Raw genomic sequence first — 144,179 nt, forward strand, 5'->3', positions numbered from 1 at the left:
TGGGGTTTAAGTACGGTCTGATACCTTTGTGTAGTCTGGATGTAAGGCCACAATCACAACTGCTGAACTGTGGAAGAGAGCCATGGTAATTCTTCGTTCTCTGTCCTGGTAAATTAATAAGCCATAGTCCAGTCCAATGGGATTAAAGCTATTCCTTGCCTATCACTGCCGCCAGTCTTTCATTAGGCCGTCTGTGCAAGGGGGAACACTGAGGGTGACTCACTCCCTTCTCCCATATTTCTGCATACAGGAATTCTCTTTCAGCCTTCAAAGATAAATTTGACCTTGAAGAAAACACAGAATTGAGGCTTTTCTTCATCTAAGTTGCATTCCTCCACATACACAGGAGAAATTAATGATTTTTTTTTGACCTTATGCTTTCCTGAACATTATGTATAATAACCCAACCTAGATAAGTTATTTAAGGGTAATTGAAAACTGAATGTTTCTAGAATCTCAACTGCGAAAGCAAAGCAACTCTTCTGTGAATCTGTTGATAATGTGGAGAAAAAGGACAAAGACTTATGTAGGAGAAGGAAACGGATGGTCTTGTCAGGAAGTTTAGAGGCTTAGCTCTTCAAGTCACTTTTAATTACCTCCCCCTAAATAGAAAAATTGCCAGTACCTTGTAACATGCCCATAAGATACTCTTTCCTCTCATAACAATAAAAGAAGCATGTTCTAAAAAGTAATAGAAAACAATGCAGAAGACTTTTTACTATTAATGAAGTGTTCAGTGCCATGCCCTCGTTTACAACTGGCCATCCGTCTTTCTGAAAGTTTAACTTATAACTGAAAAAGCCTCAGGATGGGTCATGCAGAGGTTTGGGAAATTTCCTTATGATGGGCACTTGCAAAACCTCCAGGACTTCCCCTTATATATGGAGTTGCTTGTAATTAAGATGGCTTTACTGGAAGTATTACTAAAGTATTACTTCTAAAAGATAGCAACTGTGATTGCACTGTTTTCGGTAGTAATTGCATTCCTACAGTGCAGCTTCTGAAGGTTTTCTGAGACCTTATTTTTATATTTGATCCAGGAGAAGCAGTTTGCTTAAATAACTCAACTCAGTGGGGTTTTTTGTGGTTTTTCCTTTTAAAGACTCCTTTTACAATTGCTAATATTAAATTGGAGGAGACTGAGAAGACCAAACAGCAAGTAAAGATTTAAAAAGCATAACAGAGTCTGGAGCTGGGAAAAAAACCAACCAAACAAATAAAAGGCCAAAGAAAACCCCAACAGTTTCATGCGCTCTCAGTATATTAACCTGACTTTAAAGGGGAAGGGTCTCCTTGGGCTCGACGGTAACTAACTACAATAGCTATCTTTCAAGCGAGACCTGGGAAAAGGGGATGGCCATGCGGAGGCGCAGCCCCAACGCACTTGCAGAGCCATTCTTCCCAGAGAGTGCCTCAACCAGTGCTGAAGAGCATAATGCACAGCCATTACACATGGCAATGGGGACCCCTCTGTAGCCACCTTCTCTTCCAAAGGGAAGTTCATCTGTGCTGTGGAAAGCACAAAGGCACTCACTTGCATTTCACTTTTTGTAGCCCAGCCACGTGACAAACCTAGTCAGTCGGGTTTTAAAGCCTTTGTTCTTAGCCCCTGACTGATATATAGCGCTGTGACAGGCATAAGTTTTCTCCTTATTCAGCATGAAATTAACTTGACATGTTCAAAGAAGCAAAGCTATCAAGCTAGGATCATAATCAGCGTTAGCTTCTTCAGGGGAATCTTCACAGTCAAACACTAAAATGTAATCTGTACATGCAACGACTCCCACGAGCACCTCTGGCACTGCAGCGGTCGTTCCACACATGCTCAAGAGCAGACATGCTCTGGCTGCCCTTGCAAAGGGGCGAAATAAGGAACGAATATTCCTCGTGCCCTCCCCCCGCCTTCCCACAGTAGCCCCAAAGTTGTCACAAGTCAGCCCAAATGCATTGTTTTAAATATGCTTGTAATGAGTAAATGCATCCATAGCCATTTGGATCTGGTATTTTAAATGTTTAAGTGCCTTTTGGGAAGCTTTTACGCTGAAACGTTGCTTTTAAGACACTGAAATATTAGTAAATCTCGCAAACGACACAAGTTCTAATGTTCCTCATTTCTGTGGTGCTGCATGCTGTGCTAATGACCCGGTGACTGGATTTTCTGCTTTTGAAAGCAGAGCTGTATGCTGTAAAACTTTCATCTAAGTTGAGCTGCCTCTCTCTAATGAATATTTTATTTGTTTACTCGTTGTTTCACTAGAATTTAAAAGTAGCAATTAAAAAAAAAAACAACCAACCAAATCCTCACTCCCCAACAAGGAACTTGCCTTAATTTAAGGTCTAATATAACGATGGGGAAAACGTCATGCTATGTCCAGTAAAGTGAAAAGCAGTAAAGAAAGATGCATAAATATGCTTAGTATTTTACATGCAAAGAAATGCATAATTCATGTGACGATGGTGTACATTTGCACCGGCCACCACAGCTACACTTGCCAGGCAGCTGTGCCTGTGCATGCCTCTGCATAAGCACAATGCACTGTCAGCTTGTCGGAAATTCCTGATGTCTTTTGAACACGGGCCCAGCTTACTCTCCGTTTCCAATGTGGTTTGCTTAATACAGGGTGCAAGACCTCTTGAGTTTGGCCCGTGCCAGGCGAGGGAGGCCGAGCTGGCACATTCAGCACCTCCACAGTGGTTTGAAGCAGACCCTGAGCAACCTGTCCTACCCGCCGTGCCCGGCCTCCCCTCAGCGTGAGTCCTCTGCCCCTCGAAAAAGAGGCCAGGAATGATGAAGAAGCAGGAGTAGACAGTGAGAGGAGGAGAGCCCTTGAGTGAAATGTAGAGCGAGCCAAGGCACCTGTGCAGGCAGTGCCTGGAGACACGGGTGTTGTGCCTGGAGACACGGGTGTCGTGCCCGGAGACATGGGTGTCTTCCCTGGGGTAGGGAGGGGGAGCGTGGAGCCGCGCTGCATCCCACAGGGCAGCTGACAGCGCAGAACAGCCCTCCTCCGCCTTCAGTCGGGAAGAGCTGCGTGGTCCTGCAGGACCAAAGGCACGGGTAAAACCCACTAAGGTTGCTATTACCAAGGTCGGTGCCGTGATCTCTGTTCGTTCTGGTGGAGCTCACAAGTGGAAGGGGGGGAGACACACGATGGTGCTCCCGGTGCTGCCTCCCGCCGTGGCCCTTGCCGCACGCTTCCTTGGCACAACCACCCGTTTGTCCCAGGCTTTGCTTTGCCCAGGAGTAGAAAAAATACTCTGTGTACAAAAATAAATAAAACAAAACAGCACTTCCGTTTCAAAAACAGAGTGAAGACTAATATTTACATAGTGTTTACTTACAGTAGAGTTGGTCAAAATGATGTAATTAGAAAACTGTGGTTGAAATATAGTTATTTTTGCCTTATTTCTGAGCCAACTGTAAAGATAAAAATTGCTCAGCTTAAGGCAGAGGCAGTAGATAAAAGTTTGTGCCTAGTGGAAATACACGATTGCCCCCCCTTCCCTCTCAAATCAGCTGTCATTCCAGGCCTCCAGAGCGAGGCAGGGTCTGCCTGGGCAATGTCCTCACACGGCCGACATCAAACCCCGTCTGTGCCGTGCAGAGCGCCCCGGAGCGCGGCACCGCTGGGTGGGGTGCCAGCGGGGTCCCATTTCTGATCTCCAGCTGAAGCGCTTTGGGATGTCCTGCCCCACTCAGCCCTTGGCTGGCACGAGCACAGCGAGGAGCCTCGGCTGGAGGGGGCACGCTGGAGAAATGACCCTTCTCCACTGGTTAGTGAGACAGGACACAGCAAACCTATCCCTCTGTGCGAAGCGGGAAGAGAGACGAGATGTTAACGATTTGGCTATGGGGAAAGAGCAAAGGAATGCCGGCACACTCACTCACCCCAACGGAGGGGTGAGCTTTTCTCGTCTCCATCCTTCCAGTGCCAGAGGTTTACAGCTCAGCCCCAACACGACGGTACTGGTGTTCGTGGGCAGGGGGATGCTGCGGTGCACGGACTGACATGAGCCGTGGGAGGAGAGGCTGGGAGGGGCAGGAGGTTTTGCGGAGGTGTGGGCAGAGGCAGCGTGGACCCACACCCCGAGGCATCTTCCTGCGACGCTCAGTCTGCCTCAAAGTGGAACAAAAACCTTCTCCTCCTCCCCATCTGTTTTTTTTTTTTTTTAGCTACACTTAGTTCCAAAAGTTCTTATTAGAGCTCCAAAACCAGAGAGAATAGTGTGTTTTGAGAGCTGTAGGTCTTTATTATGGTAAAATCATAACATCTAAAATCCAATTCAGTCTTTGCTATAAATAAGTATTATGAAGAATTTAATGATATTTCCACTAAAATTAGTTAAAAGGCAAACTTTAAAAAATGGCACAGATCATTAACTGGGAATATTTCTCAGAAGAGATTTGTTATATTAAAAAGGCACTGAAATTACTAGCGTTAATCAACTGTATTGTATTAAAAACTCTGTATAGATTAATTAAGTACTTTAAATATGAACAAATTAAAAAAATGGGGGTATAGGGGAATCACAGGCTTGAATCTGGGGTTCCTGCCATGCTGCTTTCCCTGCACTTCTCAAGCACCTAATTTAGTAAGAATTCAGATTAAATAATTCTTCTTGGCTGGTCTAAGCTGTTTTTAATACCTCAACTCCTAAGTAACAGAACTCCTGGCTATGAGAGTGGCATCACTTTCCATTCACTTTCCTAAAATGCAGATGCTGGGCTCTCCCCCAGCCCCGGCTGAATCTAGTCAGTAAGGGCCAAAGAGAGTCAGCGAAATGTATTTTATACAGTTTCTGTGATATTTAGCTGTGATTCTTTCCCTACAGGACCTGGCATTTCTAGGTGGTCTCCTGCCTGAACAAATCTGGGTTTGTTTAGCCATTGACTTCAGATAAGAAGCCCATTCAGCTCAGTACACCTAGAATTTTTATTTGCAAGTGAGGACAATTGAGCCTCTACACTGCTGGCTCCCTTAGATACAGGCCTTTTAAAACAACCTCAGTTAAAAGTACCAACATTTTTTTAAAAAAATACTGTCAAACAGGTAGGGTACAGTTTATCTTTCTTCTCGTGGGAGACACAGAGCAGCTCCTCTCTCATCTGGGCTGAGACAGCCTTGCACAGTGTTAGAAAGCAAGGTTGCTCTGTTGATGGAAAACCAGCAGGATTAGGCCCGCAGTAACCTCGTCAACACCATCTGCGGCTCCAGGAGTACATGTTCCTCTCCTATAGCAACCTACCTCATTGGCTATGCATTATATAAAATATTAGAACACTCACTGTTAACTCTTGCAGAAAAATGTACTTTGCTATTATGGCACAGGAAAAGCAAACTAGTATTTGCCTGCTTGAATGTTGCTACTTTTTTCCAAGCTTTTGCCAAATCCATTTGCACCAGCAATATTTCAAGAACTAGAAAAAATAACGGGGGTGCTCCCTCTATCTTTAGCACCTATTCTTTAAAGAAGACCGGTCAGAGACCGGTAAGAGCAGTCAAAAAAGCTGTCCTCTCCCTGCCTCCAAGATAAAAGGTAAAAATTTTGTAGAAAGGCCTAAAATGAAATTTATAAATGAAGAAACTTTAAACCAGTCTTTCCCCATCCTGCATATGCACAAATCATGGCCAAGCCTCCTAAAATAGAGTGAGGTTGCTAACAGAAATTGCAGCTCTTGGGCATTTGCAAAAGAACCACCTGTCTGTTGTTTCCAAGCCTGTGTGCACTGCAAAAGAAATTTCCTCCAGAGATCCTCTGGTTCAGTAACTGCTATTGAAAAGGCAGCCCAGAAGTAGAACATTTCACGGGTTTAAACTAAATATTCAAACTTGAAAGCTGGGAGACTTAGATTTTTTTTTTTAAATGGGCTTAGCATTAACAAAATAAAAAATCATTCTTGTTCGGCTCCGTAGTAAGTATTATCATATATTCTTGTCCCCCACTTTCTTATTTCAATTGTGTGGTGCTTTAAATGATGCTGGGTAATACAGCAGACTGTGTATCAGAAACAGGTCACCAGCTGATTTTCTGCAGCTGCTTTATAGAAAAGAATATTCCTTAAAACTCAAAAGCTCTTCAGCCAAGTCCCCAGTACTCAAGGAGCTGTTGTATATACAAGTTTTGTTCTAGTGCATCTCACATTCTGGGCACGTTCTTTAGTTATGTGATAAAAATACTGACATATATTCATGTAAAATGCAATAACCTAAAATGTTTGTAGCCACAGACTATCACTCAGACAGAATGAGCTGCCTTCATTTATTTATTTAATTTTATTTAATTTTATGGAGACAGTAAATCAGAGAATTCTTTCACCTGTGGAATTCAGCTCAAAGGATACACTTGTAGTTATACTAATCGAAACATCTGGACACTGTCTTATACTGGAATTAGGCTTATGCTGTATGCAAAACTTATTTTTTGCAATTATTTTAAAGCAGCAAAAAGGCATTTTTCAAGCAGTCTTGAATTTTCCCTTTTTCCTGGTGTTTGTTTTGACTTTTTCCTCCCTTAGTAGTGGCCTTTTTGCTATTGGTCAGGTAGTAAGATAAAAACCTGAAAGTAGCTACACCTGTTTTTTCAATGCCCAGGCATTTTTCAGGGTGGATCTCCTAATGCAGCAAAGCTGCTGGTGAGGAACCAGGCATTAAGGAGAGGCTTTACCAGTGCAGCAGCGTTGTTGCTCCTGTAGGTAGTACTGGTGGCTGTAAGGACATTTCTCAGATGAGAGGAAACCACAGGAGTCAGACTGCATTTTTCTGTTTTGGAGGAAAAAAGTTTTTGGCTGTGAAGAGATTTGTGGCTCAAGAAAAAATGGCATGGGTGAGTGTTGCTTAGTGCAAACATGCCCATGTTTGTTCTACTTTTCAACTTTTGTAAAGGCAGTTGAAAAAAATCTCAGAGTCTTAGAGCTGGCCCTGAATAGGGAGAAGGTGGAGGGGTTGGGGATGAAAGAGTGAGGTTCAGCCTGGGAAGAAGGGAAGTGTGGGGGACAAGGTATTTTAGTTTTTGTCTTTGTTTCTCATCATCCAACTCTATTTTAATTGGAAAAAGTTAAATTAATTTCCCCGAGTTGAGTCTGTTTTGCCCATGATGGTAGCTGGTAAATGAGCTCCCTTTATCTCAACTCATGAGCTTCTTCATGTCATTTCCACCCCATCTTGTTGAGAAGTGGGAGTGAGAGAGCGGCTGGGTGGGTGTCTGGCAGGTGGCCAAGGTCAACCCACCACAAAGGGGGCACCATGGTGGCGGTGCGGGAGCACTTTGGGAAGGGTGGTATCATGAAATATGAAAGTAACATAAATTTACTGTGAAAGAGGGAAACGGGTTGTGAGATAGGGAACAGGAAGACTAGGGGCTGAGGACGCTTAATACAGGCAAGAGGAAAACGAGGTGTTCGGCTGAGGAAGATGCAGTAATTGAGGATTCTTGGTTGTCAAGCAATTTAATCAACTAACACTAATGGCATGTAAGGTTTATATAAATTAAAAGATAAATGCAAACGCTGTATGTGAATTGCCAGGAATACTTGTAAAAAAGGTGTATGAGGCTATAAATATACTTCTGGCTCTTAAACATAGGTGGTCTGTTTATACATGGTTAGCTGACAGTAAAGCATACTGCTGCAGCATAGCCTTCAAAAGCGGAGGTGAGGAGCACAGGGCACAAAGCAAACTTATCCAGGATTTAAGTTGGACTGAGAGGTATGTGGTATCTGTGCCTCATGCGGCTCCGCTGTGCAGCCTGCCCAGTCACGAGCCCCTGGCAAAGGACGACCGTTTGGATCAGCTTTGGTAAAGAGCTTTGGTTGTTTGTTCAGGTCCTTCCCTACCAGTACAGCAGAGCTGCCATGCCAGGCAGGCAACCAGCGCTTAATCTTGCTCTTAATATCTGCCTTTTGCAATATGTGCGTTTTTAGAATAGTGCTATACCCAAGCAGTTTTAATGAGTTAACAACTCGCACCCTGCCCATTTGTGATGCAGGCTCATTCAGCAGAAGAGAACAAGTATTATTGCAAAAAACCTCCTCTGATTGTGGGGGTGTCAGCTGAAGATACATTGCTTCCATGTTACTTGATTAGAAACTTAAAGTGATAGTTTGGCTCAAGAACCCACATGAACTGGAGTACAAACACTTAATTGGCTTTTTCTGCTGTCGCTGGGAGATGCCAATTAAGCAGGCTCTACTTCACTAAAGTTATTTAAGAGGGCAGCATGGTCAAATCCAAAAAGTGAATTCAGAGGGAGAAGGAGGCATTAAGGAAGATCAGCTGTGTCCCTGCATTAGGAGAAAAGTTTCCTAATTTGTGAAGCAAACTCATAGCCAGCAACAGAAGTGCAAGCTTGCAAAGAAAATATCACTAGAGGAGTTACTGCAGTCTCAGAAGAAGAAAGAAAAAAGGAACATGCATGTGCACCTGCATCCCCCCCGATGGATGGAAAGGTTTGAAAATTCCCTTGCTCTCTTTGTATTTGAGTGGCTCTTAATCTCTCTTCTAATTCAGTAGTGGCAGCTGGGGTTTGTCCTGTAATGTTTGTGTCTTTTAGGTGATACCTAGTCACCAATATTACTGAAAGTAATGCTAACAGCAGAAATAGAAGAAATGTCTGTATTATAATAAAGAAGTAATTTCCTACAGAAACATTTGACCACGGGCTGAATGATCTGGCCGTAAGTGTGCTCCAGGACAGGCTCATTATGTCCCTTGCTGGTGCTCACTAATCCTGGCCTCTCTTTCTCTGTTGATGGAAGGTGAACATGGCTTATAGGCAACAGACACAAGAAGTGCGGATGGGAAACGTGATGCAATCACACAAATATATGCTTTCAATGCAAGCCATCACAGTATAAGTGCCTCATATTCAGATAGGCCTATCAACGCAGCGTGAAAATAGGACTCTAAGTTACTGTGCCTCAGTGATGATTCGGGAACAGACTACAGGATCATCAGGCAGTGTGGCTTCACAGTTCTTCATACTGTGTTTAGGAAAGAAAAAATAATAGGCAATCTCTGAGTTGCTGTGATTTTCAATTGTCTGAAGTGATGCAAGGAACTGGTACTTCTTAATAAGGTTTTGTGGTTTCATTGCACGTGTTTCATTTGAAGGTAAAAAGTATTTGCACAGACACTAAAATATAGTGGAGAAGAACTGTACAGAATTTATGCTGCCCCTGGGGTTACAAGTGTCTGTATCTGAGGGTTTATGTCCATCTTTTTTTCCAGAAATGTTTGTGGGGTGATTTTTAAGTACTTTATCATGTGCAGGATTTGTAAATGTACAGGAGCCGGGTTAGGGCCATTGTGCTTTTAAGATAGTTGTTGTAAGCCTGGCGCTTTCAGAAAGCACATATACCTACGCAGCAGAATTCCAAGATGTATTGGTTGAACATGCTGCACTTGTGTGCTGCCTGATTCTGATACATCCCCAAGGTTAGACTTACTGTGCAGAAACTGGGACTTCGCACATTTGAACTGGAGCTTTTGAAAACAGGAAATTAGTTCCTGTGATCACAGAACCAGTTAGCTTTTATTTTCTTTCTCTTGCTTAAGATGTCAGTGATAGCTTTAAACATAAATAATTTTGAAAAATATGATGAATTCTAGCCTAAAACTTGGGCATTATCGAATGGAAAAAAAGGTTTCAGTTTTGTGTAAAGAAGCTTTATCGGTGACTGTGACCAGTAACTTTAATCGAATGTTTAGGACGCTTATCCAGCCAGGGTGAGTGTTCAGAAATATGGTACTCCAACAGCAGTTTGCATTAGTGGTAAACAACCATCATGATGTTCTTGCTTGTTATATTACAGCTTAAATGTTCTGCGATGCAGAACTGTTAGTTCTACTTGTATATAGCTATTACTTCAAAGTGAACGAGCTATTGAGAAGAATGACTTTCTAAAGAATAACTTCAGAGCCCCACAGTCCCCACAGAAGGACAGGTTCCCCACGCTGGAATGGAAGTTCAGCGCTTGGAGTTTGGCAGAAGGACTTTGCTTTCCCTAAAAGCGTGCATGCATCTCCTCTGCTCCCCGCCTCCCCTTCCCCCCCTTTTTTTTTTTAATATTTAGGTCAAAATTAGAGTTGCACAAAAATAGGAAGTTTAAATGAAAAAGCATTCATTCCCAGCATTGTGTTAATATTGGAGCATGAATTATAAAACAGAGCAGGTCAAAACCAGTTGAATCATTTTGACTTCTTGCCAGTAAGGAATTAACAGAACGTACATTCAGTTCTGTTAATGTTCTTCAAATCTTCTCTGTTGCGCAAGAAAGTTGTATTTATATCTCTGTGTATTTTGCCACTTTCTAATAGCACTATAAACTGGGGGCTGGAGACTGTATTCCCATATAGGGTAGACACTTGAACAAATGTACAGCTTTAAGATCATCACTGTTTTGACCTTTCTTCTCTTTTTCTGCTCAATTCATACTGTGATCAATCTGTGGGAACCCTGGGTCTATATAATTTAAAGTGGTTAGTATGTCAGAATGATGCCACTTCAAATACTGTAACACTGAAACCTTCAAATGATGCCACTTCAAATACTGTAAAACTGAAATAAAAAAGTGTAGTAGATACGAGTTGGAGAAAAGACAGATATTTTTCTTTGAAAGATCTGTTTAATGGGTTAATTATTTTAACAATGTGATATCACTTTTACAACATTTCTGAGCTGACAAGTCTGGATTTATGCTGATATAAATTTTTCTTATAAAAACAGAAATGGACAAAACCTCCTGCGAGAACTCTTTTCCGCATCTTCAAGCAGATCATAGCAGAAACCAAGAAAGATGGTACAAATGTGTGAGAAATTAGCTTTGTCTCTCCCTTACCAGGTTAGTCTGGTTCATTAGACCTAAGCAGAATCCAGTTGCACCCCAGACTTCTGGCTTGGAAAGAAGCATGTGTTTGTTACAGAACTCCTTACTTGACCAAGGTTTTGTTTTCCACCTAAGAAAAACACATGTGATCTTAGCGATGGAGCTCTCGTTCACCTGTAGGTATTGAGAGGCGTTCAGGCTGCCGCTTAGCGATTTGGGTAAGCCTCCAGTTCATGGTACTTTTCCAAAGCGTTTACTTTTTTTTTTGTAAACAAAGAAAATCTTAGCTTGCAGACTTAATGGAAAACATGAACCATCTGTGAATGTTACTTGCAGCTCATTTGCTTCATTGGCAAATATTAAACGGTGTTGTAAAGATCCACTGAAATTATGGAAATGAGTTTTAACATTAAAATCAAAGTGCAATTAGAACATTTCACTGCATAATTGTTTGGCAGACTAAGATAGTAAGCAGAAGATACCCAGCTTTCTGATTTATTGGTCACAGGTTGTTTCTTTAGAACTACAGAAGCTGGGACACATTTTTGTATTTATATTTTTTAAATGATCTACACAATTATGAAAAGACGGTGCACACACATCTTGGGTTTTATTTTGTATGATTGGCTTTTACATTTCCAACCTGTTATCTCCATTTTTCTCTAACCCAGCATAAGTTGAAACTTGCACGATTTAGGGGCAGGGGGTACAGAGAGCAGTACCTTCGTGTTTTACCTTTGTGTATGTCCTTGTCTGGAACTTACAGCAGGTTTGGTTTTAATTATTATTCAGACATAACATTAAACCCGGTTAATCACCAGTGTGGCCCAGAGTGTTTTGTAAGTAAACACCATGTTGCAACAGACATATAATTAATCACAAAACATACCAGTTCATACCATCTTCAGAATTGAAGAGGTTTAAAAAAAAAAAAAATTAGTGTTGAAATTCCTAAAAATAAATATTTTATCTATATGTAAAATATAGATACAGTGTTATGATTGCAGTTTATTTGCCAAAAGCATGCTACAAATAGTCTCTGCTTTGCTGTTTTATATGTAACAATGAGGAATTATGATAGGTAAGAGCCTGGCCAGTGATGCATAGACTCCTTGTGCTTTTAATTTATGTACAGGGTGCTCAGAGTAAGAATATATTTACTGTCTCATGCAGCTGAACACTAGGAGCTCAGCCCTGGAAATGAAATAACAAGTAGTTGAAATTACTGCACAGTTGTTTTTAGTGTAAAAGGTTTTCAGAGACCATCTTTTTCATTCAGTGCTTGTACGATAGGGTCCTATTTGTGACTAGGTTCCCAGGTGCTATTGTAACGCAAATTATTTTTTTTTAAATGCACACTGTGAGCTCCAGTCTAGCTTCAGGAGTAAATATTTAAGTACCTCTAATATTGAACATTTGCTGAATGCCTTAGTATTCCTGTTATAATTGTTTATTTATTTGTAGAATAATGTTAGTCTTGGGGGAAAAAAGTGTGTGTTACTGCGATCAACAGGAGTTTGGAGTCCTCAGTACTTTTCTGGATAAGGTGAACAAGAAGTGCAGCAGGTCATTTCAGCTCTAAGGTGAAATTATATTAGAATATTGTTCCTTATGAGGTCAGAGGTATATTTCCAATCAGTATTAAGGTGAATTACTTTTCGGGGAGCACTGTTGCTCTGTGAAAGACGTCCATTGCCGCTCTATTTGAGTTGTACAGTATCTGGGCATTGGAAATTACTGAAGATGTAGCAGAGCAACTCTTGTAGCTTCTAGCGTTAGAGGTAGGGCAGACATGAAGCACGCACCCATAAGCACACAAGGATAATGCTAAAAACTAGCCATTTCCATGACGGTTGGTTCAAGAGCCAGGGGCTTCCTCTTGCTGTGCAGCAGTCAGGGTGCCCCAGCTGCACAGCGATACCAGTGGTGGGGATCTCCGGCTCTTGTTCTAGCTTAGCCACTGCTAACCAGGGCAAGAATATTTAAGTTTTAGTAAATGCTTTAAAAACAAACAGACATTCAGCTCAAACAGGGTCTTTGATTGCTTCTGCTTGTTCCTTGTAACCTGAGCGTGATGGAATTCAGTCTAGTTTGGTTGTGAAAAGCAGTTCTCATCTCACGGAAGGTTTGGATACGTTGGGGCTGTTACCAGCATGTTTTTCATCGGTTGCTGAAAAATTACACAAACGAAATGAAACTGGACGCTGGGTGGATGCAATGGCTGCCTTAACCAGATTCTTCTCTATTCCATATAATGTAGATCTTGTCTTATTAGTTTATTTGGATAAGAAAACCGGGCTCATTTAGCCATTTATCCTTAGACTGCTTCTGGGTTGTCTAGCTCCCTTTGACATGCTGGCAGCCAATGTGAAAGTATTGCAGTTGTTGGCACTATATATTAAGTAGTGATCAGATCTTGAGGCTTTTAAACGTACCAGGGAAACAACCATCTTTGCACTAACGAGCCTCCATGTCTTCTAAGTTGTGGAAATGCTGGGTTTTGTGTGGTTTGTTAACCATAATACCTTTGACAACAATGCCTTAGGACAGGGAGGACATGTTGTCAGGACTAAGTGGTTTTGACTAGATGTTCAGCTACTATCTGCTAGCAGTTGTAAATGTAAGCCCTTCACCTGACCCTTAATAACCACTGTGGCTATTGTGTGTATTTGGCTCCGGGAACAATAGTTCTACTGAAGGCAGCACCTGCAGATGGTTTTGTTGGGTGCAGTCTTCACAAGAGATGAGCCAGGTGGTGGTGATAAGGCAGAGGTTTGAAAGCATATTATGTGCTCAGAATCTGGAGGTAAGAATGGGAACCAGGTGGTACCTGAGGGCCAGGAAGTAAATTAGGAGGACAAGTTTTGGCTGACAGTTGAAGCTGGAAGCTGTTGTTTTAATCCTCGATTTATACCCTGATGCCGGATGGGCAGCTTACATAGTGTCTTCAATGACTTCTGTGACCTGAGCTCATTCTGGCTTTGGACAACATTGTGTGTGGATCTACCAACGAAGGTGGGCTGACAAGGAGTTCTGCAGCAGACCTCCCTCTCTGGCTTTGAATCAGGGCCTCTACCAAGCCAAAGTGAGTTGAGACATTTGGGAGCTAAGGCAAAAAGGATTCTTTTGTGTATTCGGGGCCACTTCTCTGAATTAATGTGCTATAGCATTTAGTGTGCAGAGGCTGACAGTCGTCTTTTCTCACCACCACTAAATACATGGATCAAACAAAACATTTCTCTAAAGGTAAAGAGAGCTAAAAAGAAATCTCAGCAAGCATCATGCAAATGAATCTGCCTTCTCAATACAATTTCCCTGCAAACACCAACATAGCGTAGGTCTTTGTAATGTGATAAATCAGCTGAAGCAGCAGGAATCTAACTGAAGGAATAGCAACTTTTTTGAGCACCTCTGGAGGTTAATTGATGAAAGGATTTTGAGTTGATAAACACAACAGGAGGATTTGGATGTTTTCTCTCAGATGACAACCTGTATAGTCTGTGCTGCAAGATATTTATTTAACAAGAACTGTAAGTATGAGCATACAAGATCATCATTTCTCCTCCTCAAAAAAAAAAAAAAAACAAACTACTTTCTCCATTTCAGTCTGTAGTATCCCACTGTCGCTGCGATATCCCAGATAATTTCAGATCTCTTCAGGGGTTTAGTACTTAGATACATGTACATGCTAATGCACAAAGTAGATGGAGCAGGAAGATGACCTCTGAGCTGTGAATCCCCACGGACGGGAAACAAACAAAAAGGAATGGACTAAGGCAACATTGCAATAGGAAGCTAGCACATGGTGATGATAAACAGTCAACACTGGCACAACGCTGTTGTTTAGCTTTCAACCGAGTTAGTCTTGCTGCTACCACTGGGAAAACTAATAACATAACAAATGAAACTATTGTTCAGTTTCATTAAAAAGAAATCTGATAAGATGAGGGAAATTGAATTAGCCAATCTCAATAGAGTTACCGCTTGTTGGAGCAAAAGCAATATCATCTCTAATAGAATATGTCCCAGATAGTTTTGGCTGGTCCATGCAGCCATGGAGTATGAATTTTGTGTGCAGATGCTGGCACAGCCATGCAGCACGCTAATGTTAGCATTAGTGGGTCAGCGCTCCCCATCTCCAGCAGCGGCTCCATAGCCAAGGCTGGCAGTGATACTTGTTAGATCAATGTGATGAATTGATTTCTCTTGGCAAAACAGCGTAGGGCTTCCTTCCAGTGAGGCTGACATGCCACTACTGAGCGTCTGTCAGGTAAAGCGTCCCCTGAAATCTCACAGTCTGAATCCCATACATTAGCCATCACTGTGGCTGTTTGCCAGTGTGGGTGACTACTTGGATTTCTTTTTTAAAAATTCAATTCTAGAATCATAAAGCTGAAAAAGACTTTCATGCCCAGGCCTCTTGATGCTATCGGCCAATGTTGGTTTTATTGTGACTTTGAGTCTCTTGCCAAAGCCTCAGCAGAACATTGCTGTCCATAACTATGCGTTTTCTGTAATGGTCCTAGCTTCAGCTTGCAAAATGCTTGTATCTCTTAACGGCGACTCAAAATTATTATACCTAAATAATCAGTACTTGCTCATTTTGTGCTGGAAAACTAAGTAGTTATGACCTACAATTAACATGGTAGCGATGTTAATGGGACCTATTAGGGTTCCTGAGCTACCTATGATGCAACCCAGTTCTCTGATCTGTAACTTATCATTGCAAGATGTCTGCAAGTACAAACAGACCAGATTGGGATGCTGTATTTTGTATTTGTGTAAGTTGTAAGATACAAGAGAGTGCAGGAATTTAATTTGCACCTTTAGTTAATGTGTGAATACATCTATCTAACCTATAGGGTATGGAGCCGGATTTCATTTGCTAAAGTTTATGAAGTCGGTGTTTGTTAGTAAAAGCTGAGGTGAAAAGGGACAAAGTGTGACCGTCGTCTGTCGTCTTTTTTTTTTTCATGATTTAGTAGGACAGTGCAGTGCTGGATTACAAAAAGGCAGTAATCACACGTGGAAAACTTTTTTTTTTTTAAAGAAATCTAAAAAGTACAGGAATGTTAGGCTTTGAAGCAGTATGGGGCTAGGGGTGAGGCTGGAGGGACCCAGTTATAATACTTCAGGTAGGATCAATATATTTTATATGTAATATAAACACCTCCATACGACGTTTGGCAACAAAAAGGATATTTAAGGAGGTTAATCTGAATTAAGATTTGCAGGGGATTACCTAGCTAGCATTAAACCCCTTTGAAGTCTCAGTATTAGAATGTCCTTAATTCAGTTTAGATTCCTTATTTCTTATATAAATTAAGGTTATTTAACTCTGAATTAGAGACTTACCAATGCTTATTTTTACACCTTTATTCTGTTAGAATTAATTTTCCAGAGCTGCTTTTTCTTTTCTTCTTTTTTTTTTTTTTTTTTAAAGTTGGCTTCTGGCTGGCTTCTACTAATCACAACAGTGTTGCTACAGAGAGGACTTCTTTTTCTTTAGCATGGTTGTCTGGGCACTTTAAAGCACTGCAGTGGCTGTTTGGTAATGCTCTATTACTTGTTGCATCTTCTACAATATCTCTTATGTCTCATTCTTGCTAAAGTGGTGCATTCTAACTGTTCAGGTTTAAATAATATGTTATCAGATTTAAAACCCTACTGTCCTTAGATGATCAGAGCGAACTACTCCATTTTCAGTATGTGAGGAGATGAAACATTCTGTAATAGAAACTTAAATCTCCTGCCTGTGGAATGAAATGACCTTGCATGGTACAAGATTTACATTTAAGCCAATGGGCACTAAAACCTGCTATATACAGTTTTGTATTTCCAACAAGCTGTAACTCCATTTTGTAAAATCAAAATGGAAATTGTATTCTGAACATTTTTATTTTAGCAGATTTAAATATAGTCATATAAATAAAACTATTAGGTGACAAAGAGAAAAAGAGAAGATTTGAAGAGTAATATGTTGTAGAGAGTGAGGATGTGTGGCAATTGTCAGAAAAGGCTCTCGAGCTGCCGCTGGGATGTTCTTGAAATGTGAAGCAATAACAGGGAGATGGAGATGAGTGGAAGTTTGATGTGAGTCTGAAAACCCAAATTAGAAAACAGCTGGAAACAGGTTCCAAGTGGGCTGCTCTCGGGGCAATCTATGGAGCTTGCAGCAGTTATAGGAGTCTGTTACAGCATCACGTGTGCAAAGACTTTTAAAAAAAAAAAAGTAAGTCTTACTCTATAATAATCTTTGGCAATGTTATTAACTGTTCTCTCATATGCTAAAGGGCAGACTGAGTCTGTTCTTTTGCATATTTTCTGACTTGTTTGGATTGCCAAGGTGTGAATGACATTTAAATGTAATTTGAAACTTGGTACATAACTACCATGGGGTTACTGGTGGTGAAGAGGAGGAAGAGCTGTTGTCATATAGACTTAAATTGTGTACTCGGGAAAATGACTGTTTGGAATACAAAGAAAGTTCAATAAAATGCTGCTGTGTCAAAACAGAACACCAAGAGGTTTTGCTAGCGGAGGGAAAAAACCTGGTTTCCCTTGGGACTGCATCCTGCAACCCACATCTCGGCCACTGTGTCGTTCCAGCTCCCCTTGTTATCTCTCCACTGCGGGCCCATCTCCCTCGTTTGGCTGGGAAAACAGCAGCGTGTTGTGGATGCCTGGTTTTGGTGGGCTGTCCTCGTGGTTGTGTTTCAGGGTAGGGCTTGAATTATCATTGCCATCCTAGGAGGGGAGGAGAAGGATGGGTAACGGGAAATAGAAAGTTAATTTGGGTCTTCTCTGCCAGCCATGAGCATTGTAGAAATGTCACATACTCAGGAGATAAATTGATCTTTCCACCAAACTTTGAATCATCAACATTTTTTAAAAGTTATTGGAGGAGCGGACAGACAGTGCGTGTGGATGTCATGACTTCTGAGGCATCATCCTATTTCTGGTTTTGGTGTGGATTCTAATGTTCAGTTTTACTATAGTAATATAGCTTTTGTAATTTTGAAGAAACTGTTTTGTTTTGATAGGACAGAAAATAAAGCAAGCTGATGTTCAAAGTAATGCTAGACTCTACAGACATCAGTTAGGTGACTGTGTTTAAACTTAGAGTGAAATGACATGAGGTAGTGGAAGTAGAAGGAAGCTTAGTGGGCCCCCGTTGATTGACCTAAGCAACTCACTTAATCTTGGCCTTTTGGCATGCAAGGCAAAATTAAAATTTGATTCACAAAAATCCTCTTTCAAAACGAATTAATTTGAATAGGAACCAGGACATCCACATGAAGCTATTCAGAAATGGATACCAGAGTGTAAATTTTTGCTATCCTGTGATCCAGGTTAACATTCAAGAATAGGCAAGTCCTATTAAGTAGGATTTAACAGCCTATCAAAGTTTAGAACTTAAAAATCTGTGACATACACGTTCCTAGTGACTAGTACTACATACCTGTAACAAAGTATTTGTTGTTGGAGTCTCCATTGTAAAAGTGGGTGTAGAAACATATCTCAAAGAATCTCTGAATAATCTCATTCTGTTTTCATTAGTGTACCTTTATCTCTCTGCATTTCTCCATGTGACTACTAAAATGCTGTCGAAGTGTTCTTCCAAGATAACTTCTGTGAGTTAAGTATTTTGATATATTCAGATAACTTTTTAATCAAACTTGAAAGTGTTCATATTTCATGTCAGCAGATTAACTTCTCAATAGTTCCATGGAACTACAAGATATATATTTTTTTTACTATTCTTCAATAAAAATTAAAATGTAAGGATGAAATTTAATGAGGATCCAGTAAAACTCTAAATGCAGTTTAGGGCTCACTGGCTAAATTCATACATCTTTATTTCTGCAGAATTTACTTCTCTTATTAAACTAATGCAGCACTTTTATCGTTTAAACAGAGCTGCGAGATGGGTGGTCAAAAACAGGGATGAGCGGTGTGACCATCCGATATTAACCATTTATGAAAAATAGTGAAACATATCTACAGTGGAAAAGGGGAGAAAAAGGCTCTTAAAAAGTGATCTTGGTTCAAAGGCAAAATACAGGCAATTTAACAGCGATCAGTGCAAGTGGGGACCTGTTTTAAAACACCATCCAGAAAACCACTTCTTAGGCATATATAAGGTGAAAACTAAAGCAAGTAAGGTAGTGATTTTCCTGTAAGGCTTCATGAATGCCACATTTTTTTCACATGCTTATGATACTGAAATGTTTTAGCTGAAAACAATATAATCTTTATAGGTATACTTTTCTTTTATAAAAATTCTTATTGTGACTGCTTTATTAATAAACCAGGCCTATTGCATCTTTGGGGAACACTCCCTAATGTTATAGTCTATTTAACCGCAGATGGAGGAGGCCTTTACAAAAGGAAGAGTGAGTTGTTGTTCATATGTGATGATGTTGAAGCTAAACTTTGTTTCAGCTGAGAGCAGGAAGAAGTTCAGTTTTTCCGCTGCATTTGTTGCATCCTTTCTTTCCTATATCCAGTTTGCTTTTTCAACAATATGATTTTAGAAGCTTTTAGAAATAATGGCCACATTCACATCAAATTATGAATTCAGAGGTTGATAGAAACTGCCCTCTCAGCTTGCTTCTGAATCTCAGGAAAACCCAGCTGCTGTTAGATAATGCCTTGCATGCTGTAAGACATATCATCCTTTTGATGGGGAGCAAACAATAGATCCCAGTAGTGCATGACTGCTAAAACATTACTGAGCTAGCAAAATTCATACTCTAATATCCTGGGCTTGACTTCAGCATTTTCATTTGTTGAAACCTGTAGCTCAGGAAATCATTTCTGCTGCATGATTCATGCTGTGGTTGTATGATTACATTGGATTTCCTGTCTAAAACTATACATTTTTAAGAAACAAAAAGACTTTCCCATAGTTGGTAGTTACTAAAACAAAAAATGTGCGTATGTACTTATTTTATGAACTAAGTGTTTTCTTATTGTGTGCTATACCTGTACAAGTTCCCATTAAGAAGATAATGATTTTTGGCACTTCTTTTGGCTGGGAAGCCTAACTCGTTAGCCTAAACTTAAGCTGTGTTTAAGCAGAGTTTATTTTCCTCGAAAGAGGACAGTGTTCTTTCTGCTGTGGTGCTTTTGCCAACCTCTCTGGCCAGGTGCTGTGCTTTCTGTCTCGGAGGCAGCAGTCCCTAAGAAGGCATTTTGGGCCAGTATAGACCTGGCTCAGTTACTAGGCCACCCTGTGTAGCCATCCCCAGCCCCTTGTTCCAAGCAGCAAAAAGCATGATTTACCTGGACTCTGACTACCCCATCAGGACCCAGTCCTATTTCTGCTTGTCACTGTGGAAGCTCTGGCAAAACAAAGCACCTGGGAAGCCTCTCCTGAAGCTCCTGGGGACTGGCAACTCAAAAGTAGCTCTTTTTTTACACTCAGAGATATGTACCTTTAGGTAAAAGAGTAAGCTTCTGGAGTAAAGATTAAAGCACAGAGTCCTGCCCAGACAGTTACTTATATTTTATTTTTTTTCTTAATGCTTGGGAGTTGTCAGCCCAGCCAACCTCCTTTTCTGGTTAAGGAAGGATTGCTTCTCTCCATTCCTGAATACTTCAGGGCATTAGGTGACACAGGTTCCCTTCTCTTGTTACTTGGACTTAAAGGAATTAGTTTCCTTTGACTTTACTGTTTATGAAAATTTCCTTCCTTCTCCCCCTACCCCCCTTTTCCCCTGTCCTCTTTAATTTCTGGGGAAATGTATGCCACCTGGCTCTTGGGATCTATCTACATGTTTCTCAAACTAATGGTTCTGCTAAGATTTCTTTGCAGACTTTCACTATTTCAGTGTACACACATGCCTCTTTTGCTTTAACTCTGTACTACTTATCACACAGGCAGTCTGAGGACCATGAGTATTTTAAAAAAATACTAAATAGATGTTCTACAACACTGTGTACCAAAAGTGTCTGCATGGCTAAAACTTTTTCATGTATAATGCATACATGTCAACAAGATAAGAGGGCACAGTTGCTTTAAAATTAAATACTGGCTTGTAGCAGAGTAAAAAAATTCCCATGGTCATTACTTAGAAAATGCAGCAACTGGGAATGAATGTGTTGTGTGAAATAAATAACACAGAGGCATCTTGGTAACACGTGTCTGATGTTACATTAGCGTACTGCGCTAGAAGGTTTTTGAAGCAAAAAGAAACAAGGCACACAAATTTTCACAGCTACACTTTGTACTTCAGGTAAGTCTAATGCAAATGAGAGAGAAAGTGGTGACACTAGACTAATAGCACTGTTTAGTCCTTAATATGCTGTACTTAATAATGACTCTGTACTTAACATTTTCAGAAGGGTAAAAACAATTCACTCCACAGGAGGCCTCGTGGCTTTTTGTTTCCTGTTTTTCAAAAATGAATATTCAGACTAAGACAAATCAGGGAGTATAATGAAACAAGATAAGCATCTAATGTAAATTACTTCCAGTGAAAGATCATTCCATGTCATAAAGTAGCAGCTGCAGGCAGTGGTTTCTTGAAAAAGTAATGGTGGTATAATATGAAGACACTGACATTACAGCAGGTTGATCCATCTGTATAATCCAAACATAGGCAAATTTAGAGCAAACGCCTTCTGTAAAGTGAGACTTGTATCTAGAGCTAATTCTTGTCCCATAGATCTTCTTCCAATCATCTTGGGTGGAAATTAAGGCCACGACTTGGACTGATCTTCATTTTGTCAAGTGGGACTGCCAACATGTCCAGCTCTATTACTTCAGTGTTAGGGGGAAAGCCAAGAGATGACTGAGTATTTACTTATAATTACAATCCCAAGTTAGGCATTGTAGTAATAATAATAATAATAAAAAGTGGAGAATAGAAACATAGTCCAGTTTGCCTCTACTTGATAATCTAGATTCAAGTAAAATAAACTTGTAAAGTATATCAACTCCTGTTGAATAAATGACTAGTGCTCAAACATATATTCTGCATCTGCAGTGATAAAATGGCAGCACTCTTGGTTGCCTTTCCATTTGTGATTCGTCCATACTGATGACAAACTTTTTTTAGCTGAGTGCACTGCTTATGGTGCAGGTTCCTGTCAGTGTGAATTTGATTCATTTTACCTTATTGCACCAAAGATTAAATCATGTCATTTCTATCTGTGGCTACACGTGGTTGATTTGTGGTATATGTCTAACTGGTGAATACATAACATAAGATTGATTACGATAGCATTTCTGAGAGTGTAATGATAACTTCTTATGGCTTTCAACTCTATCATTGTGCTGGTGTCATGCTGTTCGGAAATGAAAGGCAGTTTGGGAACTCATGTTATACGTGTCACACTATCTTGCAGGAAAAGGTGGGGAGAGTAGCAATATTCAAATGAACTGGGGGGGAATCACATTTATTCATTATATTTGTCTGTAACATAAAAACAGTCAAAGTATTCAGATGTTTCACAACACCCTATAGAAAAGAACATATTCAAGATAACACAGTGAATGGAGCTCTATAACAGCTGAAAATGAGTAAACTGAAATCTGCATTTGAGTGTTAATGCAACATTAAATCTAAGAGGGTTTTTTTTAGTATCTGAATTTTGAAAGGTCAGTTTTCATGTTGAGTTTGAGACTATGTGAAGCGTATTGGATTGCCTGTGACCATCTTCTCAGATACACAGTGGCTTCACTTTTTAAAAGCGGTTAGTGATTTGGGTGCCCATTTAAAGGCATCAGAATAATAGGATTCTCCAAAACCTGTTAGCTATATGGCCTGTGTGGCTTTTTTATTTTGACAAAATAGCCCACTGATACTCTTAAAGCTGCTTAAAGCCTGTGTCAGCCAGCATTCAGAATCTAAGCAGACAAAAGAAATACAGAGTAGTTGAAATGAAAATTCAAAGATACCATAGTAATTCAGTAGCAGATCTGGGAATGTCTTTCTAATACTTTGAGTCCCTTGATTCATCTTCTTCAGAAGCAATGAAACATCTGGCATACTTGACTTCTTGGCTATGCTATTTATTTTCTGTATGTATTTCCTCTGAATAATCTGACCAAAAAAGAAAAAAGTGTTATGTCAAATGTGGAATTTGCCTGTGGTCTGAGTCATGGAAAAAAAGGTAGTGCTCGCTCCTGAGAAAGTGTGTTGTTTGATGTCCTTCATCTCAGAACCCAACGGGCTGAAGATGGATGCTCTATATCAGAAGAAATCCTAAAAGCTTCTCTTTTCTTCTAGAACTGATCAATCGCAGAAAGGTCTATAAAATATGTCCCAGAGGAAACAGGCATTAACTATCCAAGAATCTTCCTAAAGTAAGTGAAAGTCTAATGACCACTAGATACTTTGCATATTCACAAGTTTTTTTTCTTTGTTTTCCACCCATACACTGTTGGGTTTTTTTTTTTGGAGGACATGCAGATTTTAGCTTGTGGCCACAACATGTTTTATTGAAGCCACGGGGCATACCTTCCATTTTCCTTTCATTCCAAAGTGGAGGAGGAGTGAACTATCCTCCCTGCTTACATCGTGATAACTAAAACCATGGAAGTTCCTTTCCAAAGATTGCACTAAATGTAGGTGCTGTGATTGATTAACTATGGTTGTAACTATGTACTTTTCAATCAGTTGGAATAGGCAGAGAGCACAACAGAGCCATAAACACAGCAAGAAATAAACTTCTTGCCTTTCTCCCAGGGTCATGCTATAGGAAGGACATTTTAAAGAGCATTGACTGTGCTGACAGTGCTGGAATAGTGACTAAGGAATCCGACTCTTGCCTTGAAGTTTTGTGCTCAGAGGTCTCTTCATATGTGCCCTGTAAGCAGCCAGTGCTGCACCGACAGAATACTCAACTACTGAATCTCTGTTTCTGACCAGCTCATGGCTCCAAATATCAGCAAACCACGCAGGCCAACAAGATACTGACTGTCAAAGATCATTCAAATGCAATGATCATGTTTTTGCTCTGTGTTAACTGGGCCTTCCTATTTGTATAACAGTGTGTGCAAGTACTGCTTAAAAGCTGGATAAGTTAATTAAGCTGTTCAAATAATGTGTACAATACTTCAAATTAAAAGCAGGTTTGATTTGCCTCTAACCACTGTACGAATGCATTCGGGACTGGATTGTCATATCCCTTGAAGATACAGTAGTCAGAAAACCACACTGACCATTAATTGAGTGCTAATGGCAGATAATACTATCTGGAATTAATTGCTGGTTGGTATATAAAGATATATATTTTATCTTGCACCTCAGGCATTTAAATAAAGAGACTGTAGCTTCATGTGTTCTGATATGGTTTCTGAGGCACCTTCCCTAGTTTTTTCCTTAAGCTCAACAAAAAGTGTTTACTGAAAGTCGCTTCCTGCTATTGGTGGTGGTTTCCAATGAGACATGTTTAAGAAAACTGTTCCTCATGCAATTTTCAGGTCTTGTACATTTTAGCTGCTGCTCCAGTCAGTATGTAAATGTTCCCTTAATTTAATTGAAACTTGATTTTTGAAAGAGAAGGGGATCAGAAAAAATCTAATGTTTTCACTGGGTATAGTTGATGCTGATAAGCAAATTGAAACAGTCGCTGTCCTGAACATATAAGTAGATATGAATTTTGTGGCAGTGAAGTATATTCGAAGTATGCATCAACTTGCAAAGAAAAGCACTATTTGAAAGTACTGACCTAACTCTTGTCGAATTTGTGCCTCCCACCTTTCTACCAAGGACTTTCTGAGCCTGATCAAGGTGTGCTGTAGTGCCCACCTTGCAAACTCTCATTTTTGCGTGATAAAGCATGCATTATTTCTGAGGAGTAATTCCATAGACCTTGTATTCCTGGAAACCGCAAGTCAAGGAGTCTTCCAAAACTACAGAAAATCACCTTTTGACAGTTCATGTTGTTTGGAAGTTAAGTACAGGATCAAATAAGAAGGTTAGGCAGAGAGGGCTGGATTATGGACAATTATATTGTTCCAGGGAGATCTGGGGGATGATGCTTGGTTTTGGTTAAATCTGTTCAATCATCCCAAGGAAAATTAAGTTCTACTTGCCCAAATTATTTATGGTATGGATCATGTGCCTTGCATCACATGCTTTCTCCCATCATTATGGGTGACAAATCCGTGTGACAGAGGTCTCTCAAATGCATGATTGTTGCAGGAGGAAGGGAAAAAAGAAAAGAGGGAATAGAGAGGGTTTTTTTTGTTTGCTTGTTTTGTGAAAATAAGCTGAGGAGTATAACATGCAGCAAAAATCAAAGACCAGTTTTGCAAATACCTGTGTGATCTTTCATGCATCTTTAAAGTCTTGTGTAATGTTTGCATACCTGCCTTGCCTACAGGTCCCTTCACTAGAATACTGTAATTGCACCCTTGGGGACCGGTATTTTGTAGCTCTCTCCAGAATCACTTCATTGTACACTTCTGTAACTTCAGTTGCTCTTTTCTAATTACTGAGACTACTAGAAGCAGAGCAGGGGGGGACCCTCTCAGTTTCAACTGAAGAGCTTGTCCACTTCAAACAGAGCATCGCTTAATTGTAAATTCCTACTTTTTTTTTTTTAAAAAAAGAGAGAGATGGGAGGGAAATAGTGGTATAACTTTCCTTCAGGAAATGCAACACTTTTTGTCCTATTTTTACTATCAAAGTTGCCAGGAAATTGAGTTCAGAGTACTGAGGACACAGTTCAGAAGTTTTGAACCCTAACATACCTGCTTTACTGAAGAAGAATAATGAAGCAGAATAGCCACAACTGCTGGAATAGTTTCACTCTATTGAATTGCATCAGCTTTAGACAACCAGATTTGAACTGTGACATGTGAAACAATGTTGCAAATAGCATGGCTGTGTGCACAGCCAAAGTGAAGTCCCTCTCTTCATCCTGCCTTTCTCTGTAAGTCTTTCTAGCTTAGAATACAACACAAGCTTCTTTCTCACCAATAAGAATGAATTTTGATAATTTTGAAATGTCTAGACATCTGAACTTCAACTCCAAGCTGAGTCTGATGCATATCTTTTTTGAATTTGTTATCTACATCTAATGCGAACTATGCAGTTCACATAGCAGTTTGTTTCCAATTAAAATTTTAAGTTGTAAAAAGGTACTGGAGAATTTGAAGTGTTTTTAGGAGGGATGGTTCAGGCAAAATACAATTCAATTCAAGTGTGGGTAGAGTTTATGGGATTGTAGGGTTTTAGTTTTTTCGTGTGTGGTGGTTTTTTTTTATTCTTGCACTCCTCTGTAATTCCTAATTTTGGACAGAACAGATGGACTGAAATTCTCTCTCTTCCCTAGTTTCCCTTCCGGGAGAAGACACATTCACAGGGACAGATTCACTGGTATAATTGAAGTAGGGAACTGGTCTGCTGCATTTCTGACCAACTGAAATCTGGAATAGAACAAGAAAGTGAGCTTTTTACATGACTCTTTAGCCAATGGAAAAAATATATCCCATTAAAAAAAAATAAAGAAAAATAGCCAAGATAGGTATAAGGATCAAGTCATTAATCAAAAGGAAATTATACAGATGTGTTGATTAATGTTGGATAAAACAAAGAGGAGTACCCCTCCGGGGTGGCTTAGAAATACTGTGCTGGTGATGTGCCTGTGTCCCAGATCTGCTGGAAACGATGTAGGAGGTCTGGGTTTGCCTGAGCTCTGACTATGTGAGTGCAGGGCTGTCCTTGCTGATCCAGGAACCTTGTTGTACAGCTTCGGCACTTATGCAGTGAATCAAATTCAGGTTTAGGCAAGCACAGTAACTACTCCATACAGGGACAGATTAACTTCATTGTCCAAGTGAAGTAATGACTGTACTATGCATGCTCAGCTCTGGTTAAAAAAGAAATGAAGCAAGATCAGTTCATCCATGAAGATGAACAGAATCCTGGCAGGTTAAGCTGTAGAGCTGATGTCTCAGGAGAAGATGCCAAAGAAGTTGCAATATAACACAAGCTAGGGCTGCAGACCTTAAGTAGCCCTGATGGGGACATTCAGCCCCAGCAGAGATCCCTGACTCAGTGGCTTGGCCATGCCACTTTTTGTGCAGCCACATCCAATGACAGTTGGGATTAATTTGTGGCTGATGACAGCAAAGACTAACACAACCTCAAAATGTTTTTACCAAAGATGCCCAGTTTCTGTGAAATCCTCTTCGTGACAACAGGCTTAGGCAAAAGAAAGAGTGTTCAGCTTTTATAATGCTTTTTTCTTGTGCAAGCACTTGGAAGCGAGATCCATGGGAGGGCTTCTAGACAAACCAAGCCGGGCTCAGGAACTCCCTCCTGAGCTGAATATAGTTGGAGACTGGGAAAGGAGTCAAAGAAAGTATTAGACGAGTTGACACTGCTCCTGTTCTTGCCTGGCTGTCTGCTTGTGGCCAGTGTTGGAGATAACAACCTTGATGAACCCTTCCTGAACCAGTATGATAGCTCTTTGCTCATCGTGTGGCACATATTACTTTACAAAGCTGAAAGAGACCCACAACCCTGAAAGGCAGACTTCTTCCAACTACTGGATCTAAATTCTAGTAAGTACCTATCTATGGCAGAGAAGAGAATAAATATTATACACTAACTCTACTATGTAAGAAAATTATTTAATAAGCCCTTTAATGTCTATACTTAAACACTAGCCAGCTGGCATGGTAACTACAGGGAAGAGAGGCTACACTTTTCCTTTAACAACTTGTTTTCAATCAAGCTAAATTTTTGCAAGATCAATATGAGATGAACAGCAAATATTTGATTACTTCAGGAGCTGTCAGTGTCTGATTTTTTTTTTCCTAAGCTGACATAAATAACATCTGGGGCAGCAAATATACATACTTCTACTTTTTATTTTTTAATGTTATTCAAGGACTGAAACTTAGCTTGAAAGTGAAACAATAAGAGGAGTTAGAATTCTGCAAAAGCACCACTTTAATTTGCAGTATAGAAACTGCCAAGTGGAATGAAGTTTACCAGCATACAGAAGGCAGAGAGCATGTGTAGCGTGATGCAAAGTACAGTGAAACTTGCTTGTAAATCACACTGCCTTTTAAAATTCAGGTCCTTATTTCTGGCAAAGTAGTATGCTTCTGAAGTATTACCCCATGCCTGAAATTACTGTACCTAACAAATACACAGACAACAGTCTGTGGAAGAAAATGTGAGAAAGGTGAACCAGGCAAATTGTCTAAGAACAAACAGCTTGTGCTGTAGATCTGGAGTGGATGTTGCAGTCACTTTTGCACCTTTCTTGTGTCCCATCTAGGCAAGAATTCCAAAACTTCCAAGTTCTTTAAATATCAGATGTTATTACTAAATCATAAATGGCTTTATGAAAGGTCACACTTGCTTTACAGGTGGTTATACTCATACTTGGTAAGGCCTCAGAGCAGGAACAACAAGAATACAGCCTACATCTTCTATGCTGTGCTCTGAAAGTGCCTTTAAAATGTAGTAGTGTTACCTACCTAGCAATTGCCCCAGCAATCTCTGGAGATCTGAGCTATTAACTACCAGTGAATGAGTATATGTGCTGCGGCCTTTAACCTCATCTTTGGGTTCTCATTTCTGATGTTTCTTTCAATAACTTCACTGGTTTCTTTTTCTTTCTTTGTTTTTTTTTTTTTTTTTTAAACTGTCACTAAGATTTTTTTTTTTTCTCCTTTCCGGAGCTGTGTCTTACATTTTTGGGCTGTATCCCCGGGATAGAAATACTTACCTTTTCTCATATCTCATGTGCAATTTGTTGGTCCTGACAATTCCTTTCATTCTGAAAAATATTGCTTTAGAGAAATCAGCTTTATAAACCTAGTAGCAACTCAGACTATTTTTGTCTGTAGCTATTCCAAAGAAATACCAGTTGCCAACTTGTCTTGAATGCTGCAACAGTAATCAGCACCTCCAGGTAATGGCTTCTGACATACTTTTGTACAAAATGTTGCTGAAAACTCATGATCTGGCTCTTCTTTTTAGGCAAACAAAGGAAAATGCTGGGGGAAGAGAAAAGATGAAAGAATTTACTTCCTCCCCCTTGGAATAAGGGCTGTGAAAAGGGATGAGAAGATGTCAACATGGGATCCTGAACTTGCTGAGGATGAGCAAAGGGACACTGTTGTTGTGTCTCCAGAGGAGCTGTCACCTTAAATTATGATGCTGTGCTATGACAGACTGCCGCCCCCCACATGGGTATACATTGAACTGAACAGACTAGAAGTGGTTCAACTTCCCAAGCAAACCAGCCTGGATAATGTCAAGGAGGAGGAAAAAAGGAAAGAAGCTTGCTTGTCAATGTTAAGAGAATAAATAAAAAAAATTAACTAAATCTTTCCCATCTGCTGTGCCAGTAACTTGAAAACTGACCTAGTGGCTTTTAACCCTCCCCCCCCTTTTATTTTGTCAGGCTTTTGAGAGTGAAAATATTTTAAAACATGTCCTTTAAAATTCAACTTGTGTAGGTGGGGATGCAGTCAACTTTTCTCTCTTCTTGCCAGAAGGCATCCGAGGGAGATGGAGCACATGTATCAATACGATACCTACGGTAACCTGGGGAGCGCGTGGGTGTCCCTGGGGAGAAGGTGTGGTTACTGACCCTACACAGCATGGAGGCCAGCTTCCTTGGTGCTATGGATCATGTGGAGCTTTGGAAGTAACGCTCCCACTCCGTCTTTATTTTCAGGGGACAAAGTTTTTGCCCCAAGAGCCTTACAGCTTGGAGTTGAAGGTACTGTGCCTGTACAGCACAAGGAGGTCCTTCAGCTTCATTTTTTGTCTAGCATCGTTCCAGACATAATTTCTAATCAAATAAAGCTATGGCTATATATCATAATGATGATGACTAGCTTGTCTGATCTGAACAAGACAACCTCTTCCTTTGAATGTGGCTAGAAGGAAAAAGGTCTTTTCTCTTTCAAAAAAAAAAAAAAGGTGTAGTGCTCAGACAACTTCAGAGAAAGCCTTTGAATTGGCCTTAAACCAGCTATGTACCAGACAGAGAAGGGAGCCCATGGAAAGGTACAGAAAACCAAACTCCTCTCTCCACCTAGCTGATGAGGAAAAGCTGGCCACAGCAGATGGCCGCTTTGGGTGAGAGAGCCTGAGGCCCAGTGGAAGAGCTTGCACGAGGAGGAGAGTGGACGGAAACTGCGCTTTGCCTTGCTGTCCTGGTTTCGGCTGGGATAGGGTTAAATTTCTTCCTAGTGCTGTGTTTTGGAGTTAGTATGAGGAGAATGTTGATAACACAGTGCTGTTTTCAGTTGTGCTAAGTGCCCTCCTAGTCCAAGGACAGCTCCCGTGCCTACTGACTGAGCTAGGTACACAAGATGGGAGGGAACATAATCAGGACAGCCAGCCCAGCTGGCTAATGGGGTATTCCATACCATGTGACGTCATGCTCAGTATATGAAGGGTAGGCGTGATCCAGGAAGTACCGATCGCTACTTGGTTATCGGTCAGCGCGGGTGGTGAGCAATTGCATTGTGCATCACTCATTTTGTATATTTTATCATTATCATTATTATTTTCCCTTTTTTTTCCCCCCTGTTCTATTAAACTGTCTTTATCTCAACCCACGAGTTTCTCTCACTCTTACCCTTCCGATTCTCTCCCTGTCCCGCTGGGGGTGGGGGGAGTGAGTGAGCGGCTGCGTGGTATTTGGCTGCCTGCCAGGTTAAACCATGACACTTGCTGATGGGCAGGTCCTCCTGAGCAACTGAAAAGCTGTAGGTGGGCAGTGAGACTATCAGCAGGACAAGGGCCTTCTGCTTGCTTGCTCGTTCTACTTGTAAGGTGTGAGACAGCATTGTGCCATGATGACTCCCACCTTATAAACCCACAAGTCTTCAACTTTTCGTGATGACTGCTTGAGCACAAGTGTTGCAAACACAAATGGTTCACTCTGGGAGTGAAGACTGTCCACTAGTGAAGAGATCAGTTGGGAGCATCAAGTAATTTTTGACAGTGCTGGGTGACGTTTGACTGTATACACTGGATTTTCACCTTTTTTTTAATAGCTCATGATTTTCAAATGAACTTGTAATTCAAAGTTTTTCTACATTAAAAACTTTTGTGAGGGATTAGGTAAACCTGGTTTCAAGGGGAGTGTACACAAGAAAATCTTTATAGCCACAAAAATAAGCTATTAAAATAAGTGAACTTATTTAGGAGCTTGCTTAGGAGCAATAGATCAAATTAATAATGTTCATTATGTCCCATATGCTGCAATTGATTTTGCAAAGACAAGCCAATGCGTTCCTTGTGCTTGGGCATATCTCAGGCTTGACCATAATATAAAATTCAGCTGCTAAAGAGGTGTACTTGGATTTAGCACTGCCAGAAGGGGAGCGCTTTTTCAGTAGTATTTGGGACCTCGTTTGCAGTACTCTGCTATACATGGGATGGAAAAGGCCGTCTCTGAGGTGACAGCATTTGTTTTATAGTGGAAATATGAGATTAGTTTATCTTTCCTTTCCTAGATTCTTTATCTTTTCTTTTTGTACTTAGAGCACAGCTGTGAGTCTTTTTTGCATCTTTGCAGCCTTCCATTTGATTCCTCAGTATGTTTATTTTTTCCTTTTAGCTGTAACCTGGTCTTTACTGCTACTTCTACAGTCTGAAATGTTTTTAAAAATGCAGTTTGTTACTGTTAATGAAAACTTAAGCACTCCTCTTTTACATCTAACGTTAATGTTCAGGTATCAGATGTCCGTTTAAAATAATGTATTTAAAAAATGTATTTAAAATTGAGTATAGTTAATAAGTCTTAGGGAATGGGTGGGAAATACCGTATGCAGCAAGAATATGCTTTGTCTTATCTGGTTACATAGAAATGCATTAATATCAGGGGAAAATCACAGCACTTTATGAGTTTAAACTAAATCTCATTTGTGTCTCATTATAAGATACTAAGGTCTATTTAATTTTCTTTTATTCTCAACTTTTTTTGTTTTTTTTAGGTTAAAGAACCGACCATGCTTTCCCTGCCCTGGCCAAATCTCTGCCAAGCCAAGCAAAACCCTTCTTTTCATCCTTCTTTGATTATATAATGCTTTATACAGGACCAATGTAAAATCCTTTCTGCTACCCTTGCCACCTGACTTCTTAGAAATAGGATTTATCTATGAATGTTTATTCTTTTCTATCCTCTATTCTAATAGTGTAAATATTTGACTTCACAGTTGTGAAGTTACTATAAACTTCACAGTAAAAACTTGGCTTAATTAAAAACATCAAAATACGTGTCAACTTTGTGTATATATAAGAAGATGGGTTGGAATTAGCTACCTACAAATGCTGCTGCACATGTTTCAGTGTCTCTTTATTGCTTTTTGCAGAATGTCTTTCAAAGGTGGATTTTGCAGCAGGTACAATAGCACTTATGTGAAATTAGATAACGGGAATGAAAGTTTCTATTCTGTCAGGCACCTCTAAATACAGAAAGTTAGGACTTATCCCAAAACTTCCTTTAAATATGCTTTCTAAAAATATGCTGTCACATGTGGTGTAAGATACACCAGTACTAGCATAAATGCAGCTGAATTTTAAATACCCTCTTGTTTTTATGCCTGCAATCATCTCAAAGCACAAAAAAACATCTAGAGGTCAAACTAAATGAAATAGTGATACAATCAGTTAGCTTGGCATATAAATTTTTCATTTGCAGTAGAAATTGCTTAAAGATGTAAAAGAAGAGATCATCTTGAAAACTTGCCGGAAGTAGAAAATAAAAGTATGGAGAAAAGTATGTGGATTACTTTGATCCATGAGAGTTCTGTGTTTGATATTATGGCTAAATTGTATAGTTGTCCTGGAATATTTTTTTTTTTTTTTTTTTAATGTAAGACTATCTAGGATAATTAGTTGAGGGGGGTGAAGGTTACACCACAGGATGAGACATTCATTGGTAGTAGAGTCTGGGTAAATAGAAAGCTAGATTGCAAACTGCAGCACTTTAGGTTTTATACAATGTAATGCCAGGTGCAGCTTGATTTCATAAAACAATAACCCCTGGCTGATGGAGTGTAATATGGCACATCTTCAAGAATAAATGAAACAAAATATTCCAATTACAGACTAATCTTACTTCTTTCTATCCTGAGCCAAGTATTTGCCTCAATTGTTCAGCAACAAATTACCCCAGCAGCAGAGAACTACCACAGAGGATAACAAAGCGGTGTCTGCTCAGAGAGATTAACTGTCGATCGGATTCTCATATTGAGAGTTCTTGAAGGAAAAAAAAGCAAACTAATTCACAGCAGATGAGACACTGATGTCTTGTTCTTTGTCTTCAGAGGAGCCTTCTGTGCTGTGTTCACCAGGATTTTTTTGGAAGCTGCTTTTTGAAGATTTGTGCACGCCTTCTGCACAACACATGGTGCAATAAAAAAAAATCAAACCTACAGGAACAGTTTTATGGGGGGTGGGAAAATCTTAGAAGTGTTGAGCAGTGACAATTAATGCATGTATTCAGCACCTCTGAGAGACTTAATTAATGATTTGGCATTAACTCTTTCATGTATACATGTAATCAGAATGTATTCTTTTTTCTATTCTTTCGGATTGTAGTAGCTGACTTTCCCCTGCATGCTGCAGAGGTGAATTTATAAAGAGGCAAAACTGAGGCGTAGAGAGACAACCAATGGAGATACTAGTTTCAACCATACCGTGAATATAAATCTATTATTGTGTTGAAGAAGTTTTAATGAATGATATTAATGTATGTACTGCAGTTGGACTTACTCCTTTTTACTCTGAACTTCGGTATACCCCCTCCCCACCCACTATAAATATTTTCATGTAGCTACCCTAATGATAGCCTTTCTGTGTTTTCTTCAGTCAGAGTTGTGGGTCCCTCGCAGTCATCCATGGCATCTGCTGGGGATTAGATAGACATGCGATTCCTCATTTGCTTACAGCTGATTAAATGAATGTTTTTGATCCACACAGACACCCATTATAGAGTTTGAAATGCTTTGCAGTTGGGTACCTTTGCAGCAAAGATCAATTAGTTTGTAAATATTTTCTACAACTGAAAAATGTATCATTACCATGTTGGAAACAGCCATTTGACATGATGCGTGTATTTTAGACTATGAAAATCAGCTGCATTTTAAAATGTGTAAAACCACTGCATTGGAATATCTATATGCAGATGGCAGAACAAATTCGGCCAAAATTTTCGGTGAGTGGTTAACAGGCATTATTTGGAGAAATTCAGGGTTTAACCTAGGATGACATCTTAGTATAACACTTCACCTGTGTCTTCTCTATTATTAAACACCCAGATCTAGGTTAACTGAGCTGCTTAGCAAGCACAGGCTGTTAAAGAGAGTTCCTGACATCAGCTATTTCCTTGCTCTTTTGGAAATATTCTCTTGAGGGGAGACGAAGCTGTATTTAAAACAAAACCCAGCAACCTTACATGGTCCTCAGTTATTCCTGAGACAGCCCAGACAGTGACTGCTGATGATTCCCTGTCTGCTTGCCCCTTGGTTTAAAAATACAGGCTTTGTTGACCTTGTTTCAGACTGTATTGAGCAGCATGCTCTAAATCACTTTGGGTGACAGTCACTGAAAGTCTGAGGTAGCTGCAAAGCCACAGCAACATTATGGAAAAATGTGAAAAACACTTGAAGAAAGTGATTTTCAGAATATTAAAAGAAGCTCAGAGTTATGGGACTTTGATGAAATGTAGCAGTTCACTGTGTTTAGGTGGTGCTTGTTAAATAATGTGAATGTAACAAGCAAGAGGGCTTAATGAGGGTAACTTCTGTTTAAGAAGGTGGGATTATTGCGTTTCATGGATAGCTCTTGCGAGTGAAGACAAGAAAGCACAAGTAAGATGCAAATCCAAAGGTGCTGATGAAAATCAAACCTTTGAAGAACCAGTGTAACCAGCATTTGATCAAGTGTTGGACCTCCTCAGGAGGGTAGCACGGGTGAATGAGTTGCCTTCAGCTGGAAATACTGAGTTACTTCAAAACAGCAAATCAAAGAATGACTTTGCTCTTATTTTCCCCGTGCATTGTGAGTAATCATGTTGCCGTTTTGGCTCCAGCAGAGATGTGCACCAATGCATAGCAGGTCCATTGCCTCATGTGCAGATTGTCTGTAACGCTATAAACTCGATTATCAAGGTGTTTGCCAATGCTTTGGATTGTCAAAACGCCCATCTATCCTTGAGACATCTGCAATCAGCCAACTGCTATAGACTTGGCCAGCCAATGCTGTTTGGCAAATAGGAAGGCGGTCTCATTATAGATGGCTTGATTTAACATACCTGCTCAGAAAAGTGGATGACTCTTCATTTAGCTAGTGAGATATTAAGGATAATATTTCAACAGGTTGTGATTTGTGTTTGGAATTATGGCATGGTAATTATTTTTTTTTTCCTGGAGCAATTTAAAGTGAAATTGAGTGTTTTTGGAAGTTTAGTTGTTTCAAAACTCCATGTATCACTTTACAAACTGTTCTAACAATCCACATTCACGTGAATGCATCTCTTACATCAAAAATGTCTAAAAGACTCCTGCTTGCTTTCTCCTTTTGTTTAAACGAAAATTTTAGGAGAAAAAATCCAGCTTTTTTTTCCATGCTTCCTGACAGGAAATTGTTTCAAATTTGAGCTTTTCCCCCAATCTCCCAGAGTACAGGTGCTCCTTTGCAGAGCACCTGTAGTTGGTAATTCTCATTGGGAAGGTATTGTTATTACGGCTTCAAATAAGTCTTTGTGCATTGTATTGGAAAACAGTCCTGAATCCCATAATACTGACAAGATAGAGCCAGAGCTGTATGTGGGCAGATCCAGCACTCAGAAACCTGGTTAATATAGTGCTCTGTGTCACCACGTGGCCATGAAGGACTGATTCTTGCTTCATGGCCTTTTCTGTAGCCAGGTTGTGTTCGCATAGTGGAAATTTAGCATGGATCTTCAAGTCTTTGGCCAAGTGCCAGGCTCTAAATCCAAGAGATTGCCCTGACCAGAGCTAGAAATGCTCTGCGGTGCTTCTCTTTGTTTCCTAATGGCAAGGCTTCAAAACCCATTTCTCCAGCCTGCTGTAATTCCATAGAAAAATGGGACAGACCAGCCATGCAACTCATTACTTTTGTACCTTACTGGGCTACACAGATTTTATGTATAATGTGGCTTTTTTAAAGGCACATATTTCCTCAATCATAAAGTTGTGTTAACGCAACACAGGATTATAGCATGTAAAAGAATGTGGCAGTCCTGAAATTCCTATCGGAGGCCTTAAAAATGCATTACTCGTATATTTACAGCAAAGAAGAAGCGTTTCTGCTAATGCCCTGAAATGTGTGCCAGGTCTTCAGGGCATGCTACATAATCTGGCCTTAAGAAGAAATGTCCTACTTTCAAAGATGAAGAAGTTAAGACAATGAATTACAGAATTAGATGATGAGGAAATAATGAAGGAAACATAAGAACTAATTGCAGAGAGAGATGTCATGAAAGTATTTCTAAACTTGCACACTAGGGCAATAGAAGTGGTGCCAAACTAATTTGCACATGCACATTAAATGTATTAACCATCTTCTTCCCTTATGTAACATATCTAAATAATTAAAATGTGCTCTTTATGTAACTAAAAGAAGATACTGCCATAAGCAAAGTTTAAGGGGTAAGGAAAGGTTTAGGAAAAAAAAGATTTTCTACCCCTTTAGCTGTAGAAATGACAGCCCAAGTATTGTTTTGCTTATTCCATAATTGCTTGGGCCAAATTTGAGTGAGATGTGTATCGGAAAAGTCATAATGAAATTCATGAGAGTTCCTTTGCTTCTTCCAAGCTTAATGTGGGCTATGGTCATTATTAGTTTCAGGGCAAAATGTGTCTTCAGTATGTTGGATTTGCTGCACCTGCCATGTACAGTAGAACTTCTCCTTTCAGAGGCAGAAATCAGATCTTTCTTCTGACGTTTTTGAATGTTTTTAAATCTATCTTATCTTTTGTAATTAATTGGGGGGCAGGCTGGAAGTCAATTCTGCCCAGGTTACATCTAAAAATGAGTGAGGTAGCCTCACTGCAGCAAACTAGCTTAATTGAGATGCAGGTGTGTGCAATCACATCATTCAGGCAATCGAGTGCAGATGACAAGCTACCAGGCAGCAGTTCTCTGTGGGCCATTGTAAAGAAAATATGCAGTAGCCGTGGTATGTTTGGGGTTTTTTAACTTTGTTTCATGTTTGTGATGATGTTTCTGCACTGTGGTCTTTGTGTTGGAAATCATCAGGAGATAGTAAGGTCTTTTTTTTAGATTAAATCCTGGTTTTCTGTGCTAGAAACAATGGAACAGTTGGAAGTAGCAAACTTATTTGTACCTCCCCAACCATAGGCACTGTAGAGCTCACAGGCAAGACAGTTTTCAGATGATGAGCAAAGCATCACTGTGGGAAAGAGATTGTGACTTTTTACTATTTGCTGCAATGAAGAATAATTTGGACAACTGATCAAAAGCTTTTTTTTTTTGTTAACACTTTTTTTTTTCTCTGAGTTTTAATTCTGGTTTTTGAAGTTCTTCATTAGTAATGTTAAAAGTGAAATGATGTTCTTAAGACATTTTCCAATTGCAGAAGTCCTCTTCTGTTTGCAGCTATGTGATGTTATGTTTCAAAGTGCTTTTCTCCCTTCAGTGCCAAATACCTCTTAATTTTATTTGGCACACAGTAAATATTTATTTTTGTTCTCCTAGAGATAAAGGATTTGCATGCAAGGTTTTTGAGTTGTTTTGAAACAATATTTGTCTTGATAATTGGATGCATTTATCCTGTTTTGTTGCTGCTTTTTTTTAAAATGGGCTGCTGTTGTTCTTCAGTGGGCTCTGTCCTTTAACGACTTGTTTACTGAACCTAGATTCTTAGTCTAAAATATTACTACATATTACTAAACTACATAAAACTACATATTACATGTTTGCAACATAAGCTGTGTGGAAGGAAAACTACAAAATGATTCCATCTACTCCACTAAATTCTTGCCAAAATGGAGTATGTGTTGGGTGTTATTTTTTTCTTTTTTAAAGCTATTTCAACACCTGGTATTTACTCAGGAAGCCATCAAGGACTCATGTTGTTCTCAAATTGCTGCTCTTCTCTAATCTTCTTTCTGTTGCTCTTTGGATGAATGTGATAGACTGCTTTGCATGCCTAGGAAGCTTTATTTCTCGCTAGGTAGAATCACGTGTTGACATCTCTCAGGGAGTCCCATATGCCAAGACACCTGATCCAGTCTTTAATGCCTACCAGATATGTGTCAGGCCTGGAAGAACCTCTTTCAAACTTTCTCTCCTGTCACTTTGCTATTTTTAAGAGCTATCTTAGTAGCACGCAGAGAGGAATAGACTATAGGAGTATAGGTTCTTAGGTATTCCTTTCAAGTCATAAATAAATAATGCATTCTAGGCTGTGTTACCAGCAGATGTTCGTTGTTCCAGCATTATGTTTCTAGAGATAGTAGTTAGCCAAAGTAGTTTTATAGTACTTCAGCTACTGGGGAACAAAGAAAAAGACACTGAAAACTGTTGCAGGTTTCAATTCCCAGAAGGCAACTTCAAATAGTTAAATTTTGCATGTTAGGAAGAGGCAGGTGAAAAGGGAGTTAAAATTTTGAAATCGTAGAGTGATTTTCACATAATGAGTAGACTTCAGCCTCAACTGTTGCTCTAGAAGATGAGTTCTAGTCATCAATAAGCAGGAGGTCTCTCTATTATGGCATACATCAACTTGTTTAGCTCCTCTTTGAGGAGCTGAAGATCATTGTTGACTTTTCTTCAGTGTCAGTATCTTCTGACTGAAACAGTGTAATTTGTATTTCCCACTAATAAAGGAGGAAAGGCACTGACTGATATGATGATCAGGATTGCAGTCTTTCGATTGTGGTTTATGAAGATGTTACATTAATTGGAAAGAGACCTAGGTGGACTTGGAGTTAAACCCTTCTCTGAACAAGGTGGTGAACAATTATTGCACTGATTTGGTAGAGGGTGGCCATGTTGTTTCTTATTCTAGTAGTGCCTACAGGCCTAGGGTGGGACCAAGGTCCCTTTGGCACAGTGCTACACAAAGAGTAAGTGTCTACTATGGCCCTGAAAAGCTTCTACCCCAACGAATTTCCATCTGATGTTTTGAAGTGTAGTAAATGTCTTAAAAAAACTTTCTTAGGTAACTTTTGACAGTTTAATGCTGATTTCGTTTCATCTTCGTTTCACTGGCTTTGAAAGAAAGGAAATGATTTTTTTTTTTCCCTGTCTAAATTCTAAGGGTTTACTGAGCTTTAGCACCAAGTGCCCTTAATTCTAGTAGAATTGTTTTCTAGGGTTGTGAAATAATGGCACGACCACATGTGATGTACTGGATGTATATCTATGTATATCTCTGGAAACATTTCCAGAGTTATTATGGAATACTTTGTCAGTGGATATCAGTCACTAGTTATACATATAAAATAAAGGGATAACAAATACTTAAAGGCATTCTAATACACCCTTCTATCTGCTGCATCAGGGAGTGATCATTGCAAATAGGATTATGCAGCAATATAACAAATGTCTTTTGGTTTCTATCCTCCAGCTGTAATCAAATAGGAAGAAAGTAGGAAAAACATTCTCTTGTGCATATGGGTTTTTTCCCCATATTCTTTTTCTGTGATTGCTGTTTCACTTTTTTAATGCATTTTTTTCTTAAGCAAAGGATGAAAAATGTGTATGCTTTCTTGAAATGATGTTTAATATGATAGAATTCAGCATTCTCATTCAGTCAGTGTTTCCTGCAGTTCTGCATTAGGGAGGTAAACTTAGATCTATGAGATAACTCTTGTTTTGACAGCATCTAAACTTATCCATGCATTTTACATTGAACCATTTGTTGTGATATCTGAGCTAAGTATAAAAAAGTAAATTCCAGTGACCAGATTTATGCTGAGTCTGAACTATCTTTGGGAATCTTCTACACTTGGTGCAGTTAGCTTTGTCCTTATTGTTAGTGCAGAAGTTTAGATGCGTTAATTTGGGTAGAAAGCCACAAAATAACTTCGGCGGCCATAAGTTCCCTTGTTTGGGAAAGGTTTCCCAGGCCATTTGTGTTGGGGAGCGAAGTTCTGCCAGCAGAAGAGGTTCTGCGTGAGAGACTGGTTCTGTGCTGTAGCCAGTACCCGAGGGCTGGCTGTAACCAGTGAAAAACAATGTAGCTGCCCACTCCTTCGGTGTCAGACTGGATTCCACTTCACACTGATTGTAAGCTCAGCAAAACACTGGAGCAGGTCACTGACGTCCAGAGAAGATAAGCTTACACCTCCAAAATGGCTGTTCTGGAGACACAGGGGCAAAGCACTGTGAAGACGCGTTGTTCAGTACGCAGCCTTTGAACGGAGAGCTTTATTTCCCAGGCTGTCAATTCAAGCGTTTTACACCAACACTAAATTTTAAATGAAAGTCTCCTTCCAGCAATGTATGGCAGATATGCACAGCTGTACAGCCTGGTGTTAGAAGAAATCCATCTGCAGTGCGTGCTGCAGACCAGTTGTTTGTTTAGAGGAGGGTGGGCAGGGCAGCCTTGGAGAGAGTTCACAGCTTGGGATTTGGGGAAGGGAAGCGGAGGAACCTCCCTGCTGCCTTTTCTGAACTGTTTGTCAGCAAAGGCTACACGTGGTCTTAGGTGAAGGCCTCTGATGGGGGGGGGGGGGGGGGGAGGAGGAAGGGCTGAAAGGAAACTTCAATTTTTGTCAGATATTTTAAGATTCACTATCAGTTTCTGGTTTTGTGCCTTTTTAAGTCAAGAAGATGGTACAAGAATTGAATACCTGCACTCTTCCAGTGCTTCTGCTTTATCAATTGCTGTGCCAAAGCATGAAAATTCCTGTGACGACGTTACCATTTTGCTAATGGTTCATGCCCTAGTGGATACCCTCCATTGCCCTAAAATATGCAATCATTTAATTGTCATTGCAATCCTATTATATTGCCATTATGGAACGTCTGGTGGGGAAAGCTATGAACATGTTATTAGTGCTGAAAGGGACAATTTACTGAATCTCGCTAAATGCCATCACTTCTCAAAAATGAATCAAAATTACTTTATTATGCATGTCTTACTTTAATATTCTGCTCAGATAATGATTGGGAGCCATTGATCATTTTCTGAGTTGAGATTCTTTGCACAATTTTTAGTTTGTTGCAACAGTAGGAATGCTAAAAACTTTTTGACTAGGCTTCTTCCTGCATCCCCCTCATTTTTAAAAAAAAAAAAGAAAGAAAAAAGGCAGCACTTGTTGAAATGGAATTGTGAGTATGGATTTTGAAGCCTTTTGTGTTTAGTGACCTGAGTAGCAAGTGTCATGTTCCTGTTCATAAGTTCTATACGAGTGAATCCAATTTCAGCTTCCTTCTGGCACTCTCTGTCACCAATTTTTTTTTTTTTTGGGTCCTCTTTCCTTGCTTCATTTTCTGTTAGCTGTTTTGTAAACTCTTCAGAGCACAGAATACATCTCGGTGAGTATTTGAAATAACATTGTATTATGCTCTGTACAACCTCACTTGAGGTCTCCAATTACAACCAAAGTACAAATAATTAGCTTTCCACGTGTGACTCTTGCACTTGATGAGGGTTGGTTGCATTTGAAGCACATGCAGCACATTCTCACTGTGGGAGAAGGTGCTTATCAAGTGAGCTTAAAATTATAGGCTATTCCCAGACATGGTCTGGGAGATTGGTGAAGTTGAACTTCTTACCGATTCTAGAAATTGTATTTCCTTCCATGGATGGCAAGTAAGGCTGAATGGATTATTCCCTCATCTTTGAAATTACCATGCAAACAGCTATGGGGAATCCAAAGGAAAATGTCTTTGTGGAACACTATGGAGAGCAACAGGGTCTTCTCCGATGTATTATAAATGCTGGAGAAAAAGCTATTTTAACCATAATGAAAGAAAGTATAATAGAAGTCCTTTAATATCTTTATCGTTTGATGTCTTTGTAAGTGCACATAAAACAAACTAAAGAGTATTACATGCAAATTATGATTAATAATTTGAGCTTGGGGGGCATTAAAAATCTTAAGGTGTGATAATTGAGAAAAGTATCAGGATTAAGAATGCAGATGTATGCTTATGCTGCAAGTGTGTCTCCAAGCAAAGCAAGACTAGTTTGTTGTGACTTTTTCCTCTCTTTAATGCATGTGGTATGTTTAGCTATTCCATATGGATTCTGCAAATATCTTTTTTTATCCTAAGTTTCTTCATGGTAATTTCAAATTTGTAGTTCTGGGCCAGCTGACACAACACAAATAAAATTATTATTATACAACTTAGTTTGGAAAAGGGGTTTTGAAAAGCAGTTTTGAATTGGCTTGTGGCAATTCTCTTGTACATAAACTCATTTTAACTGCATAAAAACTACTATATTGCACCTAGAAACTGCAGTGAATGTGCATTTAGATGTTATGAATAACTGCAGTTAAGTAGAAATGAAACTGAAATAAATCTGAATTTTATTTGCACTTTCCCTTCATTTTAATGCCACTCAAGCTGCTGCTATCTTTTTTTCTCGGAGTAACATAGCTGTTAAGGATAAAGAGTGTGTATGTGTTTATCTGTGAAATGCTGAAGTACTGTTGGCCTACATGTAACATGGTTTATAACCACAGAGGCTATGCAATGAAATTTTGACTGCTGGACATCATTTTAAAGCTCTTTGTTCCTGTCATGGAAATGCATTACAACTAATACAAGGTATGGCAGAGAAGCCTGAATAACCACTTCAAAATGTAAGATTTCTGTGAATGATAAGTGATACTTATGCCTTGGCAATCAAGATGCTGTTAAAAGATAATGGTGATGGGGATGCGCACAAGGACTTGTTTCTACAGATACTAATTGGTTTCTTGCATTGTGCTTGTGGCATGCCAGAACACTCTGCTTCATGCTGTGACAATAAATGGTCCACCCAGTGAAACCATGTGAATGACCATAATCCCTCTGGTCTGCATCAACACCTGATTTGGAGGACCACAAGTAACTGTGGGGAAAAATTTCAAAAGCACTTGAAAGACCTAGTCAGCTTTGTCTCATTTTTGAACATGACTCACCTGCTTAGGAGTCTCAGTCCACAGAAAGTTAATGTGTTTTGTCTGCCAATGCAGTCAACAGCTTCTGAAAATTTTACCATCAGAATTGTGGGTTACTGAAGGTTTTCTCCATTTATCAGGCTGTAATGGCTTTTATTGTTTTCCCTGCTGTTCTTGTTTTGCGTTGCCAACTCATTCATACCTAAACTTTTTGGACCATTTCTCTTCTGTCAACTCTCAACTTTTGTCATATACCACCACGCACAATTACCATAAAAGTGTAATTGGAAATGCTAAAAAAGGTAGTATGAGCCTGTGCATTGCCTGCCTGCCTTCTGCCAGCGACTAATGAACAACCCCTCTGTCCTGAACACACTGACGTGCTGAAAAAAAGCCCAAATTCTGAACACAAAAACTCTTAGCAAAGCCATCATGCAACTGAGCAGTTTGATTGATCATGCTGCTCTTCCACAGTGCTAACACCCACCCGAGGAAGCGTGACACAGCCCAGCTTGTCCTTCTGTGGTGCAGTGCTGGTCACGATGACCATGGCTCGCTAATCCCCGTCTGGTGCCTGGGATCACTGCAGAGGCTGCACGCTACTCCCCCAGACTGGATGTCATCTCTCAGCCCTGGCGTTGTGCTAGGCTATGCAAGGATTGCCTCTGCTTTGATAAAATCAGGAAGGCAGGACACCCTGCCTGTGCTGGAGGGTTCCTGAGAAAGCATGAGATGTGTGGAAGGTGGGAATAGCTTGGGTCTCTGTGTCGAGCAGTAAAAGTCGGTGCTTTTGGGAAACAGAAGTCTTGAGACCCAAAAGAGGTGCTAGCTATTCCTGCTGTGGTGGCTGGGTTGGTTTCACAGCACTGCTGAGTGTGCTGGGAGGCCACGTTGTTGCAGCCGTGAAGTGCATTTAGTCTTGCTGCCTTTGCTTCAGGGTTCAGAGATTTGCTTCAGGGTTCCATCAACAGACACAGCACTTTGTGCACCAGTTTCTGGGCTCTGCTTCTCTGAGATCTTGCTGAGCTTCTGGGAACCCTCTGAGGAACTTGCGGGTGCCTGCTGCTGCCGGGTGAGGCTAAGCAGATAAGGGTAGCTCTAGCAGCTTCTAACGAACTCTGCCAGCTGTCCTTGATCAAAGGGCGCTTGCAGCCTCTGCTCTAGCTGCCCTCTCTGATTAGGGAGGGTCAAGCACCCCAGGCAGCCATTGCTGGGAGACTGGGCATCAGTCTGCTTGTGGGAGGTGGTGAGTGATCGCCTTTGCATCCTGGCTTTTTTTTGAGACTGGGAAAGAAGGAGGGGAGCGGATAAGGACCTAATCTGCCCGAATGCACTGCTGGAGTATCAAAGCTGCGGGCATCCTCCTCTCGAGACCTCCTACGACTGCTGCTGGGATAAGTGCTCCTCGTGGTGGGTGCTAGAAGTATGGGCTTCAGGTACTGAAAAGAAAATTTTGCCTCATCAACACTTGATTTGACATAGCAGAAAAAAAGTAAAATATCAGTGTTTTGTGCACCCCTACCCCTGCTATGAAAAGGAAGGCATAATTATATTCGCACCATATTTTCTTCTCTGTTTTAGAAAAACAAATCTCAACATAATGATATGTCTGAGAAATGGTTTGAGTAGCCAAACACTTGTTTACTGTTTAATAGCTGAGAGATTAAAAGCAGAGTCAATAGCGAAGCGAAGCTCATTTAGATGCCGTCATATTTTACCACCAAGATTTTTTTGTTTTATTTCTCTCACAGTATTTCTCATTCATTTGTTCATGTTAGTGAGCCACGTTAGTCTCTGTAGAAACTAGGCTAACATGAGTTTTAGCTTTCTCCCAGTAATGCAGTATGGTTCTTGCTAGTAGCCGGCCGCAAGGCCTCGGGGCCTGCTTGTCAGGCTGGCTTCGAGCAAACCTGCCGCCGCCTGCCCGGGGCTCTGCTCTTCCTTGGCTCTAACAGCGACTTTTCTAATGGCCACATGGCTGTGCCTAATTTGTCTCATGTTTGATTATCTTTCATGGTGTAACTGGGGGTTTTATACAGACAGTAGTAACAGGGAGTTGTTATTTTTGAGTAGGGTAACGGTGCAGTGCAGAGGGACGCAGGCCAGGTATGGCGGCAGGGCCTCGCAAGCGGGGACGCAAGATGTGCTGTAGAGGGGTACGGGATGGGACGATAAAAGACAAGGGCACTGGAGACCCAAAGGCTGTAAACAGCTCGCCCACGGTCAGCTGAAGAAATGCAGACCTAGAGCTGGGCAAAGGCCATTTATGGGTAAGAAACAGAGGGAAGAACAAGTACCTAACCAAGGCAAAACACACCACCTGTGTAACCTGCAGTTGCAGAGCAGTGAAGAAAGAGCGAGGTTTAAGAGTGTGTTAGAAAGCATAAAAAAATAGCTCCATGTGAATCCAGAAAGAAGAAAGTAGAAGAGGAAGGAGAAAACCCTTCAACATTACGCTTTTTCCAGTAGGGAAGTTGGGACACTGATGATTTTGCTTGAGGAAGACTGGTACTTTCAACCTTAGGATCCAGAGGGGTGGTGAAAGGGCAAGATTAACACTGGGAAAAGGCCAGTTATTAGTATTGTGTGCATAACAATTGCAACCGTATTATTATTGAGACTATGTTTCTGTAATAGTATTATCTGTTTTTTTTCTTTTAATGATTAAATCTGGACTAATAATGATTCTTTGATTAGACTGTTAATATTTCAATTATAGTACTAGTAAATCATTGGCTGGACATACAAGGTGCATTTTCTTTTTGCCCATAACAAGATTTTGAGCATAACTTCTCTGATCTCTTTTGAGTTTACAATGGCACAAATAAGAAAAAAAGCATTGAGCAGTCTGCTGGCATGGAGACCAACTAGATTCAGGAGTTATCCCACAGTGCAATGTTCATCCACCTCTTCTTTCCTTAACTTTTAACTTGTTTTATCATGTCCACCACCCTTTTCCCTTCTTGAATGAGTTATCTAAATGACTGAGAATTGGTATAGCCTGGAAAATTTTTAATTCATGCCCTAATTAATGAACATAATGTAATGTACACCTGTGGTGATAATACCTTTATTAGCATTGAAACTATAGACATCAAAGCATTATATCGGATAAAACCATCTATTTCTAATTTAATGGAATCGCAATTAAAGTGTATTTTGTCGGAATGAAATCACATCGTAACTGAAGTTCTGCATGGTGAGCAGAAATCCTTCCATCCTAAATTGAAGATTAATAATATGGTAGGCTTTTATGTTCAGCGTGGTAACTGAAGCATTAGGTTGCAATACAAGTTTAACATCAGTGAACATTTTATGAATTCACTCTTTTAACAACGACAAGCATCTTAAGAGGTAAATGCATTAACATTATTTTTGCTTTATAGATAAACGTGAAACAGTGTTCTTATCTTAATGTGAACACTTTCAATAAAGAGAAAATGCTGTGGCTTTCAGACCAATAATCCATTTCCTGTGTGGATAAACTGAGGCTGAAGGCAAAGTAGTTTGTCTCTATCTAGTATTGTAACTACGTTACCTTTTGCCTTTTAAAACTGAAAACCTTCCTATTAGAGTACAAGCAACGCTGAGGTTTCTTTCCTGCAGCTTCTTTCATTTCTTTTCCAAATTTCTCTCCTGTTAATCCTATTTTATGATAATTTGTTAAAGGATTTTTGTTTGTTTTTGTTTCCTCATCTCTCCAAAGTGGGAAGTTTGTTCTTACTGAAAAAAATATGTTGGAGATTTATTGTATAAAGTCTGGATGTGCTTACTTTGGCAAAATTCTCCATCATCTCATTGTTCTTTTTAAGAACCATGAAGAAAACTGGTCTTCAATATTGGCTGTTCAAGCAGTGTCTTGTAGGCATGACAACAAGAATATGTTGTTGGGGAGTCGAATGCAGCTGCTTTTGGAACTCATTCATCTCTTGAGACAGGGGTGGGGGAGCGGGGGAAAGGTAACAATAAATTTGTTATAAGACAAATATAAGATGAACATTCCCATAAGAAGGATGGCAGCCAATCGGGACAAAAAAAAAAAAAAGTCCCAGTATGTAGGGCTTGATTTTCATATTCTCTGGATCATGTTCATATTTCTCTTCTGTCAGGAAGGATGAAGGGACCAATAATGGTGTTTTCCCACTCTCCAACCTTTTTTTCCTTTTTTCCTCCATGGTTTCTTAGATTTATTTTTCTCTTGGAAAAGCTGCAGTTTACTGGTACAGTAGGTTAGCTTTTATAGTTATAAAATTTAGGAGAGAGTGATATCCTTTCCATACAACTTCCAGAGTGCTTTCTAAAACCTTTATTGCTGTAATCTTTCAAATTCGGTAAGAATCCTTGACCTTTGCTTGCTCCATTATTTTAGAGATGTTGCATCACTTTGATTCTCCTGTACTACCGCACCATCAAGACAAAATATCTTTCCTTATGGAAATGGTATAGCTACATCAGATAAACAAGTCTACCACTCTTCAGTTATCACAGTAAATGCTATAGAGGAAGACAGAGAATCTGACTGTAGTCACGCAGAGAAGTAACTACTACTGCATTGCAGAACAGGTACAATTTAAATGGACAGAAGATACCTAGAATGGAAATAAAGTATATTCCTAATGTATAGTGATTACCTATACAAAAACTTCTTAGTCTATATTTAAAAAAAAAAAAAAAGTGAAAAGCATTTCTCTGAAAACCTGAAAATGAAACTGTCCTTATTCTTCAAATTTTACAAAGAGTATTTTCACTCTGTTCTAATTTGTGGCTCAAATTAACAATCCAGAAACTCTTGGCCTGGCTGCCAGAAACAGTGACTTCTTCCTAACCCTTTTACATCTGCAAATATTAACGTTGTCTCTCCATAATATTTAAGTATCTTTGGTAGATATAAAATGTATATATACATTTATATATGTATATGCATGTTTTCTCACAGAAATTCTGTGGAATGGGAGAAACCTCTTATTCCTGAGTTATTAACCAGGATTAAACACGGAAGATATGAAGACATTCATGAATGGCAAAGGCATATTCATAGTACATTTCTGTAAACTCTAACTACGTTTAATGTATGGCTGTAGGAGTGATTGTGAAGAGCTGCTGCTTGTCGAAGCTAATGACATTGTGTGTTCTTATACTTGCGCCGATACATTAAACAAGGTCAGAAGTGCCGAGACCACATGAATGTTTTTCATTTACAAATTTATTAAAGTAAGTATGTACAACATTTCCAGTTACCTTGCAAGTATGAAGGGACATAATCTCATAGGAATATATTTGAGTCTCTGAGGAAAAAAATTCTAAAACACACATATAGGGCACCAGAAGTCCAATTAACAACTGAAAGTCCTAGCAGTGGAGTTCCTTGAAGACAATTAAGAAAAATATTGGGAGGAATATTTAGAGTTTACAGTTTTACACTGATCAACAGCTCTGTGTTCATTAACTGGCACATCCCTTCTAATTTGTGATCTCATTTGTACTGTGTCAACAGCTTTTAGCAGCGCCTCTCCACATTCTGTTTACTTTAAAACATAGTTTCTGTAATCAAAAAGAAAACTGGGAGCAAAATCAGCATTTCAAAACCTGTAGCCATACCAGTTCCTACATGCTCCACTGCTACCTGGTTGAGTCTGGCAGGCTGATCCTGTGAGTTGGTGAGATTTTGTGTGTAAGTCTTTTCACATCTGAGTATAACTCCTTAGTATTTTCAGTGAATCACTACAGATTTTGTGACAACTTAAAAGCATTCAAGAATTGACCCTTTTTTCCTTTATGCTGTGTTCTCAAAGTAATCTTTTCTTTCACATTTTGTGTTGTGATAAAAACATGATTGCTGTGATTTATACAGGCAAATTTGGCAGTCTCTCCCTATTTACTTGAACTGGAAGGTATATATCGAATTTGTGCCTGTTCCAATGAATATGTTATCCGAAAGAGTAGTTTGTGTATTAGTGGATCAGACACAGATTAAGATGTTGCTGTTGTAACAGCAATAGGTAGGTATGATTTACAGTTTAAGCTGTTTTCCCCTATTTAATTTAATTTGCTGTTTTAGTTATGTGTTTTGTAGTTCACTGCTTCTATAATTTTTGTTATGTACTTTAACACAAAAGAAGCTTACAAAATGCCAGAAAATATTTTCCATACAACTCAGCAATTTTTCTATGGTACAAAATATTTTTACATTTGTTACATTTTTTTGAAGTCAACTGCTATTTTAAAAGACTTTAGAGCATTCCGACATGCCTTGTAACTTTGCATGATCTGAATCATCCTAAATCAGCTTATAATAGGCACCTAGGCTTACTCGAGACATTGGCCTCCTTTCCCTCCTGTCCTGAACTCTGCTTTGGTTACATCAGAAGCTTAAGACCTGTGAAATCGGTCCCTACTGTTGTCAGTTGGGCCCACTGTTTCTCAACAAATGTAAGAAGTATAATTTGCCTGACTGACTATTAGGTTTGCTATCTTCCTATTAGTGCTCATTCCTTTGCTGGGTTCATCTGTAACAAGTCACAGTTCATTTATTATAGAAACTCATAGATACACATAAGCAGAAATCATGAAGAGAATATTCTCTAATCCTTAAAAGAGGAATGTCCTTAAATTATAATGAATTATAGAGAACTTTTGCTATTAGCATTGTTTTCATTAAACTCTCAGTCTCTTTGACTAGGAGAATAAAAGGCAGAGGTATCACCTGGCAGGGGGAGGGAGGGAGGGATGGATCTAAAACCACCTTTGGCTGTTCGATGTTCTGTAAGTTTGCAGGAGTTAATATAAACCTTCTTGTTAAGGCAGCTTCTATTTTGGTGCTATAGTAAAGGAAGAGTAACAATTTACACTGTTTCCCCCCACATGCTTTTGTGTGAAGCATCCTCTAGAAATGGCTTGCAGTCATTTACGTGTTGCAGGATCTTTCAGAATGAAAAACAGCAGGAAAAAAAAAGTAAGATTAGAACAAAAAGCATTTGCTTGTGTAGTTAGCTGAAGTATCCGATAGAAAAGTTTGAGATATTAGTAACCTTCAAAAAAGAATTAAAATCAAGCAGGAGGGATTGGAAGCAGCTGTGTGTGTAATGCAACAGTTCACATAGCTCTGCAGCTATCAAAATAGCTCTGTATATACTTGGTTAAAAATTTTGGTTAGTCTTCATTACAGCCATCTACTAGAATGCTCCTTATTCTTTCCTGCCGCACTATCAATAAAAAGGGAAGGGAGCCTCAGAGCACTGCTGTAGTGTGCATCTTTGTAGGCTTTTACAGTTCCTGGTGAAAAGACAAGCTTTTACAGATGTAGAGTGAATGAGAAGCTGAGCTGTTTCCTCAAAGCACAGCCTCTGCTTAATGGCATTTTTCACTACAGCACTGTTATTGAAATTTGTGTGGGTGATGTCAGTTTGATAGGCTCAGCACTTTTAGGGGACATTGACAGAAACTAAATTGGAAAAATGCAACAAATGTTAGGTTTTAGCAGAGTATCGACTTAATATAGATTGAACAGGGGAGAAAAATATTGCGTGGTGTGCAACTTGAACTTCACATTGTCTCATTAAAGACTCTGCAATGGATAACACTGTCTGCCTGTTTTGCCCTCAGCTGTAGACCTAGCAGATCATTCATGTAAGGAGTAATAATATACCACTCCATGGCACTTCGCTAGAACTGCCATGAGGTATCTTGAAAATCTGTTTTTATTGCTTACAAAAATCTACACTCCATTTATTTCTGTATAACTGTTTTTTTGCTCCCTCCCCACTTTCTTTTCCCTGGCCCCACATCTATTTCTTATTCATTTGTTTGACCCAAATTTCTTTCTTATATACAGCAGTCAATCATGTATCCCTTGAAACCCTGAAGTCCCCAAACCTGGGTATGTAATTAGATGCATCTGTCTTCCCCCCCCCCCCCCCCCCCCCTTAATGGTGTACCTATAAAAAAATCCATCAGAAGAAGTACTACTTTCTATCAATGGGAAAATTTTGCCTGCTGTCTGGATTAAATTGATTAACTGAAAAATTGAAATCTGGGTCAATCAACTTCGATTTTTCACAAGAAAAAGCAGTAAGTCTTGCAATATAGGCACAATATTAACTTTAGATTTTCAATCTTTACGTGTTTTATATTATTAACTATGAGCATCTGTTTTAGAAATGTATAGGCTGTGGGTTGAGAGAACATTGCTTCCGTCACCAATGTGAATCCAAAGCAATTTAATCTGATATTAGCCAAAACACTTATTAACCAAATAAGAACAGCCATGGATTTGCCAGACTGAGGCGTGGCCCCTGATAAGATGGCAGAGCCTGCAGCACGTTCTGCTTGGCTGCCATGACTGCAGGTGATGAAGAAGTTACTGAAGAGCAACTAGTTGGTAGCTGGTTTTGTTTTCCCCCAAACAAATTGGTTAATATAATCCCGTTGTTTACTCACCAGAGAGTAAAATAGATGGTATTTGTCAACTATGCAGAGAGTAAGCTTTTGGTAGCAGGTACTTGTTATGTATTTGTGGACTGGTTCCCACAATGGACCCTGACCGTGACTCTGTAATACTGGTATTTTGCGCTTTCCATTTTCTAAATAATAATTCTACACAACCCATTATTTACTTTCAGCATGTGCCAAAAGCCTTTTTTTTTTTTAAAGTTCATAATATGAGTTTGTGCAATAGCCTCTGCAATACTGAGTTTTGCACCCTCAGTGCGAGAAAAGCTGTCTACTTTTAGAAAGCATATAGGTTTGACCCTTCATGACCAAAATATAATGTGAATATTAAATTCCACAAAACCCAGAGCAAAGAATATTATTAATATTTCTCCAGTTTGTATTCTTTTCATGATTGCAACACAAGCGCTGGATGTGATTTTCCTGTCTTGAAGCAAACGCAGCAATAAATCTATCTGGTCTGCCAAGAAAAGACGCAACATCCAGACAGTTCTTTGTACTGTCAAATGAAATGAGGCTATTTTGACTAGTGTTTAGGATATACAACATATGGCATGCTGCTGATTTTTGCTTGTGAAAGATCATATTGGATTCACGTATCTGAGGATATAATTCCAACTGCATCCTACAAAATACTGAAATGGTAACTCAGCATGTTCTTTGAATGGCAACAGATCCATAAAAAGTTATTGTTGGCTTTGTGCCAGCACTTCCCCTCTTTTATTAAAGCTAATTTCTTAGTTTTTGACTAATCACAGTTGTCTCTAAGGACAACGAAAATACATGTCAGGCAGATTGTTTTCTCCTTTTTAGGAAGCCGAGTGTTTTGTGAGGTGGTTTTGTGTTTTGCCTTTCTGCCCCCTGCAACAGCCATTGACTGTGGTTTCAGTCTTCCGAGGGTAACTAACCTTCAACCTGAAACCCCATCCAGGAGAGCAGTATTCATAATCCCCTGCTAAGTACTCCTTGAGTTTTGGGGAAATAGCTTGTTTGTGACTCACTGCAGAGGAAGCTTTCCTGTTGGTGCTGAAGCCTCTGATTCCCAATCACGCTGGTGTTTGAGGGGCTCAGGAGAGCATCATTGCCTTCGTGCTGTCTGCTCATATGATCTAATCATTAATCTTTCAGTACTCATCCGAAGCCACTGCTCTTGGATTTGGGCAATAAAGAGAGATCATTGCTGTCTTATGTCTTCTATATTGTGATGCTTTATTAAGATTCATATTTTTCTAGACCCAGCAAGGCAAACAAAAATGACATATGTTCATTGTATCTCTGTTTCATGATTTTCAAGCTAATTTCATGTTGATCAGGCTGTCTTTTTAGGGATGTGAACATAATGATTTAAGATGTTTAAAGCTTGGCTATGAAGCGTGGTTTCATGGTTAAGTAAACTTCAGGCTGTGCCGTATCTTTTATTTCCCCTGTACCTGTGGACTTCTACATCTAGCTTGTGTTGGCATCACTAATTATCCAGTGAGCTTGTTCAGCTCTCTGGTGGAGCTAGGAACAAATTGTTTCATAGGATTCATTTTCAGATGGATTGGAAGGCTGAGCTGATTGCCTGCTCATTTTCTTTAACATCAAGAAAACAAACAAAAATGAGCATCAGCTGAGCTGCTGTATATGTTTTATTGTCAGAGAGACAGTGTGCACCAGCTTAATATACACATTTCGACTTTTGGGTTGATCCAAGCCCTGTAGCTCTGAAATGTATTGCACTGCAGTCTGAAATCATCCAGTATATCCAAATCCTGGCTTGGATAATGCACTTTTACAAAACAGATTAATCACTCAATTTAGGTGGCCTTTTTTTTTTTTTTTTTTTGGTATGCCTTTTTGGGGTACCGGGTATTACACATGTGAACATTTCACGTGTGCTCTGGTGTTAATGATTACAAAAAATAACTGCTTTTTTTAATGTCACCTTTGTGATCCAATACACATATTGTGATCCTGCCCATCTCTTCACTTGTCTTCTTACAGAAATTTAATATTGTTGCTACAGTAGTTTCTTGCAGTCTAATTTTCTGGTAACTTTTGATTTTTATAGGCTAAAAAATACCTCAGGGGAAAGAGCTTGTTGATTGGTATTCTTTTTTTTGTACAGAGCTATTTTTATAACCCCTACAGTTTCTTCTTTTTTTCGGTGCTTGCTTTTTCAAAAAGAATAGCAAATCTACTGTATCTGAAAGCTGATACGCCTATTTTTCTCATAACTTTTTGCTGCTATTTCCTTAGGAATTTCCTGATGATACATATGGTGTGTATGAACAAGATGCCCTTTCTGTATTTCCTTTTATTCCTTTCTTCCCATAGGCTTCATGTTCTTAAAATTTTAATGTAAAAACTTTTTTTTTTTTTTAAATCTGTCTTATTCTCAGATGATCCATAACTCCATTTTATTCAATCATTAAATTATAAGGTGCCACCTTGTTATTTCTGTCATTTCCTCGCTGATCCACAAATGCATGACCTGAAAGCGAACTTCAATTTTAAAGTCATCTAAAAATATTCCTTCCTGGGATCTGTTGCTACAGCTTGTGTTTGACATGAACTGCTGCTGTTATTCATTTGCTCCATTTCAAAGCGATTGCAGGAGCAGAATCCATTTGGGCTGCGCGCTGTCTGGAGGCATGCGCGATGCAGACAGAGCACTCGCTCAGCGTGCAAGGGTTGGACAAATTCCAACCTGCGGGTGCACGAGGATTGATCTTTGAATGGATACTTAGAGGGGAAATAAATGACACCTTTGTAACCCCACTGCTATTTTCTTGAGTAATATTAAGTTTCCCATCATAAATCATATGGGATTTTGGCAGGTTAAGGACATTCTAAGGGAAAATAGAAATTTTTACCCACATTAGACTTTTCTAAAGCATGTTCTCTGAAAAAAATAAATAAATAAAAGCATAATGATTTTTGCAGAAACTTTCTCAAAAAAACAGTCCCAGGCAATGAGAATGCCCAACTTCAAAACATTATGCTGGAATTTTCTGGGGAAGGTGATGCGATTTCCAATGGGATATGTGAATTTAGGTCCATGCTGCAGTATTGGGAGTCTCTGTAACGTCAGTTGGCTCACGTGAATTATCTAATTCAGGCTAAACTGGCAATGAGCATGAGGCAATCTGGGTTGTTAATTGTCTCTGCAGCTCAGCCCATGGGAAGACTGAGGATGAGAGAGAGATGGCATCCCAAGTTAAAATACAGGCTGTGCTGTGCTTGCTGCTGTTTTAAATTAGCTTGCTTGACATTGTTTAAGGAGAATATTTGTTTGTTTTTTCATGGTATAGATATTCTCTAGCATGGTCTCCACACATGTAACACTGCCAGCTACTTCTAAACTATTGCCAAAATATTTTTAATGTAGTTAAAATGAGTGAGATACATAGAAATAAACCTGAATTGAGCAAAATTCAATTAATCAGGCAACATATTACTGACAAATTTATCTCCGTTGAATATGAGGGTTGGTGACAAGGCAGACTGACTGTAATGCATTGTTTTCAGATAATCTGTACACCTTTAATTAATCTGTGTCTTTCAGTTTTGAAGCTACACGGCTATTGTATCTTAAGAGTTAGGAAGAAATAAAAGGTTATTTATTGGTGACAACTATGACTTGGCTAACAACTCAGGCTGTAAAGGCAAGGTCATTCCAAAAAATAACACAGATTTCTGTACATTTATGATGCTAGTCCTTTGTACATAAAGCCTGGAAGCTTGATGATAATGCATAAAAATAATGGTTATCTGTGACACTTAGTATATTTTGAGGAACTTTCTATACTTAGTGATTTTTAGGCAGTATAAAAATTATTGGTAGACTTTTCTTGTTTATGCGAAACCAAGAAGATTTGCAGAATTGTTTAATGGACCTTTACTCTTTTACAGCTATAAAACAGCAAATCTCTTATTTCTCTTTTTGACTTCTGCTTGTGATGGCTCCCTTTGGTTTTGATGTTATCTATTTAAAAACCAATCTGATAAGGGATAATGGCTGCATTAGATTTGAAGAACTGCTCTTCTTGATCTGTCCTTCAGTGGCTCTGGAGAAAGGTCTAGGGACTATCCTTTCATGATAAACACTGCCATAGATGATCCCTTAATTTCTCAATCAATTTACTAGTCGGGTGAATGTAGGCAGTTTTAGCATTTCCCGGACCAAATGCAAGTCTGAGGGTGTATGGATTGTGAAAAGAAACACACAGAGAAATTGAGCAAATTAACAGAATCAGTGAGGAGAGGCTCTGTGGGAGCTGACTTGCCCGCCCTTCCACAGGGCCCTGTGGGGTCTGGGCACTGGAGGGAGAAGAACCTTGATGATGGGGGGGGAAGCTGCAATTCAGGCAAGGCCTTTCATGTATAAACTGCAGCGGGAGCTCTCGCTGGTATCCCAACTCTAAGCTGGTGTTCGTTGTGCCAGTGTGTCGTAAATGTCGTGTCTCCTCCTCCAGTCCAGATCCTTCATTTACTGGCAAATAACTGCATTATTTTTTTATATATTTTATAATTATCTATGTATATATACTTATCTGTGTTTATACACAGATATACATATATAAAATGGATAATTATATATAATATAGAAAATCTACATCTATATATAAATATATATATAAATACACATACATACATATTTTTTAAAAAAATAGTAATTCTGGCCTCCTTTTAGCAAGCTAAGAAAAACAAGTGTGTATGTCCAATATTTATTGCTGGGAATAATGACCTAAATTATTTTCTTGTTAGAGTTCAGATAGCTTCATTATTATAGAGTTTCCTCAGAGCAACTCTGAAGAATTTTTTGTATAATCTGTACTTATTTATCAAAAGGGTCATTATCTGTGTTGTAATTAAAGTATGCATACTGCTTTTAGATAGGAAGAGAACTAAAGCTGTTAAAAAGCTAGGAATAATTTAAAAAAAAAAAAAAAAGCAGAAGCCGCAGGCTAAAATTTATCACAACTATCATCTTCATAGTATTGTGAAGGTGCTGAGAAACTTCCACCTCCACAATTTGCATGTTGGTCTGCAGCATGAATCAAGCTATTCTGAAATGTTTAGAAAGTAATTATTTTTAGAATTTTGTTTCCTAGTTTGTCACAGTCCATGTGGATCTCTCAAATTTACAGGATTATGTACTCTGTAAATTAAACTTTATTTCATGAGCCCATTAGGAAAGAAAACAGAGACACATAACAAACAAGGGCTCAATCCCCTGTGTACAGACTAGTCTAACACATGACTTCACTAATTCATCACTTAATTCATGAGGTTTCTAACTCACAAGTTCTCTAATTCATAAATTGTAACTTGTGCACCTATGAGCAAACTAGTTACCTAGCTAATAATGCTCATCCTTCCTCCTCTGTCGCGGTGCAAGTGTCCCCAGTATCACACCAGGAAACAAAAAAGCCTCAGCAGTCCAGCTGCTGTTGGATCCACTTCAAAAGCTTTTTTGGGTAAACTGACATATTTACACCTTCCAGCTTGGAAGTTTGGTCTATACCGTTTCCATGAGTTTGTGGATTCTGAAGAAATCCACTTCTTGCAGATAATCCACCATCCTTGCACATCCATCAATATGCAAGGAGGGTGGCTGGAGGGGCAGCGAGCTGCAGGCGATAGTGGCTGCATAATGACCTTTAGCCCTTTCTGGCCATCGTGTCCGGCCCGTGTGTTGCCCTCGCTCTTACCTAATGGTGCTGATCCCGGCGTACATCAGGCCTTAGCATGAGCTGTGTCTTAGCCAAGTTCTGAGCAGGAGTTGAGTGAACAGTCACAACTTGGCCTTTCTTATTCTTGTTTCGAAATTAGCATGCAAGTTACTATATGTGGTTAGATCTAAGGGTTTTTCTGTAAGACTAAAAATTTATAGTGTACAATTTTAGATTTTTTGGAAACACTGAGGTTCACCTATAAGTAATTATCTGATGAAGCAAATGTAACTTTGACATTTGATATTGTATGGTTCTGTAACCTGTTGAAGAATGTACCCTTTATCTATTCCATAATAACATTAGGAAGAATGCCGTGCCAACAGATCTAATTAGGAGGAGACCTGGTTTATACTGTGACATTAGAGGGTAGAAATAGTACTGGAGTGTATGGTAATTAAGATGTTGATGGCTTTTCCTAAACAAATTTGGGTCTATGGTGAACTTTGAATATAGTCCAGCCTTCTTGTTTGACAGAACTTTAAATATACACCTGTGGCATGATGGCATTCAGCTCAGATGTGACAGTGTAAAAAATATTGACTCTACTTGTATTAATGCTGTACTGAAATGTACTTTGCACAAGAACTGTTTGAAATTAGTTCAGTTTGCTACCGCACTGTAACATATGACATTTTTCTAATTAGGGCAATGTTTAATTTACTGTCTCATGGCTTTTTGAATAAATATAAATTGTCATACCAAAGTGACAGGTGTAAAACCCTGGGTAGCTGTGTTAGAGAGGTTAATTTGCTCTTAATCAAATCAGTTCTGCTTCACTTTCTCATGGGGAGTGAGAGATAATAGGCCTGTTTAACTGGAGATTAGGCAGCCTTTTTCCTGGAATTCCCAAAGGGTTCACCTGAGACTTATTGTGTCGTATTCTCTATAAAGATATTTGAATACATCAACATTTATGATGTGCTACATCTACTCACAAGGGTATTTCATTGCCCGCTTTTGGTTCAGCAGCACTGAAAGGGGACCTAAGACTAGAAGAGCTGTAGGAATGTGATCTTGGGGAGAGCTGCAATATACTACCCGAGAAGGGACCTATCCCTTTCCTGGGTTTGGAAAAGAAAGAGGGACGGATTTTGGGTGTTTTTTTCTTCTTATTGAGCTGAAAAGGGAGAAAAGGTCCTCAGTCCATTGTTATATTTTGCAGTGAGAAAGGTGTCAATATGCACTCTTCTGAGAGTCGATAAAAGAGGTAAGAAACATAAATGAAGGCACCTGCCAATCTGTAGGAAGTGAGAGCAATGTAGAAATCCATCGAGGGAATGTGTAAGCATAAATAAGAAGTTTGGTTTGTAGGATCAATAGGTGGAGGCTTTGTGCTGGAAGGCCTATTGCAGCAGCATTTGGAAGGGTTTGTTGAGAAGGGGCAGTCCCTGGTGAGACAACGTGAGGGGTGCCACGAGGGGTGCAGGATAAGAGCTGTATAATGTGAAAAACACTCAACAAACAAGTTTGGAGGGAAAAAAGAACAGACTGAGGAAATTTTGTGTGCTGAGAGAGCAATCTAGTGTGTCGAGGAATGTCTGAGGCTATGGATGAGAGCGATGGAAGTTTTGTGTGCCTGCTACATCTGGGATAAGAGTTTGGCATGGAATTCAGGGACAAATTGGCATCTTCTTTTCATGGTCTTCAGTGTAAATAACTACTTACAAAATGGGAGTGGTATAAAGTGGCCTTTAGACTACTTTAAAATTGTGACTCTTCCTTGTACGTTTGTTTTTAAGCAATCCCATTTTGTCTTTTGCTAGCAGCATGAAAAATGAAATAACCATCCCTGCATGGGAATCTGTATGCATAGGAGAAGCCAGAAGCACAAACCTTGACAACTCCTTGTGCCTGGCAAGCACAGCAGGTGAGGTTATTACTGGTTCGTCATGTACAGCACAGAGGGATGCAACGTGAGGAAAGGTCTTTGTCTTCATTCTGCCTCAAAGTCAGGGAACCCCCCCTTAAATAACATTAACTTCAGTGGGCTGTAAAGGTAAATGTGTGACAGGTTTGGGTCTGGAATCACTACATTGGGAGAGAAAGGTATGCCTTGACCAAATCTGTACATCATGGAGAACCAGGAAAAGGTGATATACCACATGCAAAGTTCTAAGAAAATTCCTCCCTATGTGATTACACGTGAAGAAAAGCCATCTTCTCTTTAACAATTTAGGAGATAGGAAATTAATATAGTCCCTGGCCATACATGAATGCTGCAGCAAATTAAGTTCGATTTTTGTTTGTGTGTCTTTTATTCCTGGGTTATAACATGCAAAGGCAGACTCCCACCTGTGACTTATTTTCTATTTATTTGAATGAGTTTTGTGTAAGCCACATACTCAGAGAAATGTACCTTTTTTATTTTTTACAGAACCTATATTGTATGTAAAACAAGCAAATCCTCTGACATGTTTAGAGTCCTATATTCTGGATGTGCTGGGCAAAATAAGAAGGATAGATACTATCGCTCTTCTATTATTTATGGACTATAAAGTCTTTACAGTGGCATTGACAAAGGGTTTATAGTCAGTACACAAGCTGGTTATACCATAAATTGTAATGTTATATGATAAACTGGAAGTTTATAGCAGTAGTAGATATCAAAGAAAAAAATGAATTTTGGTTTGAAATGATCTATCATGGGATGGAGTTGCTACAGGTTTAAATATTCAACCATTTTTGTCTTCATTTATTTTGAAGTTACTGATAATTCATGTGCTACAGAACAAGGATTTATAGGTTTATTTAGAGACTGCTGTGGGGGGAGGTAGGAATAGACCCTTTAAACTCAAGAACAACACATTCTGGTGCGGTAGCCGAGAAACACTGATGCAATTAAATTGATTCAAGTCTTTGGTTTCCAGCTCTAGAGATGGCAAACAGAGCTGTTGCTAAATATTTGGTCTGTTGCTACAGGGCTCCCAACAATGCAATAAAATAGTTGGATTACTATTTCTAGGAATGTAAATGGAAACTACTTACAGCAAAAATGTCTTAAACATAATTTAATTGCCTCGAGTTTACATAAAAACTAAAAGCAGTAAAATGTCAACAAATGTTAATTCCCCTTCCTTTGTGAGTTTCATTCCTTCCTTTAGCTAATGATTCTGTAAACAAAAACCAAAATATTCTTAGTGTTTACTTACAACACTTTTAATTTCATTTTAATATACCTCATTGTAATTTTTCCCATTGTAAGGAATTACTATGTATTAAATTCTTCTTTATTTAAAATCATCATTTCTCATGGTTCTTTTCTCCCTTCAAAGCATTTTTGGTGTATAAGTACATTACAGATTGAATGACACTACAAACTTAACTAATAATTTGCAGGTAAAATTAGGGTTTTTTCAAGCTTTTAGAACTGACTTGAAATATAAAGTGTACCATAGGAATTGTCAAGCTATGAAAACTCTTCTGCTGTCTTAATTTGTAATATGCTCAAGATTTAGCTACATCCAGGGTTTTGGGAGGCTGAAAATTAGACAAAAAAATAGAGGAAAAAACCCTTTTACATAAATAAGTATTGATAATTTGTTATTGGTGGTTACTATGTGCTGGTAAGATCTAGATTCACCAAATGAAACAAAAAAAATCCTCTGTGTTTGGCAGTAGGGAAACTCAAGACAGACAGTTCAGGTAAGAACATAGAGTCCAAACAGACAAAACAGCACGACGGGAGACAGGGGATTGAAGAAGACAGCAAGCTGTCAACGCAGTGCGATGGAGCACCTGGGCTGCAGGGCTCAGGGCCCTCATGGCCCTAATCTCTCTGCCCCAACCCAGACGAAGGGAGCTGGCAACATGGGCCTCCACTCCTCTCCTTTCAACGAAGGCCGTCCACACTGTGGTGGCTTCAACGCTTCCAAACCAGCCCCTGAGCCTCCACAGTCCATGTCTGGTTGTTTTAAATGTCACCCAGTGTCAACTTCAGCTTGAGATGGTTAGGGGCAGTTAGTGGTGGCTCCTAACTTTGTCAAAGTTTACTTACTGTCTCTCGGTTATACAACGAGCAAGTCCTCCCTTTCTCACTGCTTTGAATTTCTTCTGAGGGTCCCCATTCCTCTTTGTAGCTGATAAATTCTTCAGAGATGAGAGCATATATGTTATGAAGGGAGGGAGGCTTTAAAACCTGTTCAACAGTCAGCAGAATGGCATGAGAAATTATGTTCAGAGAGCAAAATCTGAGCAATATTTCAGACTCTCCCTATTGCCAGGGGCCCAGGTAATGTCTGAGCGTATGCACAGTGCATATATGGCTTGCTTCCAAGCTCTGCTCCAGTGTGACTAGATAATGAATATGTATGAAAGGGGAAATGGGGGGGGTTGTGTTTTTTGTTTTGGTTTGTTTGTTTTTTTTTTTTCCCAAAAGAAATATTTTTGTTTCTGGGGAAAAAAAAAAAGTAACTGCTGCTTTCCCTTGAAGTACAAGTCTTGCGTTGTGTACCTTGTTAAAGTACAATGCTAAGGATGAAAAGACGTATCTCCCCAAGCCATGTCTTGAGTTGTTTTTCATGCAACATAACAGTTTTCAATTGTACCATGTAGCAGTCAAGTGGTCTTGTTTGTTTTAGTTATGCCAGAGGAATTCTTTGAAGAAATTAAAAAAACGCAACAAACCATTTTGGGGTTAGACTCTCTGCTTGTTTTCAGCCTTCTGTGATCTTTGACACCCCTGCAAAGGGAGTGAAAAATTGGGATTGGTAGCATTTCCCCATTTGCAACAGTGTAAACAAACACATATCCTAAGACACTGTCTGATTTTTTGACATCTGCTTCCTCTCTGTCACTGATGTTTTGAATATGAAACAGTTCCGCAGGAATTTCAAATAGCAGAGCTTTATGGGTGCTTTGGTCAATGTTCCACCCCATAAACCCTAATAAAGTTGACATTAGCATCTACAAGATAGGTTCTTTCAAGATGGGCATGTATTTTAGTCTTTATGATTGCCACTGCCACTGCAAATTAGCACTGAATATTCACACGGGGACAAATTCACCATGTAGCCAGAATACTTGTAGTGAATTGTAGGCAGTTTTGTGTGGTGGTGGATAAAGATGGGAGAACGTTATCTGCTCTTCCCCTAGATGGGCACAAAGACTGATATATCGGAGAATTTCTGTGGTCTTGCTCAAGCTTTGTCCCTAACTTTCCTCAAGGCCTAGAGAGCTCTAATGAGCCTTAATTGCTCTGAGCAGCCTCACCTGCCCCTCTTCCCATGGCCCAGGAGCCCTATTTAAGCTCAGGTTGAATTGGGACCTTGTTTGTTCCCTCCTGGCATCTGCTGAGTACTGTTGTACAGGCAACACCTGCTGTTGCCTGGCCCTGCCACTTCACCCTTGCGCAGGTACTGCAATACGGCGCCCGGCAGTACGGGGTCAGCCTTTGGGAGCAGTCCCACTCCTGCTAACTTTGCAGTGGGCATTCCCAGCAGAGTTGGATTTAACCTGCAGAAGAATTGTATAGTTCTTGTGTAGCTTCCCATATTTGACTTCTCCCAGGTCTGTTGTGATTGGTAATGTAGGTTTCGAGTCTTTTTATAGCGAAGTCTATTTTTTTTTTTCCTATTGAAGTTGCTACCTGCTTTGTCTAAGAAGTTGCCTAATTTATCTGCGGCTTAAAACTGCTCCCTTTGTACAGCATGAAGAATGACATTTTTAGTTTACCAAAATAAAAAAAAAGGGGAGGGAGGAGCCAGGGATATGTTTACATGCCAGTGGCTTTTGTTTGTGCCTGGCAGGTAAAGTGACTGAATGGTTAAATTACTGTTGTGTTCCTATACGAGGTCATTGATTTCTATGAAATACTTAAAAGTTGTTCCTACCTCATAACATCTATAATGAATAGTCATTGGACCACATATATTATTGAGGATTTATGGGCTGTTCATGATGCATTCAGTCATGAATATGATATACACCATTTTAATATGAAACGATTCTTTGGGTGGTAATTGTTCCTTTTTAATTTCCTGAGCAGAGTACACTCTTGTAAGAACAATACCTGTATTAATCTATCACTATCTAGTGTGAATAACTAAAAATATATTTAAATTTTCAGTTACTGTGATATGCACTAACTTGTAGTTGTCAGTGAATCTGAGCTGTGAAATTTCGATTTGAATTCCGTGGGCCTCTCCCTTGCTGGTGGAAGCAGCTCATTGAAATTGGTGCAAGGAACAATGTCATAACAGATTTTCAAAAAACGGTGCTTAGCTTGTGTCTCTGATGCAACCTTGGTCTTCTTTCTGGTCTCCAGGTGGGAGATTCTCCAGGTGGGATATTTCTCGATGCCTGTGTAGAGTAAGCTGTCACTCCAGCCAGGCATGCTGCCTAAAGGTCTTGAAAGATATGGTTATATTTCTGCTGTGGAAAAAACCTGCCTATTATGCAAAGTAAGATAACCCAAATCTTTGGTACCTTCCCAGTACATGCTTGCTGAAACGTCAGCTTTAAGTACAGATATTTTTAGCTCTGTACAATGCTTTGGTATCTGGTAGTTTGGTATCTCAAGCAACTGCACTCGTATTTTCTAGATAGCTGGAGATGCCTCCGAGTCTGGACTATTAAAAGCTAGCTGGTGTATTGTCCTAGTCATGAATACTTTTCCTCATAAACGCAGTAGAATTCAACTAAATTAGTTTTTTGGAAGTGCCAAAATGCAAGCCTGATTAAATCTTAAAGTGAGGTGGAGAGATGTTGTCTTGTGCTCTCACCATATGTAAAGTTTGTCTTCAGTATGGTGTCTTTGGAAAGAAAAGGTCGATGGTCTGCTTGTGCAAACCTTGAGCCCTGGAGTGCTGCTCTGGAGTGCATCATCCCACAACATGTTGCAGTGACCCCTTTCAGTTGTGCATGGCAAGAAGGATGAGCCTCTGCAGCTGCACAGAGGGCACTGCAGAGATACTCTCCTGCTTCTTATCCCTCACTTTCCAAGAGCTGTCTTGATACGCTACTTGAGCTGGAATTTTTAACTATGCAGTTATACTGTCAGAGAGAAATACGGATCGTGATCTACAACTGAGCTGTTCATATTCTGTTTACAAAATACCGTATTTTTTGATTCAAATCTAGACCCGTACACACTTAGTAGAGTATAGGCAGAACTTAGCACTGAAAAGATAACATCACTTTAGCTTGCATTTTAAAACTAGAGTAAATGTTTGCTAAAGGTATGTGCATGTTATACCTTAAATGCATACAGTCCCTCTTAAGGATTCCAGTAGCAATTGTGGCTTACATAGCTCAAAGCTAATTTTGCAACAAAATCTTCCAAGTATGGTATTTAGAAAACCAAATTATGCTTACAGGCAGAAATTAATCCCGGCTGTGGAAGGTCCTACATACAACTTAAGCTTTCCATTAACAGCTCAAGTGATCCTCCTGAGTTGGAGGTAATTTCACACCAATAGAGGAGTGATACAGTGAGAACAGTCTAACCACTACAAAAGCGGCAAAAGCCTGAGCAGCTAATTGGTTTGGATCACTGCAAGAGCACTGTGGCAGCCCATCACGCAGAGCTTAGGGACTGCAAGACCCCTGTTCGTATTAAGCATCGAAAACTGATTTCAAGACATTTATTTGAACACTTTCTCTTCACAAGATTTTTTAATTTTTTCTTTCCCTCTCCCCCCCCTTTATTGTCTACAGTGCCCCTCCTTCCTTCTAAATGAATCCATGAAATAACCCAATGAGTTTGTTCCAAAATGGAAGGCACACTTGTTTTTCAAAACTATGGTATACTTAGAGAAATTTATTTGTGGCGAAGAAACTTTCCACCAGGTTTGTCAAAACACAGCTCTTGCTCAGACTCTGTATAAGTGACTAAATGATTCATCCAAATGAGTCATAATTGCTCATAGTATGGATAAGGCTGTTACGAGTACAGATACAGGTGGTTTCTGAACTTTTGACTATGTAATGTGATATTGAAGAGATCCAGCCTAATCCTTAAGAATGAACAGCAGCACAATGCGTAGCTCTGAGTGGCAGAGTAGGAAAGTTAGCACACCACAGAGGCTGGGTAGTCTTTGTACCTAAAGTCAGCTCACTGAATCAGGTTGCTGAATTCTATACAGTTTTGCATTCTATATCTCATGCTGTTGATTTGCCATCTTGGTTTTGTGGTATATTCTTTAAGTTCGTGAGTTATTTCTCTAAACAATTGGACTGTTGAGGAATGCTTGTAGCACAGATGTGTGATGGTCAGCCTATTGTAGTGATCCTTTGAGTCTATGTGGTATTTGACCTACAAATATCTTTCTAGCATGTTTGGTAAGAAGTAGCTGAAAGCATGACATTACAGATGTATATGCTGCAGACAACATCATAATCGAGACATACTGGCTTGCTTAAAGAAATTTTAGTAAATGTGCTGAAGCTTTCAACTGGCATAACAGAAATGTCTAGTGTTTACTTAAAATGTCTGCATTTGCATCTTATGCAACCCCAAGTAAAAATCCTACAGTCTTCACGTTTTCAGATTTTTTACTTAGAGAGAAATGTTCCTCTTAATCTATGCCAACCTGCTGCCTGAGTCAGAAGGTAGATTTTGATTCTGTCTATATTTTTCTCATTAGTAGAGGAAGCATGATCCAAGTCCCTCTTGAGCTAATACCTTAACACCTGTCTGGCCTTAAACATTGATGAATACATCCTCAGTCCTGTGAAGCAAGAGGTAGCTAAGCAAGCACAAGGAAGATAATGACCAGGGTCCCACTTGCCCCTCAAGTGAGGGTGGAAGCAGTGCTGAGGTCTACGTGCTACTCTGTGTGATGCTGGCTGTCCCAGTGCTGGAGGAAAGCACGCAGTCAGCCCTGGATGCTGAAGCCAGGAACAGGGTTCCCCTGGCTGTATTGCAACAACTGACGTTCAGCCTATTCTCTAGGAAAAAGAGGCTTGTACAATTCTGTTGCCATTTATCTGCTTGTTTCTCTCTCAAACTTAAGCCTTCTAACCATATGAAACAAATCTAAAAGAGAAATTTCAAAGGCAAATGGAACCCTATGATTTGGGGATAAGCATCTGGTAGAGGAGACCCAAGGAAAGAATAGCCATGCAAGCTTATTCCTGGCTAGTACCAGTGAAATCACCTGTGAGAGAATTGCTAGAAATGGCTAAATAGCAGGATGCTGTTCAATCAGAAGGCACAATGAGCTTCCAACACGTGCCAATCAGGTTTCACTATTCATGTAGCTTTTCTTTCTCAGTATCTTCAATATTGGGGTGTACAATTTTGAAATCCAGCCCAAAAGTTTGCACCTTGTGGATTTGGTCTCTTATACAATAGCTTTTGTAGCACTTTGGGATTTTTCAATCTGTCTCACCACTTAGATGTGGAAAGCTTTGCATTGTTTGGGTACTTTCCAACTATTGCTCTCCTTCTACTTTTTCCAACAGTATAAGAAAATGGTTAGATCATTTTATTTTACTGCTTTGTGTTATGTTTTACAGCCTATATGAATGCAGAACTTGCTATAGGAAAGGTAAAATAAAGGAAGAGAGAAAATATGTCCACAATAAGGAAGCAAGTTTAGCTAATTATCTATTTTGTAGTTATTCACTACCCAGCATATCTGCATAATTTTTGTTGCCCAAATTACCCAGAGATTAAAGTAAAGCTTACAGATAAATAGGGAATATTTCCTCTATTCAGCTGTGCAACTCCCTGTAAGGCAGAGGAACACGTATGTGCATATTTTACAATACCATTGAGCCCACATTTTTCATTCTTTTTAAGTCTCAGTAGGTTTATGTGGCTGCGACCGTTGGGCCTTTGATCAGCCTTGCTGTTTGAAATCTCGGAGTGGCTAATAGCTGCCTGTTAGCGAGGGGGAGGAGATGAGCACTGAAGCTTACAATCACAGTCAGTCACTTGGTGAACTCCTGAACCAAAGTGTTTTAGAGTGATTTTTAAAGCGGGAGTTTGAATTCAGAGAGTTTGAGGTTTGCACTAATATCACTGCCTCAGCATGGAATTGACAAAAGTCTTTGTGAGCAGGTTAATGAAAGGACCTGGAGAAGTGCACAGGACATAAGCGTGCATAGTTGTTCATGTCCACCAGAAAGTATCCCACACAGACGTGTTGATCTTTGTACGGAAGGTCCTTATTTGTCCTTATTTGAAATCTTGTGCTATTGCGGATTGGAAGAACCTCCTGTAACTCCCCCTAATCGATAGGCCAGCCCATCGTCTTCTCAAAGCTAAGGTTAGAGGCTGCACTCAGTCTCAAAATGAGGATAACTAACGTGCTTAGTGCTGTTGCACACCATGGGATAACTTACAGGTACAAATGTGAATGCTGGAAAGAAGGAGAAATCCAAGTAATGTTTTTAAGTATCTTTTCTTTAAGATAACCAAGATGAAATGTAAAAAGTTTTGAATGTAAAATTCTGGATGCACCAGCAGTGTGTTATACATACTGCTATTTTCAGAGCTGGTGACGTTCTTCTGGTGAAAAAAAATTATATAATTTGGGTGGCCTCTAGATCAATAAAGAAGAGTAGTGAAAACTAGTAACAAAAGGGGAAAAGTGACCATAAATTTGTGCTTATAAATTTATCAAGTAAAAGCATGGGTAATGAAAAAAAAAAAAAAAGCAGGACTTACAGAAATGAAATTATTACATAACTTGTATCCCAGTATTAGGAGCCCGATTAATAAAGAGGCATAAAGTTTCCTTCTGAAATAAGTGACATGATTTACATGATTGAAATGTTAGAACTCAATAGTTATGACTTATTTAGGAGGAATCGGGTAGGCATAGAGGTAAACAACTCTCTTGTAAAAAATCACATTTCTAAGTAAGAGATACCGAAACAAAATTATCCTGAATGGTTACGGATCAACTTCTGATCAAATGAAGTACTACCTATAGAGTGTTTAACAACCACTGAATTCCAAAAGAGAACTGGGTAATTCCTTTCCTACATTTACTTGCGATACTTAAAGTGGAAGAACTATGGCTGGTTTGGCAAATTCCAATTTGAGACAGAGATGCTGGAGGTTGAATGCTGCAGGTAGTAAAATACATGAGGAATTTCCACATGCCCCAACTTTAAAACTACTGTATTCAGTACACGGAAAATTTGTATTAGTTTTCTGAATTAAAGGCAATGGAACTGACTACAGATCTAAGTGTTAGTAGTGGTCATTTAGCTACACAGTGTAATTCTGAAGCATATTTGATGCAACCAATCAACACGTACTTTCATATGACTAAATAAAAAGTTATACGTTGAGCAAGAGTGCTTGGACCATGCTTTCAGGCTGGGGTGCTTGCATATTTGACAAGAATCATGTTAAAAATAGTTGAGGATCTGGGGAACATGACTAGGATAGGATGTTAACTGAAACGGTTGCCGCAGTCCAGACCATAAATGCATTTAAGTTGGTGTAGGCATGCAATACTATGGTTGACCTGTATGAATCACAAAGGCTTCATTTCACTTTAGCTCTCCTGTTTGAGGCAGGGTTGGTTTTCGGGATTTTTGTTTTAAGAAGATTCTGAGAAGCACTAGAAAACAGTGCTGGAAAATGGATATTGTACATCTTGTACTCGACTATGTCTACCCTGCATCTGAATTTGAATTATCCTGCACAAGCTCAAGGTATGAAGTTGTTTGGGAAGTCCAGCCTCGCCTTCCTGAGCAAACTTGAGTTTCCGGCTTTTTCAGGAAGGAGTCAAAGGGGAAAAGGGTGATTATTTTGTGCGTTTCTCAGAAGGTTTTTTCTGTGTTTTTGCCCAAGGTCTGTACCAGTAAAAGGTGTTTTGCTCTTGGCCTGAAGCAGAGTGTTTTTTTTTCTTTATTATTATGCAATCTTAATAAAACCCCAGAATGTTCAATATTAGTAAAACTGTTTTGCCACACAGCTTCTTGGAGATCTGTCTGTTTTAAGACCATAATTTGATGCTAAAGATATGGGAAAACAGTAAATAGATGCAAGAAGAGCTTTAGAGGACAGTGTGTTCTACAAATCCACAATTCTCATTATCTCCCCTCAGCAGCGCATCCAATCCATGACTGTCAGATGAATTGGATCTTGCATTGCAAACGGCATTATCTTCCAGAGGGAAAAAATGTTCAGGAGGCATCAAGGAGTACTCTGAGAACAAGAGCGTCATTTAAGCAATGAGTAGCTGCTGACTCACCACAAAAAAATTCTGCAGAGGCAGCTAATTTACATATAAAAATACTTAGCATTTGTAAACACTGCCTTGCATCTACAGAGAACTGTGCAAACATCTAATCATATATCACTTACACAAACAGATTAGTTCTGTTAGCCACTTTGGACTCCTCCATTCCTGAGAAATATAATCGAATCTGTAGTCTCAATTTAACTTGTTTATCTTTCGTTGCAGTAGTTTGTCAGGATAGAAAAAGGGAAGTAAAAGTCCTAGGATTTTCCAAGTTGCTTTGGGGAGCAAGGTATCGACTCCTACTGAACAGCAGGGGGAACTGAGTACTTAATTGCCTTTGAAAGTCACTACTTTTAAATTCAATTTTAATCTCGCCTACAAGAGATGATAACACAAATTTCCGTATTTCTTACATGTGAAACATTTATTTGCTGTAAATTTAATGCTTGGCTTTTCAACCCTCTTGATAAATGATTCTGCTTTGTACATGAAGTAAGTAGATTCAGAACTTTCTAGACTTTTTCATTACATTTAATATCATCTTAGACCAATGAGCCTGGAAAGATGTAAAGTAAGAGCAATATTTGACTACTTTTTAAGTAGTTAGCTTGATGTTTGTGTCAAACTGAGACAGAAATTAAAAAAAAATTTAAAGACAATCTCCTCCAGATTTTTTCGGGGAATTAATTTGCCAATTAGTTGGCAAATTAATTATTATCCTTTATGCAGATAAAACACAAAACCAGGTGAGGAATTAGTATTCTTCTAAGTGTGTGTCTATATATATTTATTCATATGTCAATCAACATTATGTTCAAGCACTGTTTCTTTCCTTCTTTCTGTAAAACTCAAACCATCAATAGGGTGCATAAAGTACTACAACATTATGGCTTCTATTGGTTCTCAGGGAGCTCTGTCTTTGAACTTAAGGGTGTACTTTTTGAGTGGCTCTGATGGACAGGGCATTGGACTAAGCCTCAGAGATTCTGGGTTGGACTTCTGCTTCAGCCATGAGCTGTCATACATTATTTTTGTTATTAAATGATGATTTAATACAGTGCTGTATATTTCTGAAAATGAAACCTTAACAACAAATTCATAGCACATAAGACTATCTATAAGAGTGTGTGTGTGTGTGTATATATATATATATATAAAAAAAAATTTAAAAAAGTCCATAGTGTGGAACAGTAAAAGCAGAAGGGTCACAAGGAAACAGGTTAGCAGAAAAGCAGAGTGCATAGCAGCTTGTAGTAGGTATAAAAAATATGCACGTCTTGACTTTATTCCATTTACTTCTTCATGGGCAGAGGTTGGTAATAGACTATTTTAATACTTTTTCAAAAGCTGCCTAGGATACCTAGCTACTAAGCCATAAAGGGAATGGGTAAGTCCCCAGAAGGCTTCCTTTCTTTTGTTTTATAAATATGTAGAGAGAAAAGCAAGATAAAAAAAATACAACTTCAAATATAGATGTAAAATAATTTTCCTTTATCTATCATCTTGTCTACTGCAATGTACTAAAGCAGTTTCCCGAATGTTATGGAATTTAACGTTAAACAAAAATAAGCAGAAACAAAAATCTGTTCTAATTTCCTTCTAATTACTTGCTCAGAACCAATCAAGCTGCTAGTCAGGGGAATTCAAGACAGCACACAGATTAACATTTTACTATCTTTGTTTTAACATACAAAACTTGGTTACTTTGTTAATGGACCAAAAAAGAGATTGTTAAATTTGGTTTAAAATGCAGATAGCTGATTATTTCTTGAAAGAAAATTTATATGATCTTGTGACAAGTTAATCTTGAGATTGCTTTTTTTCAGCACTATTGGCTAAAGAAAGATGCATTCCAAATCTCAGGCAGGTTCTTCTAAAGCTGCTGAACGAAATCCTAAATTAAAGTAACATGGATAATACTTCTATTCATTAAAAATAAGGATGAGAATGCTGAGTTGAAGTGCCTTTAGAACAAATACATTTCTGAAGATCAGAAACAGTTTGAAACGGATTTCTTTTGCATCTACACTTGTGTAGTCTTGTACACATCATTCAAACTCTCACAATTTCTTGTTCTCGGGTAAATGAAAGGAAAGCATGGGCTTAAGGTTTTCAAAGTGCTACCTGTACCCGTAGGAAAAGTACAATATATATTTGGAGTACTGTATTTCTTTATGTTATTTCTTTATGCTGGGTCTCGAGTGTTACCTACTGCACTTAGGAAAGAATGTGATTTGTTTTCAGAGGAAACGGTACTCCTAAATTCCTTTAAAAAATCTCTCTCACTGTATCTGTTATAGCCCTAATTCTTTCTAGAGATAATAAACAGCATGTGTCTTGTTTCTTCTTTATATGCCTAACAAAAATAGTTCAATTAATTCTAAACTACAGACATGGCAAAAGAGTTATAATGCATTTGTAAATGGGGAGAATTTTACTTGGGTTTTTTCTTTTTTCCTCTTCTTTTCTTTTTTCCTCTTTTCCTTTTTCCTCTTCTTTTTTTGCCTTTTTTTGCTGTCCCCCCTCTCCCCTGTCCCCCCTCTCCCCTGTCCCCCCTCTCCCCTGTCCCCCCTCTCCCCTTTCCCCCCTCTCTTTCTTTTTTTTCCCCTTCGCCCCCCTCTTTTTTTCCTCTCTTTCCCCCTGCAGCTTTATTAAAGTTAACTGCAGGTGAGGAGGGAGGGGTTTGTTTTTAAGCTATCAGTTTGGAACACAGAAGGAGCTGACATCTTTCTCTGCCTGAGATGTTTGTTTCTGAGTTTGATACCTGTTTTTTCCTACGTTGGCATATTTCTGCAAAACACTGGTAGTGTAACAATTCTGAAGTTCTCAGAAACTAAGATGTGGGAGGGGAAGCAATGCCTACACATTTTTGTGTAAATACTTGTGAAATAATGTTTAAATGATTCTGGTTACTTATAACAGCAGCAAACAAAACAAAAACAGTAACAGAAAAACTCCAAAATTCAGAAACCCCAGCCTTAACCCCTTTCCATTCCCTAAAACTTCAATCATTTATGTAGTACTAAGGATGCACTTAACTCGCAGAAGAATGCCTGAAGCCAGGATACAGCTTTTGGGAGAGGAGGGGAGGCCCTCTGATATTCTGCATGGCATTTACTTACATGTGGACCCATGCCAAGTAATTATTTTTTTGGTTTTGCTCTTCTTACTTGTTTTATTGCTTATCTGTGTATAGCCTTTTTTTCTTAGCTAGTATTTTTTATTAAGTTGAACTTAGTTGAACATTTTAAATAATCTTGTTCCAGTTTATGATTTTTTTCATGAAAAACTCATTTTCCTTGTTTACCTTCTCTTTGGATGTTGTTATTTAGGTCACTCAGCGGTAAGTTCTGCTTACCGACAGAATTACTGAAACATCTATGGAAAAGAGACTTTCAAATGGCAGCACAAAAATTCTCCTTGTGAACGTGAAAATATTTGCATGAACATGAGGAGAGATTTCTGAATGCCCACAAGGCAAAGCCGTGTTGTGCAAGCTCCTGGTATGGACACAAACTTTATTTCTCTGCAGCATTATCTAGTTTTGTTTCACCCCTGTAAATCCCTATTTTCCTTGGTTTCCTAGTCCTGGATAAGAACTCTAAATGTCACAATACGCTGAGTTAATGAGGGAGCACCAGGCTGGGCTCTTTGTAAGTCTTTGCTTTGTGGTTTTAAATCAGAAAATCAGACCCTTAAATTTATCTGAACACAGCCTCTTTTTTTGCCTCTGTGGTTTAATGTGGCTTAATTAACTAATGCATTAAGTGAGGATTCAAGTACCCATGTAGATTAAATGAGCCAATTTAGGATCCTGCAGGAGCCGAGTCCCTCTGAAAATACATTACATCTCTTCTTTCACAAAGGAATATAGAAAACACTTAGAAGGCATGAAAGAAAAACAGAACAGATAAAGAGAGGAAATTTGGCTTTTTCTTCATTAGTTTTTGGTATAAGGCCTATGACAACGGAGCATTTTCTTCTCATCCTCCAACCGCTTTGGCCTGGCATCCAAAAAGTGAGAGCACAGGACCAAGAGCACGGGAGACCTCAGGGCCCCTTTCCATCAGCGGCTTTACTCAGGAGCGTGGAAGAAACACGCACGGAGCTACAGCAGCCCTGTTTCTTCCCTCTGGTCTTCGGTGGTGACCACGGGTGCCACCGGAATGAAAGCACAGACATGCTATCGCCCAGCAAACGTGGTTTTGGCAGCACTGCTGCGCGGTGGGCTCCGCCTCGGCCTCAGCGCGCCAGGCCCCGGGGCCCGCCTGGCCTGGGCCTGGGCCGGCAATGGCCGGCCTTAACGCCTGTGCTGGGCTGAGGGCGGCTCCCCTCAGCTGGCTGCAGTGCTGCGAGGGCCCGCTCTGGGGAAGGACCGTCCGGCTGCTGCAGGCACCGGGTAGCGCCAGAAACCGCCCTTGAGACGGCCGGGGCCTGGGCCAGGCTCCGGGCGGCCGGGGCCGGGGGCGGGCAGCCGGCCGCAGTACGGTGCCGCGGGCCGGCCCCGCGCAGGCCCCAGCCCCAGCGGAAGAGCCGCCGCAGGGAGCCGGCTCCTCCTGGCCAGGGGCTGGGGCTGCCCCTGGACATCCTCCCCGTCTGTCCCGTTCCCCCGCCCCCGAGCAGCCGCGGTGCCTGCGGAGCCAGCGGGGCCGGAGGAGTGAGCGGCACAGCCGAGATCACAGGCAGAAGCTAGTGATGCTCTTGTATAACGATTTGAGGTGTGTTAGCTAATTAGAGAGAAGCCTCATTATCGTCTAATATTAGATGTTTGGACTGTTACACTCTTAAAACCTTAGCTGGGCAAACAATAACTTCTTGGCTTCGAGCCTGTGTGGTGCTTCCCTTTTGCCCATGAGCAGGTTTTGAGGGCGACGGTGCGTTTCTCTGGGCATCGTTCGGTTTTGCACACACTGTCCCAGCAGGGCTCCTGCTGCCCCGAAGGCCCCACCTTGCTTGCAGACATTATCAGATGCTGACTTGTGTTTAACGTCACTGAAAGTTTAGTTATTTCCTCATACGTGCTTCTTTTTACATGGTTGAATATTCATCGCCATTGCAAAACAGCCTGCTATGCTAAGAAGCCAACATTTGTGCAAATGAGGACACTGTAGAGTAAAATTCCTTACATAGAAAAACTTTAGAGAGCTAACACTAAGTCAAAGGAAGCAGGTTAAAACATTTAATTTCTTCAGGCACATATCACACCAAGACAAAGGAAAAAGAATGATGTACTTGTTAACAGTCACCATAAAGGAGACACTGGGTTTAGAATAATTAAATCTTTAGAATTGAAGATTTATAAATCAAAATGAAAAGACTTCTTTGAATTTAGCATCTTGGACAATATTACTGTTGAAATAGGAAAAGTATTGCGTTATGGGTGTTAAATGTTAAGCTTCTACTCACAGAACAGTAACAAGTTATTCAAAACTGCATTCTTTCTGGGAAAGGGCATTTATAAAAATGCAGAGGCTCATCACACCTTGTATAGACTCTAAGGCAATTAATGGTGAAGGCTTCTGGAAACAGAAATGAGATTTGATAAGTAATTGCTAAGATAAACATTATAGAAATGCTGAGGTCCTGGTTTTAGAAGTGAGCAAGGCTTCTAAATCTATCAGGTGCTCCTGAGAATGTTGCTATTCATTATATCTCTGCAGCGTTTCAGCGCTTAAGTGCCCATTTTGAGATACTTTGGGCCTGATTAAAAAATAATAATGATGGCTGAGCAGTTGGGATACCCGCAGAATTCAGTCAGGCTGATACAAGGCTGAGTTGCGTTATGAACAGAGTCAAGATTGTCAAGTGATCGGTTTGCCAAGTGGTATTTTAATATATAAATAATAATTAAAAGATTTTTGTGGCTACTAAGGCTTTTCTGTCTGAGTGCTGGTTGTCTTGCTTGGTTAGAAATGGTCCATCCCAATGCAACCTGGCCTCTGGACTTGGCCTGGCGACCACTGGCTTGAATTCCTAGATGAGAAGGGCTGCTCACTGTTGTACGGGTGATATGACTATTCCTTGGTCTTTAGTTTCCCTTCTTTAAAAGTCTTGTTTTCTTCCTGATGAGAAGTGGGAAAACATTTTAAATTTTAGGAATGTTTGTGAAACAAGAAACTGTTTTCTGCTCAGCTCCATTTACAGCTATAGGGGAAAAAAAAGTGTTTTGGTGGAGAAGAATTGGTACCCTTAAAGTATTATTAGAAAAATATTTTTCCAGACCTTTAATTCAAATAGTCAGCTTACACAGACATTTACTGTAAATGTTGTTCCATGTAGCTGTTTTTATGAAGCTATTTTGATGTTCCTGAACACTATGCACAAAAGAAAGCATCCTCATTTTGTTAGTTACTACTTATGAAAATGACTTTATACATCTTATTTATAACCTAAATGTGGAGTTGTGACTTTATCTTGATTGTTATGCCCTATTGGAGTAAAAATACAGTTATATACAGTTATACTAAAGCAGCAATAGAGGAAAAAATCCTGTGGTTTCTGTAGGTAGCTATTGCACTTTCTATTTTACTGGGTTGGCTTACAAGACAAAGATGTTCATTCTTTATTTGTGTGAACAGCCAACTGTAGCAGCACCAATGTCTGTAACTGGATTTCATTATGGAAATTCAGCTAAAGAGGGCCACAGGCACAAAAATCCATTAAAATGTTTCTATTGCTTTACATATTCTTCTGTGATAAAAATAGCCCTATATTTGAATTTAAGAAGCTTTAGCCTAAAGGGTAGCAGATGGATATTAAGGAGATTATAATAAAGAAGGGTATTATCAAAAAAAAGGAAAAAAAAAAGGCAGATGGGGGAGAACCATTCTTTCATATTTAGGGAAACCATTTGTAATAGCAAAGGTATTCCAAAAATCTGATTTCTTTCTACGTAATCAATAATGATTTGTTGGTTCTTTATGTTACTACATGAAGGCCTGATATAAAAATGGGCTTGTTCTGTAATAGACTGATACAAATAGCAGATAAAATATTGGATGGATCTGGGACACTTGCATTGTTGTCACCGTAACAATGTAAAATGTGACGAGTGGCTGCCATCTGAGCATATTTCGAAATAAACAGCAAATGCTGTTTGGCTTATTAAGAGTTTCAAAACGCAGCCTTCAGAAATTTCTGAAAATGTGCAGCTATTGCCAATTCTAGACACAATTTCCCTTGCTATAGGTCTACTTTATATCTGAACTTTTTTCCCTATCTTTGCAAATTTGTCCTGACAGATTTAAAGGGTTTCTCAAGTTTCTTGAAAATTTCTGGTTCCCTTGGAGTCCAGACAGAGCTTTCCAGCAGCCAGATCAGTGTTTCTACTTCAAACACAGAAAAAAGTTCTTACCTATTCTTACCTATCTGTGGGTGCACAGATCACTTGCACTGAGCAGCTTGATACATGTGTTGTGAGTTTGGGACAAATCAGACTGACTTGCCATATTTGCATGGTGGGGAGGGAAGCAAACCTACAACATATCTGGCAGTTCCCAGGGTTGTTAAATTGGAACATTATGGTGCACAGGGACTGCACCAAATTGTCCGGAAGCATTGAATAGTAAAGCAGTAGCTTATTGCTTCTTAGAAGCTGGAAAGGCTTTCAGTAGTTCGGCACACTGCATCCTGCATCATCTGGCCTTTGGGAAGGGGGGATTCTTGGATTGCAAGGGGTTGCTGCATCCAGTGGATGTCTGTGATGAAGGGTAGAGCAGCTGACAGGAGGAAAAAAATTCACATGTGGCTCATCTCAAGCTCTCTGGTGTGTTGGCTGTAGGTGGCCCATTTAAGTCTGATGGGATTAGCTGGCTTCAGTGGACTTGACGTCTGTGTGAGTAAGGTTAGACATTTCCTTCAGTTTAGAGTCTGTCATACCTAGCTGGCCCTAATAACATTTCAATGATTGCATTCCCCTTCTTATACTTACCATTTCTTGGCTGAATATTGTGAGCTGTGTTATAAGGACGGATTTGCTAGATATTGCTCATGCTATTTGAGCGAGCCCTGGGACTTTTCCAGTGGAAGATAAGGGAAGAAAGGGACAGGAGAAAAAAGGAAACAATTGCAGGTCTTAATAACTAAGAAGGGTTAAACAAAGAGATGACTGCTGTAATGCCTAAATGTTTTTGGCATCGCTTTAATGTGAAACCTTTTCATCTGAGTTATACCTTCAGAAATCAGATCTCGCTAGGCTCCCTTTGAGTTTTGTGCTTCCATTTCTGTCCTAATTACCTTTCTCAAAGTGAGATTGCTCTTCTGTCTTAGTGGAGGAGGATTTTTTTTTGAATGCAATATTGTATTTTTATATATATAGAGAGAGAGAGAGTCAGATTCAAGTCTTTTGTTCTTGGCACTCACCATATGCTACTGTTTAATATTTAATCAGCCCCACCTCATCAGAAACACTGCTGGCCTCATTAGATAATTAATGGCTGCCTGCGTCTCATTTGCTTCAGTTGATACATCTGCAGCCAGTAATTAGAGCAGGAGTTTATTAGTTGCACTGGCTTAGTTTATTTGTGAAACAATCTCTCCTTTGATTGAAGCCGCTGGGATTGGCATATGTGGACAGCCTGCCTCCCTGTTCAGTAGGGCTCTTTTGTTTACATTTTTGCTACAGTTTTGCAACACTGCACATCCTGGCAGTCCTAGGAACAGTTGGTGGTGAAGATTTGCCTTTTATAATTTAGAAGATAATTGGGTAATTCAATGCAGTAAAGCTACCGCAAAGCAATTCTGTAACTTTGGGGAGAGGTAAGGAGGGGAATCTGGTAGACAATTTGTTCATTTATGGTTTTTAGGTTTTATTTTTTAGGGTTTTTTTAAATTATTTTTCAAACATCTTAATAAAAATCCTCTGGATCTATGAAGGGTATCTGTGCATAGCACAATGTGTTTGGCAAGCGCTTAATTCACAATTTTTGTCTTTATATATTAGCTAAAATCAAGGCAGTATTCTTAAATATTGGTGAGTGATCACATGCCAGTACTGGTAACCCATCCTCCTTAATAAATTCCAGTGTTAAACCTCTTTCCTTGGTCTGTCTTCTCATTTGCAAATGTATAAAATGTACTGTAATATTTTCTTTTGGCCTTGTGAATTTATGACAAGTTTTTCACTGAGTAGTCTAAACGAAAAGCTTTATACAATTGACTATACTAAAATAATGAGATGAATTGTTCCTGCCTCTGAGAGAAAACACAGGATCTTGTCTTGTCAGGATTCAGTCTCTGAAAGATCCTTTCCTATCGTTATACCTCTTCAGGTACAACAGCAATCCTAATTAAGTGAGTTTGTTTTCTCTGAGGAAGTAAGTCTTATAGCTGTTTCTCCTCCTCTTAAAAAGGTTTCTGTACCAATGCTTATCCGGCCAGGCCGAAGTTTAAATGGGGAGCTGCTCCCTTCTCATTGCCTGTTTTTGTCTTTCATCTTTGCTGAGCAACTTGCCTTGGCATTGCCTTTGTATGTATAGGTGTTGCTGTGTTCAACTCTGGAATGGCATGTGTGTATGTTGAACAGCCCTTAAGCAACATAATGCAAGAGTTAACAGTTAATATTGGGAAGAGATCTGTATCAAATTCAATTATCTTTACCACTGTGAATAGAAAGGCAAAAAAAAAGTTGCGTTATTTTTTGCATTTTGATTCTCCAAAGGGCCAGATTATTGAATTGGCACTGATATTTCTATGTGAGAAAAGGTAATTCAGGCCTTTAGCTCTGCTGTTGCCCTCAATGAGGATTCAACTAAAGTGAATATTTCTGTTTAGGTCTTGTTCCAAGATTAGCCTGTCAGATCTAACCATCCTTGCCTGTGTGCAAGAATTCCTGCAATTAAGCCTTATTTCTCTTACAGTACCTCTGTCTCTACCAGCACATGTGCTCCTGAAAGCATATCCTATAGCTGCTGTGGGATGCTCTTTATTCCTGATTGTTGCCCTTTGCATAACCGGGGGAAGGCTATCGCAGGGCTTTCAGCATGTCAGTAATTTTTGCCTTTATCCTTGCTGCAAAAGAGACAGGTTCTAGTCAAAATTTAAGCTATGCCTTCTTTTAACTTCTGTGCAAACCAGGTAAGTTACTGCAGGTTGGAAGCATCCTCAGCCTCTAGAGGGCTGGATTAAAAGTAATCCTGGGTGAGTTATTCAGTTAAAGACACAAACTGTCTGATAAGACTTAGGGCCACCAACTCCCCACCCTTGTTCTTTTCATGCAGTAGTGAAGTGCTCTTAGCTGTCTTTTCTGTGAAGCCGCCTTTCCATTATTCTGTGCGTTTGGGTGGTTTTTTTAATTGTTTTTTTCCTATTTTGTGAGCCACACTTTGTACTGAGCCCAGCTACCCCTCTCACATGGTTGATTTTTTTTTTCTGATGTTGTTTAGAGATTTAACCCTGGAGAGGAGCTAGAATTCATGCTAACCACACCTTTAAAGGAATGGTACCAGGCAGTCTGGCTTCACAATTGGAAGGGCTGTCAGCAAGCAATAGTTTTGCTTTAGCTCCAAGTGATGGTTTCCTTATCAGTCTTCAAAACATTAAAAAGTCTTTTCTTCTACTAGATAATCCTTTATCATGCCTCTGTAGCTCCACTTAGCCTACACTGGCAGATTCAGTGTGTTTTGACAGTTCTGACCTGATGAAAAAGCTCGTGCTATGTTTGTAATTGATTGTACCCATAAATGACTCACGGACTCTATTTTGTTTCTGTTGTTCAGTGTGTCACTTGAGCTTTTTGTTTGTGTTTCTCTGGTTCGATTTCTCCACAGTGAGCTTTGCAGAAACAAGTTTAGATTCTCATTCATAAGGTGTTGTTGGGCTGCCTCTGGAAACAGGGGAGGAAGGAGAGACAGCCGTCAGCATTTTCTGAGCAGAGCAAGAGTCTAATGATCGCTGCCAATACTCCGTGGGGTATCCACAGGCTGCCTGGGCATTGCTGCCTGGAAATCTGGATCAGACTAGTTGGTTAATAAGTACTCCTTCCTTCAGACTTTTCTGTGATTGTTTTGGTCAGTAATGAAATCCTGAAACCTAGTAATGGTTAACTTTTACTTTACCGTATTACTGGTACAGAACTATCTACCAAACCACATTTGGGTTAAATTTCTAAATGGCAATACTAGATGTGCCTGCACAACTAATTTTAGTATATATTTGGCTAGAATGTAGGTATCTGTGTGTATTGCCTGTACTGCTTCATGCATTCTATATATTTGAACCAATTGTGTATTTGCGAAATTTTCCAAAACCCAATTCTTTTCTGAATCTTCCCAATGTCTTATGAATGGTGTTTTAAATGCCAGGTTTTTGAAGGCTGATTGTTTCATGGTGTTACATTCATGGATCTCCAAAACAGCATGTTTGGGTATTTAACTTTCTAAGATGCCTTCAAAATCCCCAATTTTATTTTTGAGTCCTAAACCCTAAGCTTTGTTTATAGTTTGTATACATGATTACTTTTATTAGCTTACAGGACTTTCATTACTTTGCATGTATTCTGTTATATTGTGACTTTTTTTTCACCTTTGCATGGTGAAGCGATGAAGTCAAAGGCAAGGGCATATGCTAGCTGATTCTTCAGAGACCCAAATGTCGGGTTTTTTTTTATTTTTCCTCCACTGACTTACACTTTCTATGGCAATTTACCCTTGCACACCATCTCTTCAGATCTGGAAAGTGTTATTCACCCATCTTATACAACCCTAACAACTGAATTTACAAGACTAGAAAACTGTTCTTAAAATTTCATTAGGAAATGAAAATTTTCCAGACTACTGCAGTCTGTTAGAAACGTTGTTTAAAGTAATATATAGATGAAACCTATTCCCACAAGCTGAAATGTAAGAGAAATTTAGCTGACATATCATATACTAGCAAAAGAGACACTAGAACACACACTACTTCGATTACAAAATGATGAAAGGTTATAATAAATATCTCTGTGCCTTTTTTTTCTTAAAACATTCTAATTTTATTGTTGTCAAGTTTTTATATTCAGAGTCTATCTCCTTTCAGTAATCTCAGGCTCGTCATTCCCTCCAAGGAACACAATTATGTTAGTTCCAAATAAGGGCTCTTTGATCTCTTTTTATTCCTCCTTTGTTTCTGCACAATGAAAGCGAGAGGAACTCAATTAAAGTGACTTAGTCTAGTCTCTTGACAGAAGTTGTTACAAGTGAAGGGTTTGATTCTCTCCTCGGTTAAACCAGTGTTTCGCTAGTGTAGCTACATTGACACTATCAGAGTTGCATTGATGGAAAGCTGGTATAATGGAAGAAAGGATCAATCCTGAAGTTTCTCCAAATAGGCCATTTGAACAAACCACCACTTTCTTTTTCTCAGATGAATTGAAAGCAATTTAATTGGCTTTCAAAGTAGGCTATTCAGTGAAAGATTCCCAAACTGAAGGTGACCATGTTTTCAACATGAAGAAGAGACACATGTTTGTGACAAGACTTTTGTTTGTATTAATATCTGGTAATCCTATAAAAGTAAATTTTAAAAATAATGTGCCCATGGCTATCACTGTTGCCAGACCTTAAAGCAGGAGTGTTACTCAGTTCTTTTTCACAGTAAGCTAATGTCTTAAACTCCCTTATCATGCACCATGTGTTAAAAGTTTCTTTTTTGAGAAAATGCATGAAATTCAGGTAGTATTCACTCATCTTTTATTTTCAATCCAGATAATATTCACCATTCTCAATATGTTTTTAGGTCTTCAGTCAGTCTGTCTCTTGTAAAATCCAAAGATTTGCTAGAGCCTGCAGAGATTATGAACACTTGGTAATTACTCCAAAAATAAAATACTTCTATTGATAAAATGGAAACCTTAAACATTACTGCATGTGTTGCTGTTCAGAAAGCAAGTTCAGGACAGAAGAACTTAATTGGAAACTTGGAATATTCCAGTGAAAATAGAATACATAGGCTCTTTACCCTTTGTGAAATAAATAATAGGTCATTAGTGCTTTGTGTAGCTGCTGGTTTTTTGCATAATATTTGGCTTTGTCCTGTTCAGTTTCTAATTTAGATATTAATCAGAGTCTGGGCTATTGGAGTATGTCTTTGGAGAGATGATGGTCTTTATAGAGACAATTTTGAAGAAATAAGAGTTAACCTGAGTGGTGAACCTAATCTTTTCAACTTGTTTCTGTTTAGGTTTGAGGGTTTTAGGTGCTTTTGCCCCCTCTTTTATATGTGCATGTATTTTTAGTTTTTAAAAATATTTTTATTTTTTGCTAATTTCTTTGGAAACTTTTATTTGCACATGTGCCCCATGCTATTTGGGCAGCACTACTGTGGTTAAAAGAGCTCTGTTAATACTATAACAGATATCAAATAATACTTCTTTTTTACTCCTTTTATTTTGAGACATCATTTCCTAATTATATCCTGTGAAGGGTTTTTTTCAGTCAGTGGAGTTATTCCATGCTCAGTTGTGCACCAACCTTACTCAGGCTATAATGCTTCTGTGAAGTTTGTGGTCTTTAGGGTCTCCAGCTTATTAAAGGTTCCTTGTCAAGCTTTATTTGGGAAATCATCTGATTTGGCTTCCTTTCTCTTCTCTCAGGGTGCGCTTATCCCCGGTGTGCAATCTGCTCAAAGGTGCTTTTCCCATTAGCCCTCAGAGGTATGAGAAATATAGTTCATATAGTCAGGTTAGTTACTGTCTCCTAAGTGATTTCTCCTTTCACCCTTCCCACTCTTCTCACCTGCATCTATTTCCCACTCCTCGGTTAACCCCCTCCTCGCCAAATTTCAGCTAGTCGGAAAGCCTCATTATACTGCTTTATAAGGCTGCCTATCTTGACAGGAGTAAGGATAAATTTTTTGACACACAATATTGTAGTAATACTGGAGATTGCCATCAGAAGAAGATCTCAGAAATATCTACTTTGTTTTACTGAAGTAATCCTTCCCCTTTTCTCATGCTTCTAAGTAATAAGGATGAAAACAAGGGCAATGTGCCTGCTACCCAGAAGATTGAAATTACAGGCAAGCAAGAGATGAAGGGCAAGCAAAGAATGCAAGTGTGGGAGGTATTTTGCTTTCCTCTCCAACCTCATAGTCAATTTGGACTTGTCTAGAATGAATCTAATGATCTCTGGGATATTTGATCAATTCTTGTTTAAGCAAATTGTCTCCTTGGATTCAGAGGTGATTCAGTGATTAGGGAATGCTTCAGACAACTCTATTTCCTTTGTGCTTTTTTCACCACATGAAATTTTTAATGCCAAAGAAGTATGATAGTCTGAAACAGTCTGGTGAGAGATATTATTTAGATGATAAAATAGGGAGACAGCAAAATCTGAAGTCTTCCAAAAGATATTTCACAACAGTGATCTGCTGCTGGATCTGGCTGCAGTTTCACGCTGCACCTCGTAGGCTCAGAGGAACAAAAATAACAAAAGAAAACCTAGTATACGAAAGTTCATGAGAAAAATCAAATATACATAGGAAATCTTGAGTGCTGTATAACAAGACTATTACATTTTTAATATATGCCAAAAATGGAAACAGTTCAATCAATGCTATTTACCCTGTCCATAATTGAAGAACAGTAGGCCAGTCAATGAAAGTAAAGGGCAGGATATCTTACAATAAAAAGAAATTCAAGGAGTATTGGTGTCTTATATGGCTTACAACATTCAGGATTCAGGGTATCACATGTTGAAATATAACTGTGACTGAAATGAAGGGTACAGATATCAGAGCTATTTATGAAATTTTTGATTAATATTACTTAATTATAAAATATGATGAGTCACAATGTGAGTATTTGGGGAAGTAGGGGGAACATTCCTGTACTCCTGCCAGTTTTCTTGCTGGATTTTCCTGCCCAGGCTTCAGCATCCTAAATCCTGGGGCTAGGTTACCTGAGTCCCACCTTCAAGAAACGCTCTTGGGAGCTAGGTTTCTATCATCTTAGCTAAGAATTTGTACCCCAGCTTGGGCTGTGCTTGTGCTCTCAGCCTGCTCACAACTCTGAGCTATTCAAACTGTTCCATTTTTATTTCTCACAAAGAAATTGAACAAATCTTTTTCTTTTTTTTTTTTTTTCCCCTCCCACTTTTGGAAAAAATACTTCAAAATTCTCTTTTTCTATGGCAAATATTTTTCTATAGAATGAAAATCTTTTAATGTCAGTCTTTTAGGTGGCTTGCGTGCTGAGCTTTGACTGTCTAATTAATTTGCTTATTAGTAAAATCCAGGATGAAAGATTTGTATTTCAGAATCTTGCATTTTCAGTAGGGCAGGAAAGTTACTTGCCTGCAAAGATCTGAATCTGATGATACGTAACGCTGAAGTGAAACAGTATGACATTGTGCATAGTAGAAGCGTTGCTCTGTGCTCTCTAATTCTGCTCCACTGATTTAAATGGAAAATACCATGCTAGAAATGATGATGAAGAAAAAGATGAGTTATTACTCAGTTCTGCATATGTTCTTCCATATGCTAACAAGATGCAATTAGGTTACGGTGAAGCCAAGGCATCATTTTGTACCCATCTAATTCTGCTTCTACCCATTCACCTGAGCAGGGTGTATATTTGCTCTGTCCTTTCTTTTTATCTGCTAAGCACAATGTAGGTGCTGCTACAGGAGCAACACAAATCCTTTTAGTCATGTGCAGCCTCCTGTGTATTTGGGCCTTAGTGTACTACAGTTTTATCCCCTCCACACATACCTTTGGTTTTACCAAGCTCTCAAGAGGAGGTTTATCTTAAGCTCAGTGTGAAGTGGAGGTCTAAATTCTGAGCGGTCTCTAAATCAATTCACTCTTCCCTGGTAGAAAGAGTGCCTTTCATGCCCATAGTGGAGATAGTAGTCTTTTCAATATTAGTTAAATGTTTTATCCTTATTTATCTTATTTTAATTGAACAGTTCTGAAGTACTTTTCAAAGTAATCAGGTATGACAGTGCTGGGGTTAATTAACAGCTGGTATGCTGCCAGCAGCTTCCCCGTGATGGTATTGATGATGATACTGATCTTATCTGATATACTTTGCTAGGAAAAAATCCTCTCGAAAGAAGCAAAGACATTATGATATGAATGTGTAAGGACAGTATGTGTCCTTCCTGCTGTGTTATGAATGTGTCTGAAGGATTTCTTTTGTGAGAGAGAACAGAAGCTCAGCTGAACCCTTATCTGTATTATACCACAAAAATCTATCTTCAAATGATATCAAACACTTGTCTTAAACCCACAAAGCAAAGAAGTATAAAGCAGAGTCTGAAAACTCATCTTACTTATTGCACTGAAGTAGTATCATCCATGTGATTTTGAAGGTTGCTTGCTATGTGGAGACATGAGTAGTTACTATCCATGGGCTAGGGACTTGCCGTATTTCAAGTTTCAAATTGTCAACTACTCACATATACTTACACTAATGAGACACATACTGAGGTCTTTGTTTTATGAATCTGGAAGTTTTGCAATGTTTGTTCGAGATGCAGCAGTCTGAGAGGTGTTAAGGCTCATGCCTTGCTTTTTGCTTTTGCAGTGCAAGGTTTTTTTTGTTTTGTTTTTCTGCCACAAACAAAATAAAAAATATGAATCCAATAAATCCTCTAAGAAATTAAAAAATAAATCACAAAGAAGTCTCACAGAAATACCTCACTGTGAAAAATGCTTGTCATACCTTTGGGAGAGAAAAGAAAAAATAAAATAAAATCCCACATGTGATACTGGAAGAAACCATGTACCCCAGTTAAGACCATGCCTTAAGAACCGGTGGTGATTAGATTTGCCAAAAGCCCATGTAAGCTGGTGTTCCTTTCCCAGTGCTCAAAGTTTGTCTCCAATATTGACCAGCTCTGTCTAACGTAAGCTGTCTGAAAATCCACACATTTTTACACAGTATATAAGTACTAATGGTTTTTCATGTAGCCATCAATCAAATTTATGTTCTGGGCTCTGTGTATTTTCAAAGACAGGTAAAGGAGGAGTCCCTACAGACTATTGGAATGTTGCTGCTCAGCAGAACTACTGGGATGAAAAGTCAGTGCAAAAAGGAGTTAGCCAAAAGCAGGTGAATAGACTAGGTGTTAACCATGGATGCTGGTAAAAGTTAGCATCCACACTATCACTGTGCCATTTTCACATCTATATTTGTGAATGTTTTTCAAGTATTTAATTTGCCTTCATCAGTGCTTTTCATTTCAAAATTAAATTTAAAAAAATTTGTATTTTACAAAGCATTCAGATCTCTGAAAAATTCAAAATTTAACCTGATGAAATTAGCTGTAAGACTTTTTCATTGAAATCTGGAAAAAAATTTAAACTTTCTTGGGATTTGATTTCTGTTACAAGTGTTCCTGATTATGAGCTTAACATTTGTGGTGTTTAAAATTGGTCTGTGTGTGTGACTGAAGTCACGTTTTGTTGGCTTTTTGGCATCACTTGAATTTGGTTCTTTTCTTTGCAACTTCTGCCATTGCCATCATTTTATTATTCAGACTTGCCTCTGTGACTTGCTGCTGCTTCTTAGCAACTTCTAGGCTTTTTTGCTTGAACACAGGGACAAAAATGTTAGTGTTTTGTTGTAAACTAAGCAAAATGCCCCCACGTATTGACATTTTGTTTTCAAAAGTAACCTAAGCTCATAAATTTCACTAACAGGTCAGGTTAACTTTATTCAAACTACCTCGTTTGACATTGAAAATAAGACTCACTCTATAAAACTGAAGAATTTTTGGAAAAAAAAAAAAACAAACCAAAAGAAAACCAGAACAACAACCAACCAACCAAACCTCCAAACCACCTGCTTTCAACTCCATTTCCAGCTAAAAATTGAAATACACTATGCTGGCTATGTGATTATGTCACCTGGTGAACTTAGTTATATTCATGCATAAATGGTCTTCAGGAAAAAAATCCACAATTGACAATATCACTACTAAAAATTGACCTGTTGGGGTGGGGGCAATGAAAAGAGCCCCCCCCCCCCCTTTTTTTTTTTTAAATATTAATTTATAAGAACAGCAATTATACTAGCCTAGAACATGAGTTCCTGGCCTAGCTGTTTTGATTTTACAAACTAAAGTTAGTGTAGCTTGACAAATATTAATTGTCATCATTCTCAGGTACTGACTAGTGATTATTTTATGAGAGCATGGCAAGAGTTAGGGTCAAACTGGTTTTTGGTCACTAATTTCCAAAGGGCTTACAGTCTGGAAAGTAAATAACTTCCTTTAAGATACCTTGTAATTTTTAATTTTTTTTTTTTTTTAACTTTTAACTCCAACAATGGTAAAGCTGAATTTGATAAATGTTGGTTGGGTTAGAAGATGATGCAAATTGATAATAAAAAATTTCATTTAAAAAGTAGGGGAGGGAATTTTTTGGAGCTCTGATATTTCTGCCAATAATTTCTCTTAATCTGCAGAAAAGCATTCTGTATTGTTCCTCTCACTTTGCAAAACAGAGTGAAAATCTTACAGGTAATGATTCCAAATTTCAAATAGTGAGTTGTCTTCTTAAATTTACAGTGATGTTAGGGAAGCAGTTGAACTGAATACTTCTACCAACCTATTGATTCCTGCAATCCAGTCCTGTGACAGCACTTTATATACTGTTGGTCCTGTATCCCTTTCTCCCAACTGGGGCTTGTTATTACTCTGTGCTGAGTTGACTGTTGCTCAGATACTACTCGGATATTGTGCGAATTTTGCTGTGCGTGCTTAAAGGGGTTCCAAAATTTGGGTAGGTCTGGAGTTGGCTATTTGTGTATGAAGGCTCATCACACCTTATGGATTAACGTTACCTAGAGCAACCAGTTCAAAGATGAATGCTGTGTACAATGTAATTGGTGTTTAAGATAGTATTATCAAGGTGTTTAATGCACCCAATTAAAAATAGGGAAATTAAAAGAATTTTTAAAAGTTATAGAATTACCTTTAAATTGTTGCAGTTATTGCTTTTTTGACTAGAAAAGTGGTAATGGCTGACCACAGGCCAAACCATCTCTTCTGTTCCTGGTAATTTTGTTGTCAGCAGTGACCCAGGTAGTTGATGATCTCTATTAGGAAGTTCTTTGTTGTCATGGATATCTTCACCCATACACTTCTTGTTTCAAAAAAAATCGTATCTGGTGGCACTTTCTGCCACAGTATTTCCATGTGTACCTGCCTGCACATTTGAGCAGAGTGTGACCTTCCAGAGCTCTTTGGGTAATGCTGTTACTTTGATGTAGAAATCAGATTTTTCCAGTTAGTGGTTCTGTATGCCTAAGCAAAGGCTTCCGGATTTGTTTGAGTGGGAGATTAAGGACAATATTCACCAGACCTGAGGTTTCCTTCAAAGAGGTGTTTTCATATGCAGTTATCTCATTTGTTTTAGATATTTTTGTTACCATTCATATTAGCATCGTTTTTGGTCTCCAGTGGGTCCCTGAGGCAGCTGTATAAGCTTTGAATTTTTAGGGAGCTGAGTGCACATAACTTTTGATGGGACTTTGTTGTGGTAAGCTAATCAAAGAAGAAAACTTTTTTTTGAGCAGTTTCTCAAACTTCATTAGCAAATCAAGCATTTTTTTTTTAGTTGCAAAACTCTTTCTCTGTGGCAAGGTCAGTAAAGAACAAATTCGTTTGACAGTTTTTTTTTCCCAAGGTTTTTTTTGTTTGTTTTTTTTGGGGGGGATATTTTCAAGAAAATGGACAAGACACTGTTTTACTTGAAAGTTTAGTCAAGGGCAAGTCATAAACTGACTAAATAAAACATATCTGAGTTCACTTATAAAAAGAAGTTTTGGTAGTAGCTTGCTGTATGATTTCTTGGACCCTAAATTTCTTGGAAGGACTCTTGGAAACCGTTGCACCAAGGATTTTGTTATTTCCATGTTTCAAACAGGCAAAAATGACCTTGGTGCCAATGTTAACTAGGGGAGCAAAAGAGAAGAGATGTGCCTGCAGCACAGACATGAATTAGATTTGAGTCATGTTTTTAACATCTTATTTGAGCTGTTCTGTTTTGTGATACCGGTTTAGACCATCTGCATTTTGGTTATAACAAGCTGCGTAAAACAAACAAACAAAATCTTGACAGCAAGATATATGGTGTATATCCTTTTACGAATTTAGTTTAAAATAAATGTACTTCAGCTCTAAAGCAACCTTTTCTTTTAAAATATCCCTTCCTCTAATTTTCTTAAGTGTAAGAAAATGAGCTCACTTTTTGCTCAAACATACGGTATTTTATCAAACTTGTATATAAATTACTTGATTCTTCATACTGCTGATATTCTTCCAATTGTTTTAATAGACCATAAAAATGGTAATACTGTGGTAAACCATTAAACGCTTAGCCATTTAGCCCAGCAGTATTCCTTGTTTAATAGTTTTACTCATTTAACACTTACGATTTGTAACAGAGTAAATCTAATTTTAAAGTAGGTTGAGGAAGTTAAACCACCTCTGGGGAATAAATCTACACTCCCTTACCTGGAGGGCAATACTAATTGCTATCCAGACCCAGAACAGGCTCAAATGAAGTCAAGCTCCAAGGATTACTAATGAGTGAGGCTTCATTGTATGAGCTAAAAGTCTTTGAATGCTATTTTTTACTTGAGAAACTGGCTGAACAGAAGTCTGAGAAAATCCATGCAGTCAGTAGACTGCTGGTGCTTTTAAGCACTGGTAATTATCAGCCTTCCTCCTTGGGATGTTAATGATAGTGGTTTGACCTTATCCCAGCATCCCTATCTAAATGTATAACTTAGCCATCAGTTTGCTTTAAATCAAGCACTAAATCTGTCTGAGTGCCATTTCCTATGGATATTAAAAAAACATCAGGGTCTACTTGGCTGCTTTTGTCAGCTAAATCTTGGGCAATTGTGTGAATAAATTAATGGATGAAACTGACCCTTTTTTTTAATATTTTGTAAGTTTTGCATTGGCCTAAACAGGAGCACACCTCTGTGTTTATTTCAGTGCAGATGAGCTATTCACAGACATTATCATTATTGTTGTTGTTGTTGTTGTTATTATTATTATGTTACATAATCATATCAGTGGCAAGGCAGGAGAGTTGCTTTGTGCGGAGACCTTCAGCCTTTCCATCAGTTTTCCATTCTTTACTTATAAATCTTGAGTTTACTGTATTCTGAGGTTGTCCTGTTATTTCTCCACCCTCAGTTTAGTTCCCTTTGTTCTGCTTGATATATGGGAATGGAAGCATCAAGAGTTGTTTAAAACATTAGCAAGCTGCATTTAGTCCTTTTCAAAACAAAGTGTGAAAATGTTTGCAATGATTAGCTAGACAAATGTTAACGATGAATAAATTGTAATGTAAAACACTTTGCAGGGCATAAGAGAATGGGAGAAGAAAAGATTAGGTCTCTGTTCCCTCATTTAAATCCTGTTCAGGCCCAGAGGGTTTAATAGGTACTTAAGTGGTGCCCCAGAGAGCGTGATTGGAACTTACCTGGTACAAATACCTTCATCTGACTTTCTGCTGGAGCTGAATTTTGCCCCCAGTGGCCAACCTTAGTAGAACCTAGCTATTTTCTTTGAATAATGAAGCTGTGGAAAATCCAGCAAGTATGTGGAAATCGGAACTAGGAACAGACCCTAGAGGATTTTTAACCTAAATAGAAGAAGCTGTATCTCTAGCTCTGAAAGCTGTTACTGTTTCACTATTCTTTCTTTTTGCCTCTGGGATATTCCCGAAACGTGTGCATCTTCTGTTTTATGAGAGGTACTTGGCTTCCTTAGATGTAGAGCGAAACAGGAGGAGGTGGACGATGGCATGGCCTCCAGCACTTTGTTTAGGAGAACATCCTTCTAGCAATTTTATGTCTGCATGAGGTAGAGGAATTGTTTCCAGTCTGCCCTTGAGCTGTGGATCAAGCATTTTACTTCCTCTTACTCTTTTCTGCTTTAAAACTTTATATTCCCTTCCCAGAGTCTTTAGACAGACGATATTTTTGTCATTTGTAGCGGTTGAAGCACTTTCAGCTCCCTTTCTTTTTCCTAGCTGTGTTTCACAGTTGACCAAGCTGGCATTGTGCTTTTCTTTCTCTGCAAAATAGCTATCCTGAGGCCAGGCCTAGCATGTTGTCTCTTCTTCATGATACCTGTAGGGCAGTGATAAGGTGCAATCATTGCCTCAAACTTCTTTTGTTACAGCTTAGTCTAATGAAATGGGGCTGATTGGTCTGTTAGCCAGAATTGCATTCTCAGGCTGCATATCAGCAGAAAGCTTGTAGAACTGAGCTGACTACTGGCTAGCTCTCTCCTGGGAGAAAAGCCGTATTTACCTGCTCATTCTCCAGTCCTCCTGTTGCTAATGTTTTAAATCCTCGTATTCCCTTAAAAAAAAAAAAAACAAAAACAAAAAAACCTAAAAACCAAACCCTGACTTCTATAATTCCCCCCCACACACACAGTGAAAGTAACCTAGCAAGCGATCATAAGCGCTGGTTATCATTTAGTCCTAAGAGAACGTGCAGTGCAGCTTGGGCTCCCAGGCCCAGGGCTGGGTCCCTCCAGGACGGCAGCACTGCTTGTGTGTGGAGCTCCACGTTTCTGCATTTACGTCCACGGTACCACAAACAAGTGCTGCATTTGATGTTGGAAATTAAATATTGGCCTTTGCGAAGTTGCCAGATTTATTTGTGAACAAAAATGATCGTAGTTTTTTTCTTAGTAGACTCACATCCTCTCTATTTGGTGCCCTAAGAGAGGGGATTATCTGATACATTAGTTCCATCCTCTGAGGAATTACAGGTGTTGCTCTGCTGTAGCCGTTGTTTGAGTGGTCAGTTGATACTGGGTTTAATTCATGTAACAAGACCAAGAAAAGCCTATCGCTCAAATAACAGTGTGTCATCTCCTGGCAATGCTGATTCCTGAACAGTGATAACTATATAGAATACTGCCTCGTTTATTGCATTGGTAATTTACAGAAATAAATTTCTTTATCCATTGAGCGTTGAGACACATACGTGTAATTCTGTAGTTGTAACTTGTGTTATTGGCTCTTATCCCTCCACAACAATTTGCCAAAATAATTGCCTCAGCCACAATGACCTTGTTATGTGATGTTTCTGAGTAAGATGTGCAACAATTTATTTCTTAGTGTAGCTTTCGTGTTTAAATTAGCATAATTTCTTCTTAAAAACAACCAGATCTGACTCTTCCGTTCAGCAGTAGCACAGACAGAAATTGTTTATGCTGGTTTTACTTTGTTACTATTTTGGGTTGAGTTTTTATTTTCTTTTGGAAGATCACTAATGATCGATTAGGAGGTACAGCTGCTTTCATGGAGTGATGTGTTAGCATGTAGCTTGCTTCTCTAAGAACTGCTTTTGAACACCAGAGTGAAATTTATAATGAGGAACAGTTTACTGTAGGGTTTGCTTTTATAAAGCCTATCTGAAAATCTGTCCAGATAACAATATACATATTTTCTAGCCTTTGTTTCCTGTCTTTTTACCAGTTATTAATCTACAAGAGGGCCTTTCTCCCTATTCCATGGCAGTCTTCAGTGAAAGACTATGTCAGAATTTTTGGGGGAGAACACAAGTGCACTGTATTTATTGGATCACCCTTTTTTCATTGCTCTTACTGAGAGACCTGGGAGGCCCAGGATGTTGACTCTTTCAAAAGTCTTTGATGTTTAATCAATGAGGTAAACATTTCAGTCTTTCATTATAATTTCTACCAATATACCCATTCCAGAAGTCAGATTCCCTGGTCTCCTGATACTGTGCTGCTTATCTTTTGTTCTACTGGTGTTAACACTATTTTAAATTGTAGGTTACAAACCACGGTTAGATAATCACAGATTTTATATCTGAGTTCCTTTGGAACCACTGGGTGTATACCATGTATTTCTATTCATTCTATCAATTTATTCTAAAAGCTTTCTATTGACAGGTCAGTTTGAGGAAGTATTTTCTACTCACCCTACATGGAGAATCTCTCCAGTCTGGAAATACCACTAAGCTTCTCTATGGCATGTGTAAGATTCATTCAGTTTGCCTTCCTTCGATGTTCTTCCTACATATCCATCAGCTTCATGTGCTCGAACAGGCTTGCTGCTTCTTGGGGGTATTTGAAAAACTTGGTATTTTTAATTTTTATGGCTTTAGCAAGTTACTTCTTGAAATCTTCTGGTGTTCTTTTATTTGTTTTTTTTTTTCTTTTTCCCCGATTCTAGTTTTATGTTAATTTTGTCAGAGTTTGTTATTTTCAATTTTCTCAGGTGGATGCAACTTCTGCTTTTTGAAGGATGTCTTTTCATGTCTAATAGCCTCTTTTACTCTGCTATTTGAGCATACTGACTTTTTTTGGAAGCCCATTTAAAATTATTTTTGATAAGTAATATACATGTACTCTGAGCTTTTACTGTGGTGCCTTTAAAGAGTCTCTATGCCAGTTTATATAAAAAGAAAGCTTTAAAATATTTATATGAATATTTTAAAATTTTAGCTGATTCTTTTTAATTTATTTTTAACTAGCTTCTCCATTTTTGTATCATTCTTCTTTTTCAAGTTAAGCAAGCTAACCTTTCAAGTTAAACCTCTTGTGGGTTTCCTTTTGGATTTCTTTTTGCCTTTTTTCCTCTCTCATACAAGCAGTTTTGTATCTGAGTGTGGAGTAGTATCTATTCCAGAATTTTTCTTGGATAACTTAATCTTAAATCTTGAGTTGATTCAAGAATTGCTTCTCATCTTGTGAGTTTTTTCATTAGCCGCTCCAAAAAGCGATTCTTTGTGGTTTAGCTTGTGCACCAAACTTAATATGTAGCCAAACTATACTACATGGGGGCTAAATAAAACCTCAATATTATCATGCTTTATGTCTTCACAGCTCCTCACCCTCCCTGGCGATTTGTAGCCATTGTCAACCTAGTATATTTTAGATATATTTTACATTTCTATTTTAGTATATCTTGCTTAGCTCTCCAAAGCTTTGTAGAGAAATAAAAGGCATTTTCCTAATACTTGCACAAATAATCAGTTACTAACCCTTAGCCATTCTTTCCAAAGCTTAAAGGGCAGGTTCCAATGAGATAAAGTGTCCCTATTCCTCTCATTCCAGTGATAACATGTCTTTCCTTCCCCTGCAACCTTGAATCTTGCAATATCTCTTGAGTAATTCTGATGATTTGCAGTTGTGTTTTGTTTTATCGGTACCTTTTCATCCCATGTTATACCAATTATACTGCTGCTGATTTATCTTGCGTGCCGGTGCCACCTTTTAGATCTTCTGTAACAAACTGCTTGTAAACCAACTGTTCTGTTCTTCCCCTTGAAATCAGGTCAGTGGTGATTTTCGGGACTATTTCTCAAGGTGGAATACCATACAAGTCTTCATGAGTATCTTCTAATGAACGACAAAAATTCTTCATTTTAAATATTTCCTATCATCACTCTTAATCAGCCAGACTCCCTTATGGGTTTTCATCCCATACAAAGCTCTTGTAATCTGTGGTGATTTCTTTTGTTAGCTGTCTCTTACTTTTTGGGCTGCTTTAAATAACTTATCTTTTCCCAGTAATTGTTTGTTTTCTCTCCTTAATCTGTTGAGTCATTTTCTCAAACCGACTAGGAGTTCACTCTTTGTTTTCAATCCTTATGTTCAACTTGGAAAAATTCTTCCTAACTATACTTACTGTTCCTGAACTTCTCCTCAATTTCAGCTTTATATGGCAATTACTCTAACTCTAATACACTACGGACTCCATCACCCATTGTGTACATGACTCTTGGCTAATTTGAGTTAATTGCAAGTTAATTACTATTTAACAGATTTGATTTTCTTCATTATTTGCTGAGCTACATGTTAAATTATGCTGTCTTTATGAGGAAATGACTTTCCACAATTACAGATATATGCCCTGTTCAAACCATTTGGCATTGTTAGATGTGACCATAACATTTTTGCTTATGCTGTTCTTTTGTTTGTTTGAAAACACAATTCTGGAATATAGATTACTTTTTTACTGTTTGACACTGCTGCTGCTATCTCCAGGAGTACAAAAAGCTCTCCTGCATGTCCAAGACAATTATTTATTATAGACGTGCAAGTTTGGGAAAAGTATAATGTGGTGGTTTTTTTTCTTTTTCTTGTGTGTTCATCTAGTGGTATTATTTGCACTGTGACCAAATAAAGAAGAGAATAATGTTTTACTTTAGCTTTTATAGGACACTTCTTTGATGGCATGGTTCCTGCAAAATTTGGGATCGCAGAAAACATTGATTAAAAATAAAGACATCTTTTTGGAATACATTTTGTAACTGAAAGTGATTCCATCTCTAAGTACACAGCGAGTATTGGGTTAATACTTTTAATTCTTGTGTTATGCAAGGAATTTTTAATGGAAAAAGATTTAAACTGTTTGCATAGGTGATCCATGTCTCCAGATCACTGAAAATAAAAAAAATAAACATGATGTGATCACTCCAAATTTTTTGTTAAAACCAATGCCTCCTTAAAAGAATTTTTTTTTTTTAGCTACTGTGTTTGTTCTTGCAAAAATCTTAGTTATAACTTGTTATTTTGTAGTTTCTGCTGATCCAAATCATGAAGTTCTCCTTCAGACTTTTCTCAGGCAATTCTACCTCTCCATTCTAAATTATTGGGAGCTTACCAGAGTTTCAGTAGCAGCATTTTGGAACACATGATCACCAGCCCTTATACCATGATCAAAATCTAGTCCTGAAATGTTGCAAGTTCATAAAATTTAAAATGCCTATATGATTTCCTACAATGACTTCCTCTAGATGTGGTCTTATTTGGTAAAGCTGGTATTTATCTACTAATTGCAGAGAGCTATGGTCCCTTATTAATATGGTGCACACAGTATTATTTTGTATAATCTAAGTAGGTTACAGTACCATGTGGTTCCTTGGTAGCATATAATAAAACAGCATAGCCAAATATTATATTTTTAGCCATTGTTACATAGGGCTTTTAGCAGCACATCTGCCAAAGGCAACAGTGTATGGCCAAGGTGGTGTGCAGCTGCTTAGAACTGTATGCACAGGATGCATTATTGAAACTGTCATTAAAGATTAGCAGGGCTTTTTTCTGAACACCATGTATCAACATCAGGTATTATTTGAATATTCTACAAGTAATCTGAATAAAATACTTGAGATAAAATAAAGTATAAGCAGGAAGGAGAGGCAGAGTCATACATCTGAATCACAAAGCGCTCCAATCTCAAATACTAGTGTAATGGATTTTTTCTTTTTTTCTTTTTCTTTTTTTTCTTTTTCTTTTTTTTTCTCTTTCTCTTTTTCTCTTTCTCTTTTTCTCTTTCTCTTTTTCTCTTTCTCTTTTTCTCTTTCTCTTTTTCTCTTTCTCTTTTTCTCTTTCTCTTTTTCTCTTTCTCTTTTTCTCTTTCTCTTTTTCTCTTTCTCTTTTTCTCTTTCTCTTTTTCTTTCTCTTTTTCTTTCTCTTTTTCTTTCTCTTTTTCTTTCTCTTTTTCTTTCTCTTTTTCTTTCTCTTTTTCTTTCTCTTTTTCTTTCTCTTTTTCTTTCTCTTTTTCTTTCTCTTTTTCTTTCTCTTTTTCTTTCTCTTTTTCTTTTTTTTTCTTTTTTTCTGGAAGCAAAACATGCCCATTAACCTGGTCTGCTTTCTGGTTTTCATTTAATTTGGGTAAGTGTGGTGGTGGTAACTGTTCAACTAAAATTTGATGGAGTTGCAATGGTTTTGTTTTATAAAATAGGTTTATGACCAAGGAAATGCAAGGATTTTCAGTTAATTGCTTTTCTCCTGAAAACCTCTATGTTCATTCCTGGAAAGAGGAGAAATTCAAATCCCTTGCATCTTCTCCTCCACTGCACCCTGCCTCCTGCTGTATGAGATTTTTAACCATTAAATATTAAAATTTTCTGAAAATTTTGTTAGTGGGCATATCCTTTTTGCTTTTATCACACAGGGGTTACCCCATATGCTCTCATTTAGTGACTGACATCTGCAACTTATAAACAGCCCTGAATTTTGGTTTGTATTTAATTACAAAATTAACTTCATTATGTAATTTTGAATCTTTGCCTGAAGAGGCGCTCATATATTTGTGCTTTGCAAGGAACACAGATTTCTAAGACTTCTACTTTCTTACTGAGCCCTTTCCTGCTCCGTTTAAGGCCTGAATGAAAACTAGGTAGGCAAACTGTCCTAATTTTAATGATCTTCTGTGTTACTGAAATTAAAAATATGTAATTTTGAATGAAGAAAATTTGCCTGTGGCAGCATGTGTATGTTAATTCCTTCTGATTGTCTTTTGCCTTTCTGAAAAAGAGAAAATAGATTTTTATGTGCTGTGAGCTTAAATTGTAACTTGATCTCTGCATAAAAGAGGTGAATGCTTGTGGTAAATGTGGCTTTCTTAATGAGGACCTGCTGTTCTGCATGAAACACTGTCACAAACAATAATAAACAGCACCCAGTTTCTGCTGTTGCAGTAGGAATAAAAAATGGCTAGTGAATCTTTCCTCCACAACTGTGTCAACAGCAGGTCCTCATTACCTGTCGACGGCAGCTGAAAACTGATTTATCCTCTGATGGTCAGAATGCTGCCTAAGCTTGTTGTCTTTGTTGAATTCTTTTTAAAGGCAAAAATAAATATTTTCCTCTTTTTCAAAATGATTTTGTTGGCGCTCCCTGAAGCTGATTATGCTACTTTCAATCCATTAGATTGCTAATTAACTGCCTGGACACTGAGCCTATGAGCTGTAGGAATTGCAAACGCACATAATTCTAGACTGACAGAGCTCCTGAACTGACAGGTAATCATCTGATTAGGAGGTGGGAAATCAGATTGTGATTTCTTTTGAAGAGGATTTGCCTTATTGTTCCTGCTTTTGCGCTAAATGCACGTGCGGAAAATACGAGAAGCTCTCTAATATCATTATGAATAATATCACATCCCTCAGTTTCTTCGTTTTCCTGTGTGCCGTTTTCCTCTGGATTGATCTTCAGTTACTCTGGGCTGCAGGAAGTAAGCATAGGAAAACCAGTAGAGCATTTGACTTAAAAGGAAAGAGTGAATCAAGATCTGAAGACGGTAACCAGTTCAGGAAGATTATCTTGGTAAAGGGAATAGAGGTCCCTGTTATTGAATGTTTGTTTTTAATGACATCATAAGGAACAGAGAAACTGGATGGGAGAAGACACTTTTTAATTTATCTTGCAATCTAGCATAGGGACTCACGGGTCTTCCCACAGGTGCAAGGAGAGACAACTTGAAACAAAATGGTGGGGCCTGTTCTTGTTGACCTGAGGAGTCCTCCTGCTGACTCTTGGAGTAGATAAGTAGTAAAGACAGGCCTGTGTGGAAAAGGCAATTCCATGTCACTTAGCTGCAGATGTTTATTACACTTTGTTTAGAGATCATGACCATACGAGAGAAGAGCAGTTAGAGTTGCTACTGAGGCCCTGGAGGCTCCTACATCCAAGGCTGCATCTTAAGGTTGAAAGTTTTATACCCTTTATCTGACTCATGGCTGCTGCAGGCTTCATGATATACTCAGAATCAAAAACCCCTTTAAAGGTCCAAACTTCATAAATCTTAAATACTGTAAACATTGTGGTTCCTGGAGTACCAATTCCAGGAACATTTCAGGAAATACTATGTTACGATAACTTTGAGTCCTGTAGTCCTGTTTTCCAGCAAGGAAATTGAATTAAAAGAGGGGAGAATTAGATGAGAAACCTCTTTTGGGACTAATTAGAAGTATTTCTGAATGGGGTGAGTTAGATGAGCCATCCTATGCAAAGCCACAGCTGTCCAGCTTCCAGCAAACCGAGTGAGAAAGCAAATGAGAGACTACGCCCAGAGGCAATTTCTTTTGCAAGGGCAGGGAAAACTTCATGGCTGATGCAGTCTGTTTTGTGCCATTCCTTCTCTGAAACAAGTTTGTACCAGTCTATGGTTCAAAAATACTGTTTTTCTGCAGAAAATCACTGAAGCAACAGACACTAAAGGGGGGAAAAAGATCTAATTCTGTGCCGGTTGCCATAAAATTTGAGATTAGCCTTCTCTACCACCAAAACCAAACTGAGGCAGTGCCATATGCTGGAGTGAACACAGATTCTCAGATGAAGATAAACAGAGATGTTCTTGGTTTATGGTGGGAGGATTTGGGGGTGGGGGTGATTTTTTTTTTTTTTTTTTAAATTGAATTTCAGAAAGGAGCAAAGAACTTTTTGTGAAGATACATCCATCTTTCCCTCTCACCTTCTCAATACATCCAAAAGGAAAAGTTTCTAGAGATAGACCTTAGGATGAGAGCAACTTTAGGACTTCAAGAAAACTCAATTCCCATGAACTTAAGCTTATGACATCTGCATGCTTTTCTTCTGGGGTCACTGTTCTGGTCTGACACTTGTGGCTATATCTATTTTTTTTATGCTGCATGTGAGATGATTATGTAAGTAGAGTAGTTAATATTATAAGCACATCTTGCAAATGGTTCCCTTTAGGTTCCAAATCCATATTATCCTCATTGTTAAATGCATTCAAGCCTGTCAGGACCACTTACATGTCTGATTTGACTTGGTCTATTAAACTTTACCTAAACTTTCCTAAAGTTGAAGGTTATGACTACATTGTTTAGGCCCAACGTGAACATTTTTGCTGTTTTGGTAATATCACCCAGGTAAATGATTCTATATAAACCAGAGGTCCTAGTTAAGTATTGTCGTGGAGCAGTGAGGGCCAGCAGCTCCCTGGGAGCCTGCAGCCATAGGGGGTCCCTGTGGAGATCCCCTGGTGCTGGCAGGGCAGACCCGTCTCCCTGCCCCTCAGCCCTCAACTGCGGCCATCAGGCACCTCTGTAGGGATGGGGCAAGGGGAGGCTTAAAGCTTATGTTTGAACAACTGGTACGTGGCACACGACCAACATCAAAACCTGGTCTAGAGTCTTTTGTGTTGTCGCTGTAAGAGCAAGTTAATATAAGTATGTATTTATAGAGTGCTTTTCTATCTAAACATTTCAACATTGTCAACATGTCATTAAAACATGTTGGCTTTTGCCAATTTTAAATGGTAATTGTTGAAACAAATTGGTCTCATTTCGATAACATCGAAACAAGATATTTCTAAACAAGGTTTTTGTTTTAGCTTTATCACGTAGTCATTCAGTGTTCATTTCGTAGTGATATATTGACTTCATTAACGAGCAAAGTGTAATATGAATAGAATATCTTTAATGCAAGTAGTAAGCTATCTTATACAGTAAAGTAAAAGGTGTCTTACCAAAGGCACAAATGAAAATCACCACCAGGCTTAAGAGGTTTTCCCTCTCTTGAAAATACTAAAGCCTATCTGCTAAGATGCTAGAAACTTCACAGAGACATCTGCTTTTTTCCAGTTAACAGGAGCAGTGACATGTCTGTTCCCATTTACAAAAATTCTAGTAGTCAGTGGAGAATTTGGGGAATTGTGCCTTATCCTAAGAGAAAAGTAAGATTTGGGACACATGAGAGTTTGAGTTAGTATTTGTTATGGAAAAAAAAATAGTTAGACAAGAATGTTAAACAAGAAGTGCATAAGTTTGTCCTATGCACCAAGAAGCTGGTTTGTCTGTCTATAGTGTTTGTTTTTTTTTTTTTGAATGAAAGGGCTGGATTTTTATCCTGATGTTTTATTTTTGTGATTGGAAAAGAAGGGGAGGAGAGTGTCATTCTGGATGTATCTGTATTTTGACCAGAAATATCAATGTGATGCTGGAAAAATATTTCTAACAACAGTCTCCAAGACTGAGTTTCATTTTTCACAAGGCAGTTTTCACATTGTTTGGAAATGTTATCAGCATTGCGTTTCCACCCCTTCCCTCTGACCCCCCCCCTCCCCCCAGAAAAGCACAAATACCCCCCAATTCTTTGACAGTGTTATTCAGTACAGGGATTTTTACACAATGTGCTAAATGTTTATAAGGTTCTTCATTCATCTGTTCATCTCTAATGGCATCTTAATTTCTTAAAAGCATCTCAGCTGAAAACTTAAACAGTTTTTATTTTTATATGTTTCATGATGAAAAAATTATCTGATGGTAACTCAGGCTCGCTGTGATCCCTATTGTCTATATTCATAGAGGCTTTAATATGATTATCTTAATCTTTAGGGGGATTTGTGTAAACATGAAGTACTCAAATGAACTGAAATTCAGAAGAGCTTTTCAGGGAACTGGACTTCTATCACTTAGCATTTCTACTTCAAACAAATGTATGGGAGGTCTTGCTTCTCCAGAAGCAACACTTCAGTGCAACAGCCAAGAGTTTTGAGGAGTGATGTCTAAGACTTACAAATTTGACTAGAGGTGTTATCATCTCTTAAGTCCAGATTTTCACAAGGAGACTACCCAAACTTTTCTGAAGTACTTTTCCTGAAGTCAGGTGCTAGCGTAGAAATGTTCTTAGTTTTCTCTGTATCACACTTTCCAGTTTGGGTTTCTCAATGGTCCGGAAAGCTTACAGTTTTCCACAAAAGTTCCATCATGTTTATGGCACCATTTTTATAGATATATTTTTGTTGTTGTTGTTATTTTTAATGTTTTAGTGTGTTTTGTTTCATTTTCTTTTCAAAAACTTGCATCTAGGTCTTTGGAAAATTCTTTCACTTATAGGCGATTGCTTGAGCGTTAAATTCCAGGAGCTGGAACAGCTACACAAGACGACCAGCTCTTTATCTGATATTTTGCATATATAGTTTGCAGCAACTTAATTCACCTGTAAGTTTTTCTATGGATATCAGTAACTTACAAAGTGTGTACAGGCACACTTGCGCTTATTTAATTTTTACAGAAAATAGAGAAATATAATTTTTATAATAGAATAAACAACAAAGCAACCAGCCTGGCAAACTCAGCCCTTTTGAGAGCCCAGTAGGTTTTCCAAATGTTGTTGGAGGAAGACTTTTAGTCGTCTTTTCTTTTTTTTTTTTTTTTTAAAATATCCCAGTTACCCATCCTTTGCAATATTAGGTACAATGGACAGTGTTCCCTGTGTGAAGGCTCACAGGGGTTGTCTTATAAAACAGTGACTTTACCTTGAACATCTGTAGAGGAATTTTTCAGTAGGTGGAGGACATGGTTCCTTTTGTGGGGCATCAGAGAGAGCTTGAAGCGTAGAGTCTGCTTTTCCAATACTGCACAGCTTTGAGCATTGGCTTAATTTCTGTGTACTTTAGTGTACTTCATTACACTTTACACAGTTTGCATATATAACTGGCAACAATTCAGAGAGAGAAAATTTTTATTAAATATGTTAATCACCTAACAACATTTGGCTTGCAGTCTTAACTGCGAAAGAAACAGATACGAGGGAAAAAGAAAGGTTTCAGTCATAAAATAAATGTAACGCATGAAGTAAATGAAAAATACAAAGGTGAAAGATCAGTTGCTCTCTCAAATCCTTTCAGTTCTAGCAATGTGGTTTTAATACCTCAGAAAAAGAAATAGAGTCTTTATATGTGATTTTTATCTTGACTCTGATCTTTTATTACCACTAAAACACTTGTGGTGCATGTTTTAGAAAGTCTCCTTACAAGTTATTTAATGTATTTATTAAAATGACAGTACGTTTCCATACTTTATTATGATTAAAGTTCTGTTGGCTGGACTGTTCTTGTACGGCATCCAGTAAGTGTTTTTGTGTTTCTGCATCGGTGGTGTATGGGATTTGCAATAATGGATGTCATAACCCTCCGCTGAAGCTTTGGAAAGAATTGGCCATCAATCATAACGTATAGTCTTTTCAATTGTAGCTCCCAGTAAATGTGTTTTCTTCATTTATTTGGAAGCTATTATGCTGTCATTTAAAAGCACAAGGGAAAGGGGAAAAAGCCCTTTTAATGAGACTTTGTGCACTCTGGTTTTTAATAACAATGGATTGTTTCATGTTAAATTTAAAGCATGTAGTTCCATAGCAAATAGGTTTTTAGTTGGTTCATATAATCAAAAGCAGTACAACCCGAGTATGAGCATCTGCTCTTATTCCAATTTTCAAACACAACAGAAAGAACAAACATACGTACTTTCCCTATTTTATGCTTTGAAAAGTCAAAACTTTCTTCCTCGTGTAATTGCCCTTGCAGATCTCATCAGTGATGGTTCACATGCTGTGTTTCACAGATCAGAGAGATTTCAAAGCTTGCTTTCTGATGAGTAAGAGGTTCTCTAGCCATCATCACCAAGCCAGCCTTGCTTCCTGCTTTTCTGTAGCTCTTGCTTTATTGCTTTATCTTCTTTACTGATGCTTAACTCACCAGTTCAATTTTTTGTACTGCCTCAAAGCACAGTAGGACCTGAGCATAGACCTTGTTACAGAGCAGAGAAGTTGTTGTTTGCCTTTGATGTTTCTTTTTCCCCCTTTTTGGGATGAATGCACAAGTCTTTAGGGTTATGTGTGATTGCAGTGTAACAGTTTAAAATTATTTTTAAAAAATAATTCTTTTTTTGGGTCACTTTGATAATGAATTGAGATAGTCAATATTCTAATAAAGGAATCAAGCTGGCATAATATGAGATAAACAACTCATTCTTTAAGAGCCTTCTAGTTATTTTAGTGTGTTTCCAGATTTATACTTTGTAGGAAAAATTAATTTAAGACACTAAAAAAAAAAGCTTCATAAATATGACCACATTCCTGTTAAGTGTGTAGCTTTCATGATTTTAAAAGTTAGCATCTGACAATGTTTCCACAATTTTCACTTACTGAATCAGGTCTGTTACATTGATAGAAGTTCATAGTATTCAAGAAACTTTCATGGAAAATTATGATATGGTGTTTCATAACAACTGTTCCTTACAGTACAATCAACAAATATCCATTTTCCTCTAACAACTTTACTTCACCTTCATTGTAAAGTGCCTCTACAATTTTACATTTGTTTCTTGTTTAGGAAACATCTGCACAATGTCCTGTTTTGAAAAAACTTTTCTTTTAAACTTTAATTTAAAACTGCAGAGCTGCAATTACAGCAGCGTTAAAGAAGTTCCTTCTATCGTGTTTTTCTTAGTTTCAAATATCTGAACAAACTTGAAGACTTCAATGCTTTGTGAAAATCATTAACTACTAATGCAAGTAGTAGATACTCATCAGTTTACCTACAAACAAAAAAAGGCAAATTGTGTAATGCACAAGAAAAAAATATTTGGACCAACACATAATTGCTTCTTTTTAAGCAGACTTTCCTTCTGAAAATACTGGAAAAAAAAAAAAAATATTAATAGTGGCTTGTTTCTTTATCTTGAGTGCAAGTTTTCCTTGCCCTGTAATATAAAGGTAGCCATGGTAACTTAACATTTTAATCACTCCTTTGCAGTGCATTTCTTAAGTAAAAAGTATGTAGAACCTGCACTTGATGGCTGAACTAATTAATTCTGCTTTCTTTTAAATAATATTTCAAGATAACTGCTCTTATTTAAAAATAAATAAGTGAAATAAAAATGCCAGATCTGTGAAGGAGACCACAACTTTGCCTTTGAAATTTTGTTGCTAGATCCACCTGACAAAAGATAGGGATTTTCTGTGCTTATAAAATTCTCAGCTTTCCTGGAGAACAAGGGAAATCCCATGACTCTAAGGAAGTGCTCATATTTCATTTAATTATACGTCAGCAGCAGTTCTGCAGGCACTGGCCTTTCAGCAGATGCAGTCTCTCAGAGAATGTTAAAAGAACACTTGAGTTAGTGGCGACTGCTGGCTCTGCAACAAGCTATGCCAGGCTCTTCTCTCAGTACTCTCAAGTATTTTTTAGCATAGAATGAAAACAAATGTTGAGGTCTTTCCCTAATCTGTAAACAATTTTTGATTGCTGTATTTATGTGGAAAACAAGCATCCATCTGTAGTAAGATATTGGTAGTTCTGTTGTAGGGAAGCTTGTCAAGACTGAAAATAAACATTTTTCCTTTGGATTTTGGATTTGTGAATGCTCCAAAACACTATAGAGTGAAAAGGAGTTTGATAATGGGCTTTGTCATTAAGTGGTACTTTGGGTTTGTACTTTCCATATGTGCTACTTGCCAGGTGATAACTTTATTTAGCTGTGCATTTGGATATTATTATTGAAACTCACTACTATGAATATTGAACACAATCTGTGGTCCTCTAGTCATTTAAGTAATCCTTTCAGCAAACTCCTTGCACAGAGATCTGTCCTGCGCGCTTCACATTCTGTAACTGCAGTACACCAGCATAATTGCTTCCCTAATGAAGAATGTGATTTTTTTTTTTAAGGGTAAAGTTTTAATTTGCCTACCTTCTTTTTCTATTGTCTTAAATCAGAAGCCAACAGCCGTTGGTATCAACAGCTAAATAAGGATTTTGAGTTCTGTTCATCTCGGGGATGCTGAAGTTGACACATGGACTCAACTGGCTGACAGAAAAGAACAATGCAGTTTCTTTGTGTCAGATTGAGTATTAAACTTTTTCAGGACAGTTGTAAATCTCTTGTAATAAATCTTCTCTAAAACCATTGGGATCTTCTTACCTAGGAATTCTTTGGCCTGGTTCTTTTGGATTCCACAAGAGCTAGTAAAATAAGATTAGCGTGGTAGGCTTTTATTTATATTTGTGAAACAGTTGTAAAAAACATTTATTTCACAGCAGTTATTAAGAGTTGACAGTCTCGATTTTTTTTCAGAATCTGATTCACATCAATTACCTGCAAAAAAAAACCCACAAAACATATTGCTAACTGTATGTAGAGCGCTTACTATGTGGAGTCACTCACAGACCAGCTCACTTAAGTATGTTTATGGCATATTGGTGCTTAATTCATTTTTGAGTCATGCTGGTAGATATAGCTTGCCATATCTCTGCTACAAGTAGAGGAATCAATTTCCAGTTCCCCTTCCTGGGTCTTGCCAGCCTTCTCTGCCTCTCTGCTGGAGAAACTGCTTAAGCAAGAAAAAGTTTGGAGTAAATCCATCTCTCTGCATTAACAGAGCTTGCTATAGCCTTGAGCTGCAGCCTTCTTACCCAGTGCTTTCTACTGTGGCTTTGATGGGAGGTAGAGGAGTGTTAAAAGAATTGTAGGAGGTAGAGGGAGTGTTAAAAGAATTGTATGATTTTTGTTTAGAAGATGTTGTCGATGGGCAATAATTTAGGCAAGGGTTTTCAGTGGCCTGCTGCAACTGGTAGAAACCTCACTGAAACCTGTGCGGAGTTAAGCCAGCCTTTGGCATTTTGTGTGTTCTATATAGTGTGATCAACAGATAGCTCGGTGCACAGCACCCCATCTTTCTATACTCATGTTTTGAAAGGGTCACTCAGTCATTCATAGTAGGGAACTGGAACGAGGTGACTTCAGAGGGGCACAGCTTGCTGCACTTACAAGTGTCAATGCAGAGATATTATTTTAATGCAGACATTTTAGAAGCTGGAAAAGGTGGCTCTGTGGCAGTAAGTGCAGAGAGTTAGAGTAGCAAAGTGCTGGAGGAGCGTTTGAGTGTGGAGAATTTGGGGAAGCAAAGGCTTTGTGCACCTGGTATGTCTCTTTTTGAAGCCAAAAAATGTGCCTGGCCTCACATGTGGGATGTGTGAGCATTTGTAGATGTTTCTTCTATGTTAACTGTCAGGAAAGAAGCATAGTTCTTTATCTGCAATTGTACTTGTGCAAGGAAACATGAATTTAAATGGGAGAGCAAACACATCAGCATTGGTCTTTGATTTTCTTAATATAGAAGAAGAAAAATATTTGGTCCAAGCCTTCTGCAAGATTTATGGAGAGACTGGTCAGGAATTATTGTGAGCACTGTGTTGAGTGCCAGGCACCATGCTTCCTGAACTCGCAGAGCAGCTGAGCAACATGACTGTGCTTTTTGCAGACTGGCTGCCTGGGATGTAGCCAAATTAGACAGCCAGCTTCTCAGTCTTGGTATGTAAATAAAGGAGGGTTGTGTCTCTAAGTATCAGCCCCTTAGACTAGAGGGAAAACAACTAAGAGGGGTTAATGAATGAATTCCTTAAACCACAGTGCACTAGGAGAGGGGGTGGGGAGGAAAGAATAAGTTGCCTTTTTTTTTTTTTTTTTAAAAGGAGGGGGCACTCATTACACTTAATCAAGTGGAGAATAATCTGAGAGTCAAAGGCCCTTAATTATGTTTTCACTTGGTATGAGTTTTGTTTGTCTGACAGATCTCTTTGGCAGCCATGCAAAGAGGCTCTGATATATTTAGAGCCGCTTGTATTCAATATATGAACTATTACCCACATCTCTAGGCAAAGAGTTCACACACACAAATGAAAATTCACCTGCACTTCTCTAAGGTGAAGGAGTCAATCCCCAAATGGCTGCAAACTGTATGTATGTACGAGAACTTTGGATTGCAGAACAGAGTGGTAAATGCTGAATGTGCAGAATGGCTTAATTTCCTGTGTGCAGGGCTGAGCAAGGTTATTAAGAAGCCCTTTCAAGTTTAAGGTTTTCCCCAGGGAAACTCCAGAAACACAGCTGCTTAAAAGGAGAGAAAGAGAGAGCCAGGAAAAAAGAATAAAAAGGGACTGAAATGTGCAGATGCTGGCTATGTGCTGCATAGAAGCTGGAGGCAATATTTTGTACAAACCTGAGGTGAGGCAAGGTAGCAGCAGCAGGAACGGGAGGAGGGACTGAGCTTTCATCAGTGCTTGCTCTTGCTCCTGATACCGTACTCAGACGTGTTGCAGGTGTAGAGATTTGCTGACACATGAGAGAATAAAACCTGTGAGTGCTGAGCGAGTGTCGAATCAACAGCTATAGCTGAGAAAAGGAAGAGAGAAGAAAGTATGGATTTGTTCTGACTAGTGATGATTTGCGGAATCTGTATATGTGAAACTTTGATTTGGTGACTTTGCTGCATCATTGGAAATAGCATGAATGGAATCCACTAGCTGCTGTCTAGTGCACCTAAAGGCATATTGTTCTGGAGGGAGAGGGGTGTTTCTGGGGAAAGTAGCAGCCAAAGTCAAAGAAATGCACATGGTAGTTTGGCATAGACAAGTCCCTTAAAGGGATAAGATTTCTGAGAGGCTTTTTAGAAGTCTTCCAAAACAATTAATGAGAAAAACCCTAATGTGATGTACACATTGAGGAGAAAGCAGCATATAGATCAGGATGCATGTAATTTTTGAGCTATCTGAAGTGAAGCAAATGGATTCAGGAATGCTTTGCAGAGTAAAGCTTTGCTTTCATTAGTGCCATATGTGTCCCTAAATAAGTCCCGAAGACTAGAGAGTAGGGAACAACTGGAATCATTGCTAGTCTTGGAGCCAAAGAGCCATACAGTCCTTCTTTCATAGAAAGGTAGCAGAAGAAGTCTACTCCAGAGCAGCTGGAGGCAAAGACGGAAGAGTGAGCTTACTGAGATCTTGAAGAACTGTGGCCATATGGGTCTGGCATGCTGAAACTTGAACTTAGCTGTCAGATAATGCAGAGAAGATTGCCAAAAGCTGTGTTACTTCTCTACAGCAGTCCTTGCTCTTTAGGATCATACTTGGTCTTTATATGTATGCAAGTGCTTCTCCTCTTACACTGTGTATCTAGAGCTATTAAATTGAGAAAGGAGATAGGAAGTTAGTTTGTGGCTGAGAACTCTGATCCAATTAAATATCTCTTTACATATGTTTTCACTCACAACTGGGGAAAACAGTATAATTGGAAATTAAAACAAGAACTAGGATCTTCCCCTGCTACTCCTGACATGAAGGAATAGATTGCCCTTTCCCACTGGGCATCCCAGTGCCAGGGTGCGACAATTACTATGTGCTTTGTTCCTGTGTTGGCTCTGGCATGTCCCTCTCTCATTCCAGCATTTGGTGTATTGTCACTTTATGTGCTAATGTCCAAAAAGGCAATTATAAATTAAACAATTCCTAATTCATACAAAATCTAGAAAGACTGTGAAACACTGACATAGAATCTATTCCCATCCTTGATGTGCTTTCTTAGTGAAGATGGTGTGCATGTACCATGCAACCGCTAAGATACAAGTAAGAATTATTCTCCTGTGTTTTGTTCAAAACCTAAATGCCAGCACACTTAAAATCCTCTGGATTTTTTTTACTAATGTGTGATGCTTTTCCTACAGTGGGATGCTGTTAGAGGAAGGCTGTGTAGTATGAAGAATAATTTCATCTAACTGCATTATGTCTGCATTATGTCAAAGTCTTGGCTGACTTAGTTTGTTGACCAACTTAAATTATTTTTATGAAGAATGCCATGTAGTGTCACAAGCAATGAGATGTTTGAATTCTGTCTCTAGAATGAGAGATAAAAATAGTTATTGCTATAGTGTCAGTTCAAAAAAAGACCCAATGTCAGTAAGTACCTGAGAAAAGAAAGAAGTATAAAATAACTAAAAATCTATGTATAGTACAGCTTACCAGTTACAGCTTCCACAAGTGACTGAGTTTATTTGGAAAGGGTAGGAACATTTTAGGTCAGACTTTTTTGCATTCTAGAACTGGAAAGTTTCATAACCCACATTTTGAAATGTGTATCAAATTTTTTAATTTTTTTTTTAATTCCTCTTGGTTTTTCATATAGCAATATGGGGAAAGGGATTATAGAATAGAGTCATTTTTAAAGTGGCCTAATGGTCAACAGGAAGAGTCCTGTTAAAGCAGCTGTTTATCAACCCACACAGGTTTGCATAATACATTTGTTTTGGAAAGATGCTAGAGGGGGACAAAAAAAAGGATGGGGAAAAAAAAAGGTTTCTTGGAAGAAGATACATCTATAGATATGTCCTGGGAAAAAAGTTGTGAGTTTTGGTTGGTTTGTGGTGTTTGTGGGTTTTTTTTGGTTTGGTTTTTTGTGTGTGTGTGTGTGTTTTTGATTATTTTTTTTTTAATAGGTCTACTTTTAAATTGTTTGATGAAAACCTGAAAATGTAGGAGAGAGATACTAACAATATCACAGTATCTTTGTGCCGATAGTGGGATTAGATAATGTGTTAAGTCCCATTCCTGCTGGCTCCATATTTTAATGCTGACAGTGGAGGATGACACCTTCTTTATATTAAAGATAAATAACTTTTTCTTAATCACCTATATGCATTATGAATCATATTGTAGGTATCTGTACTTTGACATACATTTTACTTAGATTGCATATAGGAGAAATCTTTTTCTTTCACCATTAGTATTCAGAATCATATTTATTCTTATTTAAGCCTTTTTGTTGAATTCTTTAGCAGCTTTAGGTAGACTGAAAGGCTACTGCAGCATTCATCAAATTTCAGATGATACTTAAGCCAAAATTTTGAAAAACATGCAATAAATTTTGTGCCTCATTTGTTGGATACTCAATAAGAAATTCCATGAAAAGATAAAATTTCAAAAAAAATTGAATTATTCATAATGAAGTATTTTTATTATTGGGTTAATTAGCTTACAGTTCTTTAGCAGAATAATCATTTGAGCTTCAGTTAAGCCTGGAAATGCCTAGCACTTCTGGAAATGAATTAATCTTTCTGAAACTTCCAAACTTCAGGATAGTTTTCTGGAGTAAAAACTTAGGTGTCTAATATGTTGGGAAATAAATACATTTTCAGCCAGCAGTTTTGTGTAGCCACTGTGCTGTGATTACAGCCTGTATAACCATGAGAAATCATTCCTTCCTCTATTCACAATTTGTGTCTTATATTTCTGTGTTTAATGGAAAGGGTTTTTTGACCTGTAGCAAGAGTCTGATGATGGAAAACTTGCTCATCAAAGCTTAATAACAGCATAGGGCACAAGAAACTGTCTATGTTGGTATTTGAAGATGCAAAACTCTTCTGCGCAAAGGGCAAGTTCTGTTATAGTGGGCTGCTCCACTACTTGTTGCCATACCTCAAGACAGGCATGGAAAATGACACTCAAAAATTGCCAATAGTTGCAAAAGCAGTCATTCTTAACAGCAGAGATGTGTATAAACAGGAGATGTTGTAGTGTAAGTAGTTACCCGCCATATGAGTGACCTTCAGTTTAATATGCAGTTGTCTGTATTGATTTTATCTTACAGTATGTTATTGAACAGAAAAGCAAGATGAGCCAAATCCCTCTTATTGTTCTTGAATGCTGCAAGACTCCTTATGTGAATAAGGGGACCAGGAGGTGACTCTATAAAAAGAATATTTAGCTGGGTTTTTAGATCATTTGCCAGATTCTAATCTCTGTAGGCATAGAAACAGGGTTTTTTTCCCTTTGACAGCCACGCATCTGAAATTAGAGTTTAACTCCTACAGTTGTCAAAATAGATTTTCTGTGGTGTCAGAGCTTTTTCTAGCATCAAAAGCATATTCTATTTAAGTTTCATCCCTGTCTTATGAAGACTTAGGTTAGATTTTTATATAGGGTGATTTCTCATCTTCAGTTAGAAGACTAGGTGCAGCTTTGTATGTCCCCAATTATTATAATTTCTCCTAAAGGAGAGTTTAAAAACAGTTAGTTTAGATGATGTATGCCATTGGACATTATGTCTGTATACTTACCCAGCTGTAATACATTTGTTGTCAATCAATGGCTGGTACTTTAGATATCTTTTTACCAAATTTCAACCTAAGGACCACCGAGGCGGTTGAAATCTTCTGGGATAATGTAGATCAGAATGAAGACTGTTATAACAAAAGGATATACTGCTCAGCCAGGAGAAATTTATAGAGGTGGTCCAGTGAATTTATAACCTGAATATGGGTAAGGAATGTTTCAAAACTTCCTCAATAATTTTTGATAGAATCTTTGCCTTTTTTTGGGGTGTGTGGTTTGTTGGGTTTTTTTGGTGTTTTTTTTTTTTTCCTTCACTATTCTCAACTTCCTAACAAAATACAGCTTGGAAATATACATGAAGTTGATTAAAAAAAAGAAATCAGCACAGTTAAGATGATGCTAAACATTTTACTCTTGGTACAAATTTTATCCCTTGAAAAGAAAAAGCAGCAGCTTCGTAAATTCCCATTTGGGACTGTGCTGTATGTGTGATGTGTTTGATAGCCAGATAGATGATATAGAGAGGAAAAGTCATATGAAAATATTACAAGAAATAAAAAATTTCCTCTCTCTCTCTGAAATTCAAATTTTTGACAACAATGGGCTTTTAAAAATGTGAGGGTAGAGGCTACACCAAACATTATGCAACTGCAAGTGTAAAAACAGTTTAGGCAAAGTAGGAAGGCTACTTATTTAATGCCTTTAACTGACCACTAGGAAATTATATTCTTCCATTTGTTTTAAATTTCCTGGACATCTTATCTTTCCCACAGTAAAAATTGGAGTTTTAGGATTTCTTATTTCCTTCACTGTAGGTAATTGAAATTTATGCATCAAATTAAACTCATCTCCCACATTGGGAGTCAGTCCATTTGAGATCCTGCTCTAGGAAATCAATTTGCTACTTTAGAGGAAGAAGAGCAGGTAGAGATCTTGGTCATCTTGTGTGTCATCCTGCTTCAAAGCAGGGTCAACCGTACTTTTTTCATCTCTGACAGATGAGTACATAACAGCTTTTAAAGATCTCCAGTTATGAAGTCTTTACAGCATCCTCAGGGAAATCTATCCTGAGCTTAAGTGTTCTTACAATTAGAAAGATTTTCCTAATATCTAACCTAAATCTCCTTAGCTGTAAGTTAAGCTCATTAATTCTTGTGGTATCCCAAGTAAAAACGGTGAACAGATGCCTTCCGTTTAGTACATTAAGACTATTATCAAATCTCCTCTCAGTCTCTGCTTTTTCTGTAGGCTAAGCATCAACAGTTTATTTAAGCTTTCTTGTAGGACAAATTTCAGACCTTTGATAATTTTTTTTTGTCTTGATTTTTTTTTTTTTTTTAATTATTTTGGAAATCCTTCAACTTTTTCTTGAACAGCACTGATCAAAACAAATGCAATATTTCAGGTGATATCTAGATGAACTGCTATTTCTGGAACATAGCATACTTTTATGCCTCCCAGGAAATTGTTCCCTTTCTTGTAAGGGCATGACATTTACTGAGTCATAAACAACTTATGATCTGCTATAACCTTCTGATCAAGTCTTCAGAATTCCTAGTTAGCTGACTATTCACTATATTTTCTTTGTGCCTCTAAATTTCTTTGCTCCTTTTGAATTGCCTTCACTTTTCTAGATTGCTTCTCCAATTAGTCATAATTTTCTGGGTAAGTTTTGGGGGGAGTTTGTTTTGTTCTGACTGCTTTTGTGTTCTTGTAGAACTTCCTGCAATCCTGTATCTTCTTGACAGGAAAATGTTTGCTCTCTATAATCCTGTTACTGAAAAAATAAAACTGTGTGGGAACCAGTGCAGACAGTGAAGGAACCTGACTTGATGCTCCCTGTCTAATGGTGGACGCCTACCAAGTGTGGAAAATTGTTCTCCATCCTGTATTAGTTCTGCATCAGTATTAGATTAATCTAGTTCACAGGGCTTTTTGTTGGTGGCTGTTGTTGTTTGGTTTGTTTTTCTTCCCTCCCCCCCCCCCCCCCAAGCTTGCCCATAAGAATGTGTCAACAAGCTTACAAGATCAGGGTGTTTAACATCTATCTTTTATTTTTTCTTCTTTCTCTTTTTTTTTCTGTTTTTCATATGCCTGTTACCTTGTTATAGAAAGAAGTTAAATGTATTTCTGGTGACTGCTTTTTGCCAAATCTGTTCTGATTGTTTCTCATCATCTAGAAGTTTACAACTAGTTCGATTATTTGTCTCAATATTTTTCCAGGAAAGTAAACAGACTTCTCTGTAACTGTCTGACCCTTATTTTCTCCTCTTGTTTTTTAAGTGCAGATAGGCACAACGTTTTCCCTTTTCTGTCTGTCCAGTACTTCACCATTGTCATGAGTTATAAATGATAAGTAATTTTGACATTGCCTTAGTCAGATCTCTAATTAAATAAATCTACCCTAGCTGTTTTGAAAATAGTCCTAAATAGTCCTAGATTGTTCTTTCTGTATTTTAGAGAGCTTCTATTTTGCCCTGATTCATTGGTATTAACTGTACTGGCAAGCTGCTTGCAATTATGTCACCAGTGCAGACTGAAGCAAAAAAGAGATTAAACTTTTTGGCCTTCCCCATTTTCCTCTTTCTTGCCTTTCTTCTCCACACAATAGCACATCAGTAGCTTTTTTTTTTTCTCCATCTCTTTGTGTGTATGTGTTCCTCTTATTACTAATACACTTGCAGAATTATTTCAGTTAACTCTTATGTCCCTTGCTAGTTGTGTCTGTGTGCTCTTGGGTTTTATACTTTGTGTATGCACTTGTGCTATTCTTTTCTACTTGTCCTTGGTAATTAAAAACACTTTCTAATTTCTGGCATTTGAAGTAAAAAAATAAATTTGTTGTTTAGGGAAGTGACATCTTGACAATCTTCTGTTTCACCTGCACACTCAGATAATCTGTCTTTAATTGTCCTTTTTGGTAAAGGAACTTCTGGTTCTCCTTTATCACTACGTTTTCCTCTCTTTAACTGTAAAATTTGTCAGTTGGAGAACTGCCTGTTGGAGGTCTGGCAATTCTTTAAGCTTATTCAAAGCATATTGAATTCTGCTTTCATGAAGCCTTTGGTTTTATTTAGTCATATTCCCTCTTTCCTTTCAACATGATTGTCAACTATTATCTCGTGGTGACTCTTATGGGTAAATAGCAGAAGGGTTACTATCACTGCAGAGTGATGATACTGAGGAACTAATTTCCTCTATCACAGGCAACTGGAGACCTATTTGGGCTTCAGGGAAATGTGTGAGCTAAGTGATTTCTGAAGAAATGGAAAAGGGCTCGGGAGGGATGAATCTTACAGATGAACTTAGGCAATGCATGTGATGTGACAGAGGTTAAATACTGTGGTCTGTTTGTATCATCAAACTAAAAATATATAGAAGTTTTATATTGTGTTTCTCTTGGGAGATTCTTTCTTTTTTTGCTTCTTAGCAGCTTTTAGTGTTTCATTTGGGTGTTTCCCCTCTTTGGCTGTGGAACATGAGTCTTCTGAGGACACTACTGAGTTGGCTTTATATCATAGAGGAAACTGTCCACAAAAGAAGGATGAAGGGAAAATATTAGAATAATATCCTATGAAAAATATCTATGAAAAAAAATAGTGAGTGAGTGTGACTGAGAATTATATTACTAATCTACACATGTTTTAAGGTGTTGGGTTTTTTTTTTTTTAAGGTATTTTTGTGTTGATTACTACTACCTATGACCCAACATCAGGTTATATAATATAAGCTAATATCATATGTTACAAAGAAACTTTTTCTGAAAAGTGTTGATGCAAAAAGCAGGACTGATGTTTTTACTTTAAGACGACTTTCATTTCAGGATCTTGCTAACAAAAGGTTATACACACTGATTTTCCATTTATAAGCGCATAATTTAAATTTTCTTGTCTCAGAACAATTCCATTCCCTTTCCCATTGAAGTTTTTGTAAGACAATGTTAAATTAGATGAGTAGACGAGTTGGCAAAATTACTACTGAAAGGCTGCTGAGAGCACACCAATTTTGACCATTACTTGTAGTTTTCAGTTTTAGGAGAACACAGTAGATGTCTGTAAAAGCTGAAGATTTATGTCATAGGAGTATAGGTTTTTTTCAATGTTTTGTGTGAACTAGATACTAAATGTATTTGTCGCATGAAATATGATTCACAAAGGTCTCTGGTGGAGATTGTCTATTTGTTCTTCCTTCTTTTATTTCTTACCTGCATCTGCAAAGGAGTATCTAGTTATTTCAATGATGGAGAATTCCAGAAAGGACTAAGTCAGACATTCTTTTCTGAATTATTTGCATATAGTAAATAGAATTAGCAAACTCGGTGAGTTGGCTAGGTATGCCAGTTACTTCATAGATTCTATTGCTTCACATAGGGAGAGGGGGGAATGGCATGCAATTTTTTCCCCTTATCTTCTCTGCAATAAAAAATTGAAATAAATCTTTTATTTTAATTCCACAATGATATCTAGCATGTAATGTTTTTCTGTGCACAATGTACTGTATAATCTTAAGATCAATAAATTTTCTGTTTTGTACTAAAGTGCTATATGTGCGCCAAAAAACATGGCAAAAATGGATTTTACGCATATTTTAGATGCCTACTATACCTTTCATAGTGAACAAGATTATAAGCATCTGAAAATGATCACTGAGCATAACTGGGAAGATCAGCTGTAATGGAAATGCACCATCTAGAGTAGCTATATAAGCATAAAATATTAAGAAACCATCTGTGTCAAATAATAAGTTAATAACACCTTTTGGTAAATGCTCTGATACTTTTGTCTGCTGCTGCCACATCACTTTGTACTTTAGATAACATAGTTTAGTATAGATTACAGAGTATAGATTTTAGTGCTTTGAAACATACGTATACCATTCACAATAAGAACTTTATTTCTTATACTTGTTTGTGGCAAGGATAGATTCATCAAGATGCATTAAGATAAACTTGCAATATACTCAGCACACTGCACTGAATCCCTCTATTGACAGTAACTTAGTGCCATCTCCTTTAGCTTGGATACCCTTATTAACGGTGTGAAATTGGCCCCAATTACCCATTTTAAAAGAAAACCAAACCAAAAGTAACTATATTAAAAAATTAATTCTTAAAATGAGTAGAAACTAACTTGCAACATTTTAGGACATTGAAGTCACACATATTAATTTTTCTTAAACAGCAACATAAACTCCGAAGCTTTACAAATTGGCAATCCCAATAACAATTCTGACACATTATTCTAGTGAGGCCAGGCAGTAGTGAGGACGAAGAAGAGCAAATCTCCAGGGAAAAGCAGTTGGTATTGAGGACCTGAAATCCACACTATATTTATATCTGGGGTTTTACTTCAGGCTGGTTTTAGTCTGGTACCATGGACTTCATGCCCATAAGCCAGTGAACTACACTGAGTGCTGTCATGGAGCATGTTTTTTACTGGAATCTCACCTGGATGAAGTATAGTCCTTGAAGTCCAAAACTGCTCTGTTATGTGAGCAGAGATGTATGGGAAATTGGGAGATTAGCTTCCAAAGTCAACTCCTGGGGCAAACTGAAATGCTGATGCTCTCATTGAATATTGTAAGGAGTCTGAAGAAGTGTTGTTTTGCTGGAATCATTATCCCATACTTTGAAAATTAGTTGAATTAGATCGTTATAATACTTTCCAGTTGAACGAGCCTTTGTTAGGTGTTTCTGCTTTTCTGAAAGAGCTCTTTAATCTGTCTGTTCTCTAGAGAGAATGTGCATTCCTGGAGATGTTCAAGACTTGACTGGACACAGCCCTTAACAACCTGCTTTAACTGTACTTGCTTTGCATAGGGATTTGGACTTGGAGGCCTCTGGAGATCCCTTCCAACTTTCTATGGTTCTGGGCATCACGATCCAAATACAGTTTATTCAGCTTTGTCACATCTTTGCCTTCGTAAGTTAAACTGGAATTGGAAGGACTGGTGTATCTCAAAAAGTCTTTGGAATGAAATATTCAGGAAGGTTTCTCAGTCAAAAAGGTGAAGAATTTCAGGTAGATGTGCAGACTTTTAGGTGTTTCTAAAACCCAGACAAACCTCAACTCCTAAACTTTTGCAGTCTGTCCATGTGATTCTGAACTTACCTCTTAAATTGGCCAGCAGCTTATTGAATGAATCTTAAAGGGCATAACTGACTTCTAAGCCAAGAAATAGAAAATGAGCTAGACTGTTCTCATAACCATATCAGTAAATGCATGTTACATGATGATGAGTCCCAAAAGGAAATGCATATTGACAACTGAATTGTCTAACCTTTGTATATTCACTTCATCCTTTAATATGCTTGATTAATATCTACACAGCTACTCGCTGTGTAAATGTACCTCATTTTTATTCTTTCTTAGTAAAATGCTGTAAAATATGGCAATGGCATTGTATAATTTCAGCAAGGTTATATACCTGTCTATATAAATTTTCTAATCTATCGTAGACACACAAGACTTTTTTTTCCTCCAAAATTAAATAAACATTTAATTAAATAAAGATTTTCTCTTCAAAATGGAGTCTACAAATATCTAATCCCACAGCTACAATTTCTCAACCTTCTTCCTCTTCTATGAGATGTTGCTATGGTTATTACCCTGCTGGGTAGTGAAATGCAGTAATTTGTTTAGCAATTCCTCTCTTCAACAATACTGTACACATATATAGGAGGCTTGCATTTACTAAGTGCATCAGTGTGACAAGTATGCTGTTTTTTACAAATCCTTCTAATCTGAGTCATGGTTTGTAAAGCATATATATTTTGGGTTAGTAACTGAAATTCTTATCCAGTAAAAATAAATTTCTCTGGCAGCAAAAATAAGTTTATAGAAAGCTGTTCCAAGTATTTCCTTCCTTTTCCCCTCTCTGCAGAAAATTTGATGACCCTTTTCTTTTATAGAAGGGGCAGCAGATATCATGTGTGATAACTTTTTAAATTTGTAGGACATTAATAGTTAGATGGAAAAATAATCAGAAGCTTGAAAGAAGTTTCGAGGCTCAATTAAGAGCAGGAGAATTGTACTGAGATCTGTTTAAGAAAAATGGTGAGAATAAGAATATTCTTGTTACCTCTGTTATGTTTCAGTATGATCTGACTTGCCTCAAATCTTAATGCATGACTGTAATATAAGTGGTAAGCAATGATAAGATTTGCAAGGGTTTCTTTGAATAAGGCGTGCATCTTCAAAATTGTAAAATATTTATAAGCCACTTAGTTTATACGCTTCTTGAAACAGTTGGGCTGCATTGAAGATAAAATATTTTAAAATGTAGAAGAAGGTTTTGTAATGACAAACAGGGTAAAAAGTTTGGGTTTTACTTGATAGATGGTGGGGTTTTAAGGGATTCGGCTGCAGAGGAGCTGAATAGGATCATTGTGCTAAGTAAAGAAGGTGCTGCATTGCAGAGGTGGATTTCAAGGCTTAACAGGGCAAAGAGAAAGAAACTGGTATTTAATAAAAAGATGCAAGGAAATAGGCTGCATGTTAAACAAGGGTGGGTTTTATTTAGATGGAAAACCCAGCAGATCAGCGTTTGGGAAGTATAGCAGAAATCGGTAGTACTCTTTTTTTTTTTTTCCCCCCTCTTCTTTCCTCCTTCAGAAATTCACAGAAAGAGACCAGGCTCAGTGCCACCTTATCAACATAGTGTACAGAAGTAGGTACTTTTTGCCACCAATTTTCAAGACAGGGAATGTATTTGCACCTGATAAAAAGGTATAGGCCAATTAGGCTTTTTGCTGGAGGGAAGTGGGAGAAGATTCCCACCTCCACCTGGCAGCAAGTCGGAAGGTGTTATACGCTGCTTTTGTGAGTCCCTCCAATGCATTAGAGATTTTGCAAGATACCACGCTCTTGTGCAGTGACGCATCTTCAGCTCTAGTATCTTGTTACTGTTGCTGTTCCTTTTCATGTTACAGAAATTATTCTGTGTATTCTCTTGCCCCACCTCTGACTATAAGACCAGGCAGTCCTTTTCTTTCAATATGCAAATTTCATTTTTTGACAACTTAAAGTTGGAATATACTTACTAAACATCTACTATACCACTTCACCAAGTCATGAGGTGGTTATTCTGCTGTGGATTCTCCTTTATTTTGTTCAGTCTTGTCATAATGTTTCAAGTGATGGAAATCCCACCTCTTCCTTTGGGACAGTATTTGTTCTGTAGTCTAATTAATCCCACAATGAGGTTGGTTCTTCATATTATTCAAACCAAATATTCTTAATTAAACCCCCAGTCCTTCTTGCTTTGCATGCTCAGCAGAACACATTAGAATTGATGGTCTATGGTCATTGTTGTTGCTTTTTGTAGACTATAGCAGCTACCTCCTCAAATGATGTCAGGTGTACTCTGATAGGCTTCTTCTATATCCTGTTTCTCCTCACTGTTCACTGACATTTGCAGAATGGAAAAACTCTGGAGTCCATTTTCTGGAAGTAAGGCATTAAGCTCTATATGCAGTTTATGAAAGCCTATGGGCTGATTCTACTAGGAAGTGATCAGCCAACTAGCTGGATTCAGAGCCTTAGCTAGTTCCATGTAATTTGTGAAAAAACCCCAAGCCAAACACAACTATGTGACTCAATGAAGTGATGTCCATGTCCTGTCCTGTCCCCCCGCGCCCGCACTGGAGCCTATAGTAGTAACAATATTGTAACAACCCCTGTACAGTGAATGAAGTAAGGGGCAAGGAAGGGTTTGCATAAATTGATCACATTTTGCTTCAGTGCAACATCAGATGAAAGCACGAATAGCATTTCATCCTTTTCCCCATTTCAGCTGTTTGCATGTTTTAGTGCCATTTTCAGCTATCTGTGTGTTGCTAGGATTTCAACAATCTTCTATTCATTTTAATAGGATGAAATAAGTGTTTTATTGCAATTGTCTGGAATTTTCTTCATTCTTGCAGTCTTGCAGAAAAAGTATGAGTGTCAAATGCACCTGTCTTTCTGTACTGAACTGTCAAAAATTGATGCGTAACTCCCAGAAGTATAGAGAAGTTGTTCCCAGCACCTTGACTTACTTTTCCTTTCTAAACGGCCCCAGATTCTCCTAAGCTTTTATTTGCCTCATAATCACACAGTAAATTCGCAGTAGCTGGCTTCTCACTCTTCACTCAGCCTTCCAGACTGTTTCCTCCATTGAGGTGTTTCTATATTTCCACTTTATCTGCACCGGCTTAAGCCCAGAGATTTTTCCCCAGGTTTGTGGATACTTACTCTAATGTGCAGAATATTACAGAATGGCGAGTTTTACGGCAGTTTGGTTAGTATGACACGTTTTAAAATTGCATTAGTTTCCATTATTTGATTTTTTCTGAAAATCTTTCCTTGCCATCTTCCCTGCCTTCCCAATCTTCCCCCTCATTTTTCCTCAACCAGATAAGGTCAGTATAGCTTGAACATGGGTATGTGTCCTTAAAGGTAAGGAGTTCAGGAATAAGCTTAAGTGAATGGCAGAGTTAGAATATGACCTGCAACCTTTAAATTTTATGCAAAGTAGGAAGAGTACTAAAGATTCTTTCTTCCAAAATATTAATAGCAATAGTCATATGGAGAAAAAAACTTGACTACTGTCAACCAATTATAATTATGTTGATGTTACATGTTATATGTTGATGTTGAAATTATAATCATGTTGATAATTACAATCACCAGATTATAATTGTGTTGATGTTGTGTTATATGATGTTATATGTTCATGTTGAAATTATAATCGTGTTGCTGATTAAAATCAACAAATTATAATTATGTTTTTTGTAAGTTGGATCAGGTTTCTCATGGCCTTGCACACTTGAGTTTGGAATATCTTCAAGGGTAGAGATTCTCCTTTTCCACTCACTTCAGCTTGGCTCTGTCGTCTCTACGCCTCCCTGTAAAGCAGGGAGAAAGCAGCAGATCCTCTTCCTGTTCCCTTCCCCCTGAACCTTGTCTGTCTTCTCCAGGTTGAAAAAAACAACTCTCAGCCTCTTCTTGTATGTCATGTGCAGCAGCCCCTGGCTACGTTGGTAGCTCTCCACTGGACTCCGTCTGGTTTGACAATGTCTTTTTTGTACTCGAGGCCTCGTCCCATCTCATTGCTTGGACTTGTGTATATCCAGTTTGCTTACATGTAACTCAGCCTTCCTCTATTATGGGTAGTACTTTACTTCCCCAGAGGAAGGCCTGTGAGCAGATCTTGCTGTTTAAGATTGAGGCATTAATCCTCGAGTCCTTCCTGTACCCCTTACCGCTGCGTCCTTCACCTCAGGGAGCAGTGGACCCATATTTTCCTTAGTTTTCCTTTGCTGCTCCTGTACCTATAGAAGCCCTTCTTTACTGCCCTTCGCATCCCTTGCCAATCATGTTTCTCAATGCTTTGTGTATGTTGAGCGGATTTGGCCTCAGAGCAGCATAACTGGGAGTAATAGCACAATATGATTTGCTCCGTGTGTGTAGTTAGACTAGCTTCCTAAGGGTTGCCTGTCAGTCAGCTTAGGCAATGAGCAGTTCCTGCTGACTGGTGCAGAGGAACTAGTGCATGCGTTAATGAAGGGATCATGTCAGATAATACTGTAATGTAAGACTTGTGATCAAAATCCAGAAAACTCTGCATTGTTTTCTCTAAAATTAATTTCACCCTTAGCAGACTGCTTCATGGGGAGGGGGTGCGAGACAAAATACAAGTTTACAGCTGTAAACCCTGGATACCGAGGTAGAGTAACTCCTTCAACTCTTACTCAGCAATAAAACATTAAAAGCTTGTTTCATCTATACTTTTGACAACTGTGTCTTAATGACCCGGAAAAGAGGTATCCAAGCAAAAATATAGTAGTACTTTAAAACCCTAAAGGAATTCAGTCACTAAATTGTCTACAATTATTTGACACCCACACATGCTGGCTCAATGTATTACACTGAGAATATGTTGATGACTTCACCAGCAGTTTCACATTAAAATCACTGAGCAAAGCCTGGAGATTTTATTTTTCACTCTTTGTGTGGGGAAGTAAATTTAATAAATATTTTGTAAATATAATTATTTTGTGTTAACTATATTTACATTGGCATATATAATTTTAAAAGAAACTATTAAACTCAGCAGTAAGAAGTGAGAAAATATATATACAGTTATGCTAGTTAAGTAGGGCTGTGAAATGACTTCATCATCAAAGTAGAGGTACATAAAGAGAGAGGAAATGCCAGTGCAATGTTTTACAATTTCAGTGTTCTCATTTTTCTTAAGGAGCAAATCCGATTTCCGCCCACCCCCCCTCCAGTGAAAAATAATGATAAAATTCTTTTTTTCATGTAGAGTTAAAGGTTGGATCCTTTAGCCTCAATTAAAATGATAATGGTTAATGGAAGAATGGTATCTTATGAATTTGTAAAGTTAAATTTTAAACTGAGGGTTTTTTTCCCTTCATAAGATTTTTTTTTTGAAATGATAGCTTAAAGATTAAGCAAACTTTGGTTACGGTGACCTTGTGTCCTTATTAAATCTTACTGTATAAACGAGAAAAGCTTTAGACCAGAATGAAGGTAAAAATTGTTGGAGAGAGGCCCCACATAGTATTTCTGACTTCTCAGCATTGCTGCAAATAAAGTCAGAAACCTGTTTTAGGTTTTCACAGCTTTTTAGTATAATAATTCAGGAAACTCAAGTAAAAATGGGAAGGCTTTGAAGAACGTAGACATTCTGAACACTGTGGAGAAGTATCAATCGTTTCAGGGAAATCTTGCTGAAGATCACAGAAACATATTAATATTGATTGAAATTAAAACATTTTTTTGTTTTTGCTTTGACTATCTTAATGCATTAAAGGAACAGGAATTTCAGGGATTTGCCAAAAATCTAAGGTGTAACACATTTCTGCTATTTGATGTTGGGCAAGTTAATATTATGCCTCAGTTTCCCTGTTCATAAATGGAGATAATGATACTTATCTCCTGTAAATTGCTCTGGGAACTTTTGATTATGAAAGTTGAATATGATTATTCATTATGTTTGCTTCCTATGAATATTCTAGTGAATGTGTTTCGCAAGGGGATGATTAATTTTCAACAAATATCGGAGACTTGAGAAAATGAGTTTATATCCTCATAAATATAAATGTTCTGTTTCAGATATTGAGGAAATGTGACATATTTGTATTCCATACAAATGAAGCCAGTATTCTCAAATGAGGAACCCTGAGCCCACATGTGTTAATCTCATGTTCTTTCATGCCAAGAGCTATCAAGCTTCCCTCGTGCAAAGTGAGAATGATTCTGAGTGAGGAATATATATATATCTATTTAGACAAAAGTAAGGAAGAGATGTAGATACATAATTTACTAAGTTATGGTTATTTCCACATGTTACAGAGGTAAAACATACGTGATGTTTACTCTGACAAATTTTAAATGTACAAAGAGTCATTCTATCAGTCAGTTTCCATGGTATGACATAGGTCATGACTATCCTGTGCATGTCACAAATGTCATTCTAGTGTAACTGTAGGAAGAACACTCTTTAATAAGTATATATTTCAGAAAGGCCTGGAATGTCAAGAAATCAGAAATCTATGATTTGTCTTTATAGGTTTTCCCAGTGGTTGGTCACTCTCACTGTGAAGAACGTTTGCCTCACAGCTGAGTTATTCTGTCTTGCTATTGTTGCTATTTTCTGTCCATGAAGCTTCTTAGATGATAGAATCACATAACAGTAAAGACTCCTTTTAGATAGGCTAAAGATATCAAGTCTTTGTCTACCGATAATAAGACACATTTTTCTAACCTTGAAATCATATTTGTGATATATTTGCACTTTTCTCTAATTTCTCAGCTCTCTTTGAAACTGTGATTACCAGATGCTGTATAGTCATGTGGACTGTAACATTGTCTTGTTCTTACTCTTTACTCTTCTTTCTTTGTCAGATATTGAATTAGGGTTTATTTTTGTTTGTAACTAGCATCATGACAGAGTATATGAATTACCTTTCCACTTATTCTCTATTTCCTTGTCAGAATTGCAGCTTTTTTGGCTTCAATCTATCATTCCCTTGGTAGGACCTCTATTCCATGCTCCTCGATCTATAATTCTGTTCTGTATTTGTTTCAATGCAACTTTCTCGAGAGAAAGTCTTTCCATATGGCTTTTGACACTGTCATCCACAAATTTTCTTAAGCGTATTTGTATTGGCATTCAACTGTGATCAAAACGATTCTTGTTTTGGTGATTCTTTTCTTCCTACTTTCCGCTGTCTCACAATTACACTGTGATCTACCAGCATCTTTTACCAAATAACAATTTGTGTGTGTGTGTCTTTAAAAAAAAAATCTTGGTGTAGGAGTGTTCATAATTTAAAAAAAAAAAAAACCCAAACCAAACACCACACAAAAAATAAAAAAACAAAACCAGTTCCTAGTTGAAATCTAATGAACAAAACCAGAAAAGTACACATATGAGAATGAGTATCAATACTGTTATCTTCATCTTGCTATTGAAAAGCAACATGTAGGCAATATCTTTTTAATTGTTTGAAAAACGTATTTGCATAAGTTTAAATGAATACAATTGTACTTCACTTTGAGGACCAGAAGTTAAGAAGCAAGTGAGAGCAAGAGGGCCCCATCTCCAATTGTGCATAAAGAAAAACCGTTGTAGTTTTTATTACAACTTTAATCTCTGTGCCCGGGAAACTAGGAGCAAAATAGCAGGACTGGTCAGAAATTAATTGCATCAGCAGACATGCTTTTGGGGCTAGCCCTGAATTTAGTTGCTGGTATTACTAAATAGTTCTCTTCATCAGCAATGAAAATTCAGCCCTCCCTAGAAAGGCAAATGTAAAGCTGTCTGTAATTCATTTAAGGAACAATTTTCATTTCTAGTGATGAAACACCAGAGGCATCACTGATATATGGAGAACACGAGCCAAGGAAAGGTTTCAGGTAGTCTGAAACAAATAAGGCAGTAACTGAAGAATGTTGATGCAAGATTTCTCGAGGATAGCTTTAAAAAAAGTTATTTTCACTTACAGGAGCTTAATTGAATAATTATTGCCCTGTGGGCAGGCTACTGGTCAGCAAACACTTGCTCCAACCCTCTCTAACAATGTGAAGATTAGTTGGGGAGTTTAAAAAAAACTAAACAAAAACCTCAGCAAAAGCAAGCGAACAGGCCAAAGAGCTTTATAATTTTGTCAACTTTTATTTTATTTTATTTTTTTCAGAGGTGTGAATAGATATTGAATTGTGCCTGAAATGTGTGATTGTTTTGTCACTCCTGCTGCACCAAGGGATTTTTTTTTTTTTTTGGCAGTTATCATTAAATAAAAACTGCCAGTGAAAGAGTTGAGCTAGAGGAACATATTTGAGAGATTCCTGCACCAGTCAAACTTGCTTAGCCCCTTAATCCCTTACATTGGCAGTTGAATCCAAGAGACATGTAGTAGTGCACAGAGGAGCTATAAAAAAACAAAGCTTGAAGCTCTTGGCACCTTAAAAAAATTGCCTGTTTCTTGTAAATACATTGCAATAAAACAATAGCTACTGAACATTAGTGGAGAAAGAAATCAGCCATGAGAAACTCGAACTAGGTGGCCCTCCAATTGTGGGGAAAAAGCACCAAGAGGTTGAGGTAAATCCTGCAAATACTGTACAAGGTTTTTGAGGACTTATTAATAAAATACACTGGTAAAATACATGCAGAAAACTAAACTGGTTGATCGTTTGAATGGTAGAATATTTGCCTTAGACTCCGAGACACTCAATCCCCTGTAATTTAAATAGCTTTCTTTGATTACCCATTATACTACCACTACCTTACCACCCTTTCTTAGCCCGTAATTGCTCACATTCTGCAACCTTTTTGCTACAGAATATGGGAAAGAATTAAATAAAATTAGATGTCACATTTTTAAAGTGCAGTGATGACAGCAAGGATTCATTCTCGTAATTAAGAATGTTTCACTGTGAATAGTTTGAGTATCCTGTTAAAAATGCAATGCGAAGAATTTTTGTGCTGACTTAATGATGCATATGCCTAAAATTGAAAAAGCAGCATTTGAAATTGTTAAGTTTTAGTGGCTTGAAACTCTGCTACATTAAAAACGTTACACTTCTGTAAAATAGAGACTGAGGTAGAAATACTGTATAAAATAGATTGCAAATGGATAAATTAAAGTTCTTCACTTGGCCCCTTTATATGTGCAAAAGGTATTTATTGGTGGGGACAGCTATATCTTTCTCTAACCAATTTTTTAGTAGGTGGGGTGGACAGGAGAAAATTGTAGAAGGAGATGAAACAAAATTAAGCTGTTTAAAACTGAATTTGCTTGCTATCTTTTGTACTGTATTTTGCCTTTCTTTGGATTTAGCATCACATACATTTCCCTTTCTGCCATCTGTGATTTAGGTCTACTCCCATGATGCTTTTAAACCATTTGCTAAATCTTACATTGATAAACTAGTTAATACAAGTTGATGAACATGTTGAAAAACTAGTTTATGAATTCTGTCTGGTTGTGAAATCTAATTATGAATGCCTAGGATACATCTTCATCAGCCTAAAACTTTCATCATGATGGGAATACTAGTTTGCCTTCTTTTTGCTCTCACTTTTGATATAAGATTGGCATGAGACAGAGAGGGTAACAGATGAAGAACTGCGGTTTAGCTAGGTCTTTTCAGTAAGTAGGCAAGGGCTTGCCTGAAGAAGTAGTCCAGATGTCACACCAGAGGGAAGGATTCTTTCACATAATTTTAAGAAGCAGTAGAAGGAAAGGCTCTAGAGGGTAAGGTGGATATATCTGCAGGTCTGTCTTAAACCTCAAGTTACTTCGCTATGCTTAGTAAACTGTGTGGGAAAAGCATTAGGTGTTGTGCTTGTGTAACTCACTTCATTTGTATAAAGCTACTCCTTGGAGTAGTTAGCAAAACATATGCTGGTATGCCTGTGAGGTGAGGATTGCAAAATCATATCCCATGAGAGTGTGTACTACACACAATCTTCTTAGCAATGAAATTTAATAAATCCCCCATCTCCAGGCTGCCCCAGGTGACTTAGCATCCCAAGCTGCATCATTTCCAGAGCACGCTGCATCCTCCAGCATGGATTCTGCAGGGCAGGGGAGAGGCTTCCTTTGTGCAGCCTCCTCCTCCCTGCCTTCTGAATAGTGTGAGAACCGGAGGGCGTGAAGACAGCAACTTTTGGACATTTGTCTGCCTTTATAAAGCAGCTCTGCTAAATCAGTGGCCTATCTGAACAGTTTGAACTTCAGTCTGGAAGCAGCATAGACAGCAGCATTGTTTCAAAATCTGTGTAACTCTATACTGTGTGAACATAGCAGTGAGGTCTCTGATAGCTTGCGATCTTTTGCATCATGGAGTATCCTAGAGGTGCCCAACATCTAATAATGTCATTTGATGTCACATCTCATAAGATACAGGATTTAATTTTGTTGTTGTTGTTCCGAGAATGATCCCCATGGAAGTCAGTACTGCCGGAGAGGTGTTAAGTAGCCACTGCAAGAGACTGAAATCCTCCCAGGCAGTTCATGTGCAACATAGGCGACAGAATACAGACACACCATAATGTGTAATTAATATACCATAATGTATTAATCATGTGCCTCACTGCTATCATCTCTGGAGATCAGAGAAATTATGATTTGTTATCTAAGTGTGAACTAAATAGATATTCCCTATTTATTCTGCAATACTCGGAAAGCCCTCAAGTCGGAATGATATTTTAATTGTATGTTTTCCATCCACATCCAAGGTTTGTTCACTGTTTTGCATTCACTACGTCATAATTTTGTCCTAGAATTCATGGGGGACTTATTTTCACTTACATGAAGATCTCTTCATGCTGTTCTGTCAGTGAAAAGGAGACTTAAAGTGGGAGTAAATTACACTAATATCCAGTGCTGTTATATTGTCAGAGAGATGTAAAGCAGTATTATTGTAGTTGAATATTATGTCCATGTGCTCACTTCAGTTCTCAACAAAAAGAAATTCTCTCCTTAGCTCAAAAAGATGCAGCAGGAAGTGGTGAGCAAACTAACTTAGATTAATGAAAATGACAGTAGCTCTTTTTGTTACACGCCTGATTTAAGCCAGTAGAAGAGAACTTGGTACTATTACCAGTTTTCTAAGCAATCATGTTCCCTGGGATGACTGTATTGCTACCTCAGTTCAGGTAAAGTCTTAATGAGTAAAAATTGTGGATGCTCTCCTCTCTGGTATTTTAGAATAGAGAATGAGTGTGAGTGCCTGCATGGGCTGTCTAGCAGTATGAGAAAAATTCATTATTACTGGTGAGCAAAGATAGTTTATTAAAAAGAAGTGCTTACTTCAGAGAGATATGATCACAATGCATTTCCAGTTGGTTTTCTTAAACCAACCAACCAACCAACCAACCAAACCCCCCAAAACCACAACCCACTAAGAAATAAAGTTAATGGGAGGGACCTATAATGTGTTTAAAGAAACTGTGATTTGGTGTTCAAGCACTGTATGATAACAGGAGAGCTCTTTAAATCCGCTTAGGATCTTCTTACCTGCTGGGTTTCATTTCAGAATCCAGTGCCATCACTAAAGGACAAGGAAGCTATTCTTTCAGTCTTTAATCTGTATATTCCACTGCATTGATTTTCATCAAAATCACCAGTATCTTTCCTTTCATGAAAGATTACTTTATGAGGGGCTTTTAAAATTTCTGATCTTGATTTTTGGTAGTGCTGACTGATAACCAATATTTATTTTATGAATAATATCTCTTAGTATAAATATTTGAATTAAATTTAGTATGAATTATTATGAATAATATATTTTAGTATAAAAAGCAATCACTAATACTGTAGTATTTGATGTTCTGGATTTCCTTTACCATATAAAAGCCTTCTCTGTGCATGTGGAGTTACATTATCTGTTTAAAAATATAAATACATAAATTATGGTTCTAAATATTTCACTTTATGTCTTTTGTCCTACATTTAATTTCACAGGCTCATTGCAAAGTGTCTATGTTATGGTTTTGACAAATTCAAATTAAATTCTTAGAGCAAGTGTGTGACGTAGCTGTCTGTGGTGCTGGAAATTTCAGAAACCAGCTTCACAAATGAGTTTTACAACAGTTGTGTGAACTCAGAAGGCAGTGGTTGGTTCTTGTTTTTATGGAAAGAAGTAATTTAAGAATATGTTCTGGCTGAGTTAATATTGAGCTTTGGAAGGGGAGGAAATTAAATGCTTTTGTGATACTTGTAAAAAGTAAAAATGACAGTGTATGGAAAGTAGATGGTTATGCAAATGAGAAATTGGAGAAGGCTTGTAGAAAGGTTGCAGTAGGTGAAATAAAGGAAGACAAATTTTCCTCATATAAGTAAGTTTGGACCAGCAGCAGTTCTGGCCATGTAAAGTTGTACAACATCTATCACTGCAAAGTTATAGTCATTTGATGAGGACTCCTAGATATTCCCATAGTATTAATAGCATTATGCCACTAAGTTTGATCATAGGTATAACATTTCTTAATAAATTAATTTCATACAAACCATGCCCCCAAGAATAAATACAGTTCTATACCATTCTGTTTCTGTCCTGTGCCTAATGGAAGAAGGATTAACTTCATTACCTCAACTCAATCTCTGACTCAAGATACAAATGCGCAGTGTTCAGGGTCATTACCGCAACTCAGACTGTCTCCTTAAAGTGTAACCTTAAACACATGCAGAACAGACACTGCAGGAAAGACTCTCTTCTGGTATAAAGGAAGTGACAATCTGGAAAAAAGTTGTTTTTACAGTTTCTTCACTACACCTGTATTTTTTGAGCCTAAAATACAAGCAAAGTAAGTATGTATTGGTGACACTTGCTTTTGGATAGAGAATAGGTTTTGTAGACCATTAATCTTATTTCAGAAAGAGAACGGTCATTGAATTCATGTACAGACCAAGGCATTGCTATGGTTCTATAGACTTCTATGGAATTCGTTCCAAACCCGGGTAGACTACAGGTGTACACCAAATATGAAGGGTAAGATGCAGAGAGGGTTTCTTTTGAGGTGATAGTGAAGCAGATGTCTGATGCTTGCTGCTGAAAAGATGGAACTGCTGCAGTAATTTTGGTGAATGTGAAAAAGTATTAATGCCATTTACATGCCCCTATAATTTTACAGAATCAATAGAAACAGAAAACAGTAGCAAGGAAAATGTTTCTGATTCTAGTACTTTCTTGTAATCCAGTAGTGATCACTAATGGGTTTAGACTTGGCAAAAATGGACAATGTTGGATTAAGATACCATTTGTAGCTGCCTTTTTTGATGAAGGGCTCACAAAACAAAAGATTCAGTACTGGCCAGCAAAGTTAGGCTTTTTCTTCAGATAAGTGGCAAAAACCAAAAAGGTACCACAGAAAGAAGTAAGGTGACGGGGGATGGGATCGAGGAGCCTGGCCACATGAGCTCAGTTGGGTGTACTGTTCAGTACACGCGCTGAAGCACGTACAGTCTATATCATTTGAGTCTCTGGTCTTTGGCTTTTGGTAACCATGGCCAAATAGTAATAAAAGTGAATTCACAGGTCCTAGCTGTGCGCCACAGCAGCTGTAATGGTGCACTTGCTCCTTGCGGTCCATGCTTTCTTTTAGTGTCAGTATGAAATTAAGATCTCAAAGCTAGCATATTGCTGGTGAGACGGAAAGAGCAATTCCTTTCATTATTTTATTCACTAATTGGGCTTCATTTCCAGCATAGCTATTTTAGCTGTTAATTTCTGGCTTCATGCTCCCCTTGTTTACCCGAAATTATGTCAACAAAGCTGTTTGGTTTTATGAGTAGGCATTTTTGGTTTGGACTAATTCAGTCTTTGTCTTCAGCTTTTGTTGACTTCAGTAAAATGGTTTTATGCATCACTCTGAACTTTTGTTCCCTTGGATAACTAAAGTAGATTTCTCTGTGGAACAGGAGCTATAGAAAACAGTAGTACTGTTGTCTTTATTTCTGTGTCACATACCTGCTGTTTTAATCTGTTCTTTTTGCCTCTGTTTTCTTAGTGAGCTCTAGAAAACTGGAGCAAAAACAATATAAAAAGAAAAGTCAGTTCAGGAACATATGAACCTTACTTTATATTCCAACACAAATTTTAACACTGTGCCTTTGCTTAAGGAAAAATGTGGAGGAAGATTAAATTTTCTGTGTATACTTAAACATACCACCTTTTTCAACCTGAAGCATTTGTTCCGAGAGCTTGGTTGTTTGGTAAGCAAGCATTTGCATGCCTGCAAAATGAGGGGCAGGGGGGAGAGGGAACATCCTACATCTTAATCTCATATGCAGAAATGAAAATGGGTAGTGGGAAGAGCGATAACTTTGTGCAGCTTAAAAGTAGTAATTAGCTAAAGCTCTACTAAATCAATAGATTTCTCTTCTTGTCCAGAGATTTACATTGTTTTTGATAGAAAGACTTGTGGTATATTTCCATGATTAGCGATGCTATTTTAAGATAAAATTCAGTGGTCATGTGAAACAGCATAACGTCATTGTTCACAGATTCCAGATTAGAAGTTGTAGGGAAAATACAGAGCTCTACAAATCTGTATTTTAACTTGTATAATGTTCACTAAAGCTTTACAGCAGGCTTAATCAGTTGAACATGAATTAATGATGGTTATCAAACAAAAAATAATGAATTCCAAATAAATACTTATTGCATAATTGAAGTCACAAGAATTTTCTATGAATAAAATATATTTGTATTTACAATGCATATATTCAGTTGTGACACTGTTGGCCATAAAGAGCTTTCTGATGGAAGTATTGATGAGCTATGTTAAATTAGTAATAGCTTGAATACATTTCTTAATTATGTCACCAACTTTGTGTGCAGGAATGTTGTTTAAAATTAATTGGGTGCCATTAATTTTGTCTGCACTAGAAGAAGAAAATTGTGTTTTGTTTTTATTTTTAAACTGTGATATACATTAATGAGCCTCAGTTAACGACAGAGTGTTTCAGATTACTCTTTTTGTGCATAATATGCGGGGGATATTATGGAGTTTACTTCTGCTTTGCCAAAGACAATTCAGATCATTTTTCCATTGATGTAATAATTAGCGTAGGTTCACATGTGTTGCCAAAAACATAAATATGCTACTCTGGACCTTCTTGAAGAGCAACACAGAATATACCAGAAAGTTGCATGCATGTTGCAGTATTACAGAAAAAGTCTTTAAGTTTTAAAAACAAACAAACAAACAAAGCTAAAAGTGTAATTTGGGGATACTCGGGTCATTCTGGAGTCAGCAGAGTCATCCTGTGCAACTGAGACTGTCGATTCTCTGGAAATATTCAGCATTAAGAAATGGGAAGGCCCAGAAGAACAGCAGCTTTGCTGTGTACAGGTTTCTGTGAGATCGTGCTATGCTGTTTAATGATGAGGGAGAGGAATGATTTCCAGACCTAGAAGCACTTTGTGCCTGACTTAGTGTGGGATCTTTGTAAACCACACCTTCTTTTTGCACATCAGTTTCCTATTCATAAAATGAGAGTAACTCTTACCTGCACAGCTGGGACTGTGTGAAGTTTATATAATGTTTTTAATTCATCGAGCTGAGCAATCTTCAGTCACTGCAGTGTTAGTTTTTGAAGGATGATTTGAGTGCTTCCCGTTGAATTAACATCACACATTTCAATAGAAAGCATGGATGGGAAATTTGCTTTTTAATGTATGTTGAGCATAAACCACACTCTGCTTTGGAAGCAGTGTTATCACTATTGCTATCCTGATCTGAGAGCCCTACTTATGGACCATAGTAAAATCCTTCTTGCAAAGAGCTCTGAGAAAGAAACAGATAAATAGAAAAGGAAGGAAGTGCAAGAGCATGATAGGAAGAAGCCTTAACATGTCAGCAGTCTTATTATGTTTTGCTCTTCTTTTTTTCCTCAGCAAATGGGAACTTTAAGGAGATAATTGTAGGACAAATAATGAGCCTTGTAAAAGGGAGCCACCCCTAAGTGAGAAGTACAAAATGGTAAGTGTTCAAAGATGTTTGTTTAAAAATGTAACTGAGGTGGGTAAAAGAAGGCTGGAGGAGTGTGAGGCAAAGTGCTCACACTTTTATTGATAAATGAAGAGAGGCTGGGATCACGTAAGCAAGTGGCAGAGTTAGAGGAGAGGTGTAAAGGAAGTATTTGAGACAGAAGAATCTGATGGGGTAACCAACTGGAAAAACATAGACTAGATCTTATGTCAGTCTACAACAGTATCAACCTATGGGTGACAGAGGAGATATACATATGCCTTTGTGAGCCCGGTGGAACTGGTGATGTCCTGAACTTTCTAACTGAAGTGGATAAATAAGGGGTTTCCTTATTGCCCTCTTAGCACTCAGACAGAATTTCTGAAGTATCAAGCCATGTCGGAAAAAATAATTGAACAAATGAAGGGCAGAATGAAAAATAGTGATCCACGTACACAATCACTGTTTTCTAATCAATGGTACATCCACTTGTGGAGTGGTATCTGATGCTTCATCGGGCTGCATGTGCCTCTTAAGAAGCTGAAGTGAATTCACTGCACTTGCACTAAAATCCAAATGAGTTCACACTTGAAGAAGTGCTTGTGATTTCTGAGAATTGTGACCATCTCTTGAAAACTCAAAGCAGTAGAGCACCCTCTATAGAAATGTTGAAATGCTTCAAGTCACAATTCTGTCTTTGGCCTATCAAGGAATTTCCAGATCTGGTCTAAGGAATAAATCCTCTTGAGAAGTGATAAAATTCTTCATCTTGCACATTTAAAATTTACTGGGAAGAAAGTGTAAGAAACCTACAATGAAGAGTAGTGTGTTAGCATAGAGTGTATCTCCACAGTTTTTCTTCCTTTTTTGTATTTTATAAATGTTTTTTAAAGACATGAATATAAATAATACACCTTACCTGCTTCATCTTTGCTTTATGTTCCACTAGCTAAGAAAAATTCAAAAAGATAAAATTGAGAGTGGTTTTTTTGCTTGGAATAATGACAAATCAGAATGAGGTTTACAGTACTGCTTAAACTCCTGATCCACCTAGTCTTGGATTCTGTTTCTGAGGAATGGAGAGGAGCCCAGCACTAGATGCCCGAGAGGAAGATTGGAGAGCCTCCCACTCAACAGTTCTAATAAAATCTGTTTTCCGAATAAATACTTCCAACAATGGAGCCAACTAACATGCAGAAACAACTTCATTTTTGTCATAAGATTTGCAACATTTAGGTCATACTTAGACTGAGGACAAAGAAACAGTAAGATACTCATTTTATTGCCCCTATTTCATCAGTAGCAGGAATAGATCAGAACAATTACTGTACGTCTCATAAAACTGTCTGCCTCCCTACTCTGCAACTTGATTATTCCATATAAATTTTCAACTGAAACTATAAAATCTGCAGTATTTATACTATGACATGAGGCTGCAACAATGTGAAACCTCTCCATTCACTTATGCTATGTCTGTCCACAAAAGAATTGAGATTTTGAGTTGTTTTGCTCTTTACAGTCTGTAAGAAAATAACACAGACTTTACCTTTCATAAATCTCTTTTACTGTAGCATGTTATTTTAAAGTTACATAATATTTTGGACTTATACCCACGTGAAAGAATCATTAAAACAAAACCAGCAATATATGTGGGTTAGATTTTGAGGAGAAAAATGACAACACAAAAAATATTCTTTAGAAGAACTTAGCAAGAACACCACTATTTTAGGACTTGAAAAGAGAAAAATTTTACATTCTTGTGGCAGTGCCAGTTGTGTTCTGTTTTTCAAATGTTGTCAAAAATTATAAAGCATAAAAGCTTTTCAAGCACTGAAGATTAATCCTCCCTCCCAGAAAGATATAGATTGTAGTCAAATTCTATAAACCTCGTTTTGCTTCCAGCTACATATTTTTAAGTATAATTCTGAAGCAATATCAAAGCAGATGGTGCAACAGCAGCATTGAAAAAGCATTTGGTGTATTGTAAGTGTCAGGTTAGAATTCACAACCTGATGAATTGCCCACAAGTTCAGTGCTAAAATGGTGCCATTTCTGTTTTAAAATAACTAAGTTAGAAACTATTTTCAAAACTAGAATTAAAGTAAAAAAGAAAATAAATAACCCATATGTCCCTTGTTGTTTTTAAATATTTAAGTGTCAACTGGAATTGTGAAAGCGATGGTTATGCGTATTGTATTGTTATAAAGCTTTCCATTTGTTCAGAATTTTCATGCTGTGTGAACAGTGTTTTCGAAGACCTTTGCAGCTGGTATTGTCAGCATATACAGTAGATTGGAGTTTTACATAATACATCAGGAGCAAACACACTCAACTTTGAGACAAACTTTGTTTTAAAGGTAGCAAATTCTCCACATCATCACTGGCTAGAATCGGAGAAATCTTCCTCAGGTGATGATAAAAATTGACCTTTCTAATGTCAAGTGCTGAAGCCATTAAGTTCAGTTTCCTCACAACTATAAGGCTGCATGATGCTATTTTATATTTCTATTCAGGAAAAAAGAAGATTAGGATTTCTTTCATACTATAGATAAGAGGAGCCAGCTCCCATTTAGCTGGCTATTTCAGTACCAGAGGATTCATGGACCTTCATTTAGAGAGCTGTAAGAAATTGTGGAATAAGTTTTCAGAGAATAAGAATCTGCTTATTCCAGAGTTTCTCTGCTCTCCTTGTTACGGAGAGAATCCCCCCTGGCAGATCAGTGGCATCAGACCTGTGCGAATTTGCCATCTGACAGACTCTGACAGCATCGGTTACCTTGTCAATGATAATGCAGCTAGGAAGTGTCTTTGGGAGGAGAGCCAAACATTGATTTGTTTCTGGAGCTATGCTGGTTCATTGGCAGCCCTGTGGGCTTTGGGAAACTTGGAAATGCAAAGCATAGCTTGCTTCTAAATGTGCTGCCATGTTGGAACAGATGCTTTTCTAATGGCAACCAATATGCTGACACTTGTGTGTTCAACACTAGTGTCGCTGGTCTCCGTGGGGTGGTGGTAACGAGAGCACATGGATCCTTAGGCTGGCTTTACTGAATTACTTTGATATTTCAGTTGTGCCTTTGCTTCTCCCCTGTACTGATAGCTCTTGGGGGGCTTAGCTGTAGTTTTATCTTTTATTATTCAGATTCTGACTTGGAGGTATGCTTTAAGAGAGGAAGACATCTACCTCTGTTGCTTTGGACACAGTTATCAGCAGGCTGGGGCATCACTTATACAAAGCCACATTCAGTAATAAAACTTCCAAATCAGTACTGTGGGTTTGGTGCACCTTCAGTGTGAAGTGGAAAGACAGTGGCATTGCAAGTCATCAGGTATATCACAGAGACAGGTGATGAGACTAGCTCATTCTGCTGAGAATATGAGAAGCTTCCTCCTGTAAGGGTTTGTATGGTTTCCAATATGTTGACCCATGGAGAAGTCAGCTGCTTCTCAAGAGACTATAAAAGTGAGATGCCTAGCTAGAAGTGTTCCACTGTATGACAGGTTTATGGCTATACTACATGAGGCACATTGTTTGAAAGAGATCTGAAATGCTATTCTGAAAAAAAATCAAATTCTGAAGTGAGGAAAAGACAAAAGGGGGGGGTCTTTGTACATGAGTGAGTTTTTTTTCATTTACTATGAAGCACAGCTGATGTTTAATCAAAACTTCAGTGAATTTAATATACACTGTAGGTATTTTAGTACCTATAACCTATTTCTTGCTTGGTTTCTTGAAAGGAAAATAACCTCCCCTAGGATTTGTTTTTAATGAAATGTAGGTAATGTGTTTTCTGAGCTTATGAGGGTGATGCCGTGAGGCTGCTCTGGGAGGAAGTGCAGGGAGTCCTTTCACATCTGTCCTTTAAAGACGCTGGCCCTGCGTATCCACCCTGCAAGCAGGTGCCTTTGTCTAGGTCAGTGCTGCTGGCAGGCTCTGCTGTGCTCCGAGGGAGGAGAGGGGCTATCGGGTTGTGACAATGGCATGTGGTAGAGCATGTGTTACCCCAAAAACTGCTAACTGGGGGCTGGGAGAACCTTGTTATTGCTCCTCTTTCCTCTGGGATAAGTCAGTGCCTTTCTAATTAATTAAATGTAGCCTTAGCAGAAAACTTGAAAATGACCTGCATCTTTATTTATCTTCTTCAGAGCTTAGTATTTAAATTACCAGTAGTGCTAAGCAAGAGTTAACAAAGGGGATGTTTGTAGATGCTTACATATTTGCACCTAAAGCATGGCAGATTTCTGTAGTTCAAACTGGCACCTAGGTATGGAGGGTTTGGCTGACTTTAGCTGTAAATGGGTTGAACAAGATACCCAGACCCAGTGTCACCGGATTTGTAGTCCAAATCCCTTTTTGGCTTCAGAAGTGAAAGCAGGAATGTGTATTGCTAACTAATGTGCAACTGTGAGCTAGTAAGAGCTCACTGCATACTTGTGCAGGAAAGAAGACTCCTGCAGTGAGACTCGAGCTGGGACTACCAAGGAAAGTTATTGTTAAGGTCTTTCTGTTATGGGATGAATGATCAAATAGTATGATGTAGGATTTGTTTACTTTTAGCTTATAGAGCTGTAATTTTTATGGAATCCTGATTTCCTGGCCTTCTGAGGTTAATGTTGAAAAAAATCTCAGCATTTACAAAAAGCCTGAAAATTTCCAAATGAATGGAGCGATTCTTCACCTGATACAGAAATGAATAATGGTTTGGGGATGTTTTGAGGGGGGCGTCTATAGTTATTTCCCCCCTCTTCCCAACTTTAGGTATATTTATGGTGATGGAAAAGTTGCTGTCTGATGGCTGATGGGCCGGTTGATGCAGAATGAGTCAGTCCTAGAACTGGTATCAGTCCTAGAACTGATACCATATTCCAGAAAATCTGGCTGGTGTTAATAATCAGCAGCAGCGTGACCAGAATCAAAGGGGAGAGTGAACAAACCAGTTATCCTTGATGCTCTTCTGCTACCTGAAGGTCCTGGGACAGGACACAGCTGCTTGTTTTGCTTATTCATGTCTTGCAGCTGCTTTCCAGCGAAAGGGGTGACTTTATTTTTTTTTTAAGCTGTTAAAAAGAAAAAAAAGAAGTGAGGATTATGCCCTTACCATTCTCAGCTGTGACATGCTGTATTATTTCTTTGGATGTATTATTTCTTCAGATGATGTTAATAGGCGGTATGTAAATACAGGTTCATTCTCTAGTCCAAAATCAAGGAAAGACAATGCTTCCCAATACGCTGGCCCTATCACAAAATGAAAATATTGAGAAGGCTTCGCTTAACTTCTCTACACCAAGTGTCTCATACCACTGACGTGCTCGGTGTTAGTTGCCTTGGAAACAAGTGACTGTGCACATGCAGCACAAAGAGGGTCCGCAGTTCGTGGACGTGGCCCTTGGGGGCCCCATTACAGAATTTCTTATGTTTAGAAATACTTTGTAACAAGGCCCCTGGTGTCACTTATTAGCAGTAAAGTGTACAGCAGCCTTCATCAGCATCAACTACCAATTTGTTTCTTATGGAAATGAATCCACATTGATGGTGTATAAGATTTTTTGGAGATTTTATGCTGGAACAGAATTCTCACTTGCTCTTTTTATGCTGCCACTTGACACACACTTCTCTAATTTGCGTGCTTTTCTACTCGTTATATTGATTTCAGCCTTCTCGGTGAAATGAAGTAACAACTTGCAAGGGGAAGGTGGGCAGAGACAGAGGAAATAAACTTGTATAGAGGCATTTTGTCTGCACCGTGATCTGCCTTAAATTACAGCATTGGAGTGAAACAATTTTAATCTTCACTGTCTGACTAATCCGCTTTCTTTTTTGGAACAGTTTTGTCCCTTCATCTTTACTAAATATTGTTTTGATTTGCTTTAAAATGCAAGCTAAAATATTAACTTTTAAGGGAATGCCATAGAAATGAATGTATGCCTACTTCATTTTTTCTTCTATAGGAAGTACAGAGATGAATAAGATATTTAAAAGGCTATAAGCTAGCCAGATATCTGATGTAAAAACAATTTCAGTTACAAGGCTAGTTCTGGACAAAAAGCTTGGGTTTAGGGGTGTGGAAGAGTCTTTGTTTTGTTGGGGTGGATTGGTTTATTCTGCTGTAATTATTGCTTCATTATCCTGCAAATATTGCAATGATACCTGTAAATTGTGGTGAAATAATTGCTGAAGACTGAATTAGCAAATACAAGGAAATAAGGGAAAGGGAAATAAACACATAAACATAAGTACTATGATTGTTTCCTCTCCCAAAGGGAAAGAAAAAGCAGCAGTTGAGAATAACTTCTTGGAATCACTCAAAGTCAGTGAAGAGAATTATCTCAGTGGGAAGGGGGACATCAGATAGATCTTCTCTGATTTACAGTAGTCTTGTCAGGAGCTGGAGCGTGCTGTGAACCAGAGATTCAGGCTTGTCGCGGCTCACCTGTCGGGCTCCAGATGGAAGCCCAGGAGCTGCCATTGTTCAAGATCAGTTACATCTTCTTCCCCAGAACCGAGACTGAGAGAACAGGAGCACGGCTGGTGAAGGAACTACTCTCCCCAGGGCTGTAGCATCTGATTATGGAGATGGAGGCATCCTAGGTGCTGCTGTAGTAGCTTCCACTGTGGCTATACCCCTCTAAGGGGTGGGGAAGTTTATCAAGCAGCAGCATGGTACTGATGAACCAGCTAACACCTCTGTTGTGTTGTGTCATGGACTGAAGACCACAATGAACGGAGGTTGTGGGTTCTCTGGGGCATTTTTGTCCCTATCTCCTCCACAGTGGAAATACATGAATTTCTCTTCAGATCTGACATCCTGCTATGCTTGTGAAAGAAGGAAAAGAGGGAAAGAGAGAAGAAACTCATGTTGAGTAGGTTGGTTTCTTTCACTGACAGTTGTGAGACATTTGAAGGGAAGGGCTAAAGACTACTGGAGGAACCAGACAAAGATGAGAATTTAATTTTAAACCCAAAGATCTTTTGCTATTATCTTTTAATTAAAAATCCCACAAAATACAAGCCTGAAAAGCTGAAAGAAATGAGAAGCATATACTCAATAGATGGCCTTTTCAAGCAATCACAGTTCTGGGGTCTTTAAGAGCCTCTTTGCTTCAGGGTTGAATTCCTATAATCTAAGCTGTGCATACACTACTATATACCAAGATCAGTATCTTTTGAGTAAACTGCTTTCTTGTCATTAAGACTTGACATTTCTGTTCATTGTGGCTGCCTCACTGCAATAAACTTTCCCTGGAGGATATACAAACTCTATTTTCAGACATGAATACCAGGAAGGGGCTGCATATGAAATAGGGAGAAGAAATTATTCTTGTTCACAGAAGATGACTGGCAAGGAACACAAGTTACTGACATATGCTACACATTTTCAGACAAGAGGGGATATAGAAATCAGAGAAACAAGATGGACTGTTAGCTTTTTGGTCTCGTGTAATCCCTCACTGATGTGGCTTCATTTTCCTATGGAAAATTCTCTTAGGTTTTGTACAGTCAAGTTTTAAATGTCTCCAGTGATAGGGCTTTTGACACTTTCATTGTGAGATGTACTAGAGCCAGTATATTTCACCAGTAGGTAGTCTCCTGATATTCTATTAAAAAAAAAAAAGTTTCCCTATGGAGAAATACTAATGAAATACTGCCACTGCAGAAACTGAGCCTATAAAGATCCTGCAAGAAAAACGAATGGCAAAACTCCAGAGACAGAAAAAAAGATTAAATTCAAAATGGCAAACAATGGAAGAAGAGAGTCCTTTAACGAGAACAAATCTAAATTGCTTGAACTTCATTGTGTAAAAGGTCTCAATTTCTGAAACCTGTTTTGCTTCCACCATCATCTCTTAATTACAGTGAAAACGTCCCTTGAATACCTGACATCATTTATAACCTGATCTCATTCATTGTTGCTCATGATACTCTCATCATTAAAATTGATATTTATGTATATGTGTGCGTGTTTTTAATACTAAAAAACCCTGTGAACTGCAAGGTATAAGTTGTAATTTACTTTTTTTACTTCCACTTGAATGAGAATATGCAAAATTATCACCCAAAATTCCCAGACCAAAAGAACCCCAAGACCAGTAAACACCACCAACAAAAATCCTTCAAATTGCCTTTCTGGAAAAGAAGAGTTAGGTAGGTTATCAGTGTGATTCCACACTGCCCTCTAACCTTTCCTCATTTATTCTAATTTCCTCTAAGTTGTAGTTACACTTTTATCTATACCCTATGGTTGTCAGGGATGCTGAAGCTATATTTGCTTTCCCATGGCCATATCCTTTATCCTGCCTACTGGGGACAGAAAGTGGGTATTTGCTTCTCTGCCCAGAAGAGATTACTTTTGCATGAGAGGAAGTAAAATAACCAAGTTTCCTCCTTTTAATGCTTGGATCTTCCACACAGCATCTCAGGGCATTCTCTTTCCAAGTTATTTAGAACGAAGCAATCTGTTGCTATTTTAGTAAAAACACTATAAGAATTTTCCTTCTTACTTTTCTTTTTAAAACTATTAAAAGTTCAGAGCTCTGATATTTTCATAGAATAATTTCAAAATAATGATAATAATTTGGTTTAATTTTGTATTGATGTTTGCTAAACTAAGGAATAACTGAAGAGATTACAAACTCCAAGTTATTTGAAATATATTTTCAGTTAATCTTCATTACCACGAAGTAACTCTTTGCAATGGCATGGTAAGAAAAATATGCTCTGAGGAAGGTAGAGCTCAGAAGTGGCAATAACTGCTCATGCTGTGCGTAATGTTCTTTCAATTAGCAATCCTTGTTAGTAAGTTTTCATCTAATATAGAATTTCATATTAATTGAGAGAGGATTGTCCCGTGAACCACTTAGATATAGTACAACTTTGTTATGCATTCTTCTGCATTAACTGTTTCTCTCAGTACTGACTGAAGCCTGCTCATCTAAAAATGTCAAAAAAGTGTAAGGCGGAGCATTGTGGACTCAAGTGTCAAAGTGGAAGTCCTGACATTTTCCATTGACTGCTGTCTGTCTGAATGTTTTGCTTTTGTACACACAGAAATGCCTTCACAGGGCTGAGCGTCTTGGAGACTGAGGCAGCCAGATCTGAATGGAGCAGACATTTCTCCAGCTGAGCCTCCCAAAGGACTCCTCCTGGGTGGTATCATCAGTGTACGTGTCCTCTCTTCCTATCGCTTACTACTTAAAACCAAATCAAAACGGATGCTATTTTCCTTAAAAACATGATAGGAAATGCCTTCAATGGCTCTTCTTTTTTATGTTGTAGCATTAGAATAAATTTACCCTAAGTGAAGGATGTCTGAAAATTTGCATTTATGAAAACTCAGGCTTTTATAATAAGCATAGTTTTCCTACCCAAAGCTATGGCATTGCACATTGAGAACCAAAGTTTATGTCATGTCCTTATCAAGTGGTTGACAGTGTCCAGCAAAATTAGAGCAAGCATACCTTTCCCTGTCAAACCTCCCTGGCTTCTGAAAGTGCAGTGAGATGAAAAGGACTTAGATGTGTCTGATAACAAACTGCTCTTCCTGAAAATACATTTAGGTTAGTAGAGATGAAAACAAACAAACAAACAAACACACTCAAGCTCTTTTCCCACATGTTTCAGATATCTGTAGTAGAACTTAGAAGGCTCAGAAGGAATGTCTGAAGCCAGAGTAGAACAATTTAGTGTGACCTGCCAGCTTGGTAATCAAAGACTGACTATTCCCGTTCTCCGTCTGCCTCCATTCAGATTCTGCATGGAGCCAGTTATGACTGTTGCTTGTATTGAGGTGCAGTGATCTCTCTCTCTGGAAAGAATTCCTTCTTCTTTTCAAAGATGCTAAGTGAACGAGTCAACACTGTCTGACTCAGGCATATGAAGGACTCCAGTTATAAAAGGAGGGATAGATGCTTCAGTTGTAACCTGCTTGCTCAGTTAACAGCCTCCTTGGACACTGTGCTTCAAAATAAGCACAGCCATTGGTGCAGTTCCTCTAGACTCTGTTGCCACAAGCGCCTTGATCCAGCTTTGTTACTTGGGGGGGACAATGTGCTGCCAACACTGCCTTTGGTTATCTGATTCTTCCACCCATTGTCTCCTGAAGGAGCCTCACCTGTCTCTCCTACAAATGATGCACAGCATTTCTAATGCCAGTAAACTTGGGAATCCTCGCACAGACAAGTCACTAGCTTCATTCCATGTAGCTCAAAATAGGTCTAAATCAAAGTGATGTTTGAATTGCCAGTGAGAGCCTGACTTTGCTCACCTTTCAATGCTACTAACATCAGTGAAGCTGAATCAGTGTTAGCAGTGGCGGGAAAATGATGAAAAAAGTCCCCTAGTGACTTAGGTCTCTTGGGATATCTGTTGCCCCAGGCAGAGCAGCTGCTTGTGCGGTGTGCTCTGCTGCACCTTGTTCGCTCCTGATTGTTAGTGATGGCTGGAAGACTCTTGGCCAGGTCTTTTGCAGGTGCTGCGTCTGGGGGCTGATTTAAGCCTCTTTCAGGGACAGACCATTAACTCCTTTGTGTCCCTCGAATTTGTGTTTCTGATGCAGCCCTGCCTGGCTCTCACATTTGAAACA

The sequence above is a fragment of the Calonectris borealis genome, chromosome 16 (genome assembly GCF_964195595.1).
Source record: "Calonectris borealis chromosome 16, bCalBor7.hap1.2, whole genome shotgun sequence".
In the NCBI taxonomy this organism is placed as follows: domain Eukaryota; kingdom Metazoa; phylum Chordata; class Aves; order Procellariiformes; family Procellariidae; genus Calonectris; species Calonectris borealis.